The 144179-nt window shown below is 29.9% G+C and overlaps 1 protein-coding gene and 3 non-coding genes across 14 annotated transcripts; 1 reads left to right on the top strand and 3 right to left on the bottom strand.

Moving 5' to 3' along the window:
• The first annotated feature begins 27659 nt into the window (after positions 1–27659).
• Positions 27660–106344, top strand: LOC132743783 (glycine receptor subunit alpha-2-like). Of its 11 annotated transcripts, none has more exons than XM_060732352.1 (10): positions 27660–27751; positions 93986–94161; positions 95804–95868; positions 98858–98925; positions 99355–99581; positions 100478–100560; positions 101110–101241; positions 102150–102380; positions 103311–103525; positions 104156–106344. In XM_060732352.1, exons 2-10 carry the CDS (start codon positions 94010–94012, stop codon positions 104327–104329), a joined length of 1347 nt encoding a protein of 448 aa, XP_060588335.1. In that variant the 5' UTR covers positions 27660–27751; positions 93986–94009; the 3' UTR covers positions 104330–106344. The 11 variants fall into 11 exon arrangements, with proteins under 11 accessions (XP_060588335.1, XP_060588332.1, XP_060588333.1 ...); XM_060732349.1 differs by lacking the exon at positions 27660–27751 and adding an exon at positions 29607–29726; XM_060732350.1 differs by lacking the exon at positions 27660–27751 and adding an exon at positions 31604–31709.
• Positions 106345–112550: 6206 nt separating this feature from the next.
• Trnam-cau (transfer RNA methionine (anticodon CAU)) lies at positions 112551–112641 on the bottom strand. The gene is given in 2 exon segments: positions 112551–112586; positions 112605–112641. It is a non-coding gene; the product is annotated as a tRNA-Met (tRNA).
• A 5227-nt stretch (positions 112642–117868) lies between these two features.
• Positions 117869–117959, bottom strand: Trnam-cau (transfer RNA methionine (anticodon CAU)). Its single transcript is given in 2 exon segments — positions 117869–117904; positions 117923–117959. It is a non-coding gene; the product is annotated as a tRNA-Met (tRNA).
• A 4863-nt stretch (positions 117960–122822) lies between these two features.
• Trnam-cau (transfer RNA methionine (anticodon CAU)) lies at positions 122823–122913 on the bottom strand. The gene is given in 2 exon segments: positions 122823–122858; positions 122877–122913. It is a non-coding gene; the product is annotated as a tRNA-Met (tRNA).
• Positions 122914–144179: the final 21266 nt, after the last annotated feature.

Here is a 144179-nt window from a genome sequence, read left to right as displayed (position 1 = left end):
AAAAATGATTTTTGATTGACTGTACGAAAAAGTCGGATCGTTCGCATTTAGACCTAGACAGTCTAAGAAACAAACCGTTCTTGAAAGCTTCATAAATAATGGCACTAGATCTAAATGTAACTCTCACAAAAATGTAGAGTAGGATTCTGTATTTATCGATAAAAGCAACAATAACACAACATTTTCTTATGTTTATTTTGTGTTGTCTTGTTTTCTATGTTAGGCCATTATGCACATCTTGTGGCAATTATCGCATAATGGCGAGCAGCAACCAAGTATTAACCTCTTAATAAAGGGATGACATTAAAACATAAAAAATACATAAAAACCACATACTCGGCTAGGTTTGGTGGAGTCTGTTCATGGAAAGACTCAATTGATTGTTAAGTTCTATCATTTAAAATAATAGTTCAGCTCATAATGGTGAAAATAAAAAATATATCGTTACCATAGTTGAAAAGAGATTCAGTTAAATTTCATATCACTTTGGTGACATACTATATGACACATTTATTATTTTTGTGTCGCATCTACAAAGTAGTAGTGAAATTTCATCCAAACTTTACAGGAATTATCAATACCAAGTCCAGTTGTTAATGACATTAACACAATAACTGCAACACGAGACTGGCTATCATGAGACAATACGCATATACAACACTGATCGCTCTTGTCAATGATTTTGTTTTAATACTTATGCATCATTTAAACGGCGTAAAAGCTTAATAAGTACATATGAATTCACTAATAAGCCCGTACTATTAAATACAAAAGTAGTTAAAATGCCAGAATGTATTCTGTAACTTTGGTATGGCATATATCGTTTTTGCATCAGTTCTTTCTAGCAAATTTGTTATGTTCTTCAATAACACAATCGAGCATCTCTTTTTTACTGCTGTACGTTTTTTCGTCCATTTAATGCAAAGGAGCTCACACCATTCGAAAACATTCTGCATCACAAAGCAACAATATAGATTAGTACTTTCAGTATTAATGTATCAAAACAAGCGTATAAAATTAAGACATGGTTATGACAGTTTTCCTCCGAAGTTCATAACTCATGGCTTATTATGATAAAGATAATAAACTAAAGGTGTAACAAATGGGCAGTTTAAGAAAATGAATCATGATGTCAAAATTATATTTTAGATGATTTTGCTGAGTCATCTCCATAAATATCGAATAATATCAGTTTAAGAAAAAGTATTCATATTTCTTATATATTTTTGGCATTTGGACCTCAGTGTAGTTACTTTAATTTGTATACATTGAAGTTATATCCTAAAAATCATTCTTCTTTGATGTTGTTCATACGCACAAGATATGAATAAACCAAAAGATGTCATTAAATTGATTACCATTTGAAGTAAAAGCACTTTTTAGCATTTTGAGAATGCATATTTTATCAAACATCTCCTTCTTCTTGTTTTATCAAGGGAAATAAGGAAAATGGATAAGTTTTTAAGATAACGTTGATAGAGAATAGATAATAGATATGACATGCAATTGACCAAGAATGACACTTAACTCCTGAACACTAACATGATTACATGAATGTGTAAGTACTTGTCTCACAGTAATTTCTTTTTTTCAAAAAGGTTTAAATCCCCCTGTGAGATATTTCTTTACTTTGAACAACTTTTAACACGAGGTCATTTAAATGAAAACGATATGGACTCTGACAATAGTCTGTGATCCTGCGATCCTGTGAACTAAAACTTAGAAAAAAAGAAAACACGAGAGAGCTAATTAATTTTAAGGACAATCAACTAGATGTGTGAAACGGGAAATGGTTTCTATCTACGTGCAAGATCATAGGACGACAAAGCAAACTTTATAAATAAATTATAACTTTGAAAATGAGCGCAACATACTATCATACAGATATGTTAGACTGCAACAACTTCTGTTAATGTCTTATTTCTCCTTTCATGTTCCAGACAACTTCGATTGTTGAACATGTCTACTATATAATATAATGATCTGCTACAGACAGTTTTAATATAAGCATCTCTTTAGATGTCTGTTTAACAACACACCGATTAATAAACTAAGAAATCAATGCCGACGGGATTGGTTTGATGAGCAATGGGTTGTGCAGATATCAATACGAATACTTAAGCATTCTTTTTTGTAACGATTTTGTAGTCTCACATTTCATGTCGAAATTCATGAGAAATGCATGGCAAGAAAAGAAAATCCATAAGATAAACAGATAGATCTACTTAAGAATAACTTAATAATATAGAAAAGGAACAAGAACTCCGCGAGTCGGATGTGTCGCCTTGTGAACAATTTAGTCTATGAGAAATGGCCAGGACAAAAATGAAATATGAAAACTAACAAAGGGCAATAACTCAAAAAATAATAAGTGCAGAGCAGCAGTTTCTGTGCACTGCACTTCTTATCAATACGATCTATCATCCTATGAAGTTTCAAATCCATATCTTTTAAAATTTATGAGAAATAGCCTGGACTAAAATAAAGTTTGAAAATTAAAAAAGGGTAATAACTCACAAATAAGAAGTGCAGAGTACTGGTTCTTGTATACTGCACTTTTTCTTAATGAGATCTATCATCCTATGAAGTTTCATGTCCATAGCTTTCATACTTGAGGAGAAATGACCAGGACAAAAATAAAGTATGAAAATTAACAAAGGGCAATAACTCAAAAAATAAGAAATGCAGAGTACCGGTTCTTGTGCACTGCACTTCTTCTTTATGAGATCTATCATCCTATGAAGTTTCAAGTCCATGGCTTTTATACATTAGGAGAAATGGCCCGGACAAAAAATAAAGAATGAAAATTAACAAATGGCAATAACTCAAAAATTAGGAAGTGCTGAGTACCGGTTCTTGTGCACTGCACTTCTTCTTAATGAGATCTATCATCCTATAAAGTTTCAAGTCCATAGCTTTTTTAGTTGAAGAGAAATGGCCCGGACAAAATTAAAGTATGAAAATAAACAAAGGGCAATAACTCAAAAATTAAGATCTGCAGAGTACCGGTCCTTATGCACTGCACTGCGGGTTATTGAAAGAAGCATGCATACCAATTTTGAAGTCAATCAGACTTATAGTGACTGAGTTATGCTCCGGACAAGCTTTAGGGGACGCCGACACCGACACCGACAACGACGCCGACAAGGCGACACAATAATTTTCTTCTGTTTTCCAACATATTATTTTTTTTATTAATTAAATAGTACTTAAAAGTTACATTATTTCACTTTGGGACCATACGCCGCTTTTCATTGAATGGTACGAACATATTACATGATAAGGTAAGAACACTACTGCGGATGTTTCTAAATTCAAAGTTTAACCATTAGATAATTAAATGTTGAATTCTGCTTAAGCCGATGCGGGGCGGGGGGGGGGCGTGAATGGAAATACCACTACCGTCCGTGAACAGGCTTTATCAAACCGAGCGTGCAGCAATTTCATTTTTGTTTTTGGACTTTCTTTAGGGATTCTGTTTTTCTCTATTTTCTTGAGGAAACAGAAACTTCATTGCAAATTAACGCCAAAGTATAATTACGAAGGTAGTAAGGACCGGCTGATTTTTAAGAAAGCATGGACGATAAACCATGTATTCATTTTAAAACAATACAAGAACAAACATGGAACTGTTCACATTCTAAAATGTTAATCATATAGAAAAATATTCGATAGATATAATATTATGTTGAGCTTCATCGAGGCAAGAAGACATTTCCAAGACGCCATTTGTTTTATTGACATCATATCTGACGTCATTGCCATATCTTACCTCATATGTCGTGTAAACATTCCTTTACGTTAAAGAAGGAATAAGTGTCATGAGTGTGTAGCAGAACAATTATTAGCAAAATAGTGTGAGACCTAATATTGATATATCTAATACATGCTTTTTGCCATAAATTTGAAAATAAAGAAACAAAGACAGAAGAAGAAGAAGAAGAAGAAGAAGAAGAAGAAGAAAAGACATCGACCAGTACAGCTGATTTTGTGATTACAGTTTTGGCATATCAATCAAGCTGAGCCCGATCTTTTCCTGAACCACGAATACTTTTGATGTTTCTGTTTAATTAATATGACATATTCCATTTATTTATTTGTCATAAAACATTCTATCTACGCATAATCACCATGGACCTTGAAATTGATATCATGATCATGATTTTTTCATGGAAATCACATGATAAATGACATTAACAATTCAAAGAAAGGTTATATGGTGCATTTGTCTACCTAAAAGTGAATTACTTTAATTACAGTGATTTGGTACACACGAGTAATTTGTCTATGCAAAAGTACACACCCCCTGATTTTGATTTCCAAGAGCGATTCTATCCTACATTATACGATTTCATGTGAAAAAAACCCCATAAAACTTTTGTTAGAAATCTTGCAAAGTAGTGACAAAATATTACATTTTTCGGTTTATGAGAATTTCTATATGTTTGTTAGACGCCGCTTGCAAGCGGCGTCTAGTAGATATGCATTTGTCCATACAGCAATGGGGTAAATTTTAGACTTGATTTTGTGTATTTTTTTTGTTTTAACAAAATCACACTGTTTTTAGATTTTCTAATAAAAATAGATTTTATGATGTACAACATGTCACAGAGCTTTAAGGGATTTGAATAAACGTTTAACTGAAGTGATAGCGCCATGTTTGAATATCACATTCTTTTTATCTAATTTTATCTACATAATAAATAACGTACCAATGAGCCAGTCTATAGTCAATCGTTCTAAAACTTAACCGTTGAGAGAGGTTACAACTGAAGCAATGTCACTTACTTCATTTGTTTCGCCTCTGTTGAAGTTCGGCTCCGCCCTAAATTGTCATATTAAATTTAATATGATGCTCCATATGCTAGCATTTAGTCTTCGTTGACGGGTAGAAGGGATCCAGGACAACTTTGATCAATATCGCTTGTCAAGTCATTTAATTACAAGCTACAAATCCTAAACCACGCCCGCTAACAGAGAGGCGGTTCTCACTCAACCGTTAAAAAAGTACAACAAACCGGTTACGCTACGGCCTGTAAGGGGAGATCACTGCAGATCAGTTTGTCCTCAAAATCATTCGAACATTATGCAATTTGTACCAATATTTAAAGGGGTATATTCTCGGCACATATTGTCTTGAATAAATTTTAAGTATACCAATCATTACAATTTTATTTGTTATCCAGTATATTTTGATTCGACCAGACGTTTCAGTCTTTGTCGCAACAGACAATCAATTAAGAATTTCAGGCCTGGCATTATTTTGAAAAAAATTGATTTGTGCTTCGGATATTCAACTGTAATAGAGAACGATTTTCAATGTTGATTGACTGTTCACATCACTTTGCGGCGTCTCTGATGTGCATCATCAACATTTAACTTGTCCTTCGTTTCACAGATTGTATGGCCGTTTGCACTGATTAAATCTATACATTGCCAGATGGTGTTTGTAGTTATCAACATTTCATTTATCATTCAAAAATACAGCATATTCGTGATTAATGCGGATGTTTCTAACCTCAATATTTCACTATTACCATGTTTAAATGTTGAATTTTGCTTTAGCCGGTGCTGGGGAAGGGGGGCGTGAACAGAAGCTTGAACTTTCCAGTACTTTCCATGAACAGGCACAATCAAACCGTGCAGGCAATATTTTCAGTCATGCAGTTTTGGCCTTTCTTTACAATTATCTTTATCCTTGTAGCAAAGTAGCAGATACAAATGTATATACATTACTCATGGTTTTTGTCAATTTCAAAAGAATACTTTTAAGTAAATCAAAGCCTATAACTTTTTTCCCCTCACAACGAACTTTTTACAATTACAGCATCTAGGACAGTTATTTAATATTTTTATTCTATCTAGTCCTATGATATATGCAAAGGCGACAATGTGCTTTTACAAATGTTACATAAAGAACCAGTTTCCTAATCGCGATATTATAATACTACGATAATAATTGACATAAATAATTGTCAGCACGTGCTTTTCCGACATAATAATTAAATCTAATTACTAAATAAATCATACTTTATGAATGTCAAAATGTCTAAAATTACTACTATAATTTGAGAAAAAACGTGATTTTCTCAATAAGCATTATAGAACAAGTGTGAAATGAACTGTTGGCAGAAATGAAAAGAAGAATAAAGAGTGGAGAGTAAAGCGGAAAACGTTTTAAATGTTTCAAATAGTGAAAACTATTGAAATTAAATGTAATTTTCCCATTCATTTTCGACTAATATTTTTTTTATTATTTACACATCATATACTTTGCTCTTGAATGTGAATTCTTGAAAGCTATTTTGGGAAATGAATTTTTAATTATTAAGATAAACGATTGTTCATGGTCTATGCTACAAAACTGCAACGATTCATTAATCATGTTGAAGATATGACTGCTTGAAGAAAATTATTGAAATACATATTTATTTGGCGTGTTTAACCGAAACTGTACACTGGAACTGACATGTTTCCAAATTCATGCTAATTTTCAAATGTAATGGAAATTATAATGTTGTCATGTGAACATAAAAAATAATTTACACATTGCAACACATTGCAAACGGCACTTACAATCCACTTACATTACAAAAGAGAGGTCAATACACTGTATATGCAAAAATAGTCACGCAGTAAATATAAGGTGACAAAAACTGCACAATCAGTCATTAATCGCACACAACGTGTAAATATATTACCAGATCTTAAATCAGTTCATTTTCTTGAAATCCTTGTACATTTTCTTTCAAAGGAGTCATGCAGATTTAAGTTAATTTTGACTTTGTAATTTGCAATTCACTACTTTGATTAATAGTCTTACAGTTCACGAATATATTAAAAGCAGTGCATCCCCGTTCTCCGTGGAAACAGTAGTGTTAACATTGCGACGTCATTTTTTGTTATACAAACATAGCGTAAAGACGCACTAAATGTTTTATTTAATTGAAAGAGTTCTTATTTTAATAAAAAGAATGATTTTTTTATTCGTGTTGCTTAAATACTCAACTGATTAAACTCGCATATTATAACTAGTTCAATTAATTCAGTTTTAAACGTTCGCTCATTTAATATCCTCTATTCTATACAACGTTTATTTGGTGAGTTCTCTCATTTTTGTTGCAAATCATAATTTGAAGAACTATAATTAAAAACCATGGTCGAAATTGTCCTGATATTGATAATGGGGCTGAGCAAAAATGACAGAGAAAAATGAACAATAAATATGCTCTAAAAGTACTTGGCGAAAGTAGGTCAGTGCGTGGTTTCAATATTATTTACAAATATGATAACAAATTGTTAGGGGAATAATTGAAGAATTTTATCATACCATATCACATTGTATAATCATTCATATCACATGACATATGTTGCCAACAATTATGAGTAATGTATTTAACATCAAATTAATTTCATACAGTAAAATGATACTACCTCATTCTTGTTTTGTTTGGAAAAATAATAGAAAAAATACAATAATAACTGTATGATATTTTCTCATACTATGTATTCATACTAAATTTGGTTATATTTAACTATTAATTTTGTTGACAAAGAATATAGCAAACAAATTTGTGGCACTTGTTGGTTGTCCTTCTTATTCTTTCTCTGTTTATTTTATTCTGATCCGCAAGATATTTTTAGGTTAGACATGAATGTATGTTTTATATTATGATTCTGTGTGGTTTTAAACATTTAAATTCAAAAATTGAAAATTCCCCTACATTCCACGACAAAATAATGCAAAGGTGCTTTCTTAAAAGGGCGGAATTGATCTTGTTTAATGGGATTCATACATAGTGTCAGGGCATAAGCACTCTTGAACCAAAAAGGTAACGTAACGTATCGATTAAGATATAAAATTTACTCTTTTTTATTAAAGACAAGTTTGATACTTTGTGTCATCAACATCTAAAATGATTATTTTGAACATCTTTCAGTGAGATATTTTTTTGTGTCGTTGTTTGTTTTTAACTTTTCCCCTCTAACATACAATGTTATGATGTTTTTTTGTTGGGTTTTACGTCGCACCAACACAGAACAGGTCATGCGGCGACTTTTCAGCATTTCCGGTGGAGGGAGACCATGTGTTCTTCATGCATTATTTCAAGCTCTAGAGGGCACCGCCAACGTTCCGTAAATAATTAAAAAAGGAGTTAGCTTTTATAGCTGTCAAAGACGATGTGGAGAAATTTTATATTTATATCATTAAGACGTTTATAAGGACTTCACAGACGCAATGAATCGATTAAAGTTCCTGGAAGCTTTTAAAACGCGAAATGAATTCGTATAAGTTTATTAGTACATTAAAATGTGAGACAATCCCGATGATTAAATCGATCAGATGTTTATGCACCAGTACGTGCATCAGCTGTCAAATGCATGACAGATTTTGTTCCGAATACTTTATTGTCATAAGTAAAACATTTTAACATTGCATCAAATGTGTTGGTATACGTTATGGTATACGTTTTAGTTTTTAGGTATATTGTAGGTCCTTTTTATTTTAACTGATCTATCAAAGTTTCGAAAGGTACGATGTAAAGGTCTATCCTTCTGGTAAGAAAAAATACAAGTATACAAAAGCAATGAGAACAAGTTGTTATTGTAAGTTTTTTGTTTGTTTGTTTGAATTTACGGCGCACCAACATAGTGTAGGTCATATGGCGCCGAAACAGATGAGTGTTGCTAACAACGGGTGTTACAAACTTAAACCAACACCAGAGATGCATAGACTCTAACAATACGAACCCATTTGATCACCTTTTACGATCCCGCAGGATTAAACGGTGACGGCAATTCTGATGACTCAATCCGTAAGGGCAACCCCTCAGTTACAAGGGGGCTGTATTATAGTTATTCTCCGTTATTAAAAATATTTTTGTGTAAATAATGAAAAAGAATTACATTTTCTGCTACATCATGCCATTTGTGAAAAATAAAATACTGTTCTGCATTACATCACTGATAGAAACAATCAAGTAAAGTTTCATTTATTTCCTGCTTTAATTGATCAATTATTCACAGGCATGCAATAGTTAATGACACGTTCAACATTAATCATGTTTCTGTGATACAAGTTTTTCCCCTGTTTTCACTTATTCATTCATGCATTTCTTTTATTTTCCGTTGCAATGCTCACAAAATTATGCATCTATTTGAACATAAAAGCAACAAAGATTATTCGGCAAGACGGGGGTTGGATATGAGAAATGACGCAAGAAAACTTTTCAGATGTAACATATTTGATAAGGTCCCGAATAGATGTTTTATACCAAGTCACTATTTAAATAACAAACCTGATTGAAAGAAATTGACTGAGATCTTAAGATTTATCCATGGTTGTTTCTTGAAATATGAGTGCTCAAAGATATACTATGCTTATCTTTGAGTAAAATATTTGTGTCGCAGAAAATCATTAAAATATATGTCATGCTTACCTGAATATGTCTAATTTGAATAAAAGAATTTACAAACTATGTATGTGAAGCTGCATCACCTATTACAGGTCAAGTACAGTGAGTCCTGTCTTACAAATACTGCCGTTTTTTTAAATGACACTATATGTCCATATTGTGTCGACCTATAGTATGTTAAGACTACAACATAACATATCTACTTTGTGTGATTCAAAACATGTTTATTTCATATTTACAAAAGGACTGTAGCAATATCAATATTTTCTAATATCAAACTGGAGCATAGTATACCTTTAAATTTCAAAGAAAAAAAATCAACCACCGTAATAATATCTGAATGACATTCTAGTAACTGCTTATTTCATACAGTGCGCTTATCGTACCTTTAGAATAATTGCCGACGAATTATCAAATGGCACACGATAACTGTACACATGATTATATATAATGATTATGGCGTCATTTATCAAATGCATAATTGTGGATTGTTATAGCTTACGCCATATTACAGGATTATGGAAATGAGATATGAAAAAGAGAGAAATACAATTTTTCGATTTTTTTGTTAAGATTCACTTTTGGAAGAAAATGGTGTCTTCTAGTTTGCGTTGGCGTTGGTTTATCGTTTTAGGTTTTCGTTAATGGTCATCATTTCCAATGCTGACACATATAGCATTTAATCTTCATATGGGGATGCAATGCACCTTGATGAGTTTTACCTGACACACTTTATTTAACGGTCAAACGTCCAACGGTCAAGTTTACTGTTAATATGTAATAAGCTAAGGTCCGTTTTCTATCCAAACTATTGACTTTAAACTTGGCATACTTGTTAATTACTATCTTTTGTCATATCACAAGAGCACATTATCCTAAAATCATATTTTGCAAGGTTATTCCCCATTTTGACTTTGATTTTGATTTTTAGGTCCAGGTTAAACTTTTTGTTTAAGTTAATTACTCAAAAACAATTACATATACTCACCGCAAATTAAAGCATGCTGCGTTCTGCACATGAGCCTCGTCTCGCCTTGCCTTGTTGATCTTTGTTCTTATTTCAATTTCTGTTACACCAGAAAAAAAGTTATTGTTTTGCAACAATATAAAATAATTTCCTTCAAATGAAATACGGATAATTTTGTTCTAGGACATCAAACCAGATGCGCGAAACCGAAAGAAAACAACGAGGAAATGTTATTGAGTGCTGGAAAGCAATTTTGCTATAAAACTTTAAGTACTTGTTGTTTATTTCCCAAATGGCTTATTCAAATTGAAAAACAAACACTTACGGTATAAATATCGAAGAAACACGTCATGGTTAAGGATAAAATCTATTGTGAGTTTGTTTTTATGGGAAACCAAACATGTTTGCACTCACTCTTTAAAAAACTTAATGTCAATTAAGCATTGACAGTGTTAGCTGCCAACAGATGTTTCCATTTGTTTATGTGTCTTGATATGGGGAAACAGGTTGTTTTACAGTGCCATTTGCTGACATAAGCCTATCGCTGATTCTCTTATTTTTGTGTACTTTTTCGCCGAAGGCCATCTAAAATCAGTTTAACTTCCTGTAAAATTAAGAGCGAAGAACTGATTATTAGAAGAATTTTCCTTGGTCATTATTAAATTACAAATTGAAACCTGGGTATCTAATTGGACATTCTAAAATAAAATGTAAAGGATAGTTCTTGCCTTTCTAAAATATGTTTGGTTTAATATATGATTTCGACAATATAGATATTAAAAGAAAAAATAAACAACCAGGAAATCCCAATAAAGACGTTAAAAAAGATAAGACAATGAAACAAGCTAAGTCTAATTGAGTGTGTTCATATGTTATTATGAAAACATCTCACAGCCTTCTGGCACAGGCTTAAGCAGAAAACAATGTTCAAATGTGTCGGAATGAAGGAACCGATGCATTAGAAAAATATAACACGACACTATGTTGAAAGAAGGAGCAATGACATAATCAACTCTCATAACTTTTAAGATGGCTGCTGAGGTTGAATGAACTGTAGTCATTTGCAAACAATGCGTTTGAAAGTTTAAATGACATAATTAATCACAACCAGCAAAGCTTATCATTGAAGGTTTATAAACTCAAGACAATACATGACCCTCAGAAATTCCAAAAATGATTTTAGATTGACTGTACGAAAAAGAAGGATCGTTCGCATTTAGACCTAGACAGTCTAAGAAACAAACCGTTCTTGAAAGCTTCATAAATAATGGCACTAGATCTAAATGTAACTCTCACAAAAATGTAAAGTAGGATTCTGTATTTATCGATAAAAGCAACAATAACACAACATTTTCTTATGTTTACTTTGTGTTGTCTTGTTTTCTATTTTAGGCCATTATGCACATCTTGTGGCAATTATCGCATAATGGCGAGCAGCAACCAAGTATCAACCTCTAAATAAAGGGATGGCATTAAAACATAAAAAATACATAAAAACCACATACTAGGCTAGGTTTGGTGGAGTCTGTTCATGGAAAGACGCAATTGATTGTTAAGTTCTATCATTTAAAATAATAGTTCAGCTCATAATGGTGAAAATAAAAAAATATATCGTTACCATAGTTGAAAAGAAATTCAGATAAATTTCATATCACTTTGGTGACATACTATATGACACATTTATTATTTTTGTGTCGTATCTACAAAGTAGTAGTGAAATTTCATCCAAACTTTACAGGAATTATTAATACCAAGTCCAGTTGTTAATGATATTAACACAATAACTGCAACACGATGAGACAATACGCATATACAACACTTATCGCTCTTGTCAATGATTTCTTTTATTACTAATGCATCATTTAAACGGCGTAAAGGCTGAATAAGTACACTGAATTCACTAATAAGCCCGTACTTTTAAATACAAAAGTAGTTAAAATGACAGAATGTATTCTTGAAACTTGAAAATTTGTATGGCATATATCGTTTTTGCGTCAGCTCTTTCTAGCCATTTTGTTATCTTATATACAGTCTGTTCTTCAATAACACAAACGAACACCTCCTTTTTACTGCTTATTTTGTCCATTTGATGCAAAATAGCTCACAACATTCGGAAACATTCTGCATTACAAAGCAAAAATATAGATTAGTACTTCCATTATTAATGTGTCAAAACAAGCGTATAAATTCAAGACATGGTTATAACAGTCTTCCTCCGAGGTTCATTACTCATGTCTTATTATGATAAAGGTGTAACAAATGGGCAGTTTAAGAAAATGAAATCATGATATCAAAATTATATTTTAAATGATTACTGAGTCATTTCTAAAAATATCACATAATATCAGTTTAAGAAAATGTATCCATATTACTATTATTATTTTGGAATTTGGACCTCAATTGAGTCACTTTAATTTGCATACATTGAAGTTATATCCTAATACACATTCTTCTTTGATATTGTTCTAATGCACAAGTTATGAATAAAACAAAAGATGTCATTAAATTGATTACCATTTAAAGTAGATGCTCTTTTAAGCATTTTGAGAATGCATATTTTATCAAACATCTCCTTCTACTCGTTTTGTCAAGGGAAATAAGGAAAATGGATAAGTTTTTAAGATAACGTTGATAGAGAATAGATAATAGATATGACATGCAATTATAATTTACAATTTATAATTAGTTTTAAATCTCCCCGTGAGATATTTCTTTACTTTGAACAACAAACTTAACAGGAGGTCATGTACATGAAAAAGATATGGTCTCTGGCAATAGCCTGTGATCCTGCGATCCTCTGAACTAAAACTTAGAAAAAAAGAAAACACGAGAGAGCTAATTAGTTTAAAGGACAATCAACAAGATGTGTGAAACGGGAAATGATTCCTATCTACGTGCAAGATCATAGGGTGACAAAACAAACGTTATGAATAAATTATAACTTTGAAAATGACATACAGATATGTTAGCATGCAACAAAATACTTTCACTACAGGAGAAAATTAACGTTTGGAATGAACAAACGGACACTTCTAACAACACAATAGCGCATAATGCATGCTTGATAAAATCAATAACCATCGATATTATATATATATATATATATATATATATATATTTCTAAAATCCAATAAAGACGTCTGTGTTAATGATGGCAAATATTGTCAATTTAATAAAATCATATTAATTTGGACCTACAAACAAACCCAATCATTGTGTACATCTCCTTTCGAAACTGTAAGACCAACAAGAGAAAGCAGGTGAAATAATTTCAAAATATCAGAGCAAAAAGGGGATTTCAATATTGCTTGCATATCTCTAAAAAAATGATTTAAAAATCGAAAAAAAAAATCGTTATTACGTTCTTATATGAATAAAAAAGAATGTTAAATCTAACACATCAAAAAGTGTCCTCGGCTGTTTATTCTAATGTCAATCCATATTACTACTGTTCATTGCTCTGGATTTTTCAGATATTTTAGTTTTCACTTTTCGGCACTTTTCTAGTTGGGTACTGGTCCCAATATTCCTACTTGCATAATGTTGAAGAAGAAAGAAAATGCTTTCTTGATTGTCATAAAGAGATACATAAGAAGCAAGAAATGGTACATTCAAAGAATGAAAATGATTTTTGGAATGTCATTTAAAGCTACACTGGAAGTTAAGAAATAAATCGAGAGGATGAGAGAGTTAAACGTAAAAAGCAATCATTATGATAAAGTTATATGACTTTCGCTGATTGATCATGTAGTCACGGGTTCGAACTTTATCACTGACATATCTTATAGTTTATTCGTAATTCTTTAATATACGGATACCTATAATATAAATCTGAGCGGCATGATTTTGGAACGTAAATAAATGGTGCTTTCATCCTGTCAGAGAAAAGGCTGAAGAACCATAAAAAGGGGTATACTTTGACTTCAATCTTTTACATTAATAAAAGAATAAAAACTGTCTCAAACATTCCCAACCCAAGCAGGAACTGTGGTAACTTCTGCAGATTGCTTTATGTTTCTATAATAGACTATTCAGTCCATGATAATTGTAAGTATGACCATTTGAATAAACATTTACATGTATATTTATTTTGTACATAATGAATACAGACCAATATACAAAAGATCTAGGTATTCACTCAACAACATTATTATCCTCTATTTGATATATATTGTTTATCATGTAGGCTTTTATACTCTTTATTATCCGCTACTTAGACAAGTCGTTTATTGATACGGGTTCGTTTAGACATTATGCTAGATGTTTATATTTAAAAAATCCAGACATATGTGTTGTTATGGTGAAAAATCCGGAAACAAAGTGATCCCTCGGAAGCATTAATCACAACAAAATTACAAGAGAATTGCAGACTCGATTTGATTGAGTCTGTACATGAGAGATAATGAATACGTGCAACATCCCTCACGCCCCCTAGCACCGGCTTAAGCGGTACTCAATTCTCAACACTTAATCGTGCTGGCATCAATGATCCCGAAGGACCAGAAAAATATAACAACACTGAAGTGAAGTACGGGGCAACTTTTTACAGCTGCCACACGGCACTTGACACCTGCTGTTGTGTAGTATAAAAATCCGGAAACAAATCAATTTAACAAACGAAAATTCTATTGAATCTGATTAAATTTTAAATGAAAAATGAGATTTTATCAAATGTCAGATTTATACCGGATGGTAAATAAAGTGGAAACGTTTTTCTTTATTGATATGGTATGTCCTTAGCCAAGATCACAAATACACCGTTATTTTTTTAAGTTTGACCACAGTATGTACTTAACCAAGTTTGACCAAGCTCTGATAGTTTTCATTATAATTCTGTACTTACTGAAATATTTTAATATTGAGTGAATGTGTAAAAAAATGATGTAATGCTTATCTGGCATTACACTTCTCGCCGTCTGATAACCCTTTTCTTCGTGAAGCAGATTAAACTTGGAAGTTAGTCAATTAAAATAAATAATTCCTGGTAATGTACTGTAAAAGAAAAAAAAACATGTTTTAGCTGACGGGAAACAAATTAACTGAAAACACAGCGTATGTTAAACGTTTCATATCGATATGCTTAATCATACAGCAACAGAAACATTATGAATAAGTAATTAATTTGAAAAATGTGCGCAACATACTAACACAAAGGCATTCTAGCAAGGCGACAAAACGTTTCGTATCATATAGCATCATATAGCCACAAAAACATTACGAAAAAGTAATTGTAGGCCGGAAAACGAATCGTCCGCTTTACTAATTTAATAAATTTATGAACCCGGACAGATAGCTTTCCTTATTAGAGAATTTCCTTATTGTTTTTTTTCGTCGGTAAATTCCATTTTCCACCTCCATTCTTTTGATTTGACAATCATATGAAACGATTTTTCTAAAAAAATACAAAACAAATTAACCTTCAGAAAAGCTGAAGGCCACTTCAATGCCTTAAGAAAATATAAAGACAATAATCAAATCATGAAAAAGAAGCCTCGTATTCCTCTTCACGAATAAGATATAATGTACCGGAAAACTGCTTGTAATAGCTATTTAATGCTGAAGCATTTTTCCATGTTATAGCTTTTCTTGATCGAGTTTTATTTGTAATTAACAGGTTGACGACTGGCCTTTGGGGTAGTGGTTGGATAAATATTGGGCGAGGAGATAGATAAACTTCCATATCTAGCCAAATTTCCCCTATATTTTTTGAGAGGGTCAGTCACTAATTGACATATTTCAACAATCTAAACCAATTTCTCGGAACATTTGGCTCTCATGGATAGAATAAAAGTTATTCTATATGCAGAATTATTATTATTTACTCAAACAATACCTTTAAATATGAAAATGAAGCAAAGAAGAAACACTTCCATTGAGTTTATAACAAAGTCGGCACATAAAATCATCTGCTAAATTGACAAGAAAGAGGTTGACCAGACAAATACTTTTCCTTCTATCGTTTATAGCAAATTGTCACATTTGAGTAGCAGCTGCTAATTTACGCGTGTCTTCTGGACTTCTTATTGAATTAGGTTTACTTTGTAATTCAAAATAAAGGAAGTAGTCCAGGAAGAAAAATATCCCAAGAGACCTTTTTTGAGTTGTAACATCTTATACGCTTGGTATCTAATTCTGCCACTCTTGTAAATTTACACCTTGTAACTCTTCCTTTAGAGCCAGACAGAGCAATTTAGGCTATTCAAAGGCGATACAAATGTATAAAACATTTTCGTGAGTCTAGAGCAGAGATATGAAAATTATACACCAAGACAAGACATGACATTCATGTAATTATTAGTTATCTGGAATTATTTTTGCCCATTGCATTTAGATGGCTATTTTCCCTGAACGATTAGGGCAAGTCTGTCTTATGAGCTTTTTTTGCACATTGCCATTGTTATACAGCAGATAATCATTACACCTCGCATTCCTTGGGGCATTTTATGAACCAAGAAATGCTTTATAATTTATGAATGCCATTAAGTGATACCTCTTATAAAGCAAGTAAATATTTTGTTACAACAAGTACATGCTTATATTTAAAGGAAGAACATGTTTCTGGATTATCATTTCAGGATACACAGGAAGCAAGGAAATAAAGACTGAGTGGTATTCCAATTGTATGGCTCCCTCGTTGGTAAACTTATCAAGTTTATTCCGGATTGCTTTATTTTAGCACAAATGTAAACGCCGACCGTCAAAGGCTGTAAACTTTTGTTAATTGCTCTGACCCCTATAAAGATCGATAAATAGTCTTTTATAAAATATTAGAAGTCATTAAACTCCAAAAGTAGGAAAATTCAAAAGAATTCCATGAAAATTTCTTAAGCAAAGTCAGAAAAAGCATGATTAAAATTGTACTTTTGGTTGATTAATGATTAAAATAGAAACGGTTAGAACCAAACATAGAGTGAAACCTTAATGCATTACCTTCAATTTCTAGACTACAAGTACAGTTCAGTCTGAACATTTTAAGCTTCACTTATCAAAGCATCTTTTGAAAGCAATTAAGACATCATTTATACCTTGAAGGTCGGCTAAGAATAAATCCAAAAGACATATCTAAGTTGCAAGATTCTAAATTACGTTTCTGTTATTTGGACATTGCATTACTTACCTTTGCTATCTTCTGTTTTCAGATTTTTATGTGTCAAAACAATTATGACTATCTGAAAAAGTGTTTATCCAAGATAAAACATTACAGAGCAAATCTATCTAGGTTATGGTTATGTACATTAGCAAGTATATTCCTCAACAGCATTATTGTTCTCTAGATATTTTATTGCTAATTTTGTATGATTTATGCCTTTAATTATTGGCTTTACCCAGGCAAGTTCTTTGTGGTATCACTTTTATATTTACAAGATGTCATTATATTTAAGAAATAGATCTAACCAATAGATGAACATTTGTAAATACTTACAATACTATCAGTTGCTCTTTATCAAATCATTTTCACTGTTTGTTTGTCACCTTCTTTGAAATGAATGATAGCAACAATATTAAATTTAAAATAAGACTGGTAATGCATTTTTTCCCAATCAAATACAAATGAAGACGACTATTAATTCGTCTTAAATACATGATTCATTAGAAAGTTTTTTTTAAATTTTACCGACTAAAATGCACGTGCAATATTTTTGAGAATCTTGAACCATCAAGCCATCTTGATGTTCGTCTTTGGAATGAATTAAGGGAAAAGTGTCACGTGAAGAGGAAGTTAATATGTTCTCACAAGCAATACCAAGAACTACTGAAAAATGAAATTATAAACATTTTTTGATTTATTGAAATGTCTGTCTTTAATGTTTCTAGTGGATAATATTTTCTTTACATTTTTTCCCCATCAATATTATGTGTGCCAGTAATTACACAGTATTAAATAAACAAGATTTATTTAGATTTGTTACTAGATATTGATCTATTTCCATTGTTAGGCACTGTAGCTTTTATCGTTTCTCTCTTTTGTATTTGTCAATATGAAAGGCAAAATCATAATTTCAGATAAGATTGAAAAGGCAAGTGTCCTTATTTGTATTTTTCAATCAGATAAATGGTGTCTAAAGCTCTATTTTTTAATGGCAAATATAGTTTCAAAAATGTTATATTTACTTCAGATCAAGAAGATTTTTACGTTAAATAAATCAAACAATATTGTATAGATTCACTGTCAGTAAACGCTTTTGTTGTTGAATATGGTATACATGACAACGATAGATTGACAGTGAATAAAGGTCTTACGAGCCAAGTTCAGACAATCAGATTTACACACACAGCATCCAACTTTTCCAACTGTCGTTTATAGCATATTGTCGCAGTGTAATTGTCGGTTCCCTTTCTTCTTATTTTGTTAGGTTTACTGACGACACTTTGAGCCATTGTAACAGTAGTAATTATATCTAAATAAACGAACAAGTTCAGGAAACAAAGATCCTATGGGATTGTTCTCATAGCATTAAATCTAATACACCAGATATGTCATTGCAAGTTAATATCCTGCCTCTATACCATTAGCAAAAGACAGAGCAGAATGCAATGTCTAAGGCAAAATAAATGTTAAAAAGATGATCCCAAGTCTAGAAAACTAAACGTTATCTGTAAATGGCAGTAGGCTTGAATAGGAAAGATACATCAAATAAGTATAATTACAGGACTCTCTTTTTATTCCGCCCATGACATTTTTATGATGATATTTTCTAAAGGATTAAGACTATGACATAGTTGGTCCCAAATTGAAATGTGCATTGGGACCGTGTGGTCATGTCAAACAAACCTAATTTATTCCTCTAACAAAATTAATATAAATAAGGGCATATAAGAGTAGTATGATTTTTATTAAATGTACTCATTTGCTATCAGGCCAAAACGTGTATAAAAGGAGAACAAACCAAGGGCAAAACCGGAGACTGAAATGTCTTAATCTTTTAAAAGGGTTATTTAGAAATCTGAAAATCAGTAAAAAAATGTGCAAAATATTACTAGTAGTGTCTGAACAAAAAATATTTAGAAACTCCTTCTCCTTTTTTTACTATTTTTAATTACAAAGATTTATGTCTAAATGCATACAACCTCAATGCATTATGGATTATAAGCTACAAGTTAAGTCTAAGTGCTTCAAGTTATAGTCACTACAAACTTCCATATCGATCATTTGATAATGTTATCATTACTGACAATGAGTGACACAATAGTCTGGATATCAGACATAAATAGTTCACAGAATAAGAATATTTTTATTGCCAAGTTTTATGCCATGATATCTTTGTTATTCGAAACTGTAATTGCCTTTCTGCGTTACCTCATTGTTTGCGATATAACAAAAAAAATTAAATAATTAATAAACAATAAAAAAAAAATAAAAAAAAAAAAATAAATAAAAAGAAATAAATAAAAAAAATAATAATAAAAATTAAAAAATTAAAAAAAAATAATAAAAAAAAAAAATAAGAATAAAAAAAAAAAAAATTAAAAAAAAATATAAAATAAATAAATAAAAAAAAATTTAAATAAATTAAAAATAAATAAAAAACAAAAAAACATAAATAGCCGGATTCTTATTTGCTGTCAATTGTACCAATTATGACTTCTGAATAAGCTGATATCCATCTGAACATTGCAGACCAATAACATACAGTAAAACTAGGTTATGATGACCTATATAATCAAATATATTTCCACAACAACATTATTGTACTCTAGATACTTTATTTCTTATTTTACTTGCTTCGTGTCGTTTATTATTGGGTTCATTTAAACACATTCTTTTGTTGCCTTGTTTCTATTAGACACGATGTTGTATGTTAATTTCATGCTTCATTTCATACAATCCTAACGACAGTTTGAATCTGGTTAATACTATCAAATTGACAAGCAAATAATAATGTTCATTTTTTCAGTAGAATGATAATAGAAAAAAACGAGTATTTGTCATCGGCTATAACTTTAGCAGTTACAAGTTTGAGTCATAAGTGCAAGAAACAAGATTCAAAAAAAAATAAAAAAAAATAAATAAATAAATAATAATAATAATAATAGTAGTAGTAATAATAATAATAATAATAATAATAATAATAATAATAATAATAATAATAATCATAATAATAATAATAATAATAATAAAACAATTTTAAAAGTGTGTACATTGCATTAGTTGGTTAAGTATTTCATATTTATTTGAACAAAGAGATGTTTTTTCAGTGATCGAATGCTCACGTGTCATGGTATTAATGCTAATATTATGTCAATATTTTGGCTTTAAATTAGAAATGATCGATTTATCGTCCCATTGGGGTTCATTAAGTGAATTTGGAATCGTTTATCAGTTCCATTTTAAATAATATTGTATTTCAAATAACTGAATAACATTTTATAGATTTGTATGCAAATTTTGTTTTGATTAGAATATGAATTTTTAATATGTATATTTAATTTTTATCGCCAAGAGTACCATTATTACCTTATTGTTTATGAAATACATAACAAAACTTTTAAATTAGCGAGTAAATAAATATTGTGACTTAGTTATACAGACAAATGTCTCTCGGTTTCATGCATCTCAAATAAAAATACGTATTCAGGTTAATCTAATGAAATAAAATGACGTTTGTAAAAGGTAGTATTTACCAATTACCAATCTTTTTTTCATAAAATTTGACTTCAAATTTTCCATTGCTTCTGTATTTACTCTGCATTTTGATTATATTAATTTCTTGATTACATAGTTTTACATATTTATGAACTCTGCAATTATTTATTTAATATATTGTGATTTCACGAATTTTTGTTATTCAAACATATGCCTTTCTATGTTTATCACTGCTTTTAAAAATGATTATTATTTGTATGTCAAAACCGATCATTATTTGTATTTCAAAGACAAATATTACTATCTTAAATGGCTTTAATCTATTTTAATCATTACAAACCAATAAGATGACAAATCCAGGTTTAGGCAACCTACAATATCAGGCGTTTTGTCCAACATTATTGTGGTCTGGATATTTTATTGCTAAGTTTGTATGCTTTATGCCTTTTATCATTGGCTTCACTTGAACATATTCTTTTGTAGTATCGTTTTTATAAGACAAGAAAAAATTATGTTTATACTATAAAATCCTAGCAATAGTTTGATATTGGTGATTATTATCAATTAATAAGCAAATATTTCTATTAAATATGATTTTTTTCTGTAGAAAGTAAATAAAACTATATAAATTTTGTCATTATGTATACATTTTTAATATAGGTGCACAGGAACGCATGTCCTTGTTAGTAAATAGAACGCAAACTTTAATAGTGTCACATTGGCTTAGTCGTGTTTATCTAGTAAAAGTTTATTTGAATAAAAGAACATTGATTGCAGTTATTAGATTCATTATCAAGAGTAGGAAATTATATTATATCCATACACATTATCCTTCTACACCTTTTCGCAGAGTGCCTACATTTGTCATTTCCCCAACCCATTGTATATAATTATCGAAATAAAGTTTTCACGTTCATCAGTATTCCTTCTTATTTTTATCGTTTGAATTCACAGCCGGGGAAGGGTTCCGTACCGTTGTTTCAATATTGCTTTAATCTTTAATAGCTTTGACGTGGCTAACATGAAAAAGTTTAACCCCCACAAACAATACGATGCGTAAGATCAGTTTTACTCTTTATCCGAATTTTACAACTGCTGTAATAGCACAGTGTCACTGCTAATTTACGCTTCCTTAGTTTGTTATTATTCTAGTTCACTGATATTTCATGTCATTGTAACTGTAAGACATTGTAAGAATATAAATAAAGAATGAAGTACAGGAAATAGATATCCCACGAGACTGTTCTCAAACTATCTGATTTCATGCAAGTATATCCACTGTCTCTCTTTCAGTATCATCTGGCATATCAGATTAATATAGGAAAGGGCGATACAAATACTCAAAACGTTTTCTGAAGTCTAGAGTTGCCTCCAGATTTCTGTAAATGAAAGTTGACTCGTAAAGACGAGGGAAATCAGTGTAACTTTTGGTGTTGGTCAATTATTTTCGCCCATTATGTGCAGATGATCTTATTTTCTTATCGATTAAGATTGCGTTATGGTTGGTTAATTTATCCACCAGAGAGTTTCTTTAATCTCTAATAATAAGATTTTCTATAGTTCCTTGAAGAAACATTGAAATCGAAAAAAATTGTCTTGATTTTCATTAGGGAAACCTTAATTTTCATATTAATTTTAGTTCCGCCCATTGTTTTCTCGTTTAGGGCACATGCATTCGTTTACTTGGGTACAACACGCCGTTTTCATGGAAGGGCACGAAAGTGTCACATCGAAGGTTCCATGATGACCGCTGTATGAACATATCTGCGGATGTTTCTTATTTCAAAATTTCACAATTTCTCATGTATAATGTTGAATTCTGCTTCAGCCAGTGTTCGGGCGTGGACGGTAACTTGCACTTTCTATTTCCGTCTAAGACCAGGCTCAATCAAACCTGCAATATTTTCAATTTTGTCGTTTTAGACTTTCTTTAAGGATATAAACTGACAGAAAAGCAATACCAAGATCAATAATTTAAAAAAAAAAATGAATGGAAATATTCTTTTTACATAAAATAGTTTAATACGAATGTTTATAAATGACCTTTTTTCTCCTACAAAATATCATTATCCCCAAGTTTTGATTAAATATGCATAGAATATTAATGATTTAAAACAAAACACAAATATTGAAAATGTCACATTTGTATCAATAATTCGTTGAACAAAGACGTTTGTCTAGTGATTGAATGATTCACGTGTCATCGTATACAACTCAACTGTTATTCCTCATATTTTATGAACATTTGCCTTTGCAATGGTCGGGTTATCATAACGTTGGGGATTCACCATTGATTTTGTATCGATTATTATTTTTACTAGAAATGATTTTGGAAATAAACCTTATTAACATTTATTTTGTGATTATATGTAATACTTCGTTTGAATTATTTTCTTCTTTTTTCCCCGAATCTAATACAAATTCAATATTTTTGACACGTGTAACACCAAGTCATCTAGTTGGATAAAATATAAATGTCGGTGACTATTAATTTGTGTGAAACGAAATGATAAATTTGATTTTTTTTCCGAATTAAACCGAAATGCACCATTTTCGAGGATATTGTAAGACAAAGTCATCTTGTTGTTCATCTGTGTAATGAATAAATAGAAAATTTGCGTGTGAGAATAAAGGAAATAATATGTTACCAAGACCTACATGAAAATGTAAATTTAAGAATTTTTATTTCATTCAAATAACCGTTTTGAATGTTTTAAGTGGAAAATATTTTCTTTATTTATCTTCTATCAAAATTATGTTTGCCAACAATTGTATTTGTACTAAAGAAACAAGAACAGATAATAATTGCTAACACATCAAAACAAAAATGTTTTCACGTTTAATAAATTGATCATTATTGGACTGTTCGTAAAAGGTTTTTGTTGTTAGTAATATACTGCTAAGGGTGGTAACTAGACATTTAACCTACATGACAACGATCAATAAGCAGAGAATTATGCTCTTACGAGCCAACAAATACAGACTTTTAAACTAAATAAAAGTTCAGACAATCCAATTTACCCCTTATCCGACTTTTCCAACTGTCGTTTATAGAATATTGTCCATTGTAATTTACGGTTTCCTAACTTCTTATTGGGTTAGCTTTACTGAAACTTCCAGTCAGTGTAACTATAGTAATTTGATCCAAATGAAGGAAGTGGTTCAGGAAATAAACATCCCATGAGAGTTGACACCTTGTCTCTCTGCAAGTGGTATAACACAGAACAGATTGCAATATTCAAAGTGATAGAATTGCTCAAAAGATTTTCTCAAGTCAGAAGCTTAAACGTTTTCTGGAAATGACAGTAGAATTGTAGAGACACGATGCATAAAATGTTATTGGAATTGTTCTCTTTTTTCGTCCATTACATTTAGCTGATGTTTTTTTTTTCTAAAGAATTAAGACTGTAGTTGGTCCCGATTTGAAATGTGCATAGATACAATGTGGTCTCGGATTCGAGCCCTATCGTAGACGCAGCTAATCTGTAATTCTGTACTGCTACATTACATGCAAATATAAATTGGGATCTATAAGAGTAGCACAAGTTAAATGTATGATGCACAACAAAGACGCCGCCAAATGATGTGAACAGTCAATCAGCATTGAAAATCGTTCTCTATTACAGTTGAATATCCGAAGCACAAATCAATTTTTTCTCCATGTTCTTGGTATGTGCTCGTTATTTAATTATACAGTTGCATATTTTGTGAAAAAGGAAAACCTAATGCATAAATTCACAAAGTAATGCCATGTCTGAAATTCTAAATGCGACAAAGATTAAAAGGTCTGGTCGAAGCAAAATAAATTGGATAACAAGTAAAATTGAAATGATTGGTATACTTAAAATAAATTCAAGACAATATGTGCCGAGAATATATCTATTTAAATATTGGTACGAATTGCATAATGTTCGAATGATTTTGAGGACGAACTGTTCTGCAGTGATTTCCCCTTATTGGCCTTAGCGTAACGAGTTTACGGTTGCGGAAGAACCGCCTCTCTGATAATGGGCGTGGTTTAGCCTTTGTGACTTCTTGTATTTTAATGATTCGACAATGATATTGATCAAAGTTGTCCTGGTTCCCTTCTGCCCCGTTAACGAAGACTAAATGATAGTATACGGAGCATCATTTAAAATTTTTGCGACAATTAAATGCGGGGCCGAACTTCAACAGAGGCGGAGCAAATGAAGTAAGTGACACTTCTTTAGTCATAACCTCTTTCAACGGTTAAGTTTTATAACGATGGACTATATATAGACTGGCTCATTGGCACGTTATTTATTATGTAGATAAAATTAGATAATGATAAAAAGAAAATGATATTCAAACATAGCATTATCATTTCAGTTAGACGTGTATTCAAATCTCTAAAGGCTCCGTGACATGTTGTACATCAGAAAAGCTATTTTTATTAGAAAATTTGAGAACAGTGTGTTTTTTGGTTAAAACAAAAAAAATACACAAAATCAAGTCTATAATTTCCCCCATTGCTGTATGGACAAATGTATATCTACTAGACGCCGGTTTGGAAGCGGCGTCTAATGATTTTATGAGCTGCCCTCAGTTGAGTTAATAATCTCCTTGGATGATCGATAAATAGTTTGGTCAACTGGTCAAAAGGTTGTAAAATAGACATACTTTGAAAAAATAAATAAATGTCACAAACAGAACTTTTTATCCTCCGAACTAAGATTGCTTTGAAACACATTTTGTCTTTCAAATGACAAAGGTTTATGAGTGTTTATTCAATGTTGTTCCGAGGGATCACTTTGTTTGCAGATTTTTATTTCAAAATGCATATGAGCTCAAAACATTAAGATTTGTAAGATTTGTATACAAGTAACGTATAAATGCTTATAGTCACAGTCAATACAAAGTACCGTAGCGTTCACTATGAAGCGATAATGTTATCATTCATTACAACAAGCATAAGATCAGACAAGAATATTTCACTTAGTAGAACAGTTACTATTTACATCGCCATATTTGATAGCATGATATATTTGTTATTCGAAACTGTAATTGCTTTTTGGCGTTACTTTATATTTACATAATAGATACTTTATTGCATGTCAAAAACATTTATGACTTCTGAATAAGCTGATATCAATTTTGAACATTACGGACTATGACAAGCTACATAATCTCTCTTCAACAACATTATTGTACTATGGATATTTATTGCTTTTTTCCTGTATAATGTCATTTAGTTATTAAACTCGATGTTGTATGTTTATATAAAAGATATAGTATGCTCAATTTTGATATCAGAAAACATTGATAATTTCTACACAGTCTCTTTGCAAATATAAAATAAACAGGTTTTGATTTCATTCAAAGTATATATGTCATGTTTGAAACCCTATAACTATAGGTGGTTACAATATAAAATATATAGTGTCGTAAAAATAACGGGCAGTTTTTTTTTTAGAAAAGTCAAACTTTACTTGTCATGTAGATAGGAACATGGCTTCTTATACATAGTTTATATTGTTTTTATTTTTCATTCAAATCAGACATATTCAGTAGAATTTCATAGATTTAAATAAATTTATTTGGTTATAATATTTTACTGAAGGATGAACTTAGTATATCTATAATAAATCTAAGCAATGTGGAAAATATATTCAAATTGACAAGCAAAACATTGAATATCATTATTTTAGTAGAAGGTTAATATTTTTCATCGACTATTAATTTTGCTTTCCTTGGGCTGATTTGGGCTGTATATCTTACTAATAACATTACTTTATTTGATTTAGTGCTCAATGTTTATCAAAGGAACATTATGCCTAAGAAACAAACACATATTTACTTCTTTAGAAAGAGCAAATATGAATTTTATAATATTTAAGTAATGGTTTAAGAGACTATTTAATATGCTTGTTACCTGAAGAAAGAAGCGAATGTGAAATAATTTGTCAAAAAAGTTCTTAATGTTTCCCCCTCAAAACCCACTTGCTTTTTTGAATCTTACCTAAACATAAACTCAATTTGATAAATCAATAAAAGCTTTTGGTCAACAAATCTATTTTGTTTTACATCTGCGTATAAGGAAATAAGAGAACATGACGTGTAAGGATGACGCATTGCACTGAAAGAAAATAACGATATAGTCAAACATCAATATGGAAATTACAGGAAAAAGAAAGTGTAAGACAATTACATTAAACCTAGTGATGTCTATCTGTGCATGGCAGACAACATTTTATAAAATGCATCTGAAGAAAAATTTGTTGGTCTTGATTAAACTGTGGTAGGTACAAACGGAGGTTTAATGTTTTCAAAGAAGTTGATTGTCCTTTCATTAAATCTAATTCGGGTAATATATCGTAATTGAAATTGATTTAGAACAATTTTTGTATTAGTCTTTGAGTATTAAATTAGCAATATTTATTTAGATGCGTTATCAACATTGATATTCCAATGAAATTAGCTTTAATTGAGCTATTCCTATAAGTTAAGGCTATTTTTAAATTAAAAAGTACAAATTGTCTTGATAATTTAGTCTGTATGTATAAAATTATACTCGTTTTTTTGGTGGAACGCTTTCTCTAATTGTAAATGTCAAAGGCAATAGCCTTATAATAAAAAGGCAATAATATCTGATCAGATAAGATTGGAATGCTGGCAAGTTTCCGTTGGTAGTGTAATATTAGTTAAGTGAGTGGTGAATGAATTACTACTTCGGATTCTGAATGTTGTATTTCTCAAGCTACAATTAATGTAAGTGACATGCATCAAAGGATATAAACGGTGTTGTGATACTTGTAACTTATTGTAAGTAATTTTTTTAAATTTAATTTTATGACTACCTTTAATTAATCATTGTAAGTTAATTTCTCTTGATATTCATTGTTGTATTTCTATTGTTTGATTAATAAAATGCAGTTAAGAAACAGCAAATATTCTAACACTTTGTTTTGTGCTTAGAACGCAGTCGCAATAAAAAAGGTTTAATTTATACACATGTATATATAACATGTATTAAATAATTCTGGTAACCAGTATATATATGTATATGATTTAATTGGCTTAATCAGGAAATGTCATGTCTTAGTTAAATGCCATGGCAAATGATTTGAAGAAAGTTTAGTTCATGAATCAAATATATAATGGCAGCTGCTTGTTGTGATCAACCTGTTGTTGACAGCAGTTGGCAAGTTTATGACACAATATCATTTGCTACTGTGAAAAATATTCTGAGCAAAAATATGTCAAAATTAAAAAAAAATATATTAATGTTAGATCTGGTATAGGAAAAAATGGATCTAAAATGCCTGTTAGATAGTGCCAATATGAAGTTGATAATCACCAGGCAGCAAATCCATTTATACATCAAGTAGTACATTATTAACAGCGCCATTTGGAATAATGATATTTAATTTATGGGTTACATAAATGGTCAATGATGTTTTATTATAACATACATAGGTAAACATAGAAAGTCTGATACAAAATTTGTTTGGTGATTCAAAGTTGATTGCAAATCGTGCACCAGTATTTACGTTACAATTCGTTGTATAAAGATCACTTTTATCAATTCTGCATGCTACATTTAAATTTACCTGACCTACGTTTTGTGCTTATTACAGCCTCTACATGTTATTAAGAATATTGCTTTACGGTTTCTGCAGTTCATATCATTATTTGAATCAGGAGAACAACCTCTGCATTCGCTATTTAATTTTGATCCAACAATTATATTGTTACAATGTGAACATCTACTGGCTATATTGACCTAGTATCCTGATCCTCTAATCTTCATAAACACTGGGATATATCCTAATTGTTTAAGCCCTTTTTGCATATTAAATATAGTTAAATACATCATAAATATTCATGTAGTTTAATAAGTCATTTATATTCATGTTATTTTTTCACTTGGATATTAATACAAGTTTTATCATGTTTTATAATTGTGAACGAAACATTAACAATTATCTAAAAATCTATCATAATGAATATTGTAATGCTACTTGTTATTATAGATCTACGCATGAAGAAAACTTAGTTATAAAGTGTCTCTTACACAAAAAAGGGTGAAACATCAATCACTCCTTTAGCGCTATAGAAATGGTTTACGTAAAGGTTCAATAAACATACCCTTGTATCATAGTTTGGAGACCTTTCTGTTGAAAATGTGTCAGGGTTAAATCGTTTACATATACATGCACAGTGCGTTAACTGGAGTGCGGGTATTAGTTACCCGCACTCCAGAGCATGCCCATTGATTGGCTCATTTTTGCTGGGGTTTACATATTGTGACGGCAGTGAAAGTGAAATCGACAGAAATGTCATATTTAGATGCTCGTTCATTGGTTCATTTTTGCCGGGGTTTCATATTGTAACAACAGGGAACGTGTTTTTATGTTTGACTATGATACAAAAGAGAAAGAACACCAAAACACTCGGTAATCTGATTAATACTCGGGGGGCTACGCCCCCTCGTACAAATCAGATAACCTCGTGTTTCGGTGCTCTTTCTATTACTTATTGTAATGATTTTGTTAACTTTGATAATGAGTTGAAAAGGTAAAGTAAAAAAAGGCAACTTAAAAGATGCAACATCTGTTCGTACTTAAATGCTCGCTTAACTTAATATTGATTAAATATAACACCAGGTTTAGTTCAATTTATGTTCAGGTATGGAAAATACTGTTATATACAAATGGAGGTGTTTATTTAGGAAAAGCGTTGAAAGAATTAAGCCATAATGGATTAATTAAGAAATAATGGATTAAGTATGTCTAAGGTTTGTACACTTTATATTGATTTAACAACGTCAATTCATGCCATGTATGTATTGATATAAGGAATAAGGATTTTCACCTATATACATTGAATTGTTTTGCTTTCATATCAAATGCGCATTTAGTACATCATGAATATTAGCAAATGCCCCTTGTTGCAAAGGGATTGCCTTTACTTGTTGAGGTTTATTGTAGCCACTTTTGAACCCTACGTGATTATAAGAGGCGACTAAATGGGTTCGAAAGACTGGAGTCTATGTAACTCTTAGCTCCAGCAAGTGATGTGGTTTTGACTCCTGATGTTGCTTTAAGCTTGTAACACCCGAGGTTAGAAAAATCATCTACCATGTTCGACGCCATATGACATAAACTGCGTTGGAACGCCGCCAAACCAAACACATATATATATTAGCTAAATATTCCAGAGAAAACATACATATTTGTATTACATCATAATTATTGCTATACGAAAAACGGCGCAAAATATAAGAAACTCTATATCACCATAACCTACACAAATATCTCATAAGATGTTATTCCATTATAAGGATTTATATGCACGAGACAGGCGCATTTTCTACTTTCATCGGACAATTCACAATTCATGGCATCATACTCACCCACAATCACTCATTCTTTTTCAACATTTGATTGAAAAACAAAACCTCACGTTTAATTATACCACAGGGAAATAATTATGCTTTTCAATCATTCATAAAACCTTACACGCTCATTTTTTTCAAACATGAAACTCGATATTAACCAACTAATTTATTTATAATGCGCTTCATGTAATGTGTTTGTTTTGATCCAAGTATAATAGTAATGTCATTTCAGTATTTAATTAATTGATATTAAAACAATATAGTGTAATAACACCTTACTTGTAGTTTGCACTTCAATCATATCACAGTCCAAATACATTAACTATTTCAGATGAAACATTTTGTAAAATTAAAAGTATTCTAATTAAAGTCAAGTTGGAAAAAAGACAAACAACACACCTCTTCCTGTTAAACTGCTCAGAGTAAGCAATAGCCTTAAAGGCTCCGAGGATGTTACCTTATCCAATTCCTTTTTCTTTTAACGTGTCTTCCATTTTCAGATGTTTCTTTCTAATTCCTCTTAATTTTATCGAGTCTTCCATTTACAATTCCATTTTAGATATTTTTATTGAAACAACTGGCGTTAAATCTTGTGTGACAATTGGAAAAGATGCTATGTCTTGTCATGTTTCCTTTGTAGTCTTACATTAGCATTGATTTCAATACTTACTTTTGAGGATTGAATACCACTTGAGCCGGTGCTACGGAGCGTAATAAATAACGTATTTTCCTTATCCGTGAGCAATTTTCAATGGTTTGGTACTGTTTTCTTTGCTTTCAAATTTTTATTGATAACTAAGCATTAACAGTGGTAATTTTACATTATGATATTAGATATTCGTATACGATTAAGTCAATCATTATGGATTGCAACTTACTGAATAAAATACATTCAAATGATACTTTTAATTTTCAGATTATTTTTACATAAAACGTCCAAATTCAAGGGGGAATATCTCGAAAACGATTTCGATGAAGCGCATGTTTTTCAACTTAGATGATATGCTATGATATTTTTAAATAACGATAGGGTTAAATAATTTTTTATGCATTTTACATTATGTGTATATACCAGACTTTAGTTTTTTGAAATCCTAGACGACCTTTTCGTCTTAGTAGGTAATCGTCTGCGTAATAGAAATTTCCGAGAACTTTCGCAAGTCGCAAGTTCAATTGGCCCTTCCCGCAGAGGGAAAATACAATATGTTCACGCTGATCAATACTGAAAGCTGTGAGGAAGAAATTGTGATATAATAGTCATATACCGTTATACTGTTCGTTGATATAGTTTAATGATGCTGTGAGACACATGTTCACTTAGATACTTAATTATATACATATGAAAATGATTTTGGAATGTTTGTCAATATAATAATTAAAGTAAGTTGATATTAATATTTTATATTTATTAAAATATCATATTTGTAGTACATTTAAAACTTTCTTTGAAACTAAATGTTGTAATATACTGTTCAACAAGTCGGAGACACAAAAATAACTTGAAATCCCTAACTTGCAGCCATTTTGATACTGATTTTAAATTTTAGCATAATGTATCTTAAAACATATAATATATCGAAAATTCCTTATTTTGGCCGGTCAATTACGTATACTCTTGTAACTAAAACGAATGACGTTTTTGATTGGATAATGCATAAATAAGTACATTTCCTCTGCGTCGTTATGTAGAAAAATGCACAAGACATTAATTAGATATTGATTGCATCTGACAAACTACTTTTCTTTCTGCATTTTTGATCTTACATTTTGTCTGTTACAGAACATAATCAATATTTGCATGCTAATTTGTGTAATAATTCAGCCTATGTATAAAAAAATGTTTATACCACATTTTATCAATTTTAAATTATATAAAAGGTATTTATTTAATTAATCTAAAACAATTAATACACATTTTCCTGTGTTGAAAACATCTGTTTTAAAATTATTTAAAAGTTTTTTTATTTTTATTTTGAAAATAATCAATGTTGTATCTTATCACTTACTTTCTTTGTTTCTATGTTTTAGTATTCAAAGTTAGATGATACTGGTGTAATTAATATTTCTATTTTCTATGTTTTTTGCTGTTTACATACATGTACTTGTTTTGATAACATTTTCCTCATGTTTATTTCTCGGTAAATGATTTTGAGTGTTTTGTCTTACATTTACAAGGAAGTGCGCATGTGTGTTAGGTTAATGTTCCCTCGCCAGATAAAAATATTCAAAATAAAACAACCCTGATACTGTTAAAAAAGTCAATTAAAACATGAACTTTTGCATATCCGCACAGTATCTGTGTTTATATGTGTGCCATAATTCCTATCACAAGGATGTCTTTTTGTATGTGTAGTAGGGAGTACAACACTAAGTAAACCATGATTAAAGATTTTAATCGAAAATGTAGAAATAAACTTACTACTGACGTTTATAAGAAATAAGACATTCGATAGTTTTAGACAATCAGTTAATATTTAAAGTACAAGTACAATCTCTGAATAATTTAATAATCCAATGCTTTTATTGATTCTGTATGTGTTGTTCTTAAAAAAAGTTCAACGTGAGGGCATAATCATCTAGGAATATATGTTGCCCTTTGATAATAGGTATTTCAGGTCGTTGCTATTCAACAATGAACTCGATATTAGTTATAAGGAGTGTTTATCATCGACTGTGTATATTTTATATAATATGCCTCGTTTAAATAGGCAGTAATACTTGTGATGTTGATCCACATTCTTAATTGAAAAAAGAGGGAAGGGTTTGCAAACTAATTTGACCTTTTTTGACATTCGATAAAATGAACCATAAGTTATTTGTTTCAGCTTGTATTAACTAATTAGAAAGCATCTGTCTCCTTCCAGCTTAGTTGACATACATACACTCTGTCTCACCTTGCCATGTTTACATCTATGATTAAGCAAGGCTCATTTTTAGATTTTAGTTAACATAAAAAAGAACTTAACAAAGTTTTGATTTTGAAGTTTAAACACATAATTTGTTTCTATTGAATTGCCAAAATTCTAGATCGATATAGTGACTCTCATAAATTGATAATTTACAAATGAAAAAAAAAACGATCTTCAATTTGAAATATATCTTAGAATGCTAGTTACATAAGCTAAAAGCAGACTGAGCTAACTGATTAATTGTTGGAATCTATAATTATCATTGCTGACTGTTAACCATTCAAGTAAGTTACTGAACAGCTAAAGCAGTTGATAACGAGTTCAGTTGTGAAAAAGATTAGAAAAAAATGTTACAAGCCATTGCAGGAATTTTCGGTGTTGCGTTTGCAATAAACAAAAAATACATCTGATCATAAAGATTATTTACAACAAACGGACAAGTTGTTAGCACCTTCTTCTGTTGTAGTAACTGACTTGCACTTAGTATCTTAGAGTCTGATTTCCATAATTTTTTCCAATCAATTGTATAGAAAATTGTCATCGATTAAATCAGTTTGAGAGACTTCTCATACACTTGGTAACTGCCGAAGAAAATAGAAATTGTGCTTAATTCTAGAGTTTTCCATCGTGCAATTTGTCCAAAAGTCACGTTAATTTGCTTCTATGCTGTCTGTATGGCTGACAAATTAGGATTCTGTTTGCTTTGCCACAGCCTATTTTTATTTCTGTTGTAGTTTACAAAGTTCATGCTTAATATTCCGATGCTTAGTTTGTCATTTGCATTTGAAGTAAAACTCTTTAAATCGTGTTTTGATTATATATTTTAACAGCTTCATTAAAATTTCTCTTTCCACTGCTATTGTCTGCATGAAACGTATAGATGTTATGTATTAAATCATGATAAAAATTGTATCAATACTTACATTTGGGATGTTTTTCATCATATTTTGCAATTACGAATTTACGGGTACAATTTAAAAGAATTTTTTTTATAATACTCATAAAGTAATAATGTTTTATTGTATGTAGGACACATGTTCTTCCTAGGGTATATTACAGTCTTGTGAATATCTAATCTGGATATGCTTGATAGACTTAATAAGGACTCTAAGCATTTATTAGTTAAAATATTATATGTTACTTTGGAAATCATCAGAATAATCTGTCGGTAATTTAGTATAATCAATTTGCTTTCCTTTAATGTTTCTTGCATTTGCGGTGAAAATGTATAATGTTTTTGTTTGAAAATGATTTAAGAATCACATGGTTTCTTGTTATTGACTTTTGTTGTTCATCACCATCTATGTTAAGGTAAGTGACACCATTTTTCTCATTAGATAATATTCCATCATCAGAATATATTTGCAAGACAAGGCACATTTCCTCTTTTCATCGGACAACTCACAAGTTATGGCACACTGTTCATTCGTAATTAAAAATATTTGATTACTATTTGATTGAAAAACGCACGGATAATCATACCAGAGGGAAATCATTAGGTTTTCAATCATTCATATTGTCTTACATAATCATTGTTAGAAAACTAATTAAGTTTAAATGATCTTCATGTAATGTTTGTTTTGATTTAGGTACGATTTGGTTATATAAATTTCAATGTATTACTAATTTATATTTACTAGTACTGTTGATATTAAAACAGTTTAGTGTAATAATAACTTACGGTTCATGATTTGCAATTCATTATTGTACCACAATTGAATGATGTAAGATCTTTCAGGTAAACTTTTTTTTTTCATGTTAAATGTATATTTTATAATATAAAATTAAAAAGTACCCTTTCTGTCCAGCCACTTAAAGTTAGAAACAAACTAAAATATATTAATATGTTGCTGTTTCCAACATGTCTTAATTATAATGATAAAAAACTCCTTTTCTAGGATTGTTATATTTCAATGACTGGTGTCAAATGCTTTAAAACATATGTAAAAAAGATGCTTCGTCTCATGTTTTTTATGATTTCCTTCGTATTCCTTCTTGTTAATATAATACTTCCATTGTTTGAGCCTGATGGGTTTTGCATTTTCCTTTATCTTATTAACTGTCTCAGTTAAACTGAGTCTGCGATTTTCAACTATAAGTATATTGTCTTTTGAAGTATATCTAAGTTTTGTATTGATAACAAAGGTATAGTTCACAATACATTTTTTTACGATTGAGTCTGTCAGGTCATACTATTCAAAAGTGTCCGTTACTTAGATAACTGAATTTCAAACCAATATTTTCTACTATGACCATGCAAATTTAAGTAGATTTTTAGTAGATTTTTAAATGAATAATCAAAATTTATTCACAAACACCATTTATAATTCAAAAGCAATTTGCTCGAAAACTCCAAAATTTCACAAAATGTTTCTGTTAATTAACTCTTAATTTATGCAAATATTGAAAATATTCTTTTAAAATGTTTTGATTCTTTTTGAGAATTCCAAGCCTGTTTGTATGCTTTTATACCAGACTATTGTTTTCTGTAAATCCAAGACGACCTATTCGACTAAGTATGTAATCGTCTGAGTAAAAGATATTTCCGAGAACTTTCGCGAGTTTAATTGACCCTTTCCGCAGAGGGAAAATACAATATGTTCACTCAGATCAATACCGAAAGCTGCGAGGAAGAAATTGTAAGATAATAGTCACATACTATTATACTCTCCGCTGTTATAGTTCTTATAAATGTTCACTTACTTATACTACTGTGAAAAGAATTTTGGAATGCATGTATAAAAGTAAGTAGATTTCAAAATGAATTTCTTTATTTCGGGTAAAACTTTATAATGGAAGATAGTTTGGAACTATTTTCACTTAAAAGTAAATGTTGTAATATACTTTAAGACGAGCCGATGTTCAATGATTTGCAGCAATTAATATACTGTGGTAATAAAGAAAGCGTCGTAATAGTTTTACTGCTATTTAATGAGACACTTCTTATTTTTATTTTAGAATTTCTGAAGATTCTTAGTTGTTTTCAAGTTTTACTTGCTACCTGTAAATTCCCGTTAGATTAAATTTCTGGTATTTTTTGCGTGTTTTTTTTACACCTTTTTATTGTGTACACGGTATCAAAACCAATAAAGCTGTTGCAGTTTAGCGTTTGAGTACTGACTCTTTTATTAGTTTTTTAGCTCACCTGTCACAAAGTGACAGGGTGAGCTTTTGTGATCGCTTTTTGTCCGGCGTCCGTCCGTCATCCGTCCGTCGTCCGTCCGTCCGTAAACTTTTACTTTAAATGACATCTCCTCATAAACCACTAAGCCAATTTTGTCCAAACTTCCAAAATGGTTCTTTGGTGGTCACCTTTAAAAAATGTTCAACGAATTTAATTCCATGCAGAACTCTGGTTGCCATGGCAACCGAAAGAAAAAACTTTAAATATCTTCTTTTAAAAAACCCTAAGAGCTAGAGCTTAGATATTTGGCATGAAACATCTTCTAATGAGTGTCTACCAAGTTTGTTCAAATAAAAGCCCTGGGGTCAAAATTGGCCCGCCCCAGGGGGTCTTTGATTTTCCCTATATGCATATCGTAAAAATTTAAAATATCTTCTTTTAAAGAACCCAAAGAGCTAGAGCTAAGATCTTTAGCATGAAACATCTTCTAATGAGTGTCTACCAAGTTTGTTCAAATAAAAGCCCTGGGGTCAAAATTGTCCCCGCCCCAGGGGGTCATTGATTTTCCCTATATGCATATAGTAATAACTTAAAATGTCTTCTTTTTAAGAACTCAAAGAGTTGAGCTAAGATCTTTAGCATGAAACATGTTCTAATGGGTGTATACCAAGTTTGTTCAAATAAAAGCCCTGGGGTCAAATTGGCCCCGCCCCGGGGGTCATTGATTTTCCCTATATGTGTATAGCAAAAACTTAAAATATCTTCTTTGAAAAAACCCAAATAGCTAGAGTTTAGATATTAGGCATGAAACATCTTCTAGTGAGTGTCTACCAAGTTTGTTCAAATAAAAGCCCTTGGGTCAAAATTTGCCCCGCCCCAGGGGTGTCAATAGTTTTAACTATATGTGTATAGTAAAAACTTAAAAAATCTTCTTTAAAAAAACCCAATGAGCTAGAGCTTAGATGTTTAGCATGAAACATCTTCTTATGGATGTCTACCAAGTTTGTTGAAATAAAAGCGGTAGATCGTTGTTTTTTATTATAAGTGTGTAGTAAAAACTTAACATCGTGAAACATCTTCTATTGGTTGTCTTCCAAGTTTGTTCAAATAAAAGCCCTGGGGTTTAAACTGGCCCCGCTCCGGGTGCCTTTATACAGGTGAGCGACCTCATGGCCATCATGGCCCTCTTGTTTATTTGTGTGAAGAATCTGACAGATGGTCTATAAGCTGTGGTGTGTGGTGTATGTTCTTGAATTTAAAATTTCATTACAGGTATTTAATATTCAATACTACAATTTATGGTTATTTTTCATTTGTAAGTTGACTTCAACCTTCTTAAATTCGATTTGCAACAAATAATAAACAAGATATATAGGTTTCGTTCTTTTATTTCATATTTATGTTTGAAAAAGAGACAAAGAAATAAAGCCAGAACAAGATCTTGTTACAATATTGTTCTCTATGATATTTGCAAACATATTTAAGTCTTCTACGAAGGTGAAAGTAGTTATTATGTTTTTCAATCGCTGATTTAGTGAAATGCGTTATTGCTAAGCAACACATGAATTTGAATCGGAAAATAAAATGTTCTAGAAATGAGGCATTTAGGTAGGTAACACTTCTTGACCTGATTATTTTAATAAAATTATGTTATGCTGAAAGCAGTTTATAAACGGGACAACATACTTGATGAAATACTGGTTTGTACAAATGCTCAGCACAGTTATAATGTTAAATGTATGATTGATGTGGTCACTATCCCGTATTAATTGCTTTATTTGAAATAATGAGCTTATAGAATATAAATATCTGAATTACTGTTGGACATTATAGACGATATTTTGGTGAATCGCCCTACAGTTAACTGTTACAACATAAATAACATAATACTAAGCATCATAATCACTCTTGGGAAGAGTTTCTAATATCGTTATATCTACTTTATAACTTCTTTAAAATGCTTAAAATGCTTATACAATTTAGACAAATGTACCTTTAACATATATTTGGCACGTTCCATTGCTTAAAAACTATACATGCATGACGCATGACGTTTTTGATTGGACAATGCATAAATAAGCAGATTGCTTCTGCGTCGTGATAAAGATAAAAGCACAAGACACAAATGGAATATTGATTACATTAAAACAGACCACTTTCTGCATTTGAGATCTTTGATCTGTTTGTAGATAATCAATAATTGTATGCAAATATGTGTGATGTTTAAAACATTGTATGATGAATAGTGAATACCACAAAGTATTATCTTTTGTTAAAAATGTATTTCTATCTTATAAAAAATTTACTGTGATACTGGAATGATAATTTTTAAAGTGATTTATCAAATAATTCATTTCACATTTAATGTGAAAAATAGATGTTGCATCTGAAAGATTACTTTCTTTGTTCTATTTAATATCTTATATCTTACTTAAATTATTATATGTTGTTCACATATTTTTATTGATTACACAATTGTATTAATAACATTTTTTTCTAAGTTTTTCTCGGTATATACTTTATCGTGTTACTTCTTTTCAAGAAAAAAAGCGTATGTGTGTTGGATTTGTTTATCTTTTTTTCAGCTGAAACGATTTAAAGTAAGCAAGCATTAAACTTCATTTATAACTAAATATAATATTATAAAAATGAGCTCAATGATGTATATCCACGCAAAGAGTGGAATAAGACACTATGTTAAATATGCAAAGTTTAAACAAATTCTAGTTTAAATGGTGAAGTGACGTTGTCAGAAAATAAACACTATTTCATTATCAATACGATATTTAAAGAGAACTACTAAATGTCTATAGGGATTACACAACTAAAAGGAGAATAGATGTTAAATTAGTTATTGTAGAAATCTATGAACATCGACATTGAACATTAACCATTTAACAAAAAAAATAGATGAAAAAGTGTGATCCCTCGGAAACATTTATCACAAAAAAATACATAAAAATTGCTGAATGCCTAAAACACTAAACAAAGTCAGTTGTGTAATATAGAGAAAAACAGAATCCCTAAAAAAGCCCAACTCGGAATAATTGATTGGTTTGATTGAGGCTGTTCACGGCCGGTACTGGAAAGTGCAAGTTACCGTTCACGCCCCCTAGCTAAGGCTTAAGCAATATTTAAAAAAAGAAGAAAAAACAGCATATTTCATTGCAGAAATAATTGATAGCTGGTCATTTGTAGGAAATGTAATAAACAAAGTATATTGAACAGCGGAAATCTGATTCAGGATTAGATCATTGACAACAAACTGACAGTGCTATTATATACTAGTTGATGAATTGATGAATATCCATAGAGTAATTGGTATTGAAATGAAATATCAAAATAAATCATGATATCCTAACAAATAGCTCACTAGAATCGCAGATTAACTAGTACTTATTCTAGGTAACACTCGTTCAATGGTTAACTGATGTTATACCATTTCCAAATTGTTTCATCAACTTTCCTCTGTTCTCAGTTAGTCTAAAGGGATGGATCATATTATGATATTACTACCAAACTATTATTTTGTACAAATTTAAAAAATTTGGCATTTTAGAACTATTATCCAGTACATTTGAAAATAAGACTTTTAATTATTATTACAGTAGCATAAATGTTTTCTGTGTAAAGAAAAAAATTGAACCTGTTTTACCTTCATTTTCTTCTGAAATAAACCTCCTGTACATAACTTTGTCTTACTGTCTGAAGGATAGTCTTGTAAATTTCTAATTATGATACTAAGCTGCTTGATATCCCTAATGTCTCATTTACTTATCATACATTTACCCTAGTGCCATAACTTATTAACAATGCTCAAGATCTTTCTTTTCTTGTCAGTCAATTATAAAATATGGAAAAACAAAATTCACATTGCACCCATTATATATTTGTATAAATATATTGAAATTTATACCACTGCAACATATTCGATAGATTTAGAAATAATATAATTTCTTGAAGAACAAGCAGCATGGTCCATGCATTAATAATGATTGATTTACAGAGATACGATGCTTTAATACTATCCGCCGCAGAAATATCGGAGTTTGTTTTAGTGTTGCACATATACTTCTTGGTTCTTTATACATGTAGTTTGCTTTTATTCTACTAAAGTATGCTTGCGTTATAAACTAGTTTTCGAAGTTACAGATAAGAAGTTGGAAAATATATACCGCATATATGTATTCATGATTTATATATAAGTGATATAAAGATAAAATTTGTCATGTATATTTTTATTCAGCCAGTCAAGTGTACATATAAAATAACTGTTAAAATACTTATACTAACTTTTCAAAATTTGGGTTTTAGTAAACTAGTTATTATCAATGTAAATCTGGTAAAAAATGCATCATTGCTTTGGAAGATATACCACCGTTAACAGTTACCCTCGAGTTAGATATTCCGGTCTGTACCGTCAGCCGGTGTAAGATTCGTGAGGGCATTTTCATTCATGCATAGCTGTTGTCAGACGAATCTGCTGATAATAGGTATGACCGGTCAGCCATACAATTTATTTAACTGTAAGCAGTGTTCGTTTATGAGTAATGATTTTTTATCATTCTTAATATCGATAATAAGTAATGATTGTGCATAAGTTACGTAATTTGTATCTTTGAAAAGGGCAGTATTGGTTTTGATATTGATTCAAAATTTATAGTTGAAAAAGAGCAGCTTTTTTCAAGGCGTTTGACCTGATTCAGATCTTTTTAATTCTGGCCAAACGATCGATAAAATGAGTCATACTTTAAAATGAACCAGCTTGTATGATCTAATTAGCAATTATTCGTCACCTTCCAGCATAGAAAACATACACACTGGCTTTCTCACTTGACTGTTCAATGTTTACAACTATGATTAAGCAATGATCATATTTCAAATTGTATCTTACTAAACATATATATTAGAAATTTTTACTGTTGAAGTGTAAAGAAATAAAAGATTATATTTGATTCAATTATCAAAATTTTAGATTAATATATACACTGACGAACTTTGAAAACGCATTCATTAACTGGGTTTTTGTTTTTTTAAAGGGAAGAGCACATTCGATTTTTTTTAGAAAATTTGTTACTGTCACTGCCTGTATTGTTGAGATATAGTCGAAAACGTATGGTAACCCGCGTTCACAAAAATTACAACCGACCTGTTTTATGACTATAGTCCCAATCTCAATTATGATCTCACTGGGATTGTTTAAGATCACGTCCGTCCTCCTTGCACGACGAGGACGTATCTGGACGACTAGTAAAGCTAATTAATGAGGCATTCAGTATCTCGTGTATGACCCATTTGCCTGAATGCAAGCTGTGTCTCTTTGACAGAATTTGTGCAGCAATTGACTGTTGTGGAATATTGCATGTGTTCCATTCTGGCACTAAGGCTTGTTGAAGTTATGCTACATCGTGGAGTTGGTACACGTGCATAGACTTCAGCCTAAATCTCGTCCCATACAGGCTCTATCGGTGATAATCTGTTATTAAACGATTATGAATAGATTGAATAAATCCGTTAAATGCAGTTTTCATTCTTTGTGAGAAATCTAATTCGTTGTATGCTTTTGTATGCTTTTATACCAGACTATAGTTTTCTGAAAATTCTAGACGACCTATCTGTCTTAGTATGTAATCGTCTGCGTAAAATAATATTCCAAGAACTTTCGCAAGTCGCAAGTTAAATTGACCCTTTCCGCAGAGGGAAAATACAATATGTTCACCCAGATCAATACCGAAAGCTGTAAGGAAGAAATTGCAAGATATTAGTCGCAAACTATTATACTCCCCGCTGGTATAGTTTTAATGTTTCTAGGAGACAAATGTTCACTTACTTATACTAATGTGAAAAGGATTTTAGAATACATGTATAAAAGTAAGTAGATTTTAAAGAATAATGTCTTTATTTCTGGTAAAACATTATGATGGGAGATAGTTTTAAACTATCACTTTAGTCCAATGATTTGCAGCATAATATACTATAGTAATAGAGAAAGCGTCGCAACAGTTTACTGCCATTTATGTAAATTCACGTTAGATTAAATTTCTGGTAAATTTTGCGTGTTTTTTACACCTTTTATTATTGTGTACACGGTATCAAAGCCAATAAATTTGTTGTAGTTACAGCGCTAGATTCAGCGTTTGAGCACTGACTTTTTATTAGTTATTTTATTTGTGTTTAAAATCTGACAGATGGTGTATAAGATGTGGATTATGTTCCTCACTTTAAAATTTCATATCAGGTATTGAATGTTCTATCCTACAGCATTATGGTTATTTATCATTTAGACGTAGACCTCAACCTTCTTAAATTCGAATTCGTTAATTCATTTCTATCTCATGCATATAATGTATCTTAAGTACAAAGAAATAATAAACAAGATATAAAGATTTCGTTCTTTTATTTCATATTTTTGTTTGAAAAAAGAGACAAAGAAATAAAGTCAGTACAAGATCTTATTACAAGATTGTATCTTAAACTCTTCAATGAAGGTGAAAGTAGTTATTACTTCTTTTCATCGCTGATTTAGTGAATTGCGTTATTGCTAAGCAACACATGAATTTGATACAATATATTTGTAGAATAATTAAATGTTCTAGAAAAGAGACATCCACGTGGATTTTATGACTTGACCTGATTATTATTCTTTTATAATGATGTTTTGCTGAAAGCAATTTAATAAACGGTCAACATACTTGATGAAAAACTGATTGATTCACAGATGCCCAGCCCACTCATAATGTTAATTACGTGATAGATGTGGTCACTCGTCCGTACAAAATGCTCAATCAAAAATTATGATATGATAGAATATAATATCTAAATTAGTACTTGACAAATAGATAATGTTTTCATGAAATATAATCCTATAGTTATCTGATATCATAGACAACAGGAATAATCTTACACTATACACCTGGGCCACACATACGAGGGCTATTCGAAAAGTATTGCTTAGTGTCCTCCATCTCGTGATCCACGTGGGACACGATAAAAACCAATACATATCTGTAAAGGGTAATTCAATACCTGCACAACGGTGTATAAATGAATATGTTATGACTAAGTGTAAGACATACAATTTGCCATTTAAATACACGCAGTCATTGACCACTATAGTAAAAATGGTTGGTAGAAGCGTCGACAAAAAGATGAAATACGGGCTTACATCAAAGCTCGCTCAAAACTGGGTTGCTCTTTGTAGCATGACTGAACTCTCTACTGCTTATGGGCCTTCTTGTGTGTCTTATTGTGTGTCTTATGACACGATAAGGCGATGGAAAAAGAAATTTGAGTCTGGTGTAGAGTGCATCAAAAATGCACCAAAATCAGGTAGGCCAAAATCAGAATCTCGTAACGAAATTGTTTCCAAAATAAAGGATATCTTTGAAGGAGATGCCAGATTTACAGTTCGTGATATTGCACGAAAGGTAGGCATATCACTATCAACGGTTCACTTTTCTGCTATATCTGTTGACCGATGAGCAAACGAGGCAACGGGTTAAGGTGGCCAAAAAGCTGCTTCAAATGTTTCCAAAATATGACAAAAAAAAAACCAGTTTGACAATGTCGTCACAGGTGATGAAACTTCGGTCCATTATTTTGAGCCCGTCAGAAAAGTTAGCAACAAAATATGGGCCACTTAATTGCCAAACGGTATTTGAGTGTAAAGAAGGTTTTGTATGCAATTTTCGTCTCTGGTGAAGGAGTCGCAATAAAAGTGCCGGTGAAAAAGGGCAAAAGTATCACTGGGAAGTACTACAAAGACGTAGTACTTAAGAAACTGAAAAAGTATTATAAGACACGACGCCCTGTCACTGGTTTAAAGCATATCCGTCTTCTACATGACAATGTCCCCGCTCAAACCTCCGCAATAGTTTCGGTGTTTTTGAAAAAGGAAAAAGTAACTGTTTTGCCTCACCCCCGTATTCTCCAGATCTTGCCCAATGTGATTTATTTTGTTTCCGAAATTGAAATCCTTCCTTGCTGGGCGAAAATACAAGTCTCGACAGGAACTTGGATCTGCCATTCATCAGTACCTTATTACTTTGCCCAAATTAGCGTACCGTGACGCCTTCAAGAAGTGGATACATCGACTGAAACTTTGCATTTCTAGCCACGGGGAGTACTTCAATGGGCGTGAAATTCACACTTTTGAGCTAACTTGATATTTGAAGTCTCCAGATAGAAATAAGCAATACATTTCAAACATCCCTCGTATTCATATGTTTATTTTCATGCAAACAAAATATTTTTGTTTAATCTAGAAAATAAACTGAAACATTTATTTTGATTGATCCATTATTCATTCTGTTTAAATCGCATATGTATAGCTATGACGTTTTTGATTGGATAAGGCAACACACAAAGATTTGCTCTGCGTCCTCATAAAAATGCACAAGACATTAATGAGATATTGATTACATCAAACAAAAAACATCAAACAAAAATCTTTCTGCGCTCTGGCTGTAGATAATCGATACTTTTATGTAAATTTTTGTTTTAGGCTATGTATCATGAGAAAAATATCACAATATATATTTTTTTTTTTGTGTCTAAAAATGTGATTTTTTTCATATCTGATTTATCTTAAACCATTATAACAGTCAGTCTTTACTGTGATATTTAATAGATTTTAAAAATAAATGTTGTATGCGATTACTTTCTCCGTTCTATGTAACATTTTTATATTGATAATATACTCGTATTGATATTGTTTTCCTCATTTTTTTCTGTTATATGATGTTGAGTGTTATGCTGTAGCTTCCCTTTCAACAAAATTCGTATGTATGTTGGAATTAATAACTTTCATTCAAAATAAGCAAACATTTAATTTCATTTATAAATAGATATTTAAGAATTATCTGTATGTATGCAAAGAGAGAAATAATACTCTATGTAAATCATGTTAAGTTTAAATGAATTCTATATAACATGAAGAAATTTAATTAAAATTGAAGAGGAATAAAGAATATTTTATTATCTATACGATGATTAAAGAAAACTTGTTAAAAGATAAAGTGCGGATGACTATAAGAATTATATATAATAATATGAAAACTAATAAAATTGTTTTAATTTCTTACATGCGTGTGCTTATTTGTCCGTTGTAGACTTGTTTTCATACTAATGTACTCGTTTGTTTGCTTAATTGACTAGATCTAATAACATGACTTAATATTGAAAATTGTCATTAAATCTAACTCATATATTTATTAAGATTAAATTTTATGATCTTATATATAACTGTTAAAATAGTTGATTGGTACAATTTAAAGTAATTTAAGTTTAGATGTAATTTAAAGCTCTTGCTTTCGAAACAAGATAGCTTTCAAGCAAACAAATTATGATTTATGTATGTAAATTTAAAAAAAAACATCTGTGCTTTGGAAATTATTTTCTCATATCCATTTAAAAGTCTGCAAATCAGATCAGATTACTAAGAATTATTTGTGGTAATCATCATACTCGTTGTCTTTGAGTCATTGATGATATTTCCTAAAAAGATATTAAAAAACCTTCACTTGTAGTTTTCGTATACAGAACAATAAATTAATACAATTTTATAACAGTCTTTCTCCCTACGTTTCTTGTTATTATAAAAAGAAAATATTAAATCTCTAAACAATACTTGTAGAATTGCAATAGTTTATGTGCCATAGCTTCTCTTATAACAAACATTATATGCTCAGAAATGTTTTTATTGATGTAGATAATATTTTCTCTATGATATAGGTTTATGTAAGTGATGGTATAAATTTACAAGCGCAATAACAATTTTTATTTGATGCTGTTATATAAAATATGCAAAGCTCTAACAAGGTTCAACTTGAGGGCAAATTCATTCATCATAACATCGTGTCTGTTGTCAGAAGATTCTTTTGATAAAAAGGTATGTCAGGTCATGGCCTTACAAATTATATGATACTTGTCAGTTTCCATTTATTGTTAGCCGTATTTTTTGTTGATTTTTATATCGACAACAAGTAATGACTATGCATATGTAACATAATTTACATTGCTTACAAAAGCCAGTATTGAATTGAACGTTGATTTATTTAAATATAAAAAAAACAGATTTTGTAAACGCATTTTACAAAACGTTTATGCCAATCTAAATTTGGGAAATTTATTTGCCTTATTTTAAAACTGATTCTGTTAGAATTATTTATACATGTACATCTGCAAAACCTTTTTTTCGACTCGGGTAGCGCCTTACGTTATAGAATTCAGTACTGTACTTTACAATGTACATTTATAACATCATGAAACATCAATTCAATACTTTCGATAGATTTAAGAACAATATTATTTCTTCTAACACAAGCAACATAGGCCATGCATTAAGTATGATTGATTAACAGAGACGCGATGCTTTAATTCTATCGGCTGCAGAAATATCGGACTATTTTTCAGTGTTGCGGAAATAAGAATTATGCTATGAACTGTTAAGTGTAGCATAAATAATGTTTGTATTTCTTTACAAGTTCGTGTCGTTTGGAATATGATTAATTCCCGGTAGATGATTTTGATGATTTAATAAGTAAGTAATGTTATTTATTACATCATGTTGTACAGTATATCTTAAAATATCTTTCTTAACATTCATGTTGAGCTAATTTTACTTTATATTTTCGAACGATTGACTGATATAATGGTGATTGACCAATCGATGATTTATGGAATATACATCTGCCTATAAATAAAAAGACTGCCTAAATCTTTTTATAAATTAAAAGTTACAGGTTAATTCCGGTACATATTTACAGAATTGTCCTTAGGCGACTTGAGATATCTATCATTATGTGATAAAAGTTATGAAATTGAAAGGAATTATGGAAAATTTAAACCTTATTTTGACATTCACTGGTTCCCTGGGGGGGGGGGGGGCATTATGTCTCTTTAAATAATGTGTGATCCGAATCATTATGCTACCTCTTTGAAATAGATGATTTGTGTTATTTTCATGTACTATAAACCATTATACTGCAGATACAAATTACGTTCTAGAAATATAATTATTCACCATACTTATACAAGTATTTCTGAATGTATACAAGAAATTAATATTGCTTGTGATGACTCTCACATCACGGACTATAAATGATGTAATACATGTACCGATATTTAAGCTTTCAAATATGATTTGTAGATAAGCTTAATGACACTGTAGAAAACTGAGAAATAATTATAAAATATTTGCAAAATTTACACATGTACACTTTATAGAGAACTTAAAGTAGGTAGCTATGCAGCTATTTTTAAAGAAACATATATAATTTAGATATATGTACGATTAACTGTATTTTAACTTTACTGACTTCGTGATTAGTGGTGCTCTAATCTAGAACTATGTTGACACTAACTGTATGGTAATTTTACAATCGATAATTAGTCAATAGTTATCCAAATGTTGATGCAAATCTTCAAACTGACTATGAAATTGTATAAGTCACTTGATCCAGTGTCTCTGAAGATTCATTTATCAGCATCTGTGAGAGTATGGCTAATTTATTCCATGAGGGAACTTTTCATTAATTGAGCTTTCCCCGTGTTCTAAATTTAATTGACATTGCATCAGTATCAACTCATTCATATATGATTCAACATCATTTGTACCAAATGTTTACTTTAAAAACCAGCTAACATTTATGGGATAATACAATTTATGTACTTTTCATTTTCATCAAAGTAAGGTGGTCTATAACGAAAGGGCTGTAATACAAAACATAATTACGCGATTTAGTATCAGACATAACAACAAACCATAATGAATATATATTTTGGATGTTGATGGCAGATGTGAGATAGCTTTTTTATAATTATTAAATATATTTCTACAGCTGGTTATAAAATATTCAAGAACAAAATATCATTTTTATCACGTGTTCATACTTAATCATGTCGATTTTTATCAAGATTTATTTCAAGCAATATGTTTTAAGACTATCAAAATGATACATTTCTATTGTTTTATCAATATTTGAATATTTCTTATAGAAATTGTACCCATTGAAGACCAATTAACTTTTACCTTTGTTTTATGAATCATAAAATCAACGATATAATATTATGGCATTTTAGAGTAACACATATATTTTGCATATACATCTCTCCATAGCAAGTAAAAAACGACTAACATTTGTAGAGATCAAACGACTGCAAGTTAGATTGTATTCACGTGAATTTTCTCCATTAAATAGCGCGTTCATTAGTTGCAATCTACGCTCAACTTTCTTTTCTTTTCAAATTTGTTTTATTTAGTACTCATTATACAGATTTAATTTGAAAGCATGACGGCATATTAATGGAAATAAGAGTTTTTCATCTTAATTCTGTTTTAATTCTCTATTTAAGTATGATTTAGAGTAATTATTCTATAATTATGAGCTTATAAAAATTTGGCATTTTCCCAAATTCTTTACCATGTCTTATGCAGATCAAATAATCAGTGAATCATGGAATGATTTTAGCAACTGAATATTCTTTTCTTTAAATTTGTTTTATTGTAGTTAGGATTGTAATGATAATACAGAATTTAGAAGGTGACTGTAAACGTTGTAATCAAGTGGCATAACTGACATCTCAGCCTGCAATCAATACTGAGTGAGTCATTTCTTGTGTACATATAATTATTATATTTACAAAATTATTTTGTTTCTTATTTATAAGACATGTAAGAATGTAAAACATTTTAAAATAAGAAACAAAATAATTTTGACTGAATATATTAGTGGTTCGAATAAACATTTATATTAATATAAACCTACAAAATAGAAAAGTATTTGAAAATAACACAGAAAGATGAAAAGGTCTTGAAAAAGAGTAAAAGTTAATAATGAGGTGTCTCAAGTATAGCAATATAATGAATAAGTGTTTGGATGTTAAATGAATCTTTTTGTTTCTTGGATGTAAGTGTGAAAAAAATATGGCATTAGTTTGGTCAGAAATGTCTGGGTTGCCGACAAGAAGAACATTGAAATCAATGTCAACATTATTTATATTGCGAAGTAACTTTTGTCGAGCTGTATCAAATTGTGTACACTCGAAGAAGAAATGACAGTTCAGCATATTTAAGAAACGGGATAATATGATTTCACAAACGTGCTTTACTTTTTTGTAATATGCTTCATTTATAACAAAAATGACGATGACAGTAATCGCTTTATCAACATGAAGATGGATTATTCCCCGAAAAGTCTTTAACATACAAAGTCACTTAATTTATTCTATAAATGTTGTCCTCTAAAATGGTTGCTAATTAATTCTATTGATTGCCAGTTATGTAATGTAAATACTGTTCCTGAGATTGCAGATATTACATTAAATAAAGTAAATAATAACGATACATGTAATAACCTGACACATAATTAAATATATGGTTTTACTTTGATGATTGGACATAAAATGAAAAGTGCTGTAAATCATGATGACGACATAGGATAAAATTGTGTGCGAATTAAAAAGAATTATATGATTTAGAAAAAGAAATGTAAGAGAGAGAGCACAATTTTTCTTTTCATTTCTAAAGTTTAGAACAATAAAATTTTAAATTAAAAGTTAGTTATTATATAAATTAATTAATATGATCAATAATAATATTATATTCTAGAACAGTGAAGATATCTCATATTCGATCATGTATCTAACACTTGCCAAAACATCTTTATATAATAAATTATTTTTCGGGCTTGTTGTCAGGTGTGGTATTAAATAATTATTTATTGTATAACAGTCCTCCCGTGATAACAAATTGCTTGTTTTCTAAATATAATAACGATAATAAATAACCACTGCTTTGTTACAACCCGTTTTGTAATAAAGTTGCAAATTGTAATAATTATTACAAAACGGGTTGAAAAAGTTATTACAATTTGAAATTTTCCGCACAACCCGTTTTGTAATAAAGTTGCAAATTGTAATAAACTATCAATAGAAGTCAAAAGTCAATTTTACCCACTAATATAAGTTCATCTTCAAAAAATATCATATAATTTTAAGTAACACATACATGTGACCTACTTTATTGCTAAAGTTACTATTATTAATATTTCATTAAAATAAGCATTATTTCAGTAAATAATGACAAATATATCATTTCTGATGCAAATTGTAACATTTATTACAAAACGGGTTGAAAAGTTTTTTATAATTTGAAATTTTCCACACAACCCGTTTTGTAATAAAGTTGCAAATTGTAATAAACTATCAATAGAAGTCAAAAGTTAATTTTACCCACTAATATAAGTTCATCTTCAGAAATATCATATAATTTTAAGTAACACATACATGTGACCTACTTTATTGCTTAAGTTACTATTATCAATATTTCATTAAATAAGCATTATTTCAGTAAATAATGACAAATATATCATTTCTGATGCAAATTGTAACATAATTACAAAACGGGTTGAAAAGTTTATTACAATTTGAAATTTTCAGCACAACCCGTTTTGTAATAAAATTGCAAATTGTAATAAACTATCAATAGAAGTCAAAAGTCAATTTTACCCACTAATATAAGTTCATCTTTAGAAATATCATATAATTTTAAGTAACACATACATGTGACCTACTTTATTGTTAAAGTTATTATTATTAATATTTCATGAAAAAAAATTATTTCAGTAAATAATGACAAATATATCATTTCAAATGCAAATTGTTACATTTATTACAAAACGGGTTGAAATGTTTATTACAATTTAAAATATTTTCCGCACAACCCGTTTTGTAATAAAGTTGCAAATTGTAATAAATTATTAATAGGAGTCAAAAATCAATTATACCCACTAATATAAGTTCATCTTCAGAAACGTTATTTAAATTTAGAAAACTCATACATTTGACTTTTTTTATTGGAAAAATACTATTATTGATATTTCATCAAATTAAGCATCATTCATTCATTATATAATGACAAACATATCATTTCTGATTACATACAAAACGTGCTGAAAGTTGAAAATAATTTGGAATATTCCACACAACCCGTTCTGATCTAAAGTTGCAAATTGTCATTTTTCGTTCCGCTGATAAAGTTTATCCTGGATGAATATCGCATAATTTTTAAATGTTTTTCCGCCACATGACCCACACCCCTGCAGCCTGATGGCCTCAGCGTAGCCAGGGGGTGGATCGCTTAGTGTAATCACTAAGTGGCTAACGGTCAGTCAAACCAATAAAAATTATTTTAAAAATATATATTCTGTTGAAAAGAATGTGATAATTATTGTAAGCCGTTTTAAAAAAAATTTGTCTCCATACACCTGCAATTTAATGTTGAATTGTATAGTAGAAAATATCAATAGTGCTGTGCTTTCAACAAGAACGAAGTCATTGTAGCAAGTAACATTTAAAGTGTTGATTGTGGTGTTATAAAAACAACTTAATGTTGTCAGCACCTTGGTAAAAACAATATTACAATTTTCAACTGTATTACAGAACTGTTTGTAACTATTCTAAAACTAATATTAAATAATATTTACTCTAAATTGGACGCGTTATCGACAAAAAAGAAAGATTTCATTTAAAATACGTAAAATTTCAACGGTAATAAAATGTTTGCTGCACATTTAACAATTTGCCTTCAAGTTAATATATTCCCTTTGAGCAATAAAATATAGTTTATCATTAACAAATATTAATACAATTGACTTTTCCAATAAAGTAGGTCAAATGTATAAGTAACCTTAAATTAAATATTTACCTAAGATGGATGAACTTATATCATTGAAAAATGACTTTAACTTCTTCTATTAATTGTGATTATTATGTACACTAATATTAAAATTGCAGGAACAAAATATTGGTGAGTGGCTTTTAATGAAATATCAAGAAAAGAAATGTTTCAAATAAAGTAGGGCAAATGTATAAGTAACCTAAAATTAAGCGATATTCATCCAGGATAAACTTTATCAGCGGAACGAAAAATGACAATTTGCAACTTTATATCAGAACGGGTTGTGTGGAAAATTCCAAATTATTTTTCAACTTTCAGCACGTTTTGTATGTAATCAGAAATGATATGTTGGTCATTATATAATAAATGAATGATGCTTAATTTGATGAAATATCAATAATAGTATTTTCCAATAAAGAAGGTCAAATGTATGAGTTTTCTAAATTTAAATAACGTTCTGAAGATGAACTTATATTAGTGGGTTAAATTGATTTTTTGACTCCTATTAATAATTTCTATTACAATTTGCAACAATTTTAGAAAAACGGTGTTGTGCTGAAAATTTCAAAAATGTAATACACTTTTTTAACCAGTTTTTGTAATAAATGTTACATTTTACCTGAGAATTATATGTTTGTCATTATATAATGAAATGATGCTTTTCTCATGAAATATTAATGATAGTAACTTTTGCAATAAAGTAGGTCACAAGTATGTGTTACTTGAAATTGAATGATATTTCTGAAGATGAACTTAAATTAAATGGTAAAATTGACTTTTGACTTCTATTGATAGTTTTTTTATAATTTGCAACTTTATTTCAAAACGAGTTGTGCGGAAAATTTCAAATTGTAATAAACTTTTCAACCCGTTTTGTAATAAATCTTACAATTTGCATCAGAAATGATTTATTTGTCATTATTTAATTGAAATATTAATAAAAGTAACTTTTGCAATTACAGTTAGTCACATGTATGTTTTACTTAAAATTATATGATTTTTCTGAAGATGAAACTTAGTATTAGGTGGGTAAAATTTACTTTTGACTTCTATTGATAGTTTAGTACAATTTGCCAACTTTATTACAAAACGGGTCTGTTGTGCTGAAAATTTCAAATTTGTAATAAACATTTCAAACCGTTTTGTAATAGAATGTTTAACATTTGCATCAGTAAGATGACTATATTTGTCAATTATTTTACTGAATATCGATGCTTGTTTTAATGAACATCTTTAATACATTCATAGGTAACTCTTAGCATATCCTAAGAGGTAGGACTCACAGCCTTGCTATGTGTTACTTAAAAATTCGTATATATTAGATTACTTTCGTCTTCAGCAGAATGCTAATATCGTTATATTAGTTGAGTAAATTGACTTTGTGACTTCTATATGATACGTTTTATCTACATTTGCACCTTGTCATTTATCCTCAAAAGGGTTGGCGCGTCTCCGTGGACAATTTAATTGTTATTTCTGTTTTCCACCCTTTTTGTACATATTTCCATTTGATTATTACCCTATAAAACGGTGGTTGCCTGCCTGGAAAATATTGTCCCACTCTTTCACATGAACTGTGCGCACCGGTTTCTGTCGTGAGAATGCGTCGTCAGTCAATTTGCCATCGAAAGAATGACACCTTGCTTCTGTTATTGATTTGTCTTCGTAATTTTAGATAGCTTTAGATACTCTACGTGCGCATTTCTCTCTCAGCGTGCACGTGATGTCACGTTTCTCTCATCGCTGTAACTGTTTTTAGACAATAGTCAGTTAATACACTAACGGTCTCATGATACTGGTGTATACTCTAACAAAGACGTAATAAGTGCGATATCGATGTTATTTTCTCGAAGCATTAGAATCTCCTTAGTACAGACCTAGTGGCGTTAATCTTAACCGAACTTTGCATTCTATTGATAGCTATTTACTTCTTACAATTGTGCACGTCGATATTTAGACTCCAGAGAGAACTGAGGCTGTGACTCGGAACGCCAATGAGATCTCGCCAATTTACTTAAGCTTCTGTACTCGTGTTTGTACTGATTATATGTACATATTTTGCAACTTTATTACGAAAACGGGTTGTGTGGAAAATTTTTCAAATTGTAATAAACTTTTCAACCCGTTTGTGTAATAAGTGTTACAATTTGCATCTAAAATGATATATTTGTCATTATTTACTGAAATAATGCTTTTTATCATGAAATATTAATAATAGTAACTTTAGCAATAAAGTAGTCACATGTATGTGTTACTTAAAATTATATGATATTTCTGAAAGATGAACTTATATTAGTCGGTAAATTGACTTTTGACTTCTATGAATAGTTTGTATTACAATTTGCAAACTTTATTACAAAACGGGGTTGTGCGGAAAATTTCAAATTGTAATAAACTTTTCAACCCGTTTTGTAATAATTATTACAATTTGCAACCTTTATTACCAAAACGGGTTGTGTGGAAAATTTTTCAAATTGTTAATAAACTTTTCAACCCGTTTTTGTAATAAGTGTTTACAATTTGCATCTAAAATGATGATATTTGTCATTTATATTTACTGAAACTAATGCTGATTTTCATGAAATATTAATAAGTAGTACTTTTAGCAATAAAGTAGGTCACATGTATGTGTGTTACTTAAAATTATATGATATTTTCTGAAGATGAACTTATATTTAGTCGGTAAAATTGACTTTTGACTTCTATTGATAGTTTATTACCATTTGCAACTTTTTGGTACAAAACGGTCGTTGTGCGGAAAATTTTCAATTGTTAATAAACTTTTCAACCCGTTTTGTAATAATAATATTCAATTTGCCACTTTATTACAAAACGGGTTGTGTGGAAAATTGTCAAATTTGTAATAAACTTTTCACCCCGTTTTTGTAATAAATGTTACAATTTGCATCTAAAATGATATAATTGTCATGTATTTACTGAAATAATGCTGATTTTCATGAAATATTAATAATTAGTAACTTTAGCAAGTAAAAGTAGGTCACATGTATGTGTACTTAAATTATATGATATTTCTGTAAGATGAACTTAATTACGTGGGTAAAACATTGACTTTTGACTTCTATTGATAGTTTATTACAATTTGCAACTTTTATTACAAAACGGGTTTGTGCGGAAAATTTCAATTTTAATAACTTTTCAACCCGTTTTGTTATAATTATTACAATTTGCAACTTTATTAAAAAAAACACGGGTTGTGTGGAAAATTTCCAATTGTAATAACTTTTCAACCCGTTTTGGTAATAAGTGTTACAGATTTGCATCTAAAATATTAGTTTGTCATTATTGTACTGAAATAATGCTATGATTTTCATTGGAAATATTAATAATAGTAACTTTAGCAATAAAGTAGGTACATTGTATGTGTTACTTAAAAATGTATATGATATTTCTGAAAGATGAATTATATATAGTCCGGTAAAAAATTGACCTTTTGACTTCTATTGATAGTTTATTACAATTTGCAACTTTATTATACAAAACGGTGTTGTGCGGAAATTTCAAATTGTAATAACACTTTTCAACCCGTTTTTGTAATAATTATTACAATTTTGCAACTTTATTACAAAACGGGTTGTGTGGAAAAATTTCAAATTGTAATTTAACTTTTTCAACCCCGTTTTTGTTAATAAAATGTTTACAATTTGCATCTAAAATGATATTTTGTCATTATTTACTGAAATAATGCTGATTTTCATTTGAAATATTAATAATAGTAACTTTAGCAACTAAAGTAGGTCATGTATGTGTTACTTAAAAATTATATGATATTTCTAAGATGAACTTATATTAGTGAAGTTAAATTGACTTTTGACTTCTATTGATAGTTTATTACAATTTGCAACTTTATTACAAAACGGGTTGTGCGGAAAATTTCAAATTGTAATAAACTTTTCAACCCGTTTTGTAATAATTATTACAATTTGCCACTTTATTACAAAACGGGTTGTGTGGAAAATTTCAAATTGTAATAAACTTTTCAACCCGTTTTGTAATAATTATTACAATTTGCAACTTTATTACAAAACGGGTTGTGTGGAAAATTTCAAATTGTAATAAACTTTTCAACCCGTTTTGTAATAAATGTTACAATTTGCATCTAAAATGATATAATTGTCATTATTTACTGAAATAATACTGATTTTCATGAAATATTAATAATAGTAACTTTAGCAATAAAGTAGGTCACATGTATGTGTTACTTAAAATTATATGATATTTACTGAAGATGAACTTATATTAGTGGTTGTAAAATTGACTTTTGACTTCTATTGATAGTTTATTACAATTTGCAACTTTTTTACAAAAACGGGTTGTGCGGAAATTTCAAATTGTAATAAACTTTTCAACCCGTTTTGTAATAATTATTAACAATTTGCAACTTTATTACAAAACGGTTGTGTGGGAAATTTCAAATTGTAATTAACTTTTCAACCCGTTTTGTAATAAATGTTACAATTTGCATCTAAAATGATATTTTTGTCATTATTTACTGAAATAATGCTGATTTTCATGAAATATTTAATAATAGTAACTTTAGCAATAAAGTAAGTCACATGTATGTGTTACTTACTTAAATTATATGATTATTTCTGAGATGAACTTATATTAGTGAGTACAGTTGACTTGTGACTTCTATTGATAGTTTATTACAATTTGCAACTTTATTACAAAACGGGTTTGTGCGGAAAATTTCAACATTGTAATAAACTTTTTCAACCCATTTTGTAATAAATTTTACAATTTGCATCTAAAATGATATATTTGTCATTATTTACTAAAAAAATGCTGATTTTCATGAATATTAATAATAGTAACTTTTAGCAATAAAGTACCGGTCACATGTATGTGTTACTTAAAATTATATGATATTTCTGAAGATGAACTTATATTAGTGGGTAAAATTGACTTTTGACTTCTATTGATAGTTTATTACAATTTGCAACTTTATTACAAAACGGGTTGGGCGGAAAATTTCAAATTGTAATAAACTTTTCAACCCGTTTTGTAATAATTATTACAATTTGCAACTTTATTACAAAACGGGTTGTAACACTGCTTTGCTCGACTGCAAGATCCGTAAAACTGTCATCATAAACCCGCAAAAAGACGTAAGAAGACCCCAAAGTTTAAAAGTCTGTTTCGGTAACATACGTTATGCAAAATTACTTAAATTTCATTCAGACTTAATAAATTTAAGACATTGTATATATTTACCACAATTTTTTTTCCCTTTTAATTAATGCCTTTTTGATGATAAACAAGAACTCAATTTTTAAAATATCATATTCTAAGACGTCTTGTTTGTTACATTCAGTCGATCATGTTGCAGTGTATTTCTTACTGTTTCATATCAGATAATGCAAAGTAGCATGCGTAGTGATAGCAATCGATACGAATCGATCATTTGTCGCCATATGTCCAGAGATGAAGATAACAAATGATCGCAGATGCACACACGTGGTAGCTTAAGAGAAAACTTCACAATGAGTTTGATTGTTAATGACATGGATAAGTAACGAATGCACAATATTGTACGGCTTATATGACTGCACATTACAATTTTTTTATATGTATAATATTCCGATATTCATTGTTTAGATGAGCAAATGGCATTGAAAGTACTTGCAAACAAGTCGTTTACACATCTTGTTTACTATTCTACTCACTTAGACGATTGTCTTTATATTTGTTCCATATACGTAAATGTTACGCAGCCCCGTATTATTCATAGAATAATTTATTTGAGTTGTTGAATGTCATGCCGACGGAATCTGAACCCATTACAGCCACCAATCCTGAGATAACAAGTCCGATCTGTAACCACAAGGCAACGCCGCAACAAAAATATGATCTTAGTTTACGTTAGTTGTTTAACCTTAGTTTAATATGCTATTTTCAAAATCTTTTAATGTATTTAAGGCAATTGTTCTTTACAAGAGGTTTCATAAAGAGATAAACATTTGAGCCTTATGCATCTCATCCACATAACGATCTTGTGACCGGAAAACTGTTTAAAAAAATCAACATTTCTCTACAAAATTTTATGTGTGTTTTGTGCCATCTGTTCCGTTTCATGAAAATTTTAATAATTATGGAATGTTAAAATTATTTTGTTTTAATTTAATCTATATTTGTTAGAAGATCAAAATGTATTCTTCAATGGGACAATGGACCATGTTTAAGTGGATAATTGTATTATCTCGTGTCCTAGGAAGACTACTTAATCTAAAAGATAGACGTAAGAAAAAGCTCTGTCTTACAAAACGAATAAAACTTTTTCAGAATGTTATTCAATGAAAAGCCTTGGCTAGTTAGGGGCAAGACATTGTTTCCTTGAGCAAGAATTCATTTACATTCATTGCTTAAAACTGGTTGGTTCCGGGAACGAATTCGAGAAGGTTTCAATAAGCTTGTAGCCTCCAACACAATCGAACTAAAATAAATTTTTATTTAACCCAATCAATAAAAGCAATGACAATTTTACTATATCAGCTCACAAAGAAATCCCCTTATGGCCAATAAATGTATTTTATTAAATCTTTATTGCTTTTTTATTCAATACTATTCTCTGACTGGTGCTTATTTATCTTTTCATTGTTCATTCATTGGATGGCAATAACTTTTACTTGGGCATTTAATATTTTGTTCATTCACATGGTTTTGAATACAAACGAAGATTCAAGGCAACATATCAAAGGTAATCAATTTCTACTGTGATGGTCTCTGTATAGAATAAGTTATACTGATTAACCCTTTTATAATTCTACTATTCAACAACCATTATTTATAATTTAATGAAATATGGTTTGACTGTGTGCTCTATTATGTTGAATAATACCACTATAGAACAAGTATTATTCAAAATAACTTAGAAAACATTCGATTTATCATTCAAAATAATTTTGAACTAGACCAATATTAATTCAATGTCTCAAGCAGTAAACATACATAAGTGCAGAAGTTTAAATGAAGATGTCACGTAGAACATTTGTACGTAGTATATTTCCTACTTAATGCATTTCATATTTAAAATATGAACAGAAAATAAATTGCATGATACGTTTTCATCCTCAGAATGTATCCATTCTCCATCAAATCATATTAATGTGTATAAATGTAAATATAACAAAAATACGTATTTATGATTTTGTACACAACTGTAGATAATAAATACGAGTACAAACAACCTATTCAAAAGGTTATTCAACATTCGGAACTGCCTCGGCTATTATCTATAATATTAACCTCGGAAACAATACGGATTGAAAGTAGTTCTACCACGTGGTTTACAGATGTAAACAGAAACAGAGATAATGTATAACGAATGTATGTATATATTTGACATCTTATGTCTGTTCCGGTACCCTTATGCTTGAAAATATGTCTGACAACAATTTGTAATTTAAATATGCCCACTGATGTTCATTTTAAACAAATCCGACCAAATGTCAACAGGTTGGTTTTTTGTACTTTCGGTTTCTACAGCCATATTAATAAATATATAAAAAAGTATTGTTTGCTTTTGTACCTATAATCACTTATTTTTAGTGCGTTAGACTTTTACTACACTACTATTGGACAATACAACTGTACTCGAGCAACGACTGCCCGCAACCTTAACTGTCCTATTTGCTCCTTACCCGTATGTTTCATGTTCTTTATGTCGTAAACTAGCGTTGGACCGCGGCGGTATGACCGCGCATCTTCTGCTGTTCATTCTTACTAATCTGTGTTCGTAGGTCCCTTATCGAAGACTACGAGACAGCGGTCTCAGCAGTAGTTCGATTGCGGCTTACATTCAGACTAATAGAGCCATAACCGAGCATGCTGTTTCAGATAAATATATGATCTAGTGTATTTATTTGAAACAAAGTCTTCTTAAGATCAAGACAGAAAATATGTCTAGCACCATGTTAAATGTATTAGAAACAGTGTCAGGTTACTTGGGAGTTTCGATTAAATTTACATAAGCTATATACTGGAGTGTGATAGACCAATTGTCTTTAAATATGACGCCAGATTCATCACCCATTATAAAGAATGAACGAGACAAAAATGTAAAGAAATGGGTCTATTAGAATAACATTTAGACTGTTATATGATTCCACTTGCTTGACCTTGTGAAAGGTTTCCATAACTTTTTATATTATCTTACCGAGGACTGTAACATATTAGGTTACAATAAAAAAGGAGGGACATCATTTGTCCTAAACGATGGTCACCAAATCTTACAAGACTTAGAGTTGTTATATAAAGGAAACTTAATATTCTTATTTCAATATTTTCAAATAATATATTTACGGTATCTATCTTTATATTTAAATTGATACGATGTCATTAAAATCTGACAACCAATACCTTGTAAGTCGTTAAAAGATCTCCGCTGATGTTTATAAACATTACGGGACTGGAAATATTTTCCTAAAATGTGTGTACCATTTGACTTAGGCACGTTTGCCAGAATATGATATTTATAGTGCCCAGTGTCCCAAAATGACACCATGTCGGGCTAAAAAGCACAATCTATCATTTTAAATGAAATTCTGAGTAATTTTCTATCTTATCCTTTGTAGATTTTTCAATTCTAAGTGTTTCACAAGATATATGTAAAATTTCAAATTTCATATATTAAGAGGTGTTGACGTTAGTGTATATATAAATGTATATTTACATTCATAATGATGGTAATGAAAATAAATGCAAAATTGTAACTTCTTGCGCAGACATTATCTTTAGATTAAATTGCATATAAGTTGCAGTATACAACGAAACAAAAATCGATTTTACATCAGACAAACATAATATATTGTGAACAATTTGTTTGACTGCAATTTTTCATTTTGAGGGAATCAGGCTTTTGTCAAACTAATAATTTATGAATGTAAATTCTTCAAGGAATTGTTTGGTTGTGCTAAGGTTACATAAATGTCTTTGAAACCTTGTGCAAGCTTTTAATTGAATATACTAAAATAAAGTTGTTTATGATATACACATTAAATACACATTTTTGGGCCAGTTAAAATCATTTCTTTTAACCTTAATATGTCATTTCACAATCATTATATTTATATCATTCACTTTGATTTGTAATTACTTTTATTTGTTATAATTGTTATTATCCGTTTGGGATTCCAGTGAAATTTGTATGGAAAATATATATTGCAGATATTCAATGTTTAAATAAATATTGGTAAACATATGCTTTAAGAGACGCAGATATCAGCAACTTCATTTATATTTTACAACAATATTTATGAGAGAATAAAAAACTATTTCCTGCAGTCACAATACCATTTTATCAGAATGTATCACCTTAAATAATCTTATTACATTTTAAAATTATATCAACTTAACATTCAAAGAAATAACTGAACTATATATAATATATTCTTAAACAGAATGATATGCAAAGGATTTAAAGAATGTCACATATTTGGTTGCGGTGATAATTATTCATTTTAACGACTTACTGCAATATATTTGGTATTGACAATCATGTTAAGAATGGTATATAATTTAAATATTTGGATTAATCACATCGATAAAAAGATGACCAACAAGTTTAGGATTTCAGTTTTTTTTAACAAATATTTTATCTTTACTCTCTCACGGACGTTATTGACAAATATATAATTCTAGCTAAATGCAAAGTTCTTTTGCAGCTACAATTCTAATTTGTTCATTATTATAATAAGAGTGGAAATAATTGCAAAAGATGTACGGTCCCTTAAGTCATGTAAGTGATATGATATTGCAATGTTTTGTTATGCAATAATTTATTCATTAAAATGAAGTCTTTACATTAGTTGTAAATGATTACATCACATGTTCTAAATGAGCCGATGCATCTAGAATTAATTGAAAAGTTTCAATGATGTTCAACATAGGCAATATAAATGATCAAATATTAACACGATAATGGTATTTTCTATCACAAATGATCTTATATATGACTGCACACACTTTGATGTAGGGACATTGAAGAAATTAAGCTTTCATTTGAATTATTTGCAATTTTGAAACCAACTTATCGTAACGATATAATACTCCCTTGTTAAGAATAAAACGATCAAATTATTCTCATAAATTTTCATAAAAAATCTCACGAGTTCCATTATAATACTGAAAGTCATAACCATTACACAGTTCATAAATTTAATCAACTTGCACCAATAATTATATTTATCAATGTAAATAGAAATACATGAAAGCTTGAGCCACGCTTTAAATATGATATTATATTTGAGCCGAAAAAAGTACCAGGACAGTTTGAACTTTTCAAAGTTTGAAACACATCAATATTTATATTAAATTTTTACTATGTCAGTAGGTACTTCTTAAATATCACTGCAAGATAAAATATTTAATATTCATGGTCTGAAAATGTTGAAATAATCAACCTTTACACCTATTGAACCATTTGCCTCTTTCGAATCCTTGGGTCATGACAGAACGTGTTTAACAGATACATGTAAATGAAACATCCAAAGCAAATTTAAAATATAAAACTGACACTACTGACACGTAAGATAAACCGTCTGTATTTTGCATGATTTTTATTTTGCTTGATTCCATTTTTTTCTTTTTCCCTTCAGTTTTTTTAATTTATTGGTCTTTGTTTTTAAAATTTATGACATTAAGAGGGCGAAAACCACCATCGACGAATGTATATGTCTATAAATATCTTCTAGAATATATCGGTAATGTGCGATTCTTAATAATAGTGGAACAGTCATTTTATTATTTACATCGTTTATATATTATATATATTGTATCATAAACATTTTTCTTTATCCATTTTTGGAAAATCATCACTTGAAATCACGTCAATCGTTTGAAATATATTACTAAATCAACTCAATTTGATGGTGAAAAAAATGATCACAATGCATGCCACATAGGAATGACATTATTGACTCATTAACTGCATATTATCAAAATAAGGCATCTGGCTTCTCTAAGTCTACTGTGCATGTAGACAACAGACGCTGCAAATATTGCACATACCGCATATAAAGGTCTCGCTAATTCATATGAGAATTCAAATGCTCATTGTATTAGGATTATTGAATTCTAAGGAGAATTATACATATCGTTTTGACGAAAGCAATAAATGCATGCAGCTTCTTTTCAAGTTTTTCGAGCACAATTGTTTAAATATATTTTTTTTTATTTCTTGTCTTCTATAATTCTGATTATGTGCAGTTAAGATTACATGTATGTAATTTGATCGTTGAAGTATATATTGCATACGTATTTATTACATAGAGCTTCTTTGTCGGTAATATTTAATTGAATATCTTATGAGACCAGATCCGAACTGAAAAGAATGTTTCATTTTAAGCTTTGAATTAAGAGGTTTAAACTAAAGATAAAGAAAAATGATCTTATCTTTAATCTAAATAATATTTTTGGGAGTAATATTGAATTTGTTATAAATTTCTTACAGTACGAGAATTGACACTTCGTCCAAACCTTAATAATTGACATTGTCGGGTCTCAATGGAATTCTCTTGGTATTATGATCGTTAATTATTGCAAATATGACTCTGCATAAACAAATATTGTTAAGCAGAAACTCTCCAGTTATCAGCTGTAAAATATTGGAGTGTGTTACAGTGTGGTTGAGATAAAAATTGTGTGTTCTCCAAGTATGATATCGGCATTTTGTTACAATAAATGTTCTGGAATAAAACTCCCATTCATGACGATTATATGATTGATGTTTGAGTGGAAAGTAAGTTTAATGATTAAAGTATATATTGCCTTGTATGTAAATAGGATGAATGTTTCATAGTAATATTGTAGTTTTAAATACGCTTTACCATTTATTTAAGTACAGCATATTAAGGAAATGAACTATATTCAAGAAAGTAAGTGTATTTTAACAGTTAAGTCAAAATAAGAACGCTTTCATGTTAGTATAATGAAAGTCAATGGTTTATTATTTTCTTAACAAACTGTATAAAAAATATGTGGACAGCGGAATTTTCTTATGATTATACAGCAATGAAAAATAATCGCTAATATAGGTATAAATAATTATAGTTTTTTTAACATTTGTCTCTACCTTGTAATAGCAGTAGGAGCAGTAGTCCAGTGGTAGGACGCGCGCTTAGGGATCGAGAGGTCCCGGGTTCGAACCCCACCAGAGGCACTGCTAATTTCCTTGAGCAAGAAATTTACCTGCGATTGCTTCACTTCACCCAGGTGTAAATGGGTACCTGCGAGGGTGGTATAATTCCGTTGCGCCAAGTGTCGGCTGCACTTAGCGGAGTTAAAAGACTCCCCAGGGAGATTGATAGATAGATACCAGTAGCCCGATGACCAGGGGTAATAGCTGTAAAGTCGGTGAACGTGCGTAAGCATGAAACTTAGACTATAAAATGCAATTAATCTTTGAAAACAGCATTATAATCATAGGATACATATAGAATTGATAAAAATCAACTCAATTTTATAACATACTATTGGCTTCATATAGCAGGTGATCATTACCCTAAATGATGCAGGTTAAAATGTGCCGTTACATACAGAATAACTAATAAAACATCTAATAACACTAGATGATATCAATTATAGTCTGTCCCATCAAATTTGAACATTCCATTTTTTATTTAATATAAAAGTAAAATCATTTAAATTAATGTCATGTTAACCCTGACGTCAATATCTCTAGGCATGTTTTTCATTTCTTTCATAAAGTCACGAATGTTGTCAAAATGCTAAAATTATATTTTTTCCCGTTGACTTACGTTGTAACCTGACGTGACGTCCATTTCAAAATGGCGGCGCCCATATAGACGTCATTTAGGGTTCGTCTCACAATTAGCGTGAAATATACTCGGTAATTATAAAAAAATATTATCCTTATTCACTTACTGGTCAATAGCTAAAGGTTATCATTAAAATGAAAAATGACAACAAAGTTGGAGTCAAAAAGGCAATTTTACTAGCAAACCATTATTTAAAATAATCAAAATCATTTGAAGTGAAAATATCAGTAAGGTTTATAAATTCTAACACACAAAGATTTAATTAGTTACCATGATATAATGTCGTATTTCATATTTTTTTAAGAAAGTGATTTGATTATAGCTTTTCAATCAAGCGCGTATCTTGAATACCGCAACGCGTCGTAGGGGAGCGGGAATACCAGCTAGAAGACTATAAAAATGGTTCTTCGCTAATCAATGTTTAATTTAAATAATTCTGTAGTTGTCTGAATTCTGTCCATTAGTGTGCATCACGTCTATTCAAAAATTAATAAATTGACCACGTTCGATGGGATACAAAAATATGTTACCCTTCTTATTTCGGGTGCGATGTTCGTGCGCTAAAACTTTCCGTAGGTTTCAACTTTCACAAGAAAACGCCAACAAATACTACATTATCATGCAAATCTGACAAAAAAATATTAAGAAAACTGATTCACTATACGTTCAGCATTGGTTTGCTTGTTACCACAGTGTCTACTTTTACTAACTCCGTCGCTAACGGGAGAACACAGACTCGCGTTCGGGGAAAATGTAAATTATAAGAATATAATATCATGCTTTCTAGTTTAAGCAATCAAACGTATATAGGCCTTTTCACTTTAAACTCGTAAATACATGTTTAACTTTCCGTCTCGCAATTCAACAAAATGTCCAGAAATACCGGCAGTGATTTGATATTATTAAGAGAAAGTTTGAATTGGAGTGTTCAATAAGCGACAATAAGTGGTTTTTTTGTAGACACAAAATGTTACATGTATATGTTAGTGTTCATCCGTGCTGTTCTACAGAAATTAGAAACTTCGACGGGAGCTATAGCGACAGGAGAATGTTTCTAATTTCTATAGAACAGCTAAAGATGAACACTAACATATTTAGTGTCAAGCTTTATTTGGCCCTTGATTACGTCACTACGCGGTACTATGAAGCACTATGAAAAATAGAAGGCGACTATGAACGGATTTCAATATAGTATCGACTTTTTTTCTTCTATGAAAATTAACACACATAATTTTTAAGAAATACAGCGTTTTCATTGGATGACAAATAAAGCTGGACACTAAATAATTATTTTGTTTATATGAAGGGTAGATCGAGTCAAAGAGAAACATCGAGTGACGTTCTCAATAATTTTAGCCTTCCTAAAATTTGAAAATATTCAGTGTTTTACAAAAACAATAGATCTAAAATCTAGCATATTTTTCGCAGGAGAAAAATACCACGTATTGTATATTTTGTAGCTAAAAGAGCAAGATTTACAGAAGTCTTGAATAACGATAAATATGTAGGAAAACTATTTCTGAGAAATATAAAAAATGTTCAAAAACATAAAATCAAAACGAATTTTATATGTAGTTAATGAAAGAAGTATTGTACTGTTGAAGATTCATGTCATTTTAAGTGTGTTTAAAATTATTTTTAAATGTTAGAAATCTATCAAAAGTTTTATATTATTAATATATGAATTGAACGTGGAATTTGCAAAATCTGGGTTTACAAAAATTATTTTAAATGCCATCAAGACAAATTTATCTCAACGCTTAAAATTATCTGTTTGAGGTTACATATGCCTAACCGCCCTCTGTCAATGCCGCAACTGTAATCATCCATAAAAAGCGCGAGGCATTTTTGTTACGTCATATATTTCGTCAATTGTTGTTGACGTAATAAAGTTTTTTTTCGTCAGGAATCCATAAGCATTGTGATGTAGACAACTAAAATTTATGGGCCGTTCTTGAATTATGGATTTGGAACATGCTGAATTATGATGTGTTTCATTTACATATTTCATTTGCTAACCCAGATAACTCCACAAATTGAAGAATGTTTTAATAATGAGACGGATTATCAGTTTAAAAAATCTGGATCATCAAAAGTGTAGGAGTCATGACTCATGTCATTAAGGATTTTTGAAGTCAAAAAGTGGGATCTACGGAACTGGATAGAAACTGGCAATGAAGGAATCTTCATATGCGAATTTGTCGTGACGTTTATAAAGTTCATCGGATTCTATTAAGCATAAAAGTAAGTGCATTTTCTAGATCTACTGAGTACTCCATGTGACTCGGTGTTCTTGTTGCTTATTTTTCATTTTTTAAAGTTTTCCATCATGCATTGCAACTAAACCGTTACATCTTGTAGATCCAGCTTTGTAAAATAATCATGAAACGACCCCGAGAATCTCATGTATATATTAGAAACATGACACGTGCTTTCTCCCGTTCATCTTCAAATGAAGAGTACTTCGGCAATGGCTACGGAAAATAAACAACAGAGATTTTCCATAGAGAAATCAAAATTTGCTTTCACAAGAAAAGTAGACACTTTAGAGTAAAATCCTGAAAAATCTCGAGGGTGACTTTTTTTTAGTTTACAAAAATGTTTTACTTTTTATTCGACGTCGTTTTGTTAATTCATACCAGGCAAAAGTTCATTTCCATTTTTAATGGGACAGACTATAGTAATTATGTGATGATAATTGTTTCTATTAACTTTGCTGAAATTGAATTATACATTAGATTTTAGGATAAATAAATTCGTGTAAAACTCGTGAAATTAAGGTAATACACAGTTTGAAAATAAGCACAGACAATTTGATAACCCTTTTAAGGGATTTTATTTTAATCAATATGATATAAGTCTATTTTGTAGTGAAAATAGAAGACTTTTATTCTGTTTGTTGATCGATTTCAAATGTTTTTGATTTCTTTTTCATGATAATCTTTTCTCCAAGCCTATTTTTCTAAAAGTATTTTCATGTTAATTTTCTGTAAAAGTAAGAAAATAAGAAAATGATACTATTTTTATTCCATCTTGATCCTAAATGTATGACCATTTTTTAAAAATATACAATGCGAAAAGATACATTTGATAAACATTTTCTGATACAATAATTGTTATAATTTATTTGGAATTGTGAGTATTGAATTGGTTTTTCTTTCTGCAAACAATTGTTATTTGTTTCAAAACTGTGGTTATTATTACTCACCATTTTAATTGTAAAATTATCGTAAGATTTATTCTAAAGTTTTTAAATAGACATATTCTAAACTTTATCGTAAAAAATATATAAATAATACTTTGTCTTATTGAAAAAAAAAAACACCTTGATATTTGAATGTGTTGCATCCTTCATGTAAATATCTGAGGAAATTAAATAGTTGTAAGGTCTCACTATGTGAATATGCTTGACAATTCATTCAAACCTGTCGTTGGATGGAAACCGTCGTTGGCAGGATGGTGTCGTTGACAGGGTATCAAACTCAACAACGCGAAAAAACAGCAATTATTAAAAACCATACTAAACTACTGACAGTGTCTTTATATTCAATGTACGGCTTCGTTGTTCTTTTTATGGTTATAGTGCCCATCTTATATAAGTATAAAGGTTTTTTTTTCAAATTGATTTTTTTTAAGAGGATGAGCAGATGCAACTGAACTTGTTTGATATTGAACAGAGAATATATTTCAGTCAAATGGCGATACTGTTTCAATGTTTTTTGAAAATATAAACAATTAAATTCGAATACATTGTGTTAATATATAGACATTTATTGTTATATTAAAGGTATGTTTCTTCATTTAATGGTGTTTGTTGCAGTTTTCAGAAAGATATATGGGCAAGATGAAAAAGTGTTTTAGAGATGAGTGGTCTAAAAATATTATAAATTGAAAGAACAACAACAAAACAACAAATAATTGAAGAAAGAAATTGGATTTTTAATGATCTTCCCTTAAATTTGATTTTTACTTTGATTCTGTCATTTCATAATGAGTTAAAACATTTTTGGTTATAATTTTAAGTCATAATCACAGTACAGAATTACTGTCATAAGGAGAGAGCAATAACTCATGGAATTTCATTTTCCTCGAGAAGATTTTATGCTTAAACTAACTATTACCATACCAGTGTGTTATAAAATAGAAATGGATGATGATGTAGAACTTAATAAACGGTCTCATTGTAGTTCCACACCGTAAACAAATTTGCTTAAACACTTTAAATGAGACAATTATTTTGCTCTTATGTTGAATACTGCTCATTCCGGGATTATGGTGTTGAATACGACTGCTACAACATGCTCAACTACATCGTGCCTGCAACAATTTCTTATTAAGCTTCTTTAGTACACTCAATTTTATAGTGCTATTATTTGAAACATAAAAGAATATTTTGAGTTACTACCATAGATCTACAATATTTCGATTGATGTGCATTTTGATAGTTAGAAATCAATATCAACAGGTGAAAGCAATATCATTTTATATTTTTGCATGAATATTTCATAAGACCAATTACGGTTATGTAAATAGGTTTTATTTCTAACGCCTATTTCATTATTTATGCATAATAAACTAGGAACAAACATTGAAATACCTCTGTGGTATTCTCTAGCATGAAAAACATATCAATACACTCAGCAATTAAATTTGATTTCTTGCTATCTCTTGAATATTTTATGGAAATAGTTTCAAAATAAATGAAACGTTTATCATTATAAAATCAGCTTGTATCATAGGGAAATGAAACAACATAGTTGAACGATCTATATTTTTGCTTAATGTAATCAACAAAGAGGAATACCTAGCTTCAGTTAAACGCATGACCCAAATACTTGCTTAGTTTATTCATTGTAGATGAAGTTCGATTGTGTAGGAAGCTTTAAGCTTAAAGACACACTTTCTAATCTGTTCCTTGAATCAAACAGTACTGTAAAATTTCATGCTCAAGGGAACAGCGGCTTAACCCTGACGCATATAGCAAACAATTAAAACCAAGTCTGCAGAGTCTTATACACATAAAAAATAAGTTACAACGGTAATAAAGACAACAGATCAACAGCACAGTAGTCCGATTTGAGTCGTTACCTTAGGTTATATTGTATGAACATGTTTCAAAGACGATAAGGTACATTTCCGCGATGAAAGCTGATTTCAGAGAGCATGAAAGCGTCTTATCAATATGGATCAACTCAATCAAAAGAATATTGGAAATTTTCCCAGTCTGCAATTCCTTCGAAAGAATAACTGCACACTATAATTGATAGCTCTATCGTTTAAAAAACGTGTGTGTAACGGAATATTTTATATTGTTTGAAATATACTTAGAATAGTGTGCCTTTCTTAATTCTGACGAGGAATCTAGCAGTATGTAAGTTCTTTCTGTTTCAATTTTGTATGAACTATCTTTGTCAAAAAGTCTTATTATAATTATTCTGCACTGATTTTTATGCTTTATAAAAATAAATAGCGTTTGTTAGCGTTACAGTATAATATATCACATTGTTATTAAATGAATCAACTGTAGATTTTTTCTTAAATATTTACTTTCCGACTCCGTCAAAACGGAAATTTTTCAGGCATGTGCAATAAATAATGACGAGACGTTGTAAAAATATATAGGGTATGTTAGCGTTAAAGTAAATAAATAAACAATAAATTGACTTGTTTTATTGTAGACTTGTTTTAATATGTGTATGTGAAAAAAATAGGATACTCATATAGATTCATTTCAGAAATTTTTAATTTGTTGATTACCACAAGAGGTGGGTATTATATAAGAATATCGCTAAAGTCGGTGCTAGACACGTTTTCATAAGCTCTCATGAACATACCAAATTAGGCCGATTTTTTCATATTAACTTGTTGTTTTTGGTGCTTCCGAGGAAGCATCCTTTTCTAGATTTTCATAAAAGGGAGACACAGGCAAAGGTTTTTGTTTTGAATTTTTCATTCATTATTCTGTAAATGTCCTCATAATGAATACTCCAGGCAGTCACAGGAATTAAACATTTCACCTTAAAAAAATAAAAAAGTGGTTTTCTAACCTGACCAACGAGGGCCAGGTTAGAGCGTTAAGATTTCACAATAGTTGTCACATTGAACTCTATTTTAAGGGACATATCAAATGAATGACTTAAACTTATTTCAATCATACAATATCTACAATATCAGTTATCGTAACTTTAAGTGTTTGTTCAAGTCTTAAACTCCTCAGTGATTCTGTCGGCGTTTAAATTTCGTTCAATATACGAGGGTTGATCAATATATTCGTGGACACACTCCATAAATTATTTTTTTGGGGAAGGAAAGTTAATATAATTATATTTGACATTTATTCAATCATTAATTAATTTGATGTGTAAGTTTCAGATAAATAATCCCTATATTTTATCCAAAATGACAGTTTTCAAAAATACATGTTAAGCTGATCGCCGCAATAAATATATTTACGCTTCAAACTAAAAACAAATATATTTATTTAGAAATGCATGCTAGGACTTTAAAACATGTCCTTTCAGCGTGATTTGAGGACATACCATCATTTTAATATTTTTGTCATTAATTTGCCTGATTATTCCTTTATACTCGTTCAACAAATTGAGTTTTTACACTAAATCAAAGTTATCTAAACACTGAATGGTAGTTTTTGTCATTTTAAAATTTTGTTTTCTTGAGTGTAAAATTTACTTTATTTATTGTAATTGACTAATACTGAGTCTATTTAATAAAACATACAATAATTCATATTAATTTTCATGAAAATGGTATTTGTACGCTTTGAACATTTAAAATTTCACAAGAAACTTTTTTCTTCCTATTTACTGATAGTAATTTGACATGTTTTAAGTAATTAAGTGTTTGGTCAAAATCGTTCACATTGTATTGTTAATTCATGTCTATTGAGGTGGTAAGTTCATGGCTGGTCCATGGTACCGTTAATTTACATTCACGAGGGTATGTTAAAAGCTTTCCAATAAATTCCTAGTTGGACGCTAGCATGTAAGATATGACATGTAAAGTATACAATATATTTCATGCAAAATTAAGAGAACCGAACGTGCTTCTGCATGTTTGGACTTCAATTATCAATGCAAGTGTTAAAATGATGACAATAAAAAAAAGTGTCTACCAATCAAAACTTCGAAAATCGAAATATAGTTTATATACAAATCTATTTTACTTAAAATGTTACATTTGTCAAAAACTTTTCTGTAGTTAGATTACTAGTATCATCAGATTTTTTCAACATATATTTTGAAATTTCGAATCTAAGTTCACAAAATGGTTCCTTTAATAGAGGGACACTCTCGAAAACGGGGAAATCAAACTCTACCAGGTGAATAAGGCCAATTGTTTTATTATCCTTATTCATTTTATGCCTTTCAGTGGATTACTAATTTTTCCGTGAAAATTATATTCGACAATTTCACAGTGAAAATTATCAAAATTTAATTTCACATTTTTCAATGACGAAACTACTTTTTTAAATTTTCCCCATGTGGTACCCCAATTTTATTTTTGCTGACACTTCTGAAAATGTCAGGCTGTTTAAAGAAAAGCAAAGATGAAATTGATGAATAACTTAAATGTCAAAAGTTATTAAAAGAAGAAAACTTACTTGTATTCATTCAAATTCCAATCACTCTCAATTGAGGAAAACAGATTTTAATATTAACGTAAATATTAAGGAAATTTGGTTTTAACTTGTTTTTAAGCATAAAATAAACAGAAAATTTGTTTGTTTGTTGTGTAAGATGTAATTTTATTTCATCTCGTGAACTTTAAAAACAGTTTTGTCACTCATGACTTCGCCACTCGCGAGAATACTGTTTTTTAAAGCCCACTCGATGAAATAAAATTTCATCTTACACACAAACAAACAAATATCCTCTATATCTTCTAATGGATCCTCTCCTCGTTCCCAATTAAGCATTGATAATGTAATTCAATGTTGTCATTTTCCAAAGTGGTAAAGTAAATTGAATTAATAAAAAATCGGAACAATCGTTTCAAGGTAACTTTGAAAACATTCATATGTTGTTTTTCATCCGACCAAGGACCTTGTGACAATCTACTCTTGAATATATTTTTGACTGATAAAACATATGAATATGATCAAGTGACAGTAACCGTTGACTTGTTGTACTTAGTTCATCTGATGTGAAAAGAGATCATGTGAACAAATAAGTGTTCAAGAATGCATTCTTTTCATGCATTTATGAAAGGCTTATTATTCACTGAATCAAATGCCACATGCTGTTAATACCAATGTAAACCGAATCTTATTTAACGAATATGTATCTAATTTAAAAGGATACTGATCTGAGATATGTACGAATCCTACATTTAAGACTAGTTCTAATTTCACGTTTAATAAACAATTTTACATTAATAGTAATTAAAATAATGAATAAAAACATCTATACCCGAATAAAAAGACATTGCACAAATGTCTTTTCTTAACCAACTTGAAGGACTTAGTCAAGAAAATATTCCTTTAACAATTTTATTGATATTCAATGACGTGTATATAAGTATCCTAGTAATGGAAAACAGTATTGTTGACGTTAATTATATTAATTGTTATTTGAACACCGGGATTACACGAGATCGTGACTTTTTTATTTGAGCGATTCATTTTTTTTGCAATTAGACGACATATAAAGATGTGAAATTATTGTGAATGAACTTTGAATAACCTTTATATTAGCCCCTAAATTAACCTAAATGTGCCAGGAAATTAAGAAATCTTAATGTAAAAATAATTGATTACTGAAAAGAGAAAATGTATTTAACATTGAAAGATGAAAACTGACAAGGCAAGGAAAGCAATTATCAGCGAATTTAATGACCGAAACGGTTGATAAAACCTCTTATATTAGCTTATTTGTTTCCAATAGTTTTAAAAAATGTCTTTATGCATTAGTTCTATTTGTTCTTGTATGTTCTTTTAAGGTCAATATTGTTCAAAGAGATTTAATGTCAGTCTTAACATTTTAATAAAATTCAAAATTCAAATAATATTAAGTCCTATAAAAATTATTTGTTTTCACAGTTGATTTCATGATTCACAAGATGAAAATAAAGCCTGTATTTATAGGAAAACACTTGAATTTTCTGTTAAGTATATACATTTTTCTTTTTGATATTACAATTTGAGAGATTTCCTTACATTTTGTGCACTAGCTGAATTTAGAAGAAAGTGGTCCGGCAAAACACCAGTGAAAATACGGAAAATATGTTTCACTGCAGTGAAAAATGAATTTTGTACAATGAAGATACGGAAAATGGAAATATGCATTTTTTTTCATTAATATTTCTCATTATTTCATTTAGAAACATTTTTATTACTTCATGGAACATACATTAATTGCCATTGACTAATCCTTTTGGAAATCAAGTGAAATTTGAATGGAAAATATGTATATTGCAGATATACATGTATCTGTGTATGAGTAGATATTGATAAATATGCTTCAGTTGTAAAAAATTGAAGTAGAGATGACAGTCGTGTTTTTAAATATAATTTACTTTATAATTTACATTTTTGTTTTATAAAAATGTGTGTGAGAGAATAAAAATCTATTTCCAGCGGTCACAATGCTCTGTTATCTGAATGTGTCATTTCAAGTTATTTTATTTCATAACCTTTTTCATTTTACAGTCACTTTATTTTCGAAAGAAATAACTGGACTATGTTCAACATCTTCTTGAACAGAAAATATGCATAAGACTTAAAGAATGCCATATATTTGGTTGCATTGTCGATTAGTCATTGAAAGAAGTTAACGAATAATTGCAATACATTTGGTAATAATCATGTTAAGACTGGTATATAATTCAAATGTTTGGATTTATCACACTGATAAAAAAGATGAAATAGTTTGACAAACATGTTTAGGAGTTTTGTTTTTAACATATAGTTGATATTTAGTCTCTAACGGACGCTGTTGACCAATATATAATTCTAGCTTAATGCAAAATCCTTTCCAGCTACAATCCTTATTTGTTCAGTATGATAATAAGAGTGCAAATAATTGCAAAAGATGTATGGTCCCTTAAGATATATAATATTGCAATGTTTTGTTATGCAATAATTTATTCATTAAAATGAAGTCTTTACATAAGTTGTAAATGATAACATCACATCTTCTAAATGAGCCGATACATCTTGAATTAATTGAAAAGTTTTGATGAATTTCAACCTAAGCAATATAAATGATCATAGATAAACACGATAATTGTATTTTCTATAGCAAATGATCTTATATACGACTGCACACACATTACTGTTGGGACATTGAAGAAATTAAGCTTTCATTTGAATTATTCGCAATTATGAAAACAAACTTATCGTAACGATAAAATACTCCCTAGTTAAGTATAAAACAATCAAATTATCTTTATAAATTTTCATAAAAATCTCACGAGATCCATAATACTGAAAGTCATAACCATCACACAGTTCATAAATTTAATCAACTTGCACCAATAATTTTATCAATGAAAAAAGAAATACATGAAATCTTGAGCAACTCTTTAAATATGATATTACCGGGACAGTTTGAACTTTTCAAAGTTCGAAACAGCTTATCAATATTTATATTTAATTTTTACTATTGCAGTAGTTACTTCTTAAATATCACTGCTAGATAAAATATATACGAATCATGGTCTTAAAATAATGACATAATCAACCTTTACACCTTTTGAACCATTTGCCACTTTCGAATCCTTGGATTATGACAGAACGTGTTTAACAGATACATGTACTACAATGAAACATCCAAAGCAAATTTAAAATATAAAACTGACACTACTGACACGTAAGATAAACCGTCTGTATTTTGCATGATTTTTATTTTGCTTGATTCCATTTTTTCTTTTCCCTTAATTTTTTAATTTATTTGTCTTTGTTTTTAAAATTTATGACATTAAGATGGCGAAAACCACCATCGACGAATGTATATGTTTATACATATCTTCCAGAATATGTCGGTAATGTGCGATTCTTAATAATAGTGGGACAGTCATTTTATAATTAACATCGTTTATATGTCATATATATTGTATTATAAACATTTTTTTATCCAGATTTGGAAAATCATCATTTGAATAGTCAATCGTTTGAAATATATATCTAAATCAACTCAAAAACTGATGGTGTAAAAAATGATCACAAAGCATGCTACATTAGGAATGACATTAATGGCTCATTAAACTGCATATTATCAAACATAAGGCATCTGACTTCTCTAAGTCTACTGTGCATGTAGACAACAGACCGCTGCAAATATTGCAGCATATCGCATATAAAGGTCTCGCTAATTCATATGAGAATTCAGATGCCCATTGTATTAGGATAATTGAATTCTAAGGAGAATTATACATATCGTTTTGACGAAAGCATAAATACATAAAGCTTCTTTTTAAGTTTCCAAATACATATAAAGAATAAATGTCCTTTGTTGTTTTTATTTATTTATTTAATTTCTTGTCTCCTATAACTCTGATTATGTGCAGCTATGAGTACATGTATGTAATTTGATCGTTGAAGTATATATTGCATACGTAACTATTGCATAGTGTTTCTTTGCCATTAAATTCATTCGTCGGTAATTTTTAATCGAATATCCTATGAGACCAGATCCGAACTGAAAATAATTTTTCATTTTAAGTTTTAAATTAACAGGGTTAAACAAAAGATAAAGAAAAATGATCTTATCTTGAATTTAAAAAATATTTTTGGGACTAATATTGTATTTTTTATATTTCTTTTAAAGTATTAACACTTCGTCCATACCACATCAAATGACATTGTCAGGTCTCAATGAAATTCTCTTGGTATTACGAACGTTAATTATTGCTAATATGACTCTGCATAAACAAACATTGTTTAGCAGAAACTCTCCAGTTATCAGCCGTAAAATATTGGAGTGCGTTTCAGTGTGACTGAGATACAAATTATGTGTTCTCCAAGTATGAATGATATCGGCATTTTGATACAATAAATGTTCTGGAATAAAACTCCCATTCATGACGATTATATGATTGATGTTTGAGTAAAAAGTAAGTTTAATAACTAATGATTATCTTTATGTCTACAGTATGTAAATGAGATTAATATTTAATCATAATATTGTAATTTGTAGGTAGGTTTTTTTATCATTTATTATTGTAAATTATTTTTTATATTTAGTTAGAAAATGAATTATATTCGAGAAATTAAGTGTTATATAGAGAAAAAAATAATAAAGTTAAGATAAGAACGTTTTTTCTGTGAGTATTATGAAAAGCAATGGTGTATCATTTTTTTTAAAAAAAAAAAAAACCCAGCGGCCCACCCCGGTATTTTTTTTAAAAAACACCAAGAAAAAAATTTTAAAAATTTTTTAACGAAAATTGAAAATTTTGGAAAACCCCTTTGATAATATAAAAAACAAAAAAAAACATGGTTTTATGAACAACCCAAATGATGCGGGGTTAAAATGTGCCGTAAATACGGGAAAAACTAATAAAGAAATTAAAATAAATAAATGAAAATTTTACTGAAATAAATGAAAAGTTATTGCTTTTAACTTTTTTTTTAAAATTAAATAATAATTAAGTGCGGGGGTACCTTTAAATTTTTTTAAGTGCTCCCTCCTTTTATATTTTTCGTGTTCATATAGCAGCTCACCTTGCTCAATAAGGAGAACATCATATTTGTTATCCAAGAGTTACTTGACCGATCTTCATTGACCTTTGAAATTAAGTCTTATAGTCACCACTGATTCAGAAATCATATGGGATACTTATCCAATAGTCGGTCGCTGGTCGAGAATTTAGTAATAGCATTTACTTGTGAGCTATCCAAGAAAGTCAGTTAGACGGCCAACCACTTTTATATAACTTTCAAAATGTGTTTAATTTGACGTATACACTAGGCAAACAAACACACTAAATTAATTATAGGTTAAGAGTAATGAATTGTATTATTTCCTTAAAGACAGAAGCATTGACAAACAGAAAAGTAACTCTTTTTTTCTAACTAATTTATTTGTATTATAATGTATATAAATGTCTCTAGGGCTTTGACAGAAGGACACTTTTACCTGAGGTTTAAAGTGTTATTGACGCTTCTGTAAAATGTATGCATATATTTCTTCATCATAATTATAATAAAATAGTAGCAGGAGTAGCTGTATAGTATAAAAGAAATCTTTTATACAACGGGGAAAAGCATAAAATATCGCAACTGTTTAATGTTTTTTCTTTCGGAGTGATTGCTAAGGGTCATGACCTTATTACAAGGATTAATAATGTTTTCCATGTGTTTGTTTTTTGTAGATGTGATGAATGAGCTTTCTACGAGTTGTGGGCAATATCTCATGATTTATATGTGTAACATATTGAATGAACATGTTAATTTTCTCTAAAATCGTCCTTTCATTTAATAACGCATTACAAAAACTTTGAATACAGAATGATAAATAGACTTTGATAAACATCTACATTAATCATGCATAGAAATACACACAACAAAGAAAGACAATTCAATGATCTAATAACACTGATAGCATACATTTGTTGTGTGCTAAATATTTAATTAGGACAGAGCCAATCATTTTAAGTGTAGAAAGTAATTATTGGGTTGAAAAACCGAACATAAAACCGAAACTATCTATGTTAGATTAACTTACATAAGCAAAGAATAATGAGTATACAATAGTGGTATACATTTGTAAGCTAAAGGTACATGCCTCCAAATAAACCAAAATAGTTTAAGGAGCCTCAGAAAATAGTAACTGAGATTTTAAGAAAAGTAAAAAGGTTCCATTTTATGTGCGATTTTTGACTGATTTTGCAGTATTTATTTTAGCATATTTCTACAGCTTTACCTCATGCCATCACGTGATCTTTGTATTTAGAATATATGGTGCTTGTTATGAAATGAAAAAAATTGCTAAAGATTGCAAATGCTTCTAAATTTACTATGCGTTGAATGACAAGTCAAAGATCATAAGGATTCCGTGACAATCTTAAAGGCACATTATGCCTCATAAATTCATATCTTTTTAATGTTTCAGAAATGTGAAACAAGTCTTTAATAATGTTTTAATAATGGATTTAAAGAATGGTAGATGATTAACAATTGAAGAAAGAAGAACTGAAAGTAAAGTAGTGTGTCTTGAATATATCAAAATGTAAACAAAGTAGTATCTTGACTTCCCTAAAAATTCTACTTAATTTTGATTATAGCAAATCCTATTGGAGCAAACAAAAGGAATTAAATCTAGTTCGTCTACGAGATATATATGATTAATAAGTATTTTTTCTGGAAAATGTTACAAGAGACCAAAATTAAAAACATTTTAATAAAACAAGTGATAGCATTTCTGAGGCAAAATGTGTCTTTAAATTCTACTTCAATTCCTCTTATATTCTCTAATATTCTCTAATATATATTTCATGTCAATAGCTTTTTAACTTTGATTATGTGTGCAAGTAAAATCGTTAACCGTTAATCCTCAATTATAATGACCTGTTTCTATAGTTTTTCTAATTCTTTGGTCTTTGTCTTGTTATATAGATACTTCTTTGCCTAAAACAATACCAATAAAGGAAGCGTGATTAATAATTTTATTTTTGTTATTTTACATTCCCATAATAACAATGTAACGAGCAAATTTGTTCCCATAAGCATTCGTTTTTGATACTTCTAGTTCCCAATAGTCAAATGGAAAATTATCGTGAAAGATTATGAATTGCCAAAGTTACAATATGAAAAGCTTTATTCTTATTTTTCTTCTTAAAATTCGTGTTAAATATTGTCATGTTAAAAATAATTAACTAGTGCAATTCCATATATCTTATAGGCTATTAAATTTTGTTTTATCACATCTAGGTATGTTCAAAGGAATTTCCTTTTTGCAAAAGTGCTTTCTTTTAAACGGGTCATATTGAAAAGGTTGATGGGTAAATAAGTCAGATGATGCAAGTAAAAATTGTTTTGAATTCTTTAACCCTTTCTTTGAAAATGAAAGAGTATTAAATGAATATGTTTGCGAATGTGTACCTATTGTCCTGACAATATTTAAAAAGTCCCTTACATTTTTTCATGATGGAATGGATTAAGTTTTATAAAAGCAAAGCAAACTGGACGGAGAATTGTGCAATATTTTACATAATACAGACATGTTTCTACTAAAGATTATAGAAAAAAAATGTAAGTTATCGTTTTACATTTGCATATGCAGCTCGCCAGAAGAAGTAAAATACATTAATTCTATTTAAGGAACACAATTACCATGTTAACAACAGTAAGGCGCCATATTTATTATATCCAGCTGAATAAACTCGTATACAAATTGTGAAATTTAGGTAATGCACAATTCGGAATCAAACACAGACAATTTTATAAATTTATTTTAAGTATGATATTCATCTATTTTCAAAGATGAAAATAGAAGACAGCCTTTCTATTTGTTAATGAATTTTAAATGTTTCTGTTGTCTTTTGTGTGATTATTTTTTCTCCAATTCTTTTTTCATGTTAATTTTCTGAATCAAAAATAAGAAAATTAAGAATAAGAAACTATTTTTATTCTTCTTCCAACTTGATAGTAAATGTATGACCATATTTTTGAAAATGTTTGGAAAACTAGACATTTTATCACATTTTGTCTGATACAATAATGGTTGAGATTTATACATGAGTTTTGAATTTGTATTTTTTTGCAAAAAATTGTTATTTGTTTCAAAAGTGTGGTTATTATTACTCACCATTATAATTTTTTAAATGATCGTTAGAATTATTTTAAAGTTTTTAAATAGACATATTCTAAACTTTATCGTAAAAACATATTATTATACTTTGTGAGATTCCATGTAAATTAACACTTTATATTTGAATGTGTTGGTCATGATGGTGAACCTCCTTCATGTATAATCTAAGGAAATTAAATAGTTGTAAGGTTTCACAATATGAATTTGTTTGACAAATAAATCAAAACATGCCGTTTACAGGATGGTGTCGTTGACAGGATGGTCTCGTTGACGGGATATAAATATAAAAAACGCGAAAAAATACAATTATTAGAAACCGTACTTAACTAGTGACAGTGTCTTTTTATTCGATGTATGGCTTCCTGGTTCTTTTAACGGTTATTATGCCCCTCTTTTATAAGTATACAGGATCTTTTTTTTTTCATTTGTTTATTTTAATGGGAGGAACAGATGCAATGCAACTGAACTTGTTTAATGTTATTTCTAAATATTGAACAGAGAATATATTTCAGTCAAATAGCGAAATGAATGTTTTTTTTTTTGAAAATATAAACAATTTAATTCGAAAACGTTGTGTTAATATATGGACTTTTTTGTATATTATTTAAGATAAGTTTTCTTGTTTCATGACGTTTGCTGCAGTTTTCAGAAAGATGTAAAGGTAGAATAAAAAAGTGTTTGAAAGATGAGTGGTCTAAAAATATGATAAATTGAAAGAGAAAAAAGTGTTTTGAATGATGTTTTGAATTATCTCCCCTTCGACTTTATTTTTAAGTTGATTTATGTTTTATCACAGGCCGATAACACACACGAGTCTTAAATAGTTTTGTTATCAATTCAAGTGATACTTATTGTACAAAATTACTGCCCTAATGAGAAAGACTTAAATAATTCAAATTAATTTTTTTCGAGAAAGTATTATTTTACAAAAACCGATTAACATTGTGTAATAAAATAGAAATGGACAAAGTAGAACTTAATATACGCACTCTTTGTAGTTCCACATCATAAACAATTTTTCCTTAAAAACTTTAAATGACACAATTAGTTTGCTTTAACGTTGAATTCTGCTCATTCTTGGCTTTGAGTGTTGATTTCGAGTGCTGCAACTGCACCGTGCAACAATTTCTTTTTTAGCTGCTTTAGTACACTCATTTTGATAGTGTTATTTTTTGAAACATAAAGACATTATTTTGAGTTATTACCATGAATTTACAATGTTTGATTGATGTGCTTTTTGATAGTTTTAAATCAATATTAAAAGGTGAAATCAATACTGATTTACATGTTTGCATGAATATTTCAAAAGACCAATTACGGTTATGTAAATAGGTTTTATTTGTAACGCCTATTTCATTATTTATGCATAATAAACTAGAAACAAACATTGAAATACCTCTGTTGTATGCTCCAGCATGAAACACATTACAATACACTCAGCCATTAAATTTGATTTCTCGCTATCTTTTGAATATTTTATGGAAATAGTTTCAAAATAAATGAAACGTTAATCATGATAAAATCAGCTAGTATCATAGAAAAATGAAACAACTAAAACGCTTAACGATTTATATTTTTGCTTAATGTAATCAACATAGAAGAATACCTAGCTTCAGATAAACGCATGATCCAAATACTTGCATTATAATCACATTCAATGTATCCATTGTAAATGAAATGGTATAGATATAAGCCAGTGCTAAGCTATAAACAACGTTTGTATAATGAGTGCGCTATCTTTTTGTATGCATAAAAAGTTATGAACCTTCAGACAGAATAATTAACATTAAGAGTGATGAAAATAAACTCACTTATAACAGAACTTTCTTCGAACAAGTGCAAAAGATTAAAATAAATATGTGTTGGCAGAACGTAAGTGGTAGTTTTCGAAAAGACTTATTTGCATGAGCAATGTGATAAAAATGATTTTGATTCAAAATAACCTAATCAAATAGGTGTTGTCGGTATTTGTTTATGCTGAAATGAGAACTAGTGGGTACCATGATATTGTAACTATACGTTGATAACGAAAGTGACGTATTGATAACTAAACTTGGTATAATAATATGCCAATCATGACTGTTATATTGTTCTCCGACCTAACAGTGGACTCTGAGATCCTTAAAAGGGGATATCTTTCGACAGAAAAAAAGAACAAAAGGTGAAAATTGCTGACCCTTTTCAAATTAGTCTGTTTTTCAGTAAGAATGATATGGTATGTCCAACTTTTCTTTTAATCACATTAACACGTGCTCCTGTGGTATCCAATCTGATACACGTAAAGAATTAGAATCAATGATCCAGAAGTATAAGATTGAAACTACTAATACTATTGATCTTGAGGTGACATAGTTTATGACAGTGGTATAAAAAGCAAACCAAAAGGATTGTTTCTTCAATAGATATGTTTTTTTTGTTAATGTTACGCATATTATATTTTTATACAGAATTTATCTAAGTTCGATTGTGTAGGAACCTATAAGCTTAAAAAATCTGGAAACAAAGCGATCCCTCGGAAGCATTAATCACAACAAAATTACAAGAGAATTGCAGACTCGGTTTGATTGAGTCTGTACATGAGGGATAATGAATACATGCAACATCCCTCACGCCCCTAGCACCGGCTTGAGCGGTACTCGATTCTCAACACCTAATCGTGCTGGCATCAATGATCCCGAAGGTCTAGAGGAATATAACAACACTGAAGTGAAGTACGGGGCACACTTTCGAATCCGTTACTGGAACAAAACAGTACTAAGCAATGAGTCTAAAGTTTCTTGCTCAATGAAACAAGGCTTACCCCTGACTTATAGAATAAACAATTAACCAAGTCTACAGAGACTTATACCCGTAACAGTTAAGTTACTACGGTAATTAAGATCACAGATCAACGGAACATTATTCCAAACCGGTATAAGTATATGTAAGATCACAGTAATTGCAAATAGCAAAGAATTAAATATGTACAATATAGTACATTTTAGTTGACATTGCGTATCTTATTTATAAAAAAAAATCACTGGCAGAGTACTTTTCTTATTTGCTGAAATGATTTCAATGAAAAAGAATATAAAAACGAGAAAAGTGCACTAGTCTCAATAGTACTGCGCATGCATTTTTAAAAAAATACACGATTTGAATCGTTACGATTTGAGTCATTACCTTAGGTTATATTGTATGAACATGTTTCAAAGACGATAAGGTACATTTCCGCGATGAAAGCTGATTTCAGAGAGCATGAAAGCGTCTTATCAATATGGATCAACTCAATCAAGAGAATATTGGAAATGTTCCCAGTCTGCAGTTCATTCGAAAGAATAACTGCACACTGTAATTGATAGCTCTATCATTATGTTTTAAACTCGCGTGTGTAACGGAATATTTTAAAATGTTTGAAATATACTGAGAATAGTGTGCCATTCTCAATACTGACGAGGAATTTAGAAGTATGTAAGTTATTTATGTTTCAATTCTGTATGAACTATCTTTGCGAAAAAGTCTTATTATATTTTACACTGATTTTCATGCTTGCTTTATAAAAAATAGATAACGTATGGTAGCGTTACAGAATAAGTGTTCACGTTGATTTTAATTAAGTTAACCGGTTAAAGTTTTGCTTTATGATATATCTGTGCCGCTTTTCAGACTCCGGCTAAACGATATTTGTGCAATAAATTATGACGTCACGTTAAATGCATTATTAAAATATTATAGCGTATATAAGCGCGTCAATAAATTGATTTGATTTAGTTTAAACTTGTTTTCAAAATTTGTATGTGAGAAAAATAAGGTACTCATATGTATTCATAATAATCTTTTTTAACTTGTTGGTTACAAAACTTTTTTATTCGCAAGAGATCGGCATAATATTAGAATGCAGCTAAAGTCGGTGCTATGGGGTATGGGAGATGTTGCACTTTTAATAATCTCTTATGAACCGATATTTTTAAATTAACTTGCTGTTTTTGATGCTTCCGAGGGATAACCCTTTTTCCAGATTTTTATTCAGCTCGTTAATCAAATTAAGTATTGAACCAACACTTATTCAAAATACTCGAAACACTGAATAATATTATTTTGTGTCTTTTTAAAAATTTGTTTCCTGGAGAATGAAATTTACTTTATATATTGTAAATGACCAATACTGAGACTATATGATAAGACATACAATACGTTATATTATATTTCATGAAAGAGTTAGGACTTTGTACACTTTTAAATCTTATTTTTTTTCACAGGAAACTTTTTCTTTCTATTTTATGATAGTAATATAGCATGTTTTAAGTACATTATCTGTTTGGTCAAAATTTTCACATTTTATTGTTAGATCATGTCTATTGAGGTGGTAAGTTCATGGCTGGTCCATGGTACCGTTAATTTGTATTCCCGAGGTTATATTTAATGCCTTTTAATTAATTCCTAGTTGTACGCTCGCAGCATGTAAGATATGGCATGTGGAAGATGCAACACATTTCACGCAAATTTAAGAGAGCTGAACGTGCGACAAAATTATTAGATTTTCATTTGCAATGTTGAAATGTTGACACCGGAACAAGCAAACTGTCTGAATTTAACACTTCTTAGAACTTAAAATCCCATTTAACATTTTTATGTAAAAACACTTGCCGTTTTATGTTTGTAAATCAAATTTAATATTGATCAAACGGATATCGTAGATGAGAATACGCATTATATTATTTCCATATTTATCGTGTTAATACCAGTGTATTGAATCTAATTTAACGAAATATTTATCTAATTCAAAGGGATACTGATCTGAGATATGTCAGAATAGTTCCTATTTCACGTTTTTTAAACAATTTTATTTGATTTTGATTGAAAATGAAAAAAAATAAATAAAAACCTTTATATCCGAACAAAAATACATTGCATAAATGTCTTTTCCTTACAAAAGGACTTATTCAAGAAAATATTCCTTTACCCATTTTATTGATATTCAAGTCCTTGTATTTAATTATCTTAGTAATTGAAAACAGTATTCTTGACGTTTATTATATTTATTGTTATTTGAACACCGGGCAATACACTATATCGTGACTTTTTATTTCAGCGATTCATTTTTCGAAATTAGACGACATGTAAAGATGAGATTTTTTTGTAAAATGAACTTTGAATAACATTTGTATAAGCCCCTAAATTAACCTTAATGTGCAAGGAAATTAAGAAATCTTAATGAAAAAACAATTGATCACTGAAAAGAGAATATATATTTAAAAGTGAAAGATGAAAACTGACAAGGCAAGGAAAGCAATTATCAACGAATTTAATGACCGTAACAGTTGATAAAACATCTTGTATTAGCTTATTTGTTTCCAATAGTTTTCAAAAATTAATGCCTTCATGCATTAGTTCTATTTGTTCTTGTTTGTTTTATGAAGGTCAATATTGTTCAAAGAAATTTGATGTCAGCCTTAACATTTTAATAACATTCAGAATCCAAATTATATTTAGCCCGATAAAAATTATTTGTTTTCACAGTTGATTTTATGATATTTTTTCGTCTTTTTTATTCCAACTAATTAAGAAAAGGTATCATGGTAAAACGCATATAAATTTTAATTTTTTCTATATCAGAAATAAATTAACAAAGAGCAATGTCTCATTAGTCAATAAAACATATAAAACTGATTAACAAAACTGCTAAACTATCCTGAAGCAATGGCACCAGCTTGTTAATACAAACACAAACAAAACAAATTATAACATCACTTATAAAAACGAACATGTTTTGGTTTTTCAAAAGGAATGTACTTTTTTATTCTGCATAAACAAGTTTTGTTTTGTAATAATAGATAAACATGCCACATAACGTTTTATGATAAACGACAACGATTTATCTTGCGCAAATGCATAAGAAACGTAAAATTCTTCTAAAAAAGAATCTAAGAAATCCGGCTTATGTTTATTATATATTCAGTACTATCGTATGCCTCTATAGTAACGACTACGAAAGAAAATGTTTTATTGTAAACGTCAAATTCTTCTGAAAAAGACAATATGTCGAAAGCTAAGACAAGCGTTTGTTTTTATTGAACTTGTTATATATATTTCGGAAGGAAACAAATGCGATATTGTAGTAAACAACAGTACTTTTTATATAACAAATGCTTTCATTTAACGCAAATGGGAATAATTACTTTTGCAGTTTATTGCAACAATTGGAATTTTCAGAATACTTAGTACGGTGGCGCCTTTTAAAATTACCGCTTTGTTCTCTAAGAATTACAAACTGGAAATGCGTTATAATTATACAAGCATATGTGTCATGCGGTGTATAAATTTTATAAACTGAAATTTATTGATCGATTTGCATAAAGCCTATGTAATACTTTTTACTTTTTATAGTTAGCGGTATCGGAATATTTTAAAACTGTCATTATCTAAAAACGTCTTTCTTTTAAGAAAGGTAAGAGGAAATATTCTTTGAATTCCAGTGTGTAAATTATTAAAGATTAAATTTGAGTTTTGAAAAAAATGCATGTTTGATATAATAATTTCATTTCTTGTTACATTCTTAGGTGTAAATATATCGATTAGAAAAGCTTTAAAAGCCAGCAATGCATGCACTTCATTATACCTTTTGATGATGAATTGGAATGATCCATGGACATCTGTCATGAAATTAGACCAAACGCAGCAGCATAATTCAGGATACAACTGAATTTATTGTCATCAGAAACGCAACAAATGTGTAATTCAAATAAAATGAAGTTGTTTAATGCGCAGCATGGCAAACATTCGTTTTTGCCCTTAACATATCATAAAGTGCACTTTCAATTATTTTGTCCTTTTGCATTGCATATTATGAAGCTGAGTCATGCATAATATTTCACCCGTTTGGACTGTTGAGTTTCCTTTATGGTATTTAAGTTTTAATGGTAAGGTAGGGAAATAAATGCTTGTGTTGAATTCAATATTAATTTGTCAGTTATTTTTTTCCGAATTCGCACGGAAACACTTTTAATTGACATCGATGTCCCAATGTATGTTTTGCATTATACAGGCAATTTTCAAATTTGGGAAATAAAAATGGAATCTACTGAAGGTAAAAAGGTGCCACCTTTACGCACGCTATGGTAATTGAAAAGATATGCGAATAGAACAGAATGTTGTAAAATATACTTCAAATGTTGGTTGAAGAATTTTGAGTACAAAAAGTTGACTCAGAGATAAATATATATGTTCAATGTCAGAATGTGAAAATAGACGTGATAAAATGGTTTGTGAAATTGTTTGATATTATCACTTTTGATACATCTTTAAACAAGTGCAGTGCTTAAAGTAGAACTATAGATTGTATGATATTGATTTATCAGGAGATATCAACTAAATTTTGCAAATATTGGAAACATTTCCAAAATGCTCATTGGCAAGCGTAACTTCGCAGGATTATAAAGAGTTATTTTCAATTAGGTTACACAATACATGTTTCAAGAACCCATTTAAATAATGAATATGTATAGTCAAAGAATCATTATGATCATGCAATAATGATTGTAATAAATACTCTCTTTTTAGTAATAAGTATTAATTTTGTTTGAGTATAATAATTACAAACTCGCGTATTTGATTATAATACAAACTTTCAAGTATGAACTTTTACATTTACAAAATAATAAGTTTCATCAAAAGTTTCGGATTTAAAACCAATGATGATAATCTTAATGAGAGCATATTTGACAGTTTGTCAATGCAAATATATCCATCAGTGCTTTAAACCAATGTCATAATCTAGCGTTTGGTCCTTGGCTTCAGTATTGTAATCTGGTTCTGGTCCTTTGGTATCATTGATTCCAGCATATACACAATGAAGTTTAAATACCGCTTAAGCCTTTTCTAGGGGCAGTGAGGGGTGTTGCACTTTCCATTATCCCTTACGAACTGACCCAATCAAACCCGGTCTGCAATTTTTGTGTCATTTTGTTGTTGCCATTGCTTCCAAGGGATCGCTCCTTTTCAAATTTTATTTAACAATAAGGTGTCTATGAATTGCAAGTTAAAAGTAAACAATCAAATCCCCTTATGTTATAACAGACGTTCAATGTATAATACAGTATATGATATGATATACACAATAAAACCATTGTAAATCATTGATGCATTCTTATGTTATGATTCAGATGATATTCCATGTTCATAAAAACTCTGGTAGGAATAAAGGTGAAACCTGGTTCACTTTACACTCATTAATACTCCCTTGCTTGTAATTAATTCATCGTTTCTAATTAGCATGTCAGGAAAGGTATGAGCGGAATGGTAGATCTCAATTAGAAAACACGATGATAATGTTTGGCTTCTGTAAGTATAATATATAGTATAAGAGGAAAGTATAGTATTAAATTTATAGTATAGTTTGTTAGTGAATTAACCCAGAGGATTTATCTTTATAACTATAAGAGTAAAATATACAAATTTACGGATTGTATATACTTGTAACAACCTAATTGGTTTATTTAATTGATTTGGTAATTGGATACTTAGAAATATGCGGATTTTATAACATAACAACATTACAACTCAAAGCATTTTGAATTAATTGGACTGTTTTTTTTTTCTTAAATATGAAAGCAATCAAACATAGTTCACACATTGTGATGGTATCTAAACAAAATTCATTGAAAGGTGAAAACTTATCGGCACGATCATGGTTAATCTGTAAAAACGTGATTGAGGTGTGTAACTTCAAAGAACTGAATAAAAGCATATTATTTGAGTTTTAATAATTCAATGCATAGGGGAATGTTGGCAACTGATGACACCTGCCGTACAATACAAGCGAGGCATTAACAGTTTATGGTTTATATCTCAGTATTTAAAAAAAATCCCGCTCGAATTTGGTGCATCAGTCGCTCTTTATGATAATATCATTTCCCCGATCTCATTTATAAGTTTGATACAGTTATATGCCAATGTATTAAGATAATTTTCTTTAGTTTTATTATCAGAACATATATTATGCAAAACATGTTTTCTTTAAACAAACATAGTTCAAGCTATTGAACATTTAAAATAAATCTGTTTTTATTTTGTTATATAGTTAAACACATCAGTGATAAAAATATTGTTTGTAATATGGTATTGTTTTTATTTGCTAAAGTCGAAAAGGAATGAAATAAAATAAATAAGGCTATTAGTAGTCAAATAAGCCATGAATGCTTAAGAGTGTTTGTGATACTTATAAATTGCCGTTTAGTTTTTACCACTATCACTATAAGGAACATCTAACAAGGCCATTATGCAAAAAGTACGGCCTTTATATGAAAATTCGGCTATTATGAGAGTGGAGACTTTTGATAAGCTCTCCAGCTCTGCCATTATGAATCTGCATTGTTTCACTGAAAACAAGTGGCAATTTTGAAATGCTGCAAGGTATGATTCTGAGACATTTTAAAACAAGAATCTCATTTGCAATATCTCACAACAACGGAGTTTAACATTACATATTTTTTTCTCACATTAGATATTTTTTTGCTCACTAAGTACTTAACTTATATAGATTATGTGTAGTTGATTACATTGTAATAAAATTGTCAATAATTAATTGTTTTTATAAAGGCCTTGTTATTGGGCTTTAGACTGTCATATTATCGGCCTTTTAGGTAGGTAATTTGATACCTGTAATGAAACAGGTCAGTCACAGGTCTATATCAAAGGGACAAAATTGGCTTAACGATTTGATGCACAAACATGACAAAGTTTATTATATCCTTTCATTAAGGTGTTTGCGTTCATAAGAGTTGTAAGTTCATGCCCCGTGCATAACAAAATAATACTCTCTTGGTCTCAATAAACATAAATAATTGATTATTTTATATGAGAATTTCAGACATGGCAAATGTAGCAAAACAATTTAAAAGGAGATGCCAAAATGCTAAACGTGCAATGCAAAAGACAAAAGTTTACTGCTAAATTTATCGCTTGAAAAATCCGTTTCATTTTCATTTACTTTTCTTTCGTTGGTTGTTTTTATTGTTGGAAGTTACCATTTTACAGTAACACTGTTGCTTGATAAAGGGAAAGAAGAAATATTTGATGTAATGTCATATTACATTTTTCTCGTGTTTCATTTTTCCAAAACAAATTGCAATAGAAATGAATAATGGTTGATTCACTCCTTTATCAAGCAAAAAGGTATTTAAGATAAACTTGTATTTATTAATCTGTAACTTTTAAAAAAAAACTCACTTGTATGTGCTATACATCTTGTTAAATGCTTAACATTTATATTCAAATAAACTGTACCCATACGTGATGATAGGCATGAAAAAATGCAGAAAGTTGTGCTTCGGTACAAATGTTTTTCCAAATATAATTTTATATTCTGACGACACTTATGCTGCAAAACTGCGAAAATACTGCTAATGAAATACATGTACCCATCACTAAGACCGATTCAATTTTAACCGTGTAATTGCAGCGTTCTCAAGGATTATCAGTTTCTTTTCTTAGTTACTTTGTCATTTTCTAAGACTAACTTTTTATTAAGAATGATAAGTGCATATAAAGTAATGGAAGTATGGCTGATAAAAGACACAGCGGCGGTATTCTCATATCAAAAGAGTGTTAATAAATGGTTTACTCAGTTTTGCTAAGCAAGTATGTTATATTATCTTTTTTCTTGCTTTACCCCAACAATCTAGCTGTCTTTGCTAAATTCCTTAATAAAGAATCGTGTACATTTTTTTTAAACGAAATTATCAGAATAACCGAAAGAAAAAAGCTCTAAATTACAAAGGAATGTGCCATGATTACTATTTTTTTTCTTGTCTCTAATAAGTTGTGCGCCAAATTATTCTCGGAAATTTAATCCATCTTTTTTTTCTACAATATTTCAATTATAATTTACTCCAGGGAAATCAAAGTGAGGACTTGTAAAGATATCAGCATAACCTTTGATAATTAATCAGCTTAGATGTAGAAAAAATATAACAATAAAATCGTGAAATCGGGTTTTGCATTGATTTATTATTAAACAGAATGATTGCATTTTTTGACAATACATATATTTTTCTAAAATCCATATTTCAAAGTTTTTAGCTTGTTCTTCCTTTTTCGTGGTCTTATACATTTTTTTTTCAAAATCGACCAGACTTAACTAATTTTTGTTAAACATCTCGCGGACCATCACAAAATATTGGATTGGGAAGGTCAAGTTTCTTTTATCTTGATTTTATTTATTGAATTAACATCTGACTAATATGGATTTCAAAAAACGAGAATAAAACGAAAATGAACATCCTATATTCCAAGTACTATTTGATACTTTGATGGAGGGTTGAGGAACTAAACAAATACACAGGATAAGTACATAATGTACTATTTAGGACACATTTTCCCTCGATTTGCTTTTACTCCTTTAAGCTTATAATAAATCCCTATTATTTTCATATCTAGATTTAAACTGAAAAGTATGCAATCTAGAAATCATTGTTATCATTTTTATGCTACTGATCGCTTTTTATGATTAGATTTAACACCATAGACATGTTGTAGTCACTTAAGGCAAACAATAAGGTTTAGAAATAATGAAAAAGTAAAATGAAAGACATATTTCTATATACTTATGATCACAGTTGAAGCATTTTGTATCAAAACAAAATGCAAGTAAGTTGCAAGAATAGCTGTACAAAACAAAAATTATTGTTTAACTGATTGGAAAAGACTTGTTACAAAAGTATAAATATTGCAAAAATTGAGGGAAAATATTTTCAATTTCTGGCACTTTATTTTAAAAAATTACTTAAAAACAAAGTATTGACAAACTTTGTACATGTACAATTATTCTAAGATAAATGTCAATGGCTAAAGTCCCATTTTAAGGATAGTATAGTTACTTATATTATTTATCAGTAAAACAATCCCAATTAAGGTCTTTTCTTTTTAGTGTAAGCAACAGGTTGTTATACTAACAATTTGTTAGTTTGTTAAAGGAATAAATGTGTGTATAAAACTGATAAATAATGAAGCGAAAACAACAACATTTAAAACGATTAATATCTCTTTGCGCAGTATTACAGTCTTTTACAAGAAAAGCATTGATGCAAAGCATCTAAGGGCGTCCATGCAATAAATGCAGCAAGTGAAGATGAATTAGTAGACATCTGATGACCAGATATTCTTATAAACTTTTCAATGGTTTATTGGGTTTTACCAGAATTGTATAATATTTTGAATGGGTGCACGAATTGAAAGACATTGTTCATCATGGACTTTGGTAGGCATGCTAGAGATTAGAATATTTTTTTCCACAGGAACTTGAAGTTCTATCATTATTAAAGATAATATCAAAAATGTACAGGTCTATAATATCCAAAGTGCAATAAGTTGTTTGAATATGTTTCTTTTTCATATTTCATTTCCTGCAAAATTCTCCAGCTCGTTATTTATAACCATAGCGCGACAAAAAGAATTATTTCGTTAAACTAAAACTACTTCTATAAATAGATTTTCGGACTTTCACAATGTTATGGTCATCATTCTATTTATAGGTACAGCAATACACAATAACCCACTGTGTGTACTACAAAATGATGAATAAAAAAATCCCAAAGAGCGCGATTTATTGACGGATAAGATAATTCCATTTGAATATGTTTGCATTGCGAAATTCTCCGGTTCACTATTCATTGTTCGCGACATTTCAATCGAAATGATCGGCTGTTATGACCGACGAAAAGGCCCGAGAAGTTTCTGCCGCCTTTTCACAAAATCTGATTTATTCCATAACAGGCACCGCGCTTCGGCGCGGACGCCAATAAACAGCGTGTTCTCATTTAAGCGTTTTAGTGGATACGTGTGTTTTCTCTTGGAAATTTAAGTCTTGAAGCGAAATAGAGATAAATGTAGGAGAACATTTTTATATCGAATTCTTTATCCTTATATTATGTTAAACAAAGAAATAATACTTAGTACGTTTATGTTTAAATGTCCCTTAAAACAATATCATCTATAAATATTGTTTCGTTGTTTTACCCATTCTGAGGATATTTGTGAAATAATCTAAGAGCAAAAACTACAGCTTTATATCACCACTATTAAATATTGTGATTATTTCCACAATATAAACATTCTTAATGCTTTACGTTAAAACTTGAAATAAATACCAAAGCTGGCGCAAGTGGCAGACAACTGACTTTTTTAGGTGTATAAATCAACAGATTTTAACAAATGTTGGAAAACTTCCCAGGCAAGTGTAATTACTCAGTGCAGTTGAAACAGACATTTATCAAGGTTAAAGAAAAAGTTTACATTTTGCTTTATTTAAAGCAACATTTAAATGGTGTTAACAGGAGATTTAAATGTAATTGGTTCATCTGTACAAGTATAACTATAATTATATTTTAAATATATTTTCAGATCATGTAACAAACCTGTTTAACCATGCGATTTGAGGCATCAACTTTCGTCTTCGTGTTTGTGAATGTAGAACTTTTCAATCTGGTCAGGACAGACAAGGAGCTACAAGTACATATTGCCCCTCAAAATGAGACAGGCGAACGGCCTCGGTACCTTACTAAATCTAAATCAGAAAGGTTGTGTATGGTCTGCACACAGAATTTGCTCCCACGTTGTCCAGTTATGCTTTGCAATTCTATAGTCCTTGCCTATAGCACATTTTATATGTAGCATATGCTTAATAGTTTTCAATGAATTATTTGGTAGATATTTGGTGAACGTTATACTAGTGTATAGACATTTTGTTTGAAATGGTTTGGTGACCTTTGTTTTTTTATTCAAGGACATATGAATAAATGACTACTTTTGTGAATTTTAAAGAAAACCTATAAATAGGACAATATATATTTGAAACTTAAATTATATATTTTTTAATCTGCAAACATGCTTTATTTTTGCAGTTAGCATACATATATCTGAATATATATATACATGTAATTGAAATTGGAATGTTGAATTGTTGATATGTCAAAGAACCCATTTGAAACAAAGGACGCCCGATTCAAAAGTTTTAGGGATAAACAGTACGTCAAATACTCATTGTGTTTGTTATCAATTTTTGTAAATAAATTCCGTTTTAGTTGGCTTCTTGCAATGTGAATTTTAATCTACAAAAGACGAATATTAACTAAACAATACGAAGATTTATGCAAACAAATATATCATCTATGTTGGTCTCCTTTTCAATTTCAGTTGCTGTAATAGGTAAAACAGTTGCAACAAATGAGTACATTAACACAAGAAAACATGTGTTGCCTAAGCGCGCTTATTTATTTAAATGCTATGTTATGCTTTGTTTCAAGATATTATAATCAAAGTGCTATGAGCGTTTCATTATGAGTAATAGAGAAAACTTTATTTCCTAACAAACCATGATTTGAAGTGGTCTTACTTTGCTACCGCTTTGCACCTTATTATTTGATTCAGTTTATTTTTATATGTTGATAGTAATAGAAAGAATCATATTGAAATTTTGTTCAAATTTTATGCTTTCTAAGAGCAAGTTTTTTTAAAGTAACAATTCACCTTTTAACATTATAAGGTAATGCAATATACATGCCTATATTATTTTGTACAACAAATGTCATAAAAAGCATGATGCATGACAGAATATTGCTTTTAACGTTAAAAAGAGTATGCTTTTATTTCAACGATGTATTATGTATAATAAACACTGCGCTTGAATTAATCATGTTGCTCTTCCAGTATAGAAAAGTTGTTTTCGTAAACATTAAAGTAACATATGGTTAACAACAAGTCTTATCGTTATTGAACATTTTATCATAGGCTCGAAAAATTAAACCGCGAATGTTTCGCAATAAATTCAGATGCGCTTTTTACTTTGTCAAATAGTGCAAAATGCATGAACATGTAAAATAAAATGGTTCACCATCGAACATGATTAAAATGTAGCATTAAGTAAATTAAGAGGTTTAAACAGTATTAACTGACAACATGTATGAAGTTGGATAAAAAATCTTTCTAAATAGATTATAACAATAATACTTCAAAATCAAAATGAAAAGGACTGAAAAAAGCCAACCCAACTCAAAATTAAATTTTCAATGAAATAATTGTTGTCTTGTTATATGTGAATATTAAAGACAATCATATATGTGTACATAATCTTGAAGAAATAATATAATTTATCATTTTTCTTCGCTCTTGTGTAACAATATACATGTACTTTATATTTAATAATTTTATCTTTTTTTTCAGGCAAAAAACTATTGACAAACTGTTGAACTCATACGATCCACGAATACCACCCAATTACGAAGATGGTAATTCTATCTTTAGTTTCTTTCTTTAGTTTTATTTTGATAATTTCAAATTCTTTAAGACGAATTGTTATTTTTGCGAGGCTCAGTTGCTATTAAATTAATTGCTTGAATTGCTTTCTCCCAACTGATGGATAATTAAAAATATTACAAGAACAAAATCTTATTTTTAAGGTGTATGTTGTTCTTGTATCATGTAAAAGTCGTCTGCAATTGAGGCTACCAGTAGGGAAAAGAGATTTTAATTTTAAATATAAAATTGAAAAAATACTATTTAAACTTGTTATTGGTCATAAAATGAATAAAAAGAAAATCTGTGTTTTTTGTTTCATAAAAGATTTAATCATGAGCTTTGTTGCTTCGCCACTCGTAAGGATACTTTTTTTGGAGTTCACTCGATGAAATACTTTTATTAATGTATAAAACTTCATCTTTACAAGAATAAGCAATTTTCTTTATATGGGAGTAACATACCGGAGTGCTGAGATCTATGAAATATGTGTTAATCTGTATCTGTGTTTGTCATCTTGGCCTTATGCTACCACATTGATGTATAGTGATCATGCTTACATTATCATATATATGCTGTTGTAAACAGAAGTGAATTGAGTACCGCTCAAGCCGGTGCTAGGGAACGTGAGGGATGTTGCACGTTTTCATTATCCCTCATGAGACTCAATCAAACCGAGTCTGCAATTCTCTTGTAATTTTGTTGTGATTAATGCTTCCGAGGGATCACTTTGTTTCCAGATTGATATATGACATCTCGCTGTTTAATTTTTTTATAATTTTATGCTTTAGTTTATGAGATATGTTAGAGCAAAACGACGCCAGTTTTGGCAATGTGTCAGTCATATTCCTGCGGGCACTTTCTAAATTCTGTTTAACCCTTTCCCTGCGGAAAATGTATAGATTTACTCTACTACGAAATTAAATGTATACCAGTAGCAAAAAAAATTGAATGTCCGGATCAAGAATGTAAAGGGTTAAGTTCAAGCATAACAATGTAAGCAATGCGATATTTTCATTATTCTATATGTATATTATCCCCAGATCCTCAGTCTAATTAAAGTCCTCTTGTTTTCCAGTACTCAAACTTGAACAAATGAGTCCGAATTCCAAAAATTACCGTAATATACTCACCCAGCTCAACTGCCATTTAATGTTAGACCTTTTAAGTAATGTACTTTTTATGGTAAAAATGATGAGACTTAAAGGGGTTCCACTAAGGTCAAAATACCTTAAACATAAATATGAAATTCTTACATAGGTCAATTGAAGCTCTTAAAATCGAAAACTCTGCAAAGGATAATATAGATATATGCTCAGAATTTAATTGACTACCGACTTTTTGTGTAATCAATAAGCAGATTTTAGTGAAAAACATTGCAATGCTTTTAATTTTTGAGCTATTTTGCACAAATCAAATTTAAATTTGTTTTTTTTTAAATAAAGGGTGAGGAAATGATCCTGAAAATAATTTGCAAATAAGTGATTGATCTAGACCTACATCAAATATTACATAAGTCTCGGAAAACTGTTTCCAGTCCCTTCATGTAAAAAAACCTCAGTGGAGTCACTTTAAGTAATTGATCTTGATGTGGATTGTTAATAAGGAGGTGATTGAATTGGTGTAACAAGCTGTATTTCCTTTCAGGTACTTTTAAGAGACATTCCGAGATATCAGCGTGCATAATCCCCTTTCGGAAAATAACATTTCACTTTAAGAATAAGTTCCGCATGGCATGTGACTGACTTGGGAATTTTTGTTCAATTAAGAGAGGATTATTAATTTGTTATATAATAGTTGCACCAAAATCAATTCGCACCACTAGGGTCTTATCAAATTCTGACACAAAACGCGTGTTCTTAGCACGTTATTTGATTTGTTATCTTGATTAAATATAAAATTGTCATGTCGGCCGATTAAGTGATATTTATTGGTTTAATAAAGCTTCTGTTATTTCATTTCGCGTGATTGAAAAAAGTAATTGAAAAAAAATACACTCTCAAATAAATAACACAGAAACACCAGTTTTAAATTAAGGAAGTTTTGAAAAAAATATGACATTTGACACTAATATGTTTGTTAGATAAAGCTGGTGATTGTTTGAATTAAGCTTTACTCGTCAACAAGCAAGATTTCAAATACGCAATATGGTATGTCCAATATCGACAATCCGATTTTTTTAGGTATTAAAGTATCTTATCAAAATAAACGTCATTATAAAAACAGGACCATTGTTATTGTTACAAAAATACTCGTAACATACTCATTCTTCTCGTAACATCCGACTTACTTGACAATTAATCCAATCCTGACAATTAATATTCCATTTGGATTAAAATAATGTTATTGCTATAAGAGAAACAGTATCATATGGGTCTATGTAAATATTTAACTGGTACGGATAATTAAATGTAGTGCTAGAATAATATTTACTTTTTAAGGCTTGAGTATTTGATCTCATGCTGAGAAACGAAGACTAATCTATTAAATTGCACCTATTCATTATTTGAATACGAGTCATGATTCATTTGAAAAGTTGTTCATATTTTTTTTATTTGTAATTGCGTTAAAAAGACAAAGATTGGTTTTCCCTGAATGTAAACCGCTGTTAATGTGACAGCATTGTAATAAACACTGCTTTAAAAGCTAAGAGTTTTTTCTGCCTTGGATTTTACGTAGCACCAACATTGTAGAGGTCATATGGCAAATTTATAACTTTAATGTTTGAGGAAGACGTCCGGTGTGATTCTGTGTATTGTTTCAGGCACGAACAGGCATCTGAGTAGAACCACTAAAGTTCCGTAAGCTATCTTGAATGGCTTTCTCACATGAAAGAATAAAAAAACTCCCCAGGGGAATTCAAAACCGAAGCGGCGAGGGGCCAAACGAACAATAAAAACCTAATAACAGTTTATCATACTACATAAATAATAGTTAGTAAGAAACTTATTACCTCATGTCTGTATTTTCCTTATGTTTTAGATTTCCCAGTGGAAGTATACGTACAGCTCCATATTACTAACATTGACAGTATTAGCGAATCAAACATGGTAAGAAAATAAGCATTCCAACTTTCTTTTACTATTACAGTATATTTATCTATAAGTTTATTTAATCAATTTTTTTTATTGAAAATACATTTTATTTGATGTATTTAAGTCACTCTGTATAGGTAATACTGTTTGTTTGCTTCATTTTACGGCGCACTAAAACAGTGTGCAGAGGCCATACGGTGACGTTCCAGCTTCACTGGTGAAAGAAGCCCTCAATTGTCGCTTTGCTCGTTTTTTTTTCGACACAAGCGAGCATCTGAGTAGAACAACCGACGTCTGTGATGGATTAATGTCATTCACGTTTTACCGATATTAAAAAAAAAACAAAAAAAACAAACAAACAAATTTAGGAAAAGAACACGATTTATGAATTAACAACGCCTGTGATTTGGCAATACACCTCTTTGATCTCTTTTGTTTATACAGGATTATTCTATTGGGATGTTCTTACGTCAAACTTGGAATGACAGCCGGCTGACATATACACCGATTCCGAGACTTCGGTCGCTTGAACTAGATTCCAGACTGATGGATAAAATATGGGTACCAGACTTATTTATAGCCAATGAAAAAGAGGCTCATTTCCACTCCGTAACAGTCCCAAACAAACTAATGCACATATATCCGGAGGGCCGCATACAATACAGCGTAAGGTAATGTAAGCAATGAGATAATGATAATTAGCGATCTTGAACAACATGAACAAGCCTAATCAAACCGAGCTTGCAACATTTGTTTTCATTTCGACCGTTGTTTGCTTTCATCAAAGGATTCCGTTTATCTTTATTATAAGTAAAGTATATGTAATCAAGCAAGAGCAGGACCTGAACATTTTGAGTTTATCGCCATCTTTATTGATGTGACGGCTATATCTGTCAGGAGACAGTTCCTTTAATCTTAGAACAGTATATAATATACAATTATTTTCATATAATTGAGGCATTCTGGAAGTAATTCTATGCGAATGTCATAAAATCTTGTCTTAGATTATAGACATGACACATACGAATATTGTTTTAAAGTTATATTATCAACACTAACATGAACATAAGTACCTTCTTCTCTATGTCATTTATCAAGAATATTACAAGGTAACCTTGTCATTTATCAAGAATATTACAAGGTAACCTTCTATAGATATATTCCAACGGACGCTTAAAGTTTATAAAGCTATATATCTGATGCAAAAATTACTGTTTAAAATTTAAAAAATATTATACTTCCAAAATGCTTGTATGAAATAAATATGGTAATTCTCGCCTTAAAGGCGAATGGCACATACACAAAATCATTGCTAAACGGATAAAACACTACTTAAAATAGCAAAATAATATTTTGTTCCGGAACATTATATTCCGTTTACGTACATTTTTCATGTGTATTAAATAACAGAGACAATTTATGTTACAACTTTTTCTGGAATCAACCATATAATAATGGAACCAATATAATGTTACTGTTTATAAATTTTATTAAAATATTTCATATAGATATAGATTGACTCTTGAAATAATTGGTCAATAAAGTGTGTCTTTTTTGTTCTTTCTAGAATAACAGCAACGTTGAAATGTAATATGGATCTGCGAAAATACCCTCTTGATTACCAAAGATGTTACGTCATGATGGAAAGTTGTAAGTTAATATAATTACAAATGACAGTATGACAAATTGACTTCTGAACATTTGTATTGGAATTTTTCCCGCTGAGATAATATTTTTCAGTTTTACAATTGTCAAATTAAAGGGTGAATGACTACTAAAGAATTGGTAGGGTTGTCTCATGAATAAGAAAATGTTGTTTGTTTCAAAATAACGGTGACGATGAGACAGAAATCCGAATCGAATGACACCGTATAAAAAAGCAATTTTAGTTAAAGCTTTCAAATTATGTGAAAATAAATTCTTTATTTCATTACGTAAAGAGTATCTTAATGAATATTTCAATTCAATTTTGTTAATGGATGTTGTTTATTTACATAATTAAAGTTTTTGTACATTTTACATTTATTTGTTTGTTTTAGATCTTATATCGCTTTATTTCAACTGTTGACTAGTTATGTGATGCAGACAGCAAATTATTATTTTAATTATGTATGTAAATGAATTATTGATCTTCAGAGTTTTCATGTATCATTGACTTTAAAAACAAGTAATCAAAATGATTTTTACTGTTTGTTTTAGATGCGTATAGTACAGAAAATCTGAATTTTAACTGGAATCTGGTTCCGGTCACTGTAGATCCACGGCTCATGCTGTCACAGTTTGACTTAGGACAGATGGATACTTTACGATGTGACAAGCAATATAATGGAGGTTTGGCTAACATAGAATAACAGAGAAACTTTTCCTAGCTGTTATTTAAATTATATTTCTTTTCTATCGAAGATTGGTTGACGTTCAAATTAATGAAAACGATCATTACATGTAATAATAAGAACATTTGATTCATATTTAGATAAAAATTTGATTCATCTTTAGACAATATCAGTTTTTATATTCAGAAAATATGATATAGAGCATATTAAAGTATATTGTCAGTTTTTATTTTATTTTGATTTCATTCTACAGAAGAATGTAATATATATAGTATTTCGATGCTCAGCTGCTTTGCATTTAAACTTTGTTTTAAAATGTTTTATTTTGACTTTTTCCATATTGTTATAGTATATTTCATGTGATATATTTCTGTCAAGAAAACTCGAATGTCGCAACATACTTATATTCCAAAGTGACTGCCTGTATTTTCTGACTAACGATAAAAATTAATGGCATTTTATAAAATTATATGCAACAAAATGACAATAAAAATACAATACGTCTGTATTTTTTCTCTATCTTTTCCTCTCTTTTACCAATGTTAAATCCCGGATATTTCAAAATTTTCTTTTTGCTTCTTTTTTTACCAAAATCAAAACCCTAATGTTCCTTTGAATACTCTTAGGAATCAAAGGCTTAGTGTAATGGAAAAGCTTTCCTTCACCGTTGTAACAGATTTCCTTGAGAAAAGAGACACCTTACTGAATGTATTTTTTATCAGTATGACTAATGAGAGCTTAATACGTAGGCTAATTTCACAGATACATAATGTTTTAAATTCGTTTTCCCTGGCATAAATCGTTTTCTAATTGTTATGTTACTGATGAGTATATTTATAATTCAAGGAAATACAATCATATTTAATTACATATGTCTTATTTTACTGACGATATGCCTTGTTTCAGTAAACTACACTTGCGTGATGCTGGAATTTGACATGACGAGGAATTTTGGCTATTATTTAACTCAAGTATACATTCCAAGTATTTTAATCGTTATCTTGTCATGGGTATCATTTTGGTTGGACATGGACGCAGTTCCTGCACGAATTTCTCTTGGTTTGCTAACCGTGCTCACTATGACGACTCAAAGTTCTGGCGCCCGCTCATCCCTACCAAAAGTCTCATACGTAAAAGGTAAGTTTGCTCGGTAAATATTTTTCTTACCAGTACAACGAGAGATATTAACTATTATTAAGTCATGCAAGTCCGGTTAATGTCTTAAATTTGTTTCGTTGTTGTGTTTTGATATTGCTATGCCCTTGATTTAGCTGTTTGTATGTTTAGTCGGTATACAGTACAAAGTGTTGTCTATGTAAATATATCAACATTAATTTTATTTTTGGCGTTGAGTCAAACAAGTTGTACGTAATTTATGCTTGTTGTTAAAAGGCTTAAAGCTATTTTAAAAACCGGTATTATTTTTACCATTATGATAATCTTTTGGTCATTTCTCAAAAGAACATACTTAGAATAGCTATGTAATTGAACGCTCATGGATACAGCCATACTGTAAGAAAAGAGTATATAATGTCCCGTTTAATCTTAAGAAAATGCATGGGCGTATTTCTTTAATACTGCAATAGTTTTTTTTTTCTAAATTTAAAAGAGGAAATTTTCGTTAACTACAGTAGAGATATAGCTTTATACACTTTATTTCTATATAAACTGAATGACTGTAATGTTGCATATTGTTACATTTATTTCTAACTATAACACTTCCTTTAAAATATACCACCATTATTCTAAATTTAAGAATTGCAATCATTACTATAATTTGTAATCGTGACATAACTCGCACATTTTTGTTGTTTGTTTATTTATATCAAGCTGTAGAGTGTGTAACGCTTATCACAAATTAGGTGAATGTTTGACTTTTATGTATTGTATTGCTTTACCCTTGTTTAATCATCAGCTATAATATTATACTTTATACCACACACCAGTCATTCGCCCATTTGTTCATTGTTATAACAGCTATTCACTCGTTTGTTCGTTTCTTTACAGCACTTCACTCATTTGTTCGTTTATTTACAGCACTTCACTCATTTGTTCGTTTATTTACAGCTATTGACGTTTGGTATTTACAGCAATTCACTCATTACTTTACAGCAATCGACGTTTGGCTAGCAGCATGCTTGATCTTCGTCTTTGCTGCATTGATCGAGTTTGCTTACGTCAATGTGTTTTCACGTGTAGAGAAGAGACGTCAGAGCACCAGACGTGACGTCACAATACCTCAACCAACAAACGGTCAGAATGGAAATGAAAAAGATATAAAAGTAAACTTGTGTTTTTGTTTCTTTCAAATTAAAATGTAAAGGGTTCAGTTATTAAGAATATTACCCTAAATTGTATTTCAAAAGGATCTATATACTCGTTTTGAAACAATTACTTTATTTCATACAAGCTACAATAACAGAAACAGTATTGTTCCTTTTGCATTTAATATTATTATCTTTTTCAATTTTCAAGTTATATGTTTGGATTTAATGGTTAGTATTGGGTAATTAGATGTCATAAATATTAAGTCAAATGTATTATTGTTCAGTTCTAATAGCTTTAAGAAAAATATAATTGCTCGAGTCTCAATGCTCAATACGTCTTAAAAAACTTGAGGATACAAACGACGTATGGTTTTTAAATGTTAAACTACATTCGTATATGATAAAAGATTGATATGACAAATCTTTCCGGTCCTTGATAAAAATTGCTGCGCTTCCGTTCCAACATGATTAGTTTTATTTATAAAATACCAGATTTGGCATGCTTGAAAATTACCAAGAACTTTCACCGCCAAATTTGATTTATATGGAAATCTTAAAAGGTTGTATGCCTGTAATTAAAATCTGTTTCATGAAAAGGCTTGGAATAATTGATTATTTATGAATTATTCTTTATCTAATATTCAGGTTGTTTTCGAGAGGAAGAAGTCTAGATTTAATATGTTTGCACCAAGTCGAGAAAAAGCCAGAACATTTGATCGAATATCAAGAATCGCCTTTCCAACAGCTTTTCTGGTATTCAATCTCATATATTGGAGTGTATATATATTTTGGTCACCTGACCCTTACAACATCACGTGACCGGAAATTGGAACGAATTGTGGACTAAATTGTATGGCATTAGAGATGTGTCGCTAAGCGCTCAATTTAGCTATTGTCCCGGTTTTTCTTTATTCCATGTTTTATAAATAATGCCTCGGAATCTATTTTTTTTTTCATGAGGCACACTGTTTAAAGTTTTTTCTTTTCTGATCTTTGATCAATAAATATTAAATTTCTTTTACTTTCCTAGATAAATATATGTCGTACAATTACCTAACTTTTAAAGTCTTAGACATTGATTCGCCATTTTTATTCATGTTTCATAAACACACATGACTGTATTTTGAAACCTTATATTACTTCCTATGATATTGTTCTATTGGTGTAATGCGTTTCAACGTTGTTTTTAGAAGTTCATAGTTCATGTTTCATTAAGCAATTGTTATCAGGAGGGAATAAAAAGATTAATTGGGCTTCACGTCAAGACATTTTTAAAGGCCCATTTAGACCCAAAATGCTATACTTAGTCATTATTTTACTTTTTTGATCTTTGGCAAATGGTATGAATATAGTGATCACGTACTTTGTATGGAAGTCAAAATACTTCTTTGTTTACTATTTGCCACCTTTACGACATAAAACTGCACAATTAATGCTGTATTCTTCTTTTGTTTTGCATACCATGCTTTAAATACATTGTTAATTAAAAAAAACATTAAACACATATTTGACATTTCTAAAGAATTAAAAAGTTATTGATTTGAGAGGCATAATGTGCCTTTTTACTCTGATTATATGAGCGGAGACGTTTTCATTTAGTAAATCTATGCTTGCATTATAACTATTGAATGATGAAATGTAATCTCAAAGAAGATTAAAAGCTTTGAAATATTTATACAGTGAAACTATCGATGGAAGAAACCGCATTTCGGTCAGATATATGTTAACACGGCCATATAAAGAATAAAATGGTGGTTTCCTAACTTGACCCGCGTGGGTCAGGTAAGAGCACTATGATTTTGCAATATTTGTGAAAGTGAACCCTGGAAACGTTAAAGAACATGTCAAATGAATGACATAGACTTGTTTTAATCATACAATATTCAAAATATCTGTTATTGTAACTTTAAGGGTTTGTTCAAGTCACCTGACTTGTTTTAAAACTATTTGCTGATTCTATTGGCGTCTAAATTGTGTTCAACATATATAGATATATTTCACTTCAAATCCAAAATATATATAATTAAAACAGAAAATCATGCTGAAACTTCAAGAAATGTCATTTTAGCCTGATTTGAGTACATAAGATCATTTTAATATTTTTGTCATTATTTTGCCCGAATAACCCTTTAAAACTGGCGCCAAACTTAGCTAAAGACATAAACAAACAGAACTGACTTGTTCTGATATCGTGGGAAATTTCATTGAGTGTTTTATCTTAAATTCATGATATCTTGATACAATTTGTTTCTTTGGAATTTTATTTTAACCGGGAAATATAAAATAGAGAAATACAGAATCCCTCAAGAAAGGCCAACACGGCAAAATTGAAAATGCTGCAGGCTTGATTTGATTGAGCCTGTTCATGGACGGTACTTGAAAGTTGTTGTCTACCCCCTTTAGCACAGACTTAAGCAGAATTCAAGGACAGAGCACTGCTCGCGGGCATCTCCATCCTCGCCCCTATAGTATCTAGCCACACAAAACCCTTATAGATTGCTTTCTTACAATTTGCAACTTGCTGTGCAATAGAGAATCACATAATGCATTACAGCACTTCATATTTTATACTGTTTTAATATATTTTTGACAATGTAATATTACCTTTCTAAAAAGATATTGACCTTAAATATTAGCTTTCAAGCACAGTATCATATACAACACTTCATATTTTGTACTGTTTTTTAATCTATTTTTGACAATGCAATATTACCTATCTTAAAGATATTGACTTTAGATATTGAATTTAAAGCACATTATAGGTTGTTTTAAATTGATATATGTGTGTATATTTAAATTGATGCACAATTAAATAATAAATATTTTTAATAATACCTTGTGTTTGTTGCTTTACTGATTTAAGTACAAAAGAAATATGGCCGTCTTAAAAATATGTTGTTTTAGACCCAACCCCACTTCTTGAGCCTTATTTCTATTTTGCAAATGGTACAAAGGCAGGTCACCTCCACGCAGTCCTACAAGGCTCTACACTGTTTGCACATCAGTTTTTGTGTTTTGATATTGAAATCCTTAAATCTGTGTAAGGGCTTATACAGACAAGTTTATTACACACATTTAGCGGATAGATGGTAAATCACAACGAAACATCGCTTCATTCCGCAAAATATTACAACATCGTTCATATGCTATTCTTTCCGCAATAAATAACTCATTTCATGAAATTTCTTATTAACAGGTATGATAAGTAGCCATATTTTCTCGTGATTGTCAAAACTAATGATTTTCCTCAAATGATGCTGCATTCTCATAATGGTTCTTAAAAAGTAAATTATATACGTTTTGTACCATATTAGTTGTAAAAGACGAAATAAGTAGCACGTATATATCATTATCGTCAATAGAAAATGACAAAATGTTGCATGAAAGCCACCAGACAGTTTTAAAATGTGATTATTATTTTCTGAAGATATTACTTTTGTGACATTACTTTTACGACAACGATGATGCGAATTTCTGAAAACTGGCATATTATTGTCTCAGGATCCACAATATGTCACATCCTAGTGCGCTTTAGTTTTTTGGTTGAACTTCATCATGGACAAGGAGACATGGTCAATAATAGTAAGACCGTTCATGAAGTCAAACCTCATTATTTTGGGAGAGGCGATAACCCAAATGTTTTGCTTTCTCGTCAAAATACTTTTGCACTCTTCTGACAACGTAGATATTTGAGTTGAAAATTTAAGTGTTTGAAATTGGAACCTTAAAGTGAAATAAAATTTTAAACATCTGTCATTAAAAAGGCATTTATTAAATTGTTGCAAATATTACAAAACAAGAATTTTTCTTCACATACACGCATGAGTAAACCCCACAAAAAGTAAGTACATGTATTGTTGCCCAAATTTAGAAAGAGAGAATTACAAGTTTAAAATATGTATGTATTTTTTTTGAATAAATTTAAAGATATTTGCGTATGTTACCGTTTTTTTTTCACATGATAGAAACATTATCTTACTCAAATCTTTTTTCCAAAATATAAAGCTGTTGACAGCTATTATTTATGAAAAAGAAAACAATTATATTAAGAATACAAAACGTTACATGACTATTTGATTCAATAAGTTGGTTTAAACATATTTATTCGATATATGTTATATTTCGCATAATGAACAATATTAACACAATACATTGTAGGATAAGACAATACGCTATGAAAGCGTATAAGTGTCCTTTCCCAATCATTACACATTTAACGGCATTCTCATTCACAAAAGTTCGTTCAGTTGAAAATATATTAGAGGCATTTACAGAGAAATCAATTATTTTTTCAATTAACAGATATCAGACCAAATGGTCAATTAGTTGCTGGCTATCGTACATCTATTGGGATTAATATAATTTTCCAAACAATGAATCTAACATTATAGAAAGGAGCTAGGTGAAAAGAAAAGTAGTATTTGTACCATTAGAATAATGAATAATAATGGATCGAATCTGACTTAAAGAATAAAGTCTGAACATCATGGACCAATTGTTCATCTAAATGTCTAAATACAGAATTAGCAGACCATTATCATATTTGCTCCCTCAAAAATACATCGTAATAGTAATTTTATGTCACGGTTACACGAACCTATCCTGTACTTTCAATGTTTTTTCAGATACGTGTAATTATGAATTATTTACCAATTCTAAAATCACTGAATATTTCTGACTAACATTGAGAACATTTCCACCATTGACCCAGTTTTCAAAGATTTGTGTTTTTAGTAACACCATATGTTAATCGACAGAACATTGTTAAGGATTTCATACAATAAATTGAACACTTTATTTCAGAATATTTCTTGTAATACAAGAGGATTGTCTACAAGGAGATGTTTATACTGTGAAGACATATTTGTGTTCTTTACAAATGCTATCAACAATTTCAACCTTCTCGTATAATTATACTGAAAGCAATCATGGATTTTGTAATTAAGTTAGTTATGCATGTCGACATTCCAAACTTCTACAAGTCTAAACTTCAATATAACAGATACAAGTATTTTTTCTCCCGATCAGCATTGTTTGAAAATTCTATAATTAAAAATAACGATGGAAAAGTGGTAATCTGTCGAGCACAGTTAAATAAAATATTAATAGGTACAAATCTTAACCTCTTATAACGTCCAGCTCCCTCAAGACCACGAAGCAGAAAATCGGGCATTGAAGCTGAAGAGCATATCAATTTGCTAACTTAACACATTTCCTCTGTATGTCGAAAAAAACGATTCTTTCAGAGTTTTGCAATTCAGTTTGTAAACCATTTTCCCTTTGCGCTCCACTAAATTGGCTGTAACATCACTTACTAGCCGGAACGAAAATGCCCGCCTTAACAAAATTCAAAAGACTGTGGTGATATGCTTTAACAGAAACAGATCATAAATCAATTGTGCAGAACAGTGGACCTGTCTTTTACAAATAAAATATGACAATACTTGACTTGCTTTGAGATGTATTCTTTTGTGTAGACAATTAACATATCCATTAATGATTAAAGTATTGTAGATCTTGAACTAGGTATTTCTCTATTAAATGATATATGAAAACTGTTGTTTTCAAGTCAGTATATTATAGTTTCCCCACATTTCGATGAATATCCCGAATGTTCCACATCATTAATTATAGAATGAGTGTTACCTAATTTTATCTATGACCTTTGAAAGAAAATAACATGTTGCTATTGGCGGGACTCTCTCGTGATAACCTTTTTCATTAGAGCCTATATTTTCAGAACTCACTTCAAACTTGGTACACGTTTTCATTTAAATATTAAAAATACAACGCAATAAAATCAAATTACTAATGATTCTACAATAATGTTTATTTTGTAAAGTTGTGCACCTTTTCTTACTAATAATTTTATCACTGGTTTTCTTAGCCCCGCTCTATCTTTTCTTTCTGTTAAGGTTAATTCCTAAATTACTTTTTGAATTGCTTTTCAAGGTATTCGTTTCAAAATTCACTGTTAACTATAAATTGCATCTCAAAACAGACATAGACATAACAGTCCTAAAATTTACTCAGCTTTTTCAACATTTTTTCAACTAAGAATCACTAGATAATTAACATATTGATTCATTTGTCAAGAATACTTGTTCATTATCAAATATAAATTGGACTGCATGTCTAAAGGAAAGTCAATCCTGGAGATCATTTTCACTGAATTATGTAAAGTTTTGGTCTTACATACTTTGAGTTCCTGTTTCTACTTTGCTTTTATCATACTATCTAGCACCAGTGAACAATTGACAAACATGGTCATTTAACTGCAATGCACTTTTTAAGACAAAAGGTTTTCAAAATGAAAACTTCAATAATCTATCAAAATGGTAAGTTTACAAAAATCAAACAACATATTGATAAATAAATAATGACATTGACATTCATTTATCATTCGCTCCTATTGTTGCTTGTGTTTCTCCCATTTAGTCATTTACAATATTTGGTTTATTGAAATGTACAGCCAGGTCCAAATGTATTGATGTCAGAAGTTTAAAAGCTTTCGATTAAACATACTATAAAGGATGGCTTTCTCATATACTCGTAATTTTATTCAATACTCCGGAAAAAGCTATAAATTTGATGACAATGATGAATTATTTGTATTTACTCCCCAGTTTTTCTCTTTGCCAAGATATAAACTATTCTTTGATGTAACTTTTCATTATTTCACCGTTCCCTTGTTGTTATTTCCGTTAAATTTTTCATAATATGTATTGTAATGTTGTTCTTGTCTAAAAACAATGGTTATAAATTATGTGGAGTATTTCATAAATGTTCTATTCTGTTGTATCGCTGACCCATAAGTGGCGACATGGCCGAGTGATAAACGAGACGGACTAGTAATGTTAGGATTTTGAGCCGCACGGGTTAAACTGCGTCAGGGACAAGCCGTTGTTTCCTGAAGCACGAAACTTTACACTCCATTGTCAGGTACTGGTTGGGGGTTCCCATGGGAACAAATTTTTAAGGATTGTGTCTATAAGTATTACAGAGTCATACACAATTCAACATAAATATATTCTGTATTTTAAAAAGTGGCGGGTTAATATACTGATGAGAAAATGTTAAGTTAAACATTTGATCGTTTTGTAAAACGGAGCGGATAATGCTATATCATTATCAAAATATAGATAATATAAAACATTATCTTGCCATATGTTTTTTGAAAACAATATCAAAAATATTGATAACTGAAAGTAAAAACAGCTGTTTCTGTTTTCATTATCTCATAATTTCATTTTCCATGATGAAACTGCAGGGAAAATTTGATTTTATTCAAAGTTCTGAATCCATTTCGTCCGTTTTTTTGTTTGTGTTCATTTTTACGCCTTTTTCCCAACAAGTATTTTCTTGTCATATAGGCGAGTAGCTTTGTCAAAACCATCGTTCCTACAGAGTTACACCAGTACTAGACTTCCTCCGTGCTAAACTACCAAAGCATCTCCCGGGGATCGAACCCACGCCAGACAGGTAACTGGATTAGAAGTCATCGACTCTAACCGGCGTTCAATAAACTTCATCCAGTTGGGATATTCAAAGAAAGTAAAGGTTTGAGAAAGTATCTAATGAAAAATTAAATATACATATTTTATTTAGTAAGAATTTTTTTTACATAAATTGTTAAATGACGATGGACTAAATATTCATTTCAATAACCACTAGAAATAGAATTGGTCAATTAGTGTCATATTTTGAAATTGAAGGAATTTAAAATCAGTGTACAATGCGTACAAGCAGAACAATGTTATAATATTAATTTCATTTGCTAATGTATTCATTTATTGCATGTAAAACATATTTCTATTATTTCAATAACGAAATTCTAGTACATTAATTGATGAATTTCATATTAAATATCATTTATTGTTTATTAGAAATGAAACGGAGAAAACTGACTTACAATTTGTTTTGTATTATCAATTGTATACTTTTATAAATAATATCGATGAATGAAATTTTAAAGGAATTAATTTCAAAATCAAGCAATTAAAAATCATAAAAATTTCAACACTAAATACTTTGAGATTAGATTAATTTTAAATATTGTTTCAGATGGCATCACTCATTTCCTACTACTATAAAATATCGCACAAAGGCAGGATTGTCTGCATTAAATAATTAGGCTTTATCATTTAAGTGATTAGCCTGTCCGTGCTCTGCGACGACGTTAGGACATTTATTCAAGATACAAGTGTATGATTTTACGTCTATAATGATTTGCATCGATCTAAAAAAGCACAATATGTTAATCGACAGACAATTCTTTAGAATTTGTATACAATATAAAACACTTTATGCCAGATTAGTTACTGAAAAGAGAGAATTTATTGTCCTTCAACGGTTCTCGAACGCTACCACCTTACGTAACGACTTACGGAATGCAACTGGTGTGCGTGTAAGCACACAAACAAAGTTGCATGATGCTGGGTTGAGGTCACGGAGGCGAGCAATACGCATTCCTTTGACACAACGCCATTATCAAGAGCGTTTGCAATGGGCGCAGACTCCTGTCACATAGACAGTTAATAATTGGACCCGGTCTTTTTCACTGATGAGTCAATGTTTTGTGTGGACTCCACGGTTGGGGTTTGGAGAAGTCCAAATGAACGCTTAGCTCCAGCATGTGTTGCAAAACACGACCGTTTTGGCGGAGGTTCAGTCATGGTATGGGCGGGAATAAGCGCTCAGGGGAAAACGGACCTACACATTATTGAAAACGGTACACTTGCGGCAGTAAGGTACGTTGTAGTATGTTTACATGTGACAATGTATCTGTTTTTGTATAAAATGTAAAAGCAATAAAATATGATTAAACTAAATGGTTTTTTCTACATTGAAGTAGTATTGTCATTGTTCTTTTTGTTGATTTGATATCCCATTATTGACTTATCCATTAATTCAAAAGTATTTAATATTTGCCTTTTTAATTTGTTATTCTTGATCATTCTAATAATTTGATATTGTGAACATTTATTCCAGTTATTTCACCAAGTTTTCATGATTTATTTAAATAAAACAGGAAAATATATGCCCCGGGTGAGGATCGAACTCACGACCTTCAGATGGCTCGTGATATACTGATTATGAGACTGACGCGCTACCTACTGCGCTACCGAGGCAGATAATATCATGTTTTAAGATGTATGTTTTAACAGTTTGTCAGCCAGTTTGTCAACCGTTTTTGTTGTAACTTGACATGCCAAACATGGCGTAACTTTGCCTTTATTGCTTGACATACAAGCTACATGATGTATCTGTTAAAGCACATTGAATTGTCTGCATGATTCTCTTTTACCATAATAAATCTTGGTTTTCAATGAATATGCCATAAAAAGTGGAAACATTACATAAATTGACAAGTACTTTGTATTAATTTTTTTGCCAATATAAATCCAAGGTATATACAATTTATTGTTGATCTCAGAAATATCGTGCTACTTAAATGATAGGCTTAGTGATGAATGTGTGCCTAGCATAGATTTTTGTTTGATATCATTTATTCATCAAACACTTCAGTAAAACGATCATTTTCAGTTTTATAGCTTATATACTCAGTTAGAATAAACAAGTCTAAATATCATAAACGCCATTAGCCAAGAAAGGAAACAATCGAACAGATGCACACTCTGTCACACAAACGTCATAATTTTTGCAGCTATTATCTTTTACATTTCTAAGACATGACTTAAGTAAAAAAAACCTACATTAATATGTCAATCATAAGTGATGACTAAAATGTACATTATGCTACTGTCAATTTGTCTAGAACTTTTGATAAGAATTCATTGATAAATACTTTGCTTTTCGACATTTCTTTACTTTTGGTCATTATTCCGATTAATGATACTTTCCTTTTATATTTATTTTTGGTCACGTATATTGTCTTATTGACTTGACCACATCTGCAAATGTATCCAAATTTTCAATTAACGCCATATTTTTTATTGTTGAATTTCTGTTTAAACTGACTGGTGTTCGGGGGTTTTGCAGTGGAATGCATATTTTTTCTCATGACTAGCGGCCTGTAAGATTTTGATTATACTATTGTGATGATCTATATCTAAAATATTTGAAAATGTGCCTATTGTAGACCAATCCAAAAAAAATCTAAAAAAGCAAATGGCTTCGATCTATTTAATGTAGACACTTTGAAAACGTTCTCATGCACTTATATGCAAGCTGTTGTTTTCATAGTTTCAAACTTTGTTAACCTTTTCATTATTAAAATGCAACGTAATAATCCTAACATAAGGTTTATTTTTTAAAGTTGTTAACCTTTATTCAATATGATTTTAACACTGTAATTTTTAGCTCCGGTTTATCTTGTCTTTCTGTTAAGGTTAATTCCTAAATTACTATTTAAACTAATTTTCAAGGTATTCATTACAAACTTTGGATTCTTGTTTTCTGTCAACTATGTAATGCATCTCAAAACAGGCATAGCATTTTAAAATTTACTTAGATTTTGCAACATATGTCAACTTTGAATAACTTGATCATTAACAATTTGGTACATTGTCAAAAACACTTGTTCATTATCAAACATATATCGGTCGTCATGTCTTAAGGAAAGTCAATCCTAAACATCATTTTCACTTAATTATTTAAATTTTTGGTATTACACACTTTGTGTTCCTGTTTCTACTTTGCTTTTATCATACTATCCAGCAGCACAAGTGAATAATTGACAAACATAGTCATTTAACTGAAATGCACTTTTTAAGATAAAAGGTTTTCAAAATATAAAACTTGAATAATCTATAAAAATGGTAAAGTTACAAAAATCAAACAACATAATGATAAATAAATAATGACAATGACATTCATTCGCTCCTTTTGTTGCTTGTGTTTCTCCAATTTAGTCATTTAAAATATTTTGTTTATTGAAATGTACAGCCATGTCGAAATGTTTTTATGTCAGGATTTTAAAAGCTTTCGTTTAAACATGCTAAATTGGATGGTTATCATATAAAATCGTAATTTTATTCAATACTCTGGAAAAAGCTATAACTTTGATGACAATGATGAATTATTGGTCTTTACTCCCCAGTTTTTCTCTTTGCCAAGATACCAACTATTCTTTGATTAACAAGTCATTATTTTACCGTACCCTTGTCGTTATATCCGTTATATTTTTTAAGATACAAGAAATATATTGTATAATAATGTTGTTCTGGTTCAAAAAGAATGGTTATAAGTTATGTGGAGTATTTCATGAATGTTCTGTTCTGTTGTATCGCTCCAGTTGATGGCGCAAGAGCCCATAAGTGGCGACTAGGCCGAGTGGTAATCGAGTCGGACTAGTAATGTTAGTATTTTGAGCCGCATGGTTTACACTGCGTCAGGGGCAAGCCGTTGTTTCCTGAAGCAAGAAACTTTACACTCGTTGCTCGGTACTGGTTGGTTCCCGGAACAGATTTAAGTTTGTGTCTATAAGCTTACAGAGTCCTACACAATTAAACTAAAATATATTCTCGGTTAATATATGATAGAAAATGTAAGTTAAACATTGATCGTTCATAACGGAGCTGGATAATGCTATATCATTATCAAAATATAGATATATAAACATATCTTGCCATATGTTTTGAAAACAATATCAAAATATTGATAATTGAAAGTAAAACAGCTGTTTCTGTTTCATTATCTCATAATTCATTTCCATGATGACTGCAGGCAACATTTGATTTATCAAAGTTGTAAACTTCGTCCGTTTTTTGTTTGTGTCATTTTACGCCTTTTCCCAACAGTATTTCTGTCATATAGGCGAGTAGTTTCAAACTATCGTTCCTGGAGAGTTACTTCAGTACTAGACTACCTTCCTCCGTGCTAAACTACCAAAGCATCACCCGGGGATCGAACCCACGCCAGAGAGGTAACTGGATAAGGAGTCATCGACTCTAACTGGCGATAAACTTCATCAAGTTGGGATATTCATATTATGAAAGTAAAAATTTGAGAAAGTATCTTATGAAAAATAAAATTTACATATTTTATGTAGTTAGAAAAAAAAACTTTACATAAATTGTTACATGACGATTGAATAAATATTCATTCAATAACCACTCGAAAAGAAAGGGCAATAAGTGTTATATTTTGAAATTGAAGGAATTTAAAGACAGTGTACAATGCGTACAAGCAGAACAATGTTAAAATATTAATTTCATTTGCTAATGTATTCATTTCTTGCATGTAAAACATATTTCTATTATTTCAATAACGAAATGCTAGTACATTAATTTAATTGATGAATTTCAAATTAAATATCATTTATTGTTTATTAGAAATGAAACAGAGAAAACTGACTTACAATTTGTTTTGTATTATCAATTGTATACTTTTATAAATAATATCGATGTATGAAATTTTAAAGGAATTAATTTCAAAATCAAGCAATTAAAAATCATAAAAATGTCAACACTAAATACTTTTAGATTAAATTCATTTTAGATATTGTTTCAGATGGCATCACTCATTTCCTACTACTATAAAATATCGCACAAAGGCAGGATTGTCTGCATTAAATAATTAATTTATCATTAAAGTGATTAGCCTGTCCGTGCTCTGCGACGACGGTCTAGGGCATTTTATTCAAGATACCAAGTGTATGATTTTACGGTCTATAATGATTTGCATCGATCTAAAAAAGCACCATATGTTAATCGACAGAAAATTCTTTAGAATTTGTATACAATTATAAAAACACTTTTATGCCAGATTAGTTACTGAAAAGAGAGAATTTCTGACAGACATTGAATTAAATTACCGAAAACATTTGATTCATTAATTGTATAATTAATAAACGTAACAAAAATAGAGAAAAACAGAACCCTTTCGTAAAAGATGTGCGTGCGTTGACTTAGTAATTTACTAAATAATAGATAAACATGGTCGAAGTTCTAGAACAATTCTATCATTTTCGTCTAAGGAATCTAAACTAAAAGTAGGAGAAAGGTGACCGAGAGAAACTAGACAGAAACATCTGTCACGCTCCAGCAAATTTATTCTCCAATCATCAAAATTTAAAAAAAAATCAAAGCCTCCAAATAGACCAGGAAAAATACCATTAAAACGAAAGTCAAGAAAGATTCCTTGAAAACTCACTATACAAGGAATTAAAAGTCGAATTGAAATATATGTAACAACCACATTTTCAGTATAGCTATTTTCAAAATCAGACCACACCTTCTTGTTTATTGCCCTGATAATGTTTGTATCAATAAATTTCTAAAATTCTAGAAAAAATAAAAATGCAAAAAGCAAAAAGAATCTGATTTGGTTTTGTAAGAACAGGAAACTTTTTTTAAAGAATTTGAGGTACCCAAAACGCCCCTTAAAACGCTTTGATTTTTTTTTTTTCAAAAAATCTTTTTTTGTGTGGTGCTACGGTACCCCAGTGTTTAAGAAGATAAAAACTGGCAATAAAGTTTAGCCATTTTTTTTAAATTTGACAATAGTAATTTTTTTTAATTGGACGTCGCTTTTTATTTGAAGTTTGCGATAAAGGGGGTTTGGGAAAAGTTGGGGCAAAAACCGTTCACAAAGGAAACTTTGCCAATGTCCTTCGGGTTTTCCCAGAGCGTTGTCCCCAAAGAGGGGGGATTTGTAGCCGGAAATTGTGTTGGGGGCCACCCAAATTTTAAAACCCTTTCAGATGCCAGGGTTTAGGTTTCCAACGGGGCCGGAAGCTACCCTTCTTTTAACACTTCCAACCCAATTTTCTTAACAAAAAAAATAGGTTATAAAAATAAAAATAAAGGTTAATGAGCGTTTTCCCAATTTGGGCGCAGATTTGTCACAAAAACCCAGTTAAAAAATTGGCCCGGGGCCCTTTTTCCCACTGATGGGGTTCAAGGTTTTGGGGGAAACCCACGGGGGGGTTTGGGAAAGAAGCCCAAAATTGAACGTTTTAGTTCCAGCATGTTTTGGAAAAACCACGCCCGTTTGGGAAAGGGGTTTAAAGTCTTTGGGTTTAGGGCCCGGGGGAAAACCCCGCTCAGGGGGAAAAGGGACCTCCCAACTTTATTGAAAAGGGTACACGGGCGGCGGAAAGGCTTCTGTGTATTTTTCCCCATGTGAAAAAATGTATCTTTTTTTGAAAAAATTGTAAAAGAAATAAAATATGATTAAATTTAAATGGGTTTTTCAAACTTGAAGTATTTATTTTTCAGGGGTCTTTTTTTTGATTTAAAACCCCCATTTTTGACTTATCCATTAATTCAAAAGAAAAAATTTAAATTTTATTCCCTTTTTTAAATTTTTATTTTTTGATCTTTTTAATAATTTGATATTGTGAACATTTATTCCAGTTATTTCACCAAGTTTTAAATAAAACAAGAAAATATATGCCCCGGGTGAGTATCGAACTCACGACCTTCAGATGGCTCGTGATATACTGATTATGAGACTGACGCGCTACCTACTGCGCTACCGAGGCATATAATATATCATGTTTTAAGATGTATGTTTTAACAGTTTGTCAGCCAGTTTGTCAACCGTTTTTGTTGTAACTTGACATGCCAAACATGGCGTAACTTTTTTGCCTTTTTATTGCTTGACATACAAGCTACATGATATATCTATTAAAGCACATTGAATTGTCTGCATTGATTCTCTTTTACCATAATAAATCTTGGTTTTCAATGAATATGCCATAAAAAGTGGAAACATTACATAAATTGACAAGTACTTTGTATTAATTTTTTTGCCAATATAAATCCAAGGTATATACAATTTATTGTTGATCTCAGAAATATCGTGCTTACTTAAATTGATAGGCTTTTAGTGATGAATGTATTGCCCTAGCATAGATTTTTGTTTGATATCATTTATTCATCAAACACTTCAGTAAAAACGTTCATTTTTAGTTTCATAGCTTATTTACTCAGAATAAACAAGTTTCTAAATATCATAAAACGCCATTAGCCAAGAAAGGAAACAATCGAACAGATGCACACTCTGTCACACAAACGTCATAATTTTTGCAGCTATTATCTTTTACATTTCTAAGACATGACTTAAGTAAAAAAATAACCTACATTAATATGTCAATCATAAGTGATGACTAAAATGTACATTATGCTACTGTCAATTTGTCTAGAAACTTTTGATAAGAATTCATGATAAATACTTTGCTTTTCGACATTTTCTTTACTTTTTTGGTCATTATTCCGATTAATGATATTTTTCCTTTTATATTTATTTTTAGTCACGTATATTGTCTTATTGACTTGACCACATCTGCAAATGTATCCAAAGTTTCAATTAACGCCATATTTTTTATTGTTGAATTTCTAAACTGGTGTTCGGGGGTTTTGCAGTGGAATGCATATTTTTTCTCATAACTAGCGGCCTGTAAGGTTTGATTGTACTATTGTGTTGATCTATATCTGAAATATTTGAAAAAGGTGCCTATTGTAGACCAATCAACATTAGATATCTAATATTTTCAATCTTTTTAATGTAGAAAACATTATCATGCACTTGAACTGAATTCCCATGGGAATAAGTTATTCTAATGTCCTCTCAAAATAATTTCAATTAAAAATATGTAAAAACCCTCTGGAAACTTTTTTGTTTTTGGAAACCATTTAAAAAGCTTTTTTATAGGAATTTCATTTTTAAAAAACATTTCATTTAATTTTTAAAATTCAAAATTAATTTGTTTAAAATCAAATTATTTTCAATGAGGTTTTTCTTTGAGCTTTTTTGTTTTTCCAAAAATCCAAACGAGAGGCTAAAATATTTTATTGGGGTTTAAAAAGTTTTGTTTCATAAATACTATTTATTTTTGCAAAAGCTTTTAAAATAAAACCTTTTTTTAAGACTTTTTGGGATTTTTAAAACAGATAAAGAGTAGTTAATTTTAATTTTCACAAATTTTTTTTATCATAATTTTTTCCGTTTGTAATTGAATTACACTCCCTGAAAGTTTAAATTAAACAAAAACAATTTTTTTCTCGAATTTTTTTTTGTTTGGGTTTTTAAACTTTAAACTCGGGGGTTTTTATTTTAAAAAACACCAGGGAAACCAAAAACCACCCTTTTTTGTTGGAGCTAATTTTTCTCCAAATAATTTTAACCCCTTAAATCGCCCCCAAACCCCCTTTTGTCGCCTGGGTTGCATCACACAGGATTTAAAAAGGGGACTTATTTTAACCCGTTTAAAAGGGAAACCCTTCCCCTCCCAAAAGCTTCTTACTAATGTAACCTTAAAGTGAATATTTTGATATAATTTATCATTTTTTTTCCTTTATTAATTTAAATTAAAAAATTTTAAAAGCAAAAAAAGGAAAAAATTTTCCAAAAATAATATATTTCTTAAATTGAAAATGTTCTTTTTGCAGACCCCGAAAAATTTTTCGTTTTCCTTAAAAAAAAATGCCCCCAAAAAACTCAAACGGTGAAATAGTGTACTATTATATGGTTTTATTTATAAGTAGTATTGACATTGTTTGTTCTTTGTTTCGTGTTGTTGTCTTGCCAATGATTCTTGGTAAAATTTCAAGACATCGTAGATGATCTTTCATTTGAATGCTTATAAACAGTAGTATTGTTGCCTTACTTCTCTTTAAAATAGGACAAAATATTACGATTATTGTATAAATTGTACACATTGTTATTACAAGCACAGAGCACATTCTGGACAACTGAACAAAAATGTTTGAATATTTTTATTTAAAAGGGTACGCAAGTTCTGTTCTTTTCAAACATAGCATTGACATAATGTAACAGTTATATAGGAGATAAATTTTATTAGTACAGAAGAATATATTCTAATTTATACAAATATACAAAATAAAAGGAAGTACGTATTAATGTTCTACTTCCATTTTGTAAAGAACAAATTTATGACTGAATAAGTTGATACATATAAGATCTAACATGAATTGCCAAATATAAATTGCCATATGATATAAAGAAATAAGTAATGGTAATAAAACACAAGCGACGTCATTTGATAAAATAATGTTTAATCCTCATTTAATAAAAAATCATGACATATTCAATCATTTTAAACAAAGCATATATAATTACATAATTGTCAACAAGATAATGACATTGGCCAGACAACAAAAATAATAGTGATAACACAAGTCCGTAGCGATCTCGGTAGACTTTTTAGTTTTATATCAGACAACACAAATATTACACTTTACAATATTAGACTAAGTATTGTTAAAAACTGAAGACATTAAAACTGACTGTTCAGACTTGGGCTATGTATTTTAAACGTTTCGTCCAATAGGTACTCTTATCTAATCACTGAGACGTTTTGAAAGTACAACTGTAGAAGAAGAAGAAGAAACTCAACAGCTGCCTAACTGTCAGCAGTCGGGAATTTGCGGATGTTGTTATTAAGATCAGTAGCCAGATAAGTAATTTTATACACAATATCATTTCACTGACATTTACTGCTGCCTTTAACCCTGCAAACAGATACACATTTTCCAGAATATTCACATGCATTATAAAAGAACTGCTGGTCAGAAAATGAACACACCTTTTATCATGTTTCTGTTTTGCTCTGATTTTAATTTGTTTTCATTTTAACGCTGTTTACATAAACACATGCACGATTATCAATAAATCAATATTATAATATTATCTGATTGAAAGGTATAGATAGCCATCATTCAATATATACACTGATTAATAAATTATTTTTATGGAACATTTATCAGTTAGTTTGAAAATACAGTTTTGTTTGTCGTCAATTTGAATACCAAACTTTTTTTATTACTTGCTTGATATTACCGTATCTATATTTTGTGCATGGTACATCAGTGTTCAATATGTTTAAGCTGATATATCCAGTTGGTGAAAAACAAATATATTTGCACAACATCATATACGTATATACTATACATGTATATAAAGTAATTACAGATAAACATATTATGATTCATTTGACCTAATACATTTTTTTATAAGATATAATCTAAATCCGGTTAGAAGTAAATATATATGACAATCAATTTCTCGATTTTATATTAGTTTTGATATATCTTAACGATCGATGCATATAATGGAACGTCGTGACAAAATTTATTTTTTTGGGGGGGGGGGGCGGGGGTGGGGGGTGCACGTAAATTCATAAGTTCATTTCATAGCACATAACAGACAGGTTTACATCTAACTTTTTTAATCAATTGTGCAGATTAAAATTATGGATTCAACCAAAAAGTAAATATCTAATATAGCTACAGCGTACTTATCATTTTAAAAACATCCGTATATCGTTTATAACGAAATATGGTAAAGCATAATTATATATTCAATCGATCTCTAAATTATGCACAAAATAATCCAGATCATTATCTGTGCTTTGATAAACATGAATGATGAATATAATGTATCCATGTGAAATTCTAATTCAAGTCACATAATTGTAACGTTAAGGAGATAAATAATTATGCAACAATATGCTACAAAACATTGAATTTTTACATTGTATTAAATTTGTTTTTATAATCAATCAAATATTAATTATATGTCAAATAATATTATGATTAAGAAATTCCATTTGCGATTACATGATATTTAGAAAACTAAGTCAGTCAAGTTGTTTCGGATCCGTAATGAAAGATGACAAAATGAGTTAACCATTTGTCTAGAACAATGTCGTTTGATAATGACCGTTGTAAATGACTTCATACAATTGAGAGCAAATTAATTAAATTGGCCTCTTGTCTACGATAAAATTGAATAGGTACTTCTGCATCTGTAATATCTGAGTTCATAAGAATTTTACATTTGTCAGCAAAATTTTATCACTATTGCCGCAAAAGTAAAGGCATCAGATAAAATAATAATTACATTTTCTGTTAGCCATAATTACGTATACGCGTAACTTACACGCAATTCAGGCCACATATGGTAGAAAAAAAAAATACTTTAAAGACTAATCATGTGAGGAAGAGAATCAATTTAGGGCAGTAAATCCTGAAGGTATTAACGGGACAGTATGGCTACTGAACATATTCCTATTCAAATAAGAGATGGCATGTTATGTGTACTACAGAAGTTATAACATGTGAAGAATGGAGCCGATATTATAACATTTTGTTAAGGTGAACAGTTTTACACTATGGCTAAAATCTTTAAGTTAGCTCTTAGCATATTTAATGGGTGATTTACGATTTAAAAGAAAATGTTGCCTTTCATGTTTCAGGTTTGTCTTTGTTCAAATATGGTTGTTGCTGGTAATCGATCTAATCATGCATAAAATCGGTGATATTTAATTGTTTAATGTGGTAACTTCCGCACTGTTCATGCTTGAATAAATTAGCAAAATGTATGCCCCGGGTGAGGATCGAACTCACGACCTTCAGATGGCTCGTGATATACTGATTATGAGACTGACGCGCTACCTACTGCGCTACCGAGGCAGATATTTGACATGTTTAAGATGTTACTTTTAACAGTTTTGTTGCAACAGGACATGACAAACATGAAAATTAACAATATTTTAATGGCTTGTAATTTTGTAAGCTTAAGTGAATACAACTATATGTTTGACGTTTTATTATTTCACAGCACATTATGCGTCAGCAATGAATACGTATTTGTTTGTCTTTATGTAGAAAGGGCACACCTTCGTTTTAAATTGTTTTTGTTATGTTTTAAAATGTTTTAAGAAAAAATTGAGAACATGAAAAACAATAAAGACAGGCGTTGATGAATAAATTCCACAATACAGGACCACCAGCAAGGAGCCCAGTAGGCAACCAATTTTGATGAAGTTACCACCTAATGGAAAAAGTGTTGAATATAAGGTAATTGTGAAAAACATAACGAGCAAAATGTAAAAAAGTGGTATTTTAACCTTGAAACCAAATGCTATATAACTAATCCACTAATTTGCAAATTGCAAAACAAAACCGAAAAGACGACTCATCTATATGGCCAGATTGTATCTTTTAAGAACTACTGCACAAAAAAATAAAAATAAAAGCATTTTTATAAGACTTTAGTCCGAATGGGCGTTTTAGATACCTTACATAATTATAAGAACAAAAACTTGAAGTTCACATCAAGTCTTGGTTTCGGATCAAAATATGGATTAAACCTAAACAATAATCGATACGGTCACGGTGTGCTGATTTGAAAATAGCTATATTAGAAAATTGAGCACATATTCAATCGATCGCTTTTTTTCGTGATAGTGACTACAAAGAATTCCTAACTTCGTCCAAATGTATTTTTCCTGGTCTATGGGAAAATTTTATTCTTATAATTTTGGTGATTGAGCATAGATATTGTTTGTATTGTTCTATGATGCATGACAGATAGTTCCTCTTTCTGGATTTTCTCAGTCACCTTTTTCTACATAAACTTGAGATTTTTAGAAAAAATGATAAAATTGTCCGGAATGTCGACATGCTTATCTAAGTTAATTACAAAATCCACGCACGCACAATTATACGAGATGATTGTTACGTTTGTTATTATTTATTAGGGAATCAAATAATGTTATCAATTTTCTGTAAGAAATGCTTTAGAATTCAAGCAATTGTTCTGACATGAAGTGTACGTAACCCAGGTCACATGTGGTAAGAAAAGAATATAAAAACGTTTTAAGACTAAAATCCTATCCGAAAAGAGAAACGTAATAGCATTAATATAATATGTACTGTAGAAGAAAATAAGAACAAGAATGGACCCAAATTATTTTTTTTATTAAAACGAGTAGTTTCGCCTCACAAATGGTATATTTTAAGTTAGCTTTTTATGTATTTAGACGACCTATCAAAGAAATATTATATAAAAAAATGTTACTTTTGCTACTCAGTCTTTATCATTAAGCTTAAATGTCTCAGTTTTTGCTGAGTTCTCATAAGGTTGAAATAAATGTGATCAGACATAAAATTGGTGATATTTATTGGAACAAAATATTATTACAGTAACTTTTAAAGCATTTGGAAACAATGATAATAGAAAATGAAAACAAAAGAGCGAATCAGGATTTTTCTGATGCTAGAGTAAAGATAAGAAATATGATCAGGCGTCCTGCGTTTCAATTATTATAAACAAATCCCTGAGATTAACTACTCAGGTACTTTATGGTGTACTTATTATGATGAACCAGTATAACTGTTTGTAAGAACACAATGTAAACCTTTTTCAATTCATATCAGGAATCAAACATACGATTAATCATGTATTTCTTCAAAATATTATAATTCATATACATGCATATAATTATCATAAATTTTCACATTTAACAAATAAACACGATATGAAAATGTATATCTTTTTAGAAATGTAGAAATGACAAATGTTGCAAAAAATGAAATGTGAAAAAAACACTGGTCAATAACCCTATAAACTAATATAAAACAAAGTTGAATTGTCAAATTCGTAGGAGATTTCACTGTTTAATACAACTTTAGAGAGGGCTTTAGACAGACAGCGTGATATCATTTTGGACCAAATTGAAGCTATCATTGGGACACCAGCAAAGAAATCGTCAGCCGATAAATTTTAGTTCAAAAGTGAAGGTTTGCAAATTCAGTTTGATTTTAACATTGATAGATTAGACATTTTGCAAGAAAAATGACAGTTTCTGCAATCTGCGTAGCTTCGAATCAATTAAAGAACTAATTAAACAAGACATTGAAGACATTCAGGCACGCAGGTATCCTCCTTTTGGGTCGAGACAGCAGCGGCAAGCAGCCTTTCTAACCGCCTACCTATAAACCCAAGTCCTTTTGTTGGTTTACGCCAGGAAATATCACAGTTATGCCAAGGGGTAATATCGGAGGTTTGAGCCATAGGAACTCTGGAACAGCACCGCATATTGCGGCGCATAAATCCGAATCCGTATAGGCTTTACATATTGTTTGTCCGACCTTTGAATATCTTTTCATATTATGCGAGCGGGTGGTCTTTAATTATCTAATCTCAATTTAATATAATCTTCTAATTTAAAAATCAGTTAAATTTACGGTATATTGAAAAAAGAAAAGGAGTGACATCCGCCATTTGCCGCAACGTTCAGCGTAAGTTATCCCCCTTGATATGCTTGATTTTTGTTTTAATTTTTCTAATACTCTCTTTATGTCACTCAATACATGGAAAACTTTCACATTTCCTAGTAATGAATACCAGATTAGTGCCTAAAATATTTATCTATGAATCATGTTTTAATATTCCTTTTTTTCGGTTAGGCAAAAGTTTTCTCCATGTTAACAAATCAAAACACAAATACGCCCGTTATAATGCCGCCTATACGTGTCAACACGTGTAAACAATAAACACCGGACGATATCTGATAGTTGACAAAAATAACGGGAACAAAATTCTGAAAAATACTAATCAATTGTAGCCAAAGGGGAAAAACTCATGCCGAAAACGTTGCGGCAAATGGCGGATGTCACTCCTTGTCTTTTTTTATAATACCGTAAAATTTGACCAGTTTTTAAAGAGACAGATTAGGTTCAATTGATAATATAGTTTTTGAGGTCATATACTCGGATAATACTTAAAGATATTTAGATGTAACAGAAACGTTTTTAAAAACCGTTAAACGATCGAAAATATGCGCCGCAATCTGCGGTCCCGTTCTCGAGTTCCTATGGTTTGAGCCAGCAACAGCGATTCCCGCTCGGATCTTGTTTCATCTGTCAACTCGGAGGACATTACGCCAAAGACTTTCCTTACGTCCAGATAAGTACAGTTCCACGTTCCTCCCCAGTTATTGGGCTTTGAATCTTTGATCTACCTAGTCAAGTATAGCAAACAATAGTTTTAGTAAGTGTCGGAGAAAATATGTTCCATAAGTTATTTCCTCAAACTTTCAATAAATAATAAAAATGTATGCCCCGGGTGAGGATCGAACTAACGACCTTCAGATGGCTCGTGATTTTTTGATTATGAGACTGACGAGCTACCTACTGCGCTACCGAGGCAGATATTTGTATATTATAAGATGTTTCTTTTAACATTTCACTTGTCAGTTTTTGTTGCAACCTAACTTAATAATTACAAAGCAGTACGTAAATACAAAATATATGTGTGACGTTATATAATTTCAAGGGAAAGTATGTCTCAGCAATGAGTTTCTATATAGAAAAGCCAAACATTGTTTTACATGTTGAATTAGGTTTTATAATGTTGTAAGAATGACTTAAGAACAATTGTGATGAATTGCAAATCAAAACATGAAATCTTTATATTTACTTATTATAACATTCAAAAGAACAAAAGTAGCTAATCTTGATAGCCAAGTTCATCTTTTAAAACTCTAAAACTCTAAGAATATGGATAATGAAAATTCAATAAATGAAATTATACATTTTGGTTCAGGCATTTCAAATGATGAAGTGTATTTATTACTTATCCATATCGCTTCAGTTCCTCTTTTATAAGTGTTACATGTATCCAAATATTATTGTGTTTTTGCCTTTATAGGTTGAGGCATCAGAATGGTAGCCACTGTTTATCCCTGCGTAAACGTAAGTGGCGATTAAATGGGTCCGAATTACTGGAATCTATGCATCTCTTAGCTCCAGCAGGTGAGGTGGTTTGGACCTCTGGTGTTGCTTAAAGGTTGTAACATCCGAGGTAAGCCAAAATCATTTTGTCCTCTTTCGGTGCCATATGGCTTAAATTGTGTCGGTGCTCCGTAAAACCAAACCAAACAAAACAAATACTATGTACTTGATAAGACTGAACAAAGCTATTTATTAGCAGTAAAAAGTGTGCATTTGTGTTTTTTGATTTATAAATATTTCAGTGGGGTGAAATTTATATGAGTTTTCAATTACTTGATTTTGAAATTATACCTTTAAATTTCATACATCGATTTTATTTATGAATTATACAATTAATAATACAAAACATTTGGAGGTCCGTTTTCTCTGTTTCATTTATTATATTAAACAATAAATGATATTTAATATGAAATTCATCAATTAATGTACTGCAATTTCGTTATTGAAATAATAGAAATATGATTCACATGCAATAAATGTATACAATAGCAATTTAAATTAATATTATTACATTGTTCTGAGTGTACGCATTGTACACTTGTGTCACTATTTTAAATTCCCTATTCAATTTATTCCTTCAACTTCTAAATATGATAATAATTAACCCATTCTATTTCTACTGGTTATTCAAATAAATATTTAGTCCATCGTCATTTTACAATTTCTGTAGAGCTGTTTTCTAACTTAATAAAAATATGTACATTTCTTCATTTTTCATGAGATATTTTCTCAAACCTTTACATACTATAAATGAATATTCAAACAGGATTAAGTTTACAACTTTGATAAATCAAATGTTGCCTGAAGTCATCGTGGACATGGATTATTAGAATGATAATGAAACAGAAACAGCTGTTTCACTTTCATGAATCAAGATATTGATAATGCAGATGTTTTCATATGATAAGATATGTTTACATGTTTATATATTGATAATAATATAGCAGACCCAGCTCCGGTATAAATGATCAATGTTAAACTTACATTTTCTAATATATATTTACTAGCTCTTTTTTATACAGAATATATCTTAGTTCAATTGTGTAGGAGTTGTAAGCTTTAAGACACTCTCTCGAATCCGTACCTTGAATACACCAATAATATGTAATGGGTGTAAACTAAGAACAACGCTCCAAACGTGATTTGACCCCACGTGGTTAGAGATCTTTACATTTCTAGTCGTAAGCGTTAACCAGTCGGCCATGTTGCTACTCAATCATTTGGGGCGATTCAACGCATAAGAAAATCACAATCATGAAATCACGAGAGAAAAAAACAGCCTACTACGTTATACTTTTTCTTGTTACTAGTCGTTTCCAACCTTGTCGTTTTCCGTTATAATAAATATTTCATAATACAAGAAAAATTATGTTGTTCTGATAACGACAAGGCTACGGCTAAATTATGACTAGTTAGAAACAGTTGATATATTGACAAAAACTGGAGAGTAAAGACAAATAATTCATCATTGTCAACAAAGTTATATTTTTTTCTGAACTATTAGATAAAATTATATGAGAAAAAACATTCTATATATCATGATTAAACAAAAGTTTTTAAACTTGTGACATCAATACAATTCGACCTGGCTGTACATTTCAATAAAAAGTGGTCAATATTTTAAACAACATTTCTCAAACTTCGAAATACATAACATAATAATAGGATTATTTGTAATTTTGATTTTATGGTGTTGTTTTGTGATAATAGAAAAGTATACAAAGTAAATTCTGAAAATATAGACTCTAATGAAAAGGTTGCCAACGAGAGAGTCACGCCAATAGCATCATGTTATTTTCTTTCAAAGGTTTGAGTTAAAATCAGGTAACACTCGTTTTATAATTAATATTGTATAACAGTCGAGATATGCATAGACACGTGGGGAAACTATAATATACTGACTCGAACATATATTTCATATATTTTTAATGGAGAAATACCTAACTCAATATCTACATTACTTTAATCATTAATGCATATGTTACTTGTCTACACTTAGATATCTGATAAAAGAATACATCTGAAAGCAATTCAAGTATCGTCATATTTTATTCGTAAGAGACAGATCCCTTGTTCTGCATATATTATCTATGATTTGTCTTTTGTTAAAAAGCATATCAGCAAAGTCTTTTGAATTTTGTTGAGGCGTGCATTTTTGTCCTGGCTAGTAAGTGCTGTTGCAGGCATTTTCTTTCTCACCAAATAGTGCAGCAGCAAAGGGAAAATTGTGTACAAACTAAATTTCACAATTCTCCGGAAGAATCTTATTTTTCAACATACAGAGAAAATGTCAGCAAATTGATATGATCTGCAGCTTCAATGCCCCGGTTATGATTGATGGTCTTGTGGGAGCTGGACGTTATAAAAGGTTGCGATTTGTACCTATTAACATTTTATTTAACTGCACCTGACAGATTGCCACTTTTCAAGCGTTGTTTTTTATAATATGCCACTTTTCAAGCGTTGTTTTTTTTATTATAAAATTTTCAAACAATGCTGATCAGGAGAAAATGTAAACACTTGTATCTGTCATCTTTAAGTTTAGATTCTTAGAATTCTGGAATGTCGACATGCATAACTAACTTGATTTCAAAATTCATGATTGCTACGAGAAGGTTGAACTTGTTGATAGCATTTGTAAAGAACACAAATATGTCTTCACAGTATAAACATCTGCTTGTAGACAATCCTCTTGTATAACAAGAAATAGTTTGAGACGAAGTGTTTAATTACGTGTATGGATCCTTTAGAATGTTCTGTCGATTAACATATGGTGTTTCTATAAACAAAGCTTTTTGAGAACTAGGTCAATGGTAGAAATGTTTCCAATGTCAGTCAGAAATATTCATAAGTGAATTTAGAATCGGTAATTAATTTATAATAACACGTAACTATTTGAAAAACATATAACATTGCAAATTCTTGTTACTGTGGCATATCATTACAATTAAGATATATTTTAATGCGTTAATATAATATGGTCAGTTTTTTCTGTATTAAGACATTTAGACGGACACCAGGTCCATTTCAACTTATTTGAAATTTTTTAATGATGTTCAGACTTTATTCTGTATGTTGGATCAGAGGCATTATTTCTTTATTATATTTCAAGAATGTTTTATTCAATGTTTGGAAAATATAGATGTACGATAGCTAGCAACTAATTGACCATTTGGTCTTATATATTTTAATTCCAAAATGATTCATTTCCCTGTAAATGCCTCTGATATATTTTCAACTGAACTAACTGAATGATAATGCCGTTAAATGTATAATGTGTAAAATGTTATAACTGGGAGAGGACACTCATAAGCTTTCATAGCTTTCTGCTTAATCCGATAATATTGTGTAAATATTGTTCATTATGCAAAATGTAAATATATCAAATAAATATGTTTAAACTAACCAATTGAATCAAATAGTCATGTAATGTTCTGTATTCTGTATACATTTGTTCTTTTTAATAAATAATAGCTGTCAACAGCTATTTGTATAGAAACTGATTTGAGTAAGACAATGTTTTTATCAATTGGAAAAGAACAGTAACACACGCATTTATAATACCTTTAATTTTAATAAAAACAATTTAACATGTATATTTTAAACTTGTTATTCTTTCTTTCTGAATTTTGGCGAAACTCAAATGAAGGAAGCAATACTTACTACTTGTAGGGTTTACTTAATATGCGTACTTACATATGTAGACAAATTCTTCTTTTGTAATATATGCAACAATTTTCCCTAATGCTTTTCTCATGACAGATGTTAACAATTATTCTTTAGTTTCATTGTTCATGCAAATAATTTTTCAACTCAATTATTAACGTTATCAGAAGAGTTCAAAAGGTTTTTAACAAGAAAGTAATACATTTGGTTTAATGCCTCTACCAAAATAATGAGGTTTGACTTCATGAACTTTCTTACTTTTTTTGTACATTCTAATTGAATTGTCTCGAGCTCCTTAACCATGACGAAGTTCAACCAAAAACCTAAAGCGCACTAGGATGTGACATATTGTTGATCCTGAGACAATTATATGCCAGTTTTCAGAAATTCGCATCACCATTGTCGTAAAAGCAATGTCACAAAAGTAATATCTTCAGAAAATAATAATCACATTTTAAAATTGTCTGGTGGCTTTTTGCAACATTTTGTCATTTTCTATCGCCGATAATTACATAACCGTGCTACTTATTTCGTTTTTCACGACACATATGGTACAAAACGAATAAAACTTACATTTTAGGAGCAAACTGAGAATGTAAAATCATTTAAAGAAAATCATTAGTTTTGACACTCACGAGAGAAGATGGTTACTTATCATACTTGTAATAAAAATTACATAAAATGATTATTTCTGCGAAAAAAAAGCATATGAAAATTGGTGCAATTTTTGGATATTTGCGGGATGAAAAAATTTTTATTTGTGATTTAAATTATCCCCTAAATGTGTTAAAAAATTTCTTTTAAAAGCCCATCACAGTTAAGGATTTTTTAATATAAAAAAAAAAATTGAGTCCCAACAGTGTAAGCCGGGTAGGATGGGGGGGTTTCAGGTTGATTTCTCTACAGATTAAAAAAGAAAAAAGGCTAAAAAAGGGGATTGGGTTAAAAATAAAAATTTTTAAAACGCCATATTTTTTTTAATAAAAAATTTGTTTAAAATAAAATCGTAAAAAAGGAACAAAGGATTATTAAAAAAATTTATTAAAAATTGGCACAATTAAATATACACAAATTTTTAAAAAAAAACGTTTTTAAAGCAATATCAAAAAATATCTTAAAGAAAAATTTTTTTAAAATTGAAAAAAAATAAAAAAAACAATATAAAAAATGAAGTTGATTGATACTGGCAAAAGTCAAATCTAAGGAATATTTAAAAGGTAAAAATTCCCAAAAAAATTTTAAAAAACAATATAAAATATAATGTTGTAATGCATTTGTGTTTACTATTAGTAGAAAAGTTGAAAATTGTAAAAAAAGAAAATTCTAAAAGGGATTTTGGGGGGACGGATACTATAGGGGCGAGGATGGAGTGGTCCGCGAGCAGTGCTCTGTCCATAAACTTAAATGTTGAATTCTGCTTAAGCCGGTGCTTGAGGGCGTGGACAACAACTTTCCAATACCGTCCATGAACAGGCTCAATCAAACCGAGCCTGCAACATTTTCAATTTTGCCGTGTTGGCCTTTCTTGAGAGATTCTGTATTTCTCTATTTTATATTTCCCGGTTAAAACAATGTTCCAAAGAAACAAATTGTATCAAGATATCATGAATTTAAGATAAAACACTCATTAAAATTTCCCACGATATCAGAACAAGTCAGTTCTGTCTTTGTTTGTTTACCTCTTTAGCTAAGTTTGGCGCCAGTTTTTACAACATTTCATAAATATAATACGTTGTACGTCAATTTTGTATATTTGTGTTTTCGTGTCAGATTTTTTTATTATAAGTAAACGTTGTTATTTCTTACATGCGATTGTTTGGATAATAATTGGTGAGCAAATGAACAGTATAGAACTCGACAGAGTTTCTTTCATTAGTAGATTAAACTATGATACCATGACAACAGAGACAATAGAAGAATCAAAATTGTCTTTGGTAACATTGTTTTGTTTTGATTTAAGGCGCACCAACATAATTTATGCCATATGGCGCCGTGTTAACATATCTCTGTCCAAAATGCGGTTTCTTCCATCGATAGTTTCACTAGATAAATATTTTAAAGCTTTTAATCTTCTTTGAGATTACATATCATTATTCCAATAGTTTTAATGCAAGCATAGACTTACTAAATGAAAACGACTCCGCATTATGCCTCTGAAATCAATAATTTTTTAATTCTTTAGAAAGGTCAAATATGTGTTAAATAATATTTTAACAATTGATTTTCAGCATGGTATGCAAAACAAAAGAAGAATGCAGCATTGATAGTGCGGTAATATGTCGTAAAGGTAGCAAATACATGTAGTAAACAAAGTAAATTTGACTTCCATACAAAGTACTGGATCACTATTTTCATATAATTTGCCAAAGATCAAAAAAGCAAAATAATGACTAAATATAGCATTTTGTGTCTAAATGGGCCTTTAAAAATGTCTTTACGTGTAGCCCAATTAATCTTTTTATTCCCCCTGATAACCATTGCTTTATCAAACATGAACTATGAACTTCTAAAAACAACGTAAAATGCATTACACCAATAGAACAATATCATAGGAAGTAATTAAAGGTTTTAAAACACAGTCATGTGCGTTTAGTACGACATACATTTATTTAGGAAAGTGAAAGAAATTTAATATTTATTGATCAAAGATCAGAATAGAAAATTTAAACAAAGTGCCTCATGAAAATAATGGATTCCGAGGCATTATTTATAAAATATAGAATAAAGAAAAACCGGGACAACAGGTAACTTGAGCGCTAAGCGATACATCTCTGATGCCATTTAATTTAGTCAGCAATTCGTTCCAACTTCCGGTCACGTGAGGTCGTAAGGGTCAGGTGACCAATATATATATACACTCCAATATATGAGATTGAATAAAAAAATTTAAAAATTTATTTCGATCAAATGTTCTGGTTTTTTTCCCCTTTGGTGCAAACAAAAAACTAGACTTTTTCCTCTCGAAAAAAACCGAATATTGTTTAAGAAAAATTTAAATAACAATATAATTTTTAAAAAGATTTCTCAAAGTCAGATCATTTATGACTGTATTTTTTAAAAACCTTAAAAATTATTTCGAAGTTTTTTAATTTTCAAAAAATAAAATGTATACCTATTTTCCCTTTGGGGGAAAATTTTTTAAAAAGCAAAAAAACATAATTACAGGCATACAACCTTTAAAGATTTTCTTATAAATCAAATTTTGCGGTAAAAGTTCTTGGTAATTTTCAAGCAAGCCATATCTGGTATTTTATAAATAAAACTTATCATGTTGGAACGGAAGCGCAGCAATTTCTATCAAGGACCTGAAAAGGTTGTCATATAAATCTTTTATCATATACGAATGTAGTTTAACATTTAAAAACCAACGTTTTTTATCCCAATTTTTTAAGACGTAAATTGAAGCAATTAAAAATTTTTTTAAAGCTTTTAGAATGAACAATAATAATTTGCTTAATTTTATGCTTAAATTACCCAATACAACCTTTAAATCCAAACAATAATTAAAAATTAAAAAGAAATAAAAAATGCAAAAGGGGAACAATACTTTTTCTGTTATTGTGTTGTAAAAAATAAAGAAATTGTTTAAAAACGAGTAAATAGACCTTTTGAAAACAATTTAGGGAAATATTCTTAAAACTAAACCCCTTTTACTTTTTAATAAAACAATTTTTATTTTTAAATTTTTTTCATTAAGTTTTTTTGGGGTTTTAAATATTGGGCCTGATTCCTCTCTACACGTGAAAACACATTGACGAAAGCGAACTCGATCAATGCAGCAAAGACGAAGATCAAGCAAGCTGCTAGCCAAACGTCGATTGCTGTAAAGTAATGAGTGAATTGCTGTAAATACCAAACGTCAAAAGCTGTAAATAAACGAACAAAAGAGTGAAGTGCTGTAAATAAACGAACAAATGAGTGGATAACTGTAATTTCATGAAAAAATGGGCGAACGACTAAAATGAATGGTAATATAATGTTTATATTAATCAAAGCTGGTGTTTAAACAAGGGTAAAGCAATATATAAAAACGTCAAACATTCACCTAATTTATGATAAGCATTATACAATCTGGATATACATGTAAACGAACAAACAATTAAAATGTGCGAGTTATGTCATGGTGGTATGTTTTAATAGATATAAAACTATGTAACAATATACAACGTTACAGTCATTCAGTTGAGCTTACAAAGTATTAAAGTGTATAAAGCTATATCTTACTTTTTTTGGAAAACTATAGAAGTATGAAAGATTTAGTTAAACGCGAACGGCTCCTGCACAAAGTCATAACTTACTGGCTAAAACACCTACTTTAAATGGCGGCGCATTTTTTATTTAGGGAAATTTTAGACTGTTTACATACAGTACTCATGTGCGATATTCCTTTTTGATAATTGACCATAGAATTATGGAAAAACATATTGTTTTCAGTTTTTATATCTCAAGAAATATTTCTGTATATATAGCTTTATACCCTTTGATCACGGACATCTTGTTTGATTCAATGCAATTAAAATGAAGATTAATAAGATTTGATATATTTACAAAGACAACACTAAAATATATTGTATACAGACTATACATACTAACAGCTAAATGAATGTCATAGCAATATCAAAACACAATATGGAATATTTTACCGAACAAACTTACCTTTCACGTATGAGACTTTTGGTAGGGATGAGCGGGCGCCAGAACTTTGAGTCGTCATAGTGAGCACGGTTAGCAAACCAAGAGAAATTCGTGCAGGAACTGCGTCCATGTCCAACCAAAATGACACCCATGACAAGATAACGATTAAAATACTTGGAATGTATACTTGAGTTAAATAATAGCCAAAATTCCTCGTCATGTCAAATTCCAGCATCACGCAAGTGGTAGTTTACTAAAAATACAACATTTTAATACAAGGCATTTTGTAAGTAAAATAAGGCATATAGAATTATATTTCCTTGAAAGTAAAAGGATTTTTACATATACTCTGTATAAAACAAATTAACAATCGATTGATGCGAGGGAAAAAGAATTTCAAACAAAATCCTTCGGTGAAATAAACCTATCATAAGTCGTTCTGATAAAATAATACATTCAGAATGGTGTCTCAAGAATGGTGAAAAGCTTGTCCATTACACTAAGCCTTTGATCCCTCAATGTCAGAAAAGAAATATAAGGGTTTGTGATATTGGTAAAAGAGAAGGGAAAATAGAAAACTCTGGAAAGTCTTGAAACATTCGGGTTTTTACATTTATATATTAAGAGAAGTAAAAATAGTTTTAAAAAATATCATGAAAATCTTGAAATTTACAGACGTATTGTATTTAAGCTCACATTATTTTTGCCACATTACGGAAGAGGGGGTCACTCGCCTTGCATATAATTTTAGAAAATGCCAGTAATTTCTATCATAGCCGGTAAGATCACTTTTGAATATAATTAAGTTGCAACATTGACATTCAAGTTTTACTTGACAGAAATATATCTACTAAGAAACTAGTATACAAAAATCGACAAAATAGCAAAGTAAAGCATTTTGAATGCAGAACGGTTGATGTTTTCCTTGAACAGCATCAAAGTACATAATAATCCATCCAGCTGTAGAAAGAAATCATTTTAAGAACAAAATAAAAAAACTGACAAAAATATTAAAATAAAAAAAGATTTTTGAAAAAAATTTTTTAAAAAAAGCTACCAAAAATTTTTAAAAATTTTATATTTAATTGTTGATAAAAATTTCCTGAAAATTTTTTAAAAGAGGTTTTTAAATTAAAATTTTTTTAAAAGGGGGTCAACCTACCTTTGGGGGGAAAAAGAAAAACATTTTGGATGGATCTTTAAAAACTCCTTAATTGGGGTTAAATATCCTTGAAAAAAAGGTTACCGCGAAGCAAAAAAACGACAGATCCCCAAGGTGCAGACTCGGTTTATTTTTGTCTGTAATAGGGGTAATTAAAAAAGGGGCATACCCCCCAAATTTTATTTTTTGTCAACCGTAAAATGCTCATCTGCCCAATCAAAGTGAAAATGAGCCCAGGATTACGTGACCCGGGAAGAAATTTCCCGTTAAAATTAGATTTTCGTACTATACGATCTAAAAAAACGTAAAAATATTTTGGTTACTTTTTTAAAGTCAAGATACATGAAAACTCTGAAAATCAATAATTTATTTTCATCTAAAAAAAATAATAATTTGCTGTCTGACAATAAATATCAACGTTTAAAAAAAACGATATAAGATCTAAAAAAAAAAAAATAAATGTAAAATGTACAAAAAAATTTTAAAAAAAAGTAAAAAAACAACAACCCCCTAAAAAATGATTTAAATATTCTTAAAATACTCTTTTCGTAAAAAATTTATTTTTACAAATTTTAAAACTTTTAAATTAAATGCTTTTTTATACGGGGGGTTTTCGACGGGTTTTGTCTCATGCACCTTTTTTTGAAAAAAACAACATTTTCTTTTTCCTGAGACTCACCCCTTTAAAAAAGTTAATTCAAATTTTAAAAATTTTTTTTCCAAAAAAAATTAAAAAAACCATTAAAACTTTTGGGAAAAATTTTTAATTAAAAAATTTTTTAATTTGGGGGAAAAAAAAGACAAAAAAAGTAAATTTTATTTTTAAATTTTTTAAAATAAATTCCATATAAAAACAACTTTTATTAAATTTTTTTGAGTTGGGGTCATTTTTTAAAATTTTTTTTTTATTTTAGAAAAGAAACAAAAAGAACCCTTCCTTTTTTCATTTAAAATTTTAAATTTTTTTAAATCTACATTTTTTTTATTGAAATTTTTTTTAAAATTTTTAAAATTTTACAAAAAAAAAAATTTTATTTGGTTCCTTAATTTTTGATTGAAAAAATTATAACATAAATTGTTTTCCGGGTTTTTTTAATTTTCAAAAAATTGGGGGAAAAATGTAAATTAACGATTGAAAAAATCTGGAAAAAACAAAATTTTTCTAAAAATTTTAATAGTTTTTATCTTTTGCAAAAAAAAAATTTGGTGATTTTTCATTCGCCTTTTAAAAATTAATTTTATTTAAAAAAGCTTTTTTTATACTTTCAACAAATAAAAATAATTTTGATCAAATAATAAGGTGCAAAGCTGTTTGTAGCAAAGCTGAGAATAATAACTTAAAGTTACTTTAAATAGTGGTTTCTTAGTAAATACAGTTTGTGCTATTACTCATAATGAAAAGCGCACATCACTTTGATTGTAATACCGTTAACAAAGCATAACATAGCATTTAAATACACAGGCGCGCTTAGCCAACACATATTTGCTTGTGTTAATGTACTCATTTGTTGCAAGTGTTTTACTTATTGCAGCAACTGAAATTGAAAAAGAGACCAACATAGATGATATATTTGCTTGCAATACATCTTCGTATTGTTTAGTTAATATCATTAATATTTCGTCTATAGATTAGAATTAACATTGCAAGGGAATTAATGGACAAATATTAATAACAAACACAATGAGTCACTTATTAGACGTACTGCTTTTCTCTAAACATTTTGATTCGGGCGGCCTTAGTTTCAAAGGAGTTTTTGACATATTAACAATTCAACATTCCAATTTCAGTTACATGTTTATATATATATTTAGATATATGTATGCTAACTGCAAAAATAAAGCATGTTTGCAGATAAAAAAAAATATAATTAAAGTTCCAAATATATATGGTCCTATTTATAGGTTTTCTTTAAATCTACAAAAGTAGTCATTTATTCATATGTCCTTGAATAAAAAAACCGAAAGATCACAAAACCATATCAAACAAAAAGTCTATACTCTAATAAAACGTTCACCAAATATCTACCAAATAATTCATTGAAAACTATTAAGCATATGCTACATATAAAATGTGCTATAGGCAAGGACAATAGAATTGCAAAGCATAACTGGACAACGTGGAAGCAAATTCTGTGTGCAGACCATACACAACCTTTCTGATTTAGACTTAGTAAGGTACCGAGGCCGTTCGTCTGTCTCATTCTGACGGCCAATATGTACGTGTAGCTCCTTGTCTGTCCTGACCAGAAGTTCTACATTCACAAACACGAAGACGAAAGTTGATGCCTCAAATCGCATGGTTAAACATGTTTGTTACATGATCTGAAAATTTATTTAAAATAAAATAATAGTTATACTTGTACAGATAAACTACTACCGTTTGTTCTTTAACGAAGTTTTGCAATCTTGCTCTTAAACTAGAACTCCGCGAGTCGGATGTGTCGCCTTGTGACCAATATAGTTTAGAAGAATTGGCCAGGACAAAAATGAAAATGAAAAAAGAAGTTTTTATAATTTATGAGAAATGGCCTGGACAAAAATAAAGTATGAAAATTAATAAAGGGTAATAACTCAAAAATAAGAAGTGCAGAGTACCGTTCTTGTACACTGCACTTTTTCTTAATGAGATCTATCATCCTATGAAGTTTAAAGACGATAGCTTTTATACTTTAGGAGAAATAGCCTGGACAAAAATAAAGTATGAAAATTAACAAAGGGCAATAAGTCAAAAAATGAGAATGCAGAGTACCAATTCTTGTTTACTGCACTTTTTCTTAATGAGATCTATCATCCTATGAAGTTTCATGTCAATAGCTGTTATACTTTAGGAGAAATGGCCTGGACAAAAATAAAGTATGAACATTAACAAAGGGCAATCACTCAAAAAATAAGAAATGCAGATTACCAGTTCTTGTGCACTGCACTTCTACTTAATAAGATCTATCATCCAATTAAGTTTCAAGTCCATACCTTTTACACATTAGGAAAAATGGCCCGGGAAAAAATAAAGTATGAAAATTAACAAAGGGCAATAACTCAAAAAGTGCAGAGTACCGGTTCTTGTGCATTTTACTTTGGGTCATTATAAGAAGCATGCATACCAAGTTTGAAGTCAATCCGACTTATAATGACTGACTTATGCTCCGGACAAGCTTAAAGGGACGCCGACACCGACGCCGACAACAACGCCGACCCCGCCGACAAAAGTAACCCCTATATGTCGCCTTTTCCAAGGCGACACAAAAAAGACTGCTTTTCTTCGATTATAAAAGAAAGAGTTTTAGGGATTACCATGGAGCTAAAGACAACACATTTGCCGAAAATGTGCTTTGTATGCTTCAAATAACAGACTGTAAAAACTTCATGCAGAAATTTTGGAATAGAATAAGATCTGGAAAAATATGGAAAAAACTTGTCAGGAAGAAAATTTGTACAGGTAGATCAAAATGCTTTTAACCCATTCACAAAAGTTAAAGAAATTCACCCTAACTCCATTACATCTAAACGTTAGGTTTACAAATTGATTAGAATCATGACGTTAATATCCACAATTGTAGATAGTTTGCTCATTATTTCATCAGTATTTATGAGATATTCCTTCCAAGTATAAAGTTATAAGTAATGTATTTGAAAAACCATAATACATTGAATATTATCCGCAACAATAATTTATCAAATGCAATTTTAGTTCTTCGTAACGAATTGCTATTTCATACAGTTGCTGTAATTGCTACAGAAACTAGTAACTTCCATAAATTCTTAAGGAGAAGAAACGTTTTGTTATGAAAATTGATTAATGCTCTGCAGAAAATTACACTCAGATCTCCTGTTCATATTAATTTTGCTATGAAGCAATAGTTTTGAAAACTTTTATATGAACTATTTCTTTAATCTTGATAAATGTATGTTTCAATTGCACTGAGTAATTACACTTGCCAACAGATAAACTCAGGGAAGTTTACCAACATTTGTTAAACTTGTTGATTATTACATATCAAAAAGTCAGTTGCCTGCTTTTCCGCAAGCTTCGGTGTACTGTAAATCATTGTGAGTTTATAAATCTCAATATAAAATAGTGGTCTGAAAACTGTAGTTTAATGCTTAAGTTTATTTCACATCCTTAGAATGTGAAAACAGCGAAACGAGAAATAACATTATTTATAGATGATATTGGTAAAGGGGACATTTGAACATAAGTGTTTGTTTTTTATTTCTCTGTTTAACAAAATATAAGGATCGATTTAAATCTTTAATTTCCAATAAGAAAAAACGATGTAATTGAATAATCAGCATACATTAATACAACTTTTGTGCAGACAAAACGAATCATTTTACTCATTGGATACTTAAATCTTGCAATTTTTGTAACACTCTATTTAAAGGCCTAGAAGAAAGAAAAAAAATTCCCCGCCCCCCCCACACCGCTACCTTCCTGCAAAGAAAACTGCTAACCAAAAACTTATATTAATAAACAAAAATTATTTTGCAAAACATAAAAGTAGTTTCTGTCAATGAAAATAACATTTGTAAACTTTTTTACATTGTAACAGTTATTTCTATAGCCTAAAATTTAACTTTAACAGACGGTAAGCATTCAAATTTTTTTCTTTTTGAAATTCATACTCACAAACTTTAAAATATGGATTTAAAAAATATATTGTCAAACATTACAACCCTCCTGTTCAATAATAAATCAATGCAAATCCCGATTTCATGATTTTAATGTCATATTTTTTCTACATCTAAGCTGATTAATCATCAAAGGTTATGTTGATATCTTTTTTCAAGTCTTCACTTTGATTTCCCTGGAGTAAATTATAATTGAAATATTGTAGAAAAAATAGATGGATTAAATTTCCGAGAATAATTTGACGCACCACTTATTAGAGACAAGAAAACGATCGTTTAATAGTCATCATGGTACATTACTTTGTAATTTAGAGCTTTTTTCGGTCGGTTATTCTTATCATTTTCATTTGAAAAATGTACACGATTCTTTATAAAGGAAATGTCTAAGACAACAAGATTGTTGAGCTAAAGCAAGACAAAAAGATATTATAGCTGAATTGCTGAGATATTATGTGTTAACCGTTCATTAAGTTGAACGCAATTCTTATATGAGAATACCACCGTTGTGTCTTTTATTATTTTTTATCATTCTAAATAAAAGTTAGTCTTAGAAAATGACGAAGTAACTAAGAAAGAAAACATATAAACCATGAGTACGCTGCAAATTGAATCGATCGTGGCCACGCTTTCATGTATTTCATCCGCAGTATTCTCGCATTTTGCACCATTAGTGTCGTTAGAATATAAATTATATTTGGAAAAACATTTGTATCGAAGCAAAACTTTTTGCATTTTTTCATGCCTATCATCACGTGTGGGTAAAGTTTATTTAAGTATAAATGTTAAGCATTTAATTGCATGTACAGCACATTCAGGTGATTTCTTTTAAAGTTACAGATTAATAAATACAAGTTTATCTTCAATACCTTTCTGCATTATTAAAGGAGTGAATCAACCATTGTTCATTTCTACGAGAGGTGCCCAACTTATTTTTGAACAAAAACAAAACATCAAGAAATTCTTTAGAAATACTCATTTATTGTAGTAAATTTATAATATGAGACCCATGACAGTTAGATCATTCTGCAACGCTTTGGCCATGATTTTAAAGTCTTATTTATAGTTTCTTGATCAAATTTGTGCCACTCGTCCTTTAGTGCCCTTTTGACACCGACAATCGTGTTTATTTGCCGCTTCTGCAGCCGGCGTTTTAGAACACCACAGATACCAAAGTCCATCGGTGCAGCATCAGGTGATTTTGGCATCCACTCCTCGGGGTGTTAATTTGACGGTCTTTCAGAAATGCCAGCCTTCGTATAAATCATTTCAGCAAAAAAATTAGTCTGCCAATGATTTTATTATAAATAAGATACCCAATGTCAACTACAATGTACTATATTGTACATAATTATTTAATTCATTGCTAATTGATAAACAACTTTGCAAATATTTTGATCTTAAATCTATCGGTTTCGACTATTGTCCCGTTGATCCGTTGTCTTTATTACCGTAGTTACTTTACTATTAAGTATATAAGACTCTGTAGTATTGGTTAATTGTTTTCTCTATACGTCAGGGGTAAGCCGTTGTTTCCTTGAGCAAGAAACTTTACACTCATTGCTTAGTACTGTTTGGTTCCAGGAACGGATTCAAAAGTATGTCTTTAAGCTTGTAGCTTCCTATACAATCGAACTGAAAAAAATGTTTGTATAAAACAAATATTATATGCGTTACATTAACGAAACACATATCTACTCTAGAAACAATCCTTTTTTTTCTTGCTTTTATACCACTTTCATAAACAATGTCATCTCAAGATCAATAGTATTGATTTTTTTTCATTTCTTATACTTCTGGATCATTGATTCTAATTCTTTACTTGTATCAGATTGGATACCGTAGCAGCACGTGTTAATGTGATTAAAAGAAAAGTTTGACATATAATATCATTCTTGCTGAAAAACAAACTGATTTGAAAAGGGTCTGCAATTTTCACCTTGTGTTCTTTATTGCTGTCTCAAGAATCTCAGAATCGACTGTTAGGTCTTTATTGGTTATAAAAGAACAATTAAACAATCTATAATTGGCATAAACAGCCTCCGGAATAAGTTTGCAAATCCGGAATTTTCGCAAACTCAACTACCCTTTTTAACATAGTTTCAATACAAAAAGTTAAATCAAACAGTAATTTGGATAAAAATAGACGATTATTGACCGATTACACAAAGATAGCGCAATAATTAAACGCTGTGTGAGCGTTTAAAGTGTGACCTCCAATGGGGTTTTTCAATTCTCCCACGGGTTTTTACGTATCCCACTGGGACTTTAGTGGGGTTGAAACCCCATTTCTTAAAGTGGGAGAATAAATCCGTGGGAGGAAAAATATATTTTTTTTTCTAAATATTTTTACATGTGTTGAATATATAATACTTATAATAAACTTATAAGTATTCCAGGAATATATTTAAAGAATTTTGCAATTCTCCCATTGGCTGAACTAACCCATTTAGTAAATGGGAGAAATCTCCCAAAATTAAAATGGTGCGGAAACCTCCCAAAATTAAAATGGGAGAAATCTCCCATGATGGCTAACTTGGAGAAATACCCCATTAGAGCGTGATGGGAGAATAACATTATGGGAGAATTCATCTATATCTTTTTTTTTGTTTTACTTATTGGATCGGAAGTTTAACAGTCAAAGTTTTTCTACATGTTAATATTCGGTTCCGACCTTTTTAAAATGAAAAAGGTCCGGTCCAATTAGTTATTTATTTACTCAATTAATTAATTAATTATTAATTAATTTATTAATTAATTAATTAATTCTAAATAAATAAATTCATTCATTCATTCATTCAATTCATTCAATTAATTATAAATAATAAATAAATAGAAAAATAAATAATTAAATTAACATATTTATAAATCAATATATTAATAAACTAATAAATTAATACACTTATTAATTAATTAAATAAAGAAATCAATAAATAAATTAATTAATAAATTAATAGATTGATAAATTGATGAATTAATAAATAAATTAATTATTTTTTTAATAAATTGATTAAATAAATAAATTAATTAATTGGTTTATGAATTAATTTTACAAATGTCCAATTAGTCT

Source organism: Ruditapes philippinarum, unplaced genomic scaffold, assembly GCF_026571515.1.
Source record: "Ruditapes philippinarum isolate M1 unplaced genomic scaffold, ASM2657151v2 ctg3345_1_1_1_1, whole genome shotgun sequence".
NCBI classification, from domain to species: domain Eukaryota; kingdom Metazoa; phylum Mollusca; class Bivalvia; order Venerida; family Veneridae; genus Ruditapes; species Ruditapes philippinarum.
The sequence above is the reverse complement of the archived record's forward strand: the minus strand, read 5'-3'. Positions and strand labels throughout refer to the sequence as shown.

Coding starts and splice junctions, on each gene's coding strand:
- LOC132743783 (XM_060732352.1), top strand. CDS start 94,010: ATGCGATTTGAGGCATCAACTTTCGTCTTCGTGTTTGTGAATGTAGAA. Junction 94,162..95,803: donor ACTAAATCTAAATCAGAAAG/GTTGTGTATGGT, acceptor CTTTTTTTTCAG/GCAAAAAACTATTGACAAAC. Junction 103,526..104,155: donor GAAATGAAAAAGATATAAAA/GTAAACTTGTGT, acceptor TCTAATATTCAG/GTTGTTTTCGAGAGGAAGAA.